Genomic DNA, 101461 nt, shown 5'->3' on the forward strand with positions numbered 1-101461 from the left:
GCTTCTGTGTTCTATTTTTATTTATAGTTTATAAATATTTTTAAGTTCCTTCTTAGGAAGAAGAGTAGACGAGCTTTAGATAATGTTAGCGACTTAGTTAATTAAGGCACGAGCACGGCAAGAGGGACGCGCAAGCCTATATGATTGGTAGTCTATAAACGAAGATCTAAAGCTAGAGAAAGGAAAGGAGAAGAAGAGCAGCGCTGGTCAAAGTAGGGTTCTTTTATACGGTCTTCTAGTCACGTGACCGCGAAGTTCTACCAAGTTCTGCTAACCAAGTTCTGCCAAGTTCTGCTAACCAAGTTCTGCCAAGTTCTGCTAACTAAGTTCTGCCAAGTTCTGCTAACCAAGTTCTGCCAAGTTCTGCTAACTAAGTTCTGCTAAGTTCTGCTAACTAAGTTCTGCCAAGTTCTGCCAGTGCCGTAACAAGCAGCTGCCGAGTTACTTGGATCCATTTCCTTCTTAGCGGGAAGAGGATCCGTTCTTTTATTACTAAGTTCCTATAGACCCTGTTTTATAAGCTTTTACTCCTTAAAATAAACCTTCTTATAGACCTTTTTAAGATGGAGTAACTAAGCAGACGCCGTGATACGGGCTTTAAGGGCCTTCTACTCTACGTTATAAAAACATTCTAATTTAGTAAGGACTTAAGACAGTTTACTATCTAGCCGCGTAGTAGTAGATTAAATATAAGACCCTAAGGCAAATTAATTAGGGAACTAGACGACTATTAAGGATAATAGGTTGCGTATATTTAGCATTAGAGACAGAGCAAACATCGTAGGACGAATAAATATTCGCTTTAGTACACTCTAAGTAAGAGGACGGTTATCGCGAAGATAGGTTTACTAACGCAATATAAACTAACCCCTTTTTTAAATAGTGAGAACATAGAGATAATATAATCTCACTAAGGGATAATATCATAGCAACAGTACGAGTATGACGTTGCGCCTACGAAGAAGAAAGAACTTTAGGTATAATAAGTAATAATTTTAACTAAATTAATTAGACGGATATTACACCTCTAGTAAGCGACTTAGAGATATTAGAAATCTTTAAAGATAAAGATAAAGAGGAGGGAGATAGTGTTACGGACGCTTTAAGTACAATATTACGACTACTTAGAGAAGAGTTAAAAGAAGCTAGTTAGTTAATTTAGGCACGGTCTAGAATAAAGCCGATAGAGCTATATAACGAGGAATAGTAACTAAGGTTATATGACGTTATACGCAGTATACGCAGTATATAAAGGGGACGTACGTATAATACGTATAAGAAGGATTTTATAGGAGTACGGTAGTGTATTTAAGGACCCTTAGTTTTTACCTAGATAGTTCCTTCCTTATAGTAATTCTTAGAATACAATTAGAGTTAATCTATTAGGCAACTACTCTACTAGTTATTATTACGTTATTAACTTTAATTTGCATTACCTACACACTTAGCCTAATAACGAGCCTACCGTAGTACTTGTTATAAAGTTCCGTTACACCCGTAACGGACCCGCCTACCCTTTAGGTAAAATTTAAGCCGTCTCTCTATAACAATCTCCCTTATATTTTAGCGCATTAGCCTAATCTTCTAGGTAGTATTAAGGATGTATATTTAGATTACGGCCTATATCTTATCTAGTAGGTACTTATAGACTATAGTAAAACTCTTATAAATTACTTTCTGCCTCTATTATAGCACCGCCAAGACCTTATAGATAGTAACCCGCTTATTACTATCCCTTAACCCGTTAGCGTCTAACGAGAAGTGGTCCATGCGCGAACACTGGTTTTAAAATAACGCGTGCACCTAATTAAAAGCTTCGTATTTCTCAGTACGGGCGTTGAATTCAGCTCGATTGATTGGCTAGCTCTTATCGATAACCGTTAGACGCGAATTAACGGGTTAAGGGATAGAGCTTAATTATAGTACTATTAAGGAAGGCTGTCTTTTTATAGAGCTACGCTCCTAGCTAAATTCTAACTAGGCCGCCTGCTTTATTACGGTTACTACTGCTATAGATACGGACCTATAGACCGCCTATTTTTTCCTATAGGGCCCTATAAGCAATAGTAAACCCTTTCTTTACTACTATATTTACTACTACTACCGCTCTTATAGCTGTATTATTCTCTATATTACCTCTTCTAGTATAGCTGCCCTTTTACTGCCTAGCGGCCGAACTGCCTACTTCTGTTTTTATATTCCTATTAATCTATATAAGGAATCCATATATAACGTGCCTAAAGACTCTTAGCTAGTATAGTTACTGCGCTCTACTACCCTTATAATTTAGGACGAAGTGCTAATATAGCACCGTTACTGCTTTAAAGCCGTATACTATATGCTTATAGACGTCCGCTTTAACACCTAGGCTCTTTTTAGCAGTATTCCCGTTATTTTAGGCGGTAATTTTACTTAGATTTTACCTATTGTAAAACGGGGGACCTATGCTAATATTATTGCGGCCTACTTATAGCAGTCCTTTTTATAGCCTTCCCTCTATATTCTATCGTTACGCTAGAATATACGCGTTTTAGAAGGCGAGCTAAATTAACACTTTGCTACCTAGGTTTATAGTCTTTCTTATAACCCTACTCTTACTAGCCGTATCTAGTTACCTGCTAGTATGGCCTAGTTTACTAGCCTATAACCTTTTTTTAACTCTATTTATCCTCCCGCTCTTTTATAGTAGGCGTATACTAATCTTTATATATTCTATAGCCGTGCTATTTTAACCATCTATAATAATACCGTTGCTGCTATTAATAATACTATTCTCCACTCCCTTAATAGCCCTAAGTCCGTTTTCTACTCTATAAATACTATAGAATAGGACGATCTAAATACTAATAATACTCCCCCCCCCTAAAGCTTTTATAGAGCTTTAACCCCATAGGCCTTTCTCCCGTATAGCTTTATCTTAAGGTTAGCGCTCTAATAATCCTTTTACGGAACCTATATCCTAAAGAAGGTCTCTATAACGGTACCTATATAGTTTTTACTTAGATAGGCCGCCGCTATCTTAAAGCCTATATTCTTAGCGGTACCTTCGCTAACTAGCTACGGGTTATCCCGTAAATTAAGCTATTTTCTATAAAAGGCGAGCTACTGTTTATTATTAGTTAATAGCAGTTTCCTATCTATTTATTTTTTATAATAACCGTAAATAAGTTATAGGGTTAGTCTTTTAACTTTATAGGCGTTAATTTACGGATACTAGTTTTTATATATAGTCAGCTCTATATTGCACTGTCTTAAGTTACTACCATAAATAGTATTTTAGTACTACTTCCCTAAAATTAAATAGAAACGGACAATATTATATATCTAGAAGTTTTGCTTTCGTAATATAGTAGTAGTAGTAGTAGTAGTAGCGGTAGTAGTAGCAGTGGGAGTAAAAGTAGGAGCAGAAGTAGGAGCGGCAGCAGTAGCGGTAGTAGTGGTAATGGTAGTAATAGTAGTGCTAGTACTATTGCTTAAAGAAGAAGATAACGACTATAACAATATAAATAGCTATTATTAATATACATTATGTAATTAATTATGTAAATTATATAAAGGCTACCTAAGTTAAAACAGCAAAAGGCCACCTGAGTCGAGACAGCGAGACGCCACCTCGCGTAGCGAGGTGGTAGATTGGATTTCCTCCTAGTTTCGGTGATGACTGTATCAGTTGGAACAGCCTCTCGGTTCTTTTGACACCGATGAGATGCTTAAAGTTCGCTCTTTCGGCACCCAAGCTCCGAATGTATTAGTTCCTACCCGTTCTTCGGAGGGTCATATAGTCTTCTCCAATATGTTTTGCAAATAAAAGCTGGCGGCACTCCTTTAGGTCCCTTTTCGAGACTTTATTAAAATTAGACCATCCTTGGATTTCATCCATTCAGATCGAACACTATGGCCATTCAATCAGGTCACTCAAAGGTTGAAGAGCTGACTCCTTTTAATGAGCCGAAAGTTCTTGAAATTACCGATTCTCGTACCGGAAAATGTTATTTCATTCCCATAGATCACAACGCTGTGTCAGCAATTCACTTTCAGCAAATAAAGGCTCCTGAGGACGTACAAAACCCAGCAAACCAAAACCAAAATGGGTTACGCGTCTTTGACCCTGGGTTTCAGAATACAGCAGTGAGCAAAAGCAACATCACTCATGTGTGCGTTCCCCTCTAGCTTCTCACAATGTTGTGAAGATTATATTACGGATATCTGACACCGGCGCATAGAGATGGCCGGAAAGGCACTATTCAGTACCGAGGTATTCCGATTCAGGATCTGGTTGGTAAAGCGAAATTTATAGATACTGCGTTTCTACTCATCTGGGGACACCTTCCTTCACCAGAAGAGAGGGAAAAACTTCAGAGAGATTTGAACAGTACATCTTTGCCTTGCCAGCAAGTATTTGATGTGATCCGCACATTTCCGTAAGTTTCCGGTATATAAATTATATATTCTTTCCATTGAATTGACATGATACAGTCGCAGAGCCCCGCCGATGACCATGATAACTGCTGGACTGGCGGCGCTCTTGGGATCAAAGCGAGAGCTTATCCCAGCGCATATGGGGAAGAATTTGTATCTGCAAAATATGAAGCTTGTAGATCAGCAGATCGTAGAAGTGATGGAGAATCTTGCAGTCATTTCTGCTGCTGCGTACTGCCACCATGAAGGCCGCACTTTCCGCAACCCCAGGTCTGATTTCTCGTACATTGAAAACCTCCTTTACATGATGGACCACGTGGACTCTGCTACAGGAGTACCACATCCCCATCATGTTGACTGCATGGAGCGGCTATGGGTTCTAGTTGCCGATCACGAGATGACATGCTCGACAGCTGCTTTCCTGCAAACGGCATCTGCGCTGCCGGACCCCATTTCATGCCTCATATCTGCCATTAGTGCTGCATACGGTATTCTGCATGGTGGTGCAATCGAAATGGCGTACAGGAATATTGCCGAAGTCGGAGATATCGAGAATGTACAGCAGAAGATAGAGTCAGTGAAGTCTGGTAAAGAACGCCTTTTTGGCTACGGGCACCGCATCTATCGCGTTGTAGATCCTCGTTCAGACTTGCTATTAAGCAAGCAAGCCAAGCTGAGACCCCCAGCTTGGCTTGCTTGAACCATATGCTTGCTTGTTGGCTTGCAAGCTAGCTTGGCTTGCTTGACTATTTCCATACGCTTGATTGATGACTAATCAAGCAAGCAAGCCAAGCCAACAAGCCAGCTTGCTTAATAGCAACTCTGTCCTCGTTCTATTTTTATCCGAGAGATCTTAGAGGAACTAGGAGAAGAAGTGAAGAAAGATCCCCTGCTAAGGATCGCTTTCGAAATTGATCGTATTGCTTCAACGGACGAATACTTCACTTCTAGAAAGCTTAATCCAAATGCTGACCTATTCGCAAGTTTTGCATATAAAGCGATGTAAGTCTTCAATGTAACTGGTACTATACCTTGACATAGCTAAGAATTGTTTATTGTAGGGGTTTCCCAGCTAACTTTATTCTGCCTCTATCTGTCATATCGCGGACACAGGGATTTATGGCTCATTGGCGCGAAGCAATGAGTACGTAGTCATATAATCTCTCTTTACGATCCCTATATTAATAAAATTTCATAGATGGAGGGGCGCGTATTTGGCGTCCTCAGCAACTCTATACCGGTAAACTTGCCTCTAAATTAACAAAATTTTGAGAATAAGGAGCTGGCTTTTCATGGATTATAGCATTACATAGACTAAAGGCACTTCTTACTATAAAATACGATTCATTGAATCCAAATACCTGCATCCTAGAGGGTAGATTCTACTTTCTGCCGGGCATATTGTGACGCTTTCCAAGAAATCTTCACATAGGCTGATGCTAGAACAAACAAAATTCTAGATAATTCGAATATAATTTTACTTCTAAAGCAGGCGAAAATATAACCATATATCAAATGATGCCGAGGCTACCTTTTGCGAAAAGATTACTTTAGTGATGTGCACGACCAGCTTCTACAGCGAGCGCTATAAAATTTTAATTCGGTACGCGCATCTAATCTCGCTTAATTGCCACCAACTATATATTATTTACCTCAGCAAGCTCAGACCATAGAATTAGTTAGCGGACATACGTATATCCGCGAGCGGATATCGCTAACCCTTTTTTGTTAAAAGGTTAATTCTATAGTCTAAGAGACTTTGCCAACGTTTTCTTAAGCAATATAACTTATTTTATATATAGAGCAGTTACCTTTTTTAACAAAATTAATCTATACCCCTACAACAGCTATTATCTTAGAAATACCATTAAATTAATCCGCAGAAGCAGCTCTATAATCAATTAATATATCTACCCCATTAGCCCCCGGGATATTAAGTAATAAGCGCCGCCAAACGGGTAATATGTTAATAATTAAATTGCCCGCCCCCGCTATAAATATAGTATTAGTTAACTAGCGGACGCCTACCTAAATGCTAACTAGACCGTCCGCTAAGCGGATATTAAAGGAAGAGAAGATTAGAGTTATTTTAGAGCATTTACGGGACTGGCATTAGACCTTTAATAACCTTTCTTTAGTATAGCTATAGCTTAGTGCTAATAAAAAATAAGGCGTAAAAAAAGATAAGGCGCAGAAAAGGAAGGCAAAAAAGAAGAAGGTAAAGGGGCTTATTGCTACCCTTCTAGGGGACAAAGAAATCTGTAATACAATTATAGAGACTACGGATATCTATTTAGAACTAATTAGTACGGTTATAAATACTCTTTATAAAGAGCTTTGTAATCTTTAGCAAAAGACGGTTATTTTTAGTCCATAGAAGTTAGATCTAGAGTTTAAAGACGTTTAACTCTTATAGGGCTATAAGGCAATTAGCTAATATGCCCCTCTACTCTACCAACTAATAGAAGAATTATTAGCATAATTAAAAACTAATAGATTACGAAAACCGCACCTAGGGCGGATTATTCTTCTTATATCCATCCTTTTATTAGGCCGCGCTTAAAGCTCTACTAACTATTTTACTTAGCTTCTTAGTCTCTATCTTTAAGGTATAGGTGTAAAGCATTAGGTTCTATTACTATTTTATGGACTAGGGCTTATTAATAAATATATAACGCTTAACTACTAAAAGATAGAATTAGCCAAACGCTTTAAGGAAGGTTATAATACTAGCGGCGGATATACTAGCGCTAACGTTATTAAAGACTTACCTCTAATTAATATCCGCTTTTAATAATATCTATATTATATATAATAATTTTAACTACCTTAAGCGAACGCGATATTAGTTAATTAGAGACACTAGTATTTTCTATTTCTATACTACTAGAAAGCTTATCCGCGGATCCTATATTCCCCCTAGTAGCCTTCTTTAAAGTATACTATATAACCGGGTGTAACTTCGGATTAAGGATATTGCTAAGGCGCCAGGTAATATATATAATAGTGTTTAGAATCGGATATCTATATTTATAATTATAGATGCTTTACAAAGCGCATATCCGGCTACTGTAAATAGTATTTTTAAATCTAATACTAAGCTAGAATATCCGCGTATACTAGAGATTAATATTCTACTATCCGTAAAGACAACGTATATAAACCTAGGCCCTATTATAGAGAGCGAGGCTTCTATAAATAGTAACTACCGTATACTTAAGACAATATTCCTAGAGCAACTATAACTTAATTATAATAACGATTTCTAAAACTAATTATATCTGGTATATAGTAACCAGAAAACCATAAAGCTTATCTATACCTATAAGCAAAAGTAGGTAGAGGCTGCGCTCTTATATAATAGCTACTATTAGGTACTACCTATTCTAGGTCTTTGGCACCTTTAGTTAAACTTCCTATATATAATTATAAGGACTTTCTTTAGTGGTAAGCAATATGCGTAGTAGTACTCTACGCTCTATACTTATATAAATTACCTTAGGCGATAAAATATTTCTATAGAGCACTCTCCCTTCTACTATCTTAAAGAGCTAGTACTGCATAGTTTTAATACGCGTATTATTGCGCTCTTCTTAATATATATCTGCAATAGGCTTAACATCCATAAAGAAGGCGCGGTTAAAAGATATATTAGATCCTTAATACCCGAGCAGTTTCTATAGCATATTAAGGATATCCGCGCAGCGGGTTTTAGCTTTAAAGTTAGCCGTAAGGCTAATAAATTAGTTTCTCCGTAAACCTCCGCCTGTAGAGGTTCTTAAATTATAAATTAATTACTTATAAAACCCAGCTCCACTACTATAAGCTAGCCCGCTTAGATTGTTAATATAGAGTTCTTTAATTATATTCGGTATTTATAGGTGGTTAAAATATATAAAGTGTTAAAATATGCTATTAAGTATGCGGATATCGGCCTTCTAAAGCGTATAATTGCCCGCCTTTACCTTTACTTTACCGGATTAAAGAGTAATAACTACGTATCTAAAATAATGTACTTCTAGAGGTTAATTATAACAGAGGTGTATAATCTAGTACTTTAGCGGGCTATACTTGTGAACGGGTTAATTAATAATCGCGGAGAGCCGAATAGCTTTTTTAAAGCTAATTAACTTAATAAACTACTAAATCTTCAGCTAAAGGAGCTACTCTAATCACGCAGAAACTCAACCTTTAAAATAGACTCTCTATTTAGGTAGAGTGTTCTTACTATAAGCTATACTAGACCTCTTTATGCTAAGTTTAAGGGCGCATTTAGTAAGTAGACGATATCTGATTATATAATTAAGCCTCCTACGGTTAATATCTAGTCCCTTACGGATATAATTGCTAAGGACTTAATTATACGTTAGCGTGTACGGGATATTAGGTTTAAGGCACCTACTATTCTTTAACTTAGATTAGAGCGGCTCTTATAGGGCGGCATTACTAATTTTAATATGCGGATATCTTATATTAGCGGTTTACTATACAACCCTTATAAGGACGGATTTAATAAGGCTATAGATAATATGCCGAAGGACTTTTAAATGCTTAGGCTTATAGTACGTTTCTATCTTAATATATTAAGCGAGTTCTTTTATTAATATTAATTCTAACCAGCATATAATCTTCTTAGTACGTAGTATATAACGTAGCAGTTAGCTATTTTATAGTACGGATATATAAATATCTTCATCTTAGCTTATACGGATATCTTTATCTTAGCTTATACGGATATCTTTACCTTAGCTTATACGGATATTATAATATTAATTAAGTATATTTATTAAATTTAAGACGGAGACTTAATTCCTATATATATAGTAGCAAAAAGGTAAAAGCTACTATTTTATTATTATAAACCCGCAATAATAGCCAACCCATAGCAATAGCTAACTTATATCTACTTATTTAATATCTAGTAGCCCAGTATTATATATAAGTGTAGTAACACTACGCCTTAGGAACGCAAGCTTATCCTTTATCTTACTTAGAAAATCTCTAAACTTATTTAACCGGCGGTTTATAGCTTAAATATCTTTTACTATATTAGTCACCTATTTATAAACTATATTAATACACACAAAAACAGTGATTGCTAAATATACCCTAATAGATCCTATGCTAGCGAAAGCGGTAATAGTAATAGCAGCACCTAGCGTGCTAGTAATTAGTAAAAGAGTTAGAGGAGAAGCGGCAGAGTAGGTACCTCTACGGCCGCGCGTACTACTGTAAGTAGAAGTCTTAATAGGGGTAGAGGTCTTAGTAGGGGGGGGAGGCGTAGTAGCGTGGGCGGGGATAGTATGAGAACGAAGCTATACGGATATTAGTAATATCCGTATTATTAACATAGGTACTATACCTTCTTAGTAGGCGTTTTAGCTAGATTATTAGTAGAAGTTAATTTTGCATATTTTCTACCCTAAGGTATAACTGGCTTAGGATTTAGTAAACCTTCCTATACGCGTGTTAGCTAATAGAATAATGGTATACTATTAGCATATACCTTTCCATACAACCTGCCACCCACACAATATCTTAAGCATACACCCCTAAAATAAGGCCTAGAGTCCTTCTTATAAACGCGGCATTTATAGCTATACTTCTTATATAGAGTATATAGCGGATTACACAGCTCACTAAAGCTACCCTTAATATTCTAGACGTATGTTAATATCCGCTAGCAACTTTCCTTTATATTCTCCTAAACACTAGCTTTTAGAGTATACCATTTATTCACTAACGGCACTTAGATAGGAAGGCGCTTGTTTATACTTATAGTGCTACAAAGATTATAAGGGCTGTGGAGATTATAAGAGGATAAAGGAGGGCTTTTAGGAGAGTTAGCGTTATTAAAATTACTCTCTTTATCGTTATCTAGGGTCTCTAATATTTCTGTTAGGTTACTATAAGAGGTAAATTAGTAAACAAGACGTTAAGGCAGTATAACTAACATATACGATTTAATGGCTATCTTAGCCTTTAGATTTGTATTAGCAGCCTTTTTAGCCTACTTTCTAAGAAAAGAAGATAAACGAGCCTTATTAAGCCTCCTTTTAGAAGTATTAGGTAGCAGCAATAGAGAGGTAGATAGCGAAGAAGCGGATAGCGAAGAGGCTAATAGCAAAGATATAGGCAACGGAAAGATAGGCAGCAAAAAGGTGCGCGGATTTTTAGCAGATTTTACTTTATCCGTATTTTTATTATCTACTAAATCCTATAAAGAGCGCTTTAGTATATATTTTCTAAAATCACATTAGCTATAGGCATAATTTAGTATTAGAAAGCTTACTCTTTAGGAATAGAGTCTAAAGGCTTAATAAGAGTAGCTATAGCGTGCTTAACAGCATCCTTATTCATTTCGCGCATATTAAGTTCCTTAACTGCCTCGCTGCTGTTGCTTATATTAATATCATTTATAGGCGTAAATAAAGGCATCGTAGATAGTAGAATGCTAGGAGACAGTAGATAAAATAATAATAATAAAGTTTACGGTACGGTGCTGTAAGGTAAAAAGTTAGTAGAGGAAGAAGATATGCAGAGGTTAATTTAAGGTAAATATCCAATCTGCAAATTTTATTAAAACAGCGCACTAACAAATAATCGCTGCTATAGTAACTTACCTTAGTAAACATCAGCGGTGTAGATATATAAATATCTTTATCTTAGCTTATGCAGATATCTTTATCCTAGCTTATACGGATATCTTTATTCTAGCTTATACAGATATTATAATATTAATTAAGTATATCTATTAAATATAAGGCAGAGACTTAATTTATACATAATAGCAGAGAGGTAAAAACTACTATTTTATTGCTTTAAACCCGTAATAATAGCTAACCCGCAGTAATAGCTAACCTATATCTACTTAAATTCTATATCTAGTAACCTAGCGTTACGTATAAGCGCAGTAACACCACGCCTTAGGAACGTAAGCTTATCCTTTATCTTACTTAGAGAATCTCCAAACTTATTTAACTGGCGGTCTATAGCTTAAATATTTTTCGCTATATTAGTTACCTGTTTACCAACTATATTAACGCGCGTGGAAATAGTAATTACTAAATATATCCTAACAGATTTTGTGCGAGTAGAAGTACTAGAAGCAGCACTAGACGTGCTAGGAATTAATAAAAGAGTAGAAGTCTTTAAGGGAGGGGAGGTCTCTAGAGGGGGGATAGTGCGGGTATAAAGCTATACGGATATCAGCAGTATCCGTATTATTAAAATGCGGATATTATACCTTACTAGGTGTTTCAGCCAGATTACTAGCAGAAGCTAATTACGTATGTTTTTAGCGCTAAGGTATAACCGGCTCTGGTTTTAGCAAACTATCCTATATACGTATTAGCTAATAGAATAATAGTATACTATTAACATATATAGTATATACCTTTTCGCATAACCTACTACCTAAGCGATATCTTAAGCATATACCTCTAAAATAAGGTCTAGAGTCCTACTTATAAACGCAATATTTATAGTCTTACTTAATATATAGAGCGTATAGCAGATCGCGCAGTATACTAGAGCTACCCTTAATATTCTAGACGTAGGTATATATCCGCTAGTAAGCTTCCTTTATATTCTCCTAAGCACTAGCTTTTAGGGTATACCATTTATTTACTAACAGCACTTAAATAGGAAGGCGCTTATTTATATTAATATTAGACATTATAGCTTAGGCCGTCTACGTACTATAGAGCTTATAAGGGCTATAGAGATTATAAGAGAATAGAGGAGGGCTTTTAGGAGAGTCGGCGTTATTAAGATTGCTCTCTTTATCATCATCTAAAATCTCCAACATTTCTATTAGGTTACTATAAGAGGTAAATTAATAGACAAGATACTAAAATAGTATAATTAACATATACGATTTAAAGGCTATCTTATACTAAACATTTTGCGTAGCAATTCTATTAGCCTACCTCTTAAGAGAAGTAGAAGTATAACGATAATTAAACTTTTTAGAAGTAGTAGGCGGCGAAGAGGTAGGTGGTAAAGAGGTAGGCAGTAAAGAAGTAGGCGGTAAAGAAGTAGGTAGTAAAGAGCTAGGCAGTAAACAGGTAAGCGGATTTCCAGCGGATTTCGTAATAGCCTTATTATAGTACTCTACTAGATCTAACAAAGAGTGTTTTAGTATATATTTCCTAAAATTATATTAGCTATAGGCATAATTTAGTATTAGAAAGCTAACTCTTTAGACAAAAACCCTAAAGGATTAGTGAAAGAAAGGGCGTCCTTAAAAGCGTCCTTAATTATTTTATTATTAACGTCGCGTATATTAAGTTCCTTAACTAAATAACTATTAAACGTGTTTAGAGGTATAAAAAAAGGCATTATAGATAGTAGTATGCTAATAGACAGTAGACGAAATAACAATAATAAAGTTTGCGGTATAATGCTATAAAGTAAAAGGTGCGGAGGTTAATTAAAGGTAAATATCCGCGCTGCCAATTTTATTAAATTAGCTTACTAATAAGTAATTGCTATAGTAACTTACCTTAGTAAATATTAACCACCTTATAAACGCTTATTTGTAACGCGCAAATCCTTTATAGTTAAGTTACTACTAATTAAGGTTAGTGGGCGCCGTCTAGTTAACTTACAAAGTAATATTAATATAGAATTACCGCCTAATTAAGGTGCTAAAGAAGGGTTATAAGCGGATATTAGGTTCACTTAGTAAGCGGATTTTTTACTTTTAAAGTGCGCAAATACATTCTTTTATTTTCTCTTACTATAAGGCAGATCTGCTATTAGCTAAGAATCTTAAGGTATAGTAGCCTAAGAAGAACGGATGTTATCTAGTTATAAGGATTGTAAGACACTTAAACTAAATGGCTAATATAATATAGGTTCTATAGGTTTTAGGAGCTTTAGGTATAAACCTTAGTATCTCTCTAAATAAGACTCTAATGGACTATTTAAATACGTATACGGAGATTAACACTTAACACCCAGACATTAATTAGAGCTCTACCCTAGTCCTAGTTAAGTTAATAAATAAGTGAAATGCTAAGGAATATTAAATACTAACCTACTAAAGCTGCGTTATATTTAAAACCAAGGGTAGAGATTAAGCACTAGGCTGTAGGTTTTAAGCTACACTTAGTTTAGAGAGCGGAGATTAAATATTAGACTATAAATTCTAGGCTATACCTAATTTAGAAGGCGGGGATTAAGTATTAGTATATAAACTCTAAACTGCGCCTAGTTTAGAGGGCGGAGATTAAGTATTAGCCTATAAACCCTAAGCCTTAGAGTTTCCTAAAAGCGGAGATCTGGTACTATATTATAAATTATAAATTTCCAGATTTTATACCACCTAGGAACTAGTACTATACTACAGATTTTAAACTTTAGAATTTTTTATAATTAGAGATCCGGTGCTATATTACGAATATTAAACCTTAGGTTTATTTAAAAGTTAAGACTTAGTATTGCACTATAAGCTCTAATACTCAGACTACCCTAAAGATTTAGATTTAATGCTCCACTATAAGTTTTAATATCTAGATTACTCTAAGGGCTAAGACCTAATATTACGCTATAAGCTCTAATATCCAGATTATTCTAAGGGTTAAGATATAGAGCTACCTTATAAGCTATAATACCTAGCCTACCCTAGAGACTAGTTTCTAATGCTATAGTATAGACTTAGATATCCTAGAGCTATAGGGAGTTAATATCTATTATTATAATATAGACCCTAATATCCGAGAGGCCGATACTTAATACCGGATAATAGACGCTGATTATTACCCTAGGGCTGTTAATACCCAGCCTAATTTTAAGATCCTAGATATCCGTTATGGGGTTTTAGTATACTTAGCCTAAAGGTATTCTGCTAGCTAGAGTTTAGGCTAGCCAGCTACGCATTCCTACTAGACGTAGGCTAAAAAGGTAATAGTATCAGCAGCCCTACATGCGGATTTTCGGTAGATATTGATTAAGGTAGCTAGGCTACTTATATTTACGGACTTTAAGCTACCAATACTATACGCCTCTCCGCTACCCTAGACTATGGTAATATCCACTCTACGCTATCTTTTAATTTGCTTACTAATACTAATAGCTAGCTCTCTACCTAATTTACCTTTTCTACCTCCTTTTAAATAAAGGTAATAAACTTATTTAGATTATTACTAAGCTAACCATAATCCTAATTAGGTAGGTTTTTCTTAAGTGCCTTATAACTAGTTATATACTAGGCGCAAGCCGTCGAAATCGGACTCTGCACCTGTACGTGGTGATGGCTACGAACCTAGTCTTCGAAGTTCAGATCTAGAGCCAACGCAGAGACGTCGTATAGCGTGCGGATAGGACCTATGGTGGTTATAGGCGTTAAGGGCGGTAGTGAAAAATTTTCAGATGGTGAGATCTTAAAAACCACTACTGTTGGCTCTCTACAGTACGACGACTACTACATTCTCCTATCCAGGGCACCTATACGATCCAACATGAATGCACAGTATTCGATATCACCCCCCGTCCCCCAGTGGAAAGCATCGATAACCTTATATTAACGAATAGGTAAACGCGAACAAACGAATAAACGAGCAAATATACGGCCCCTCCTAACCCCTAGGGCGATCGCCCGCGGAGCATGCGGTTACTCGCCGTACTGCTATAATACTACTGAAAGCGGTAGCTGGATAACCCCGTACGGTTTTCCTTGTCTCCTCTTAACGGAGTAGTGCCCTTAGAGAGGGCCTAGTGACTAGGGCCTAGGCATAAAAGATACCCAGATATACACACACACACATCCCGCTTTTATCTTTTAGTTTTAGGATAGTAGATCGGATGAATCCCCCTTACGCCTTCAATAGGCCTTAGGGGGGGGGGAGGCATGGCGTATATGGTAATGGTTAACAAGAGATAGCATACAGGGGTAGTTAGGATATAGGGCACAACTATAAGCATATAGCAATCGATCGGTAAGGCCTAGCTAGGACGTAGTGAACCCTAGCTTTAGATAAGCTAGAGAAGGAAGCAGTGGTTCCTAAGGAGTTTGAAACATCCAAGGAGGAGGACAAGCTGTAGGCCCGCAGGGCCGCTGCTTGTACAGGCATGGCAATTCGGGGTTTTTCATCCTACTAAAGTGGCTCATAGGGTTTTTCCTCCCCCCAATAGCAAGGGGTTTTTCCTATTAATATTACTTTCCCCTTGTGTACGGAGTAGTCTGCGTGAGCCTAGATAGGATCCGTATTAGACGTTAATTAAAGAATCTACTACTATATACTAGGCGCAGCTATAAAGAGCGGTAATTTACTTATTAGATATAACATAGCTTAAGGTTAAATTCTAAACAGTATGCTAATATTTCTTCTCCATCTAGTTACAGAATTAGTTTTTTATACTTACGGTAAAGGCCTTTTATTACATCTTCCTTAGAATCCCCTCTATATACGGCTTACGGATATTAAACTCTTTAAAAGCCTGTAAAGTAGGATTATAGTTAAAGCAATAACCCTAGCCACTAGTGGACGGAGACTGCTCCTTATAGTTCTCTAATATAATTTTTTATAAGTAGCCCTTTTCCTTATTTATAAGAGCATATATATAATAGGAGAGAGCTGCTCTTTTCTTAGCTTTAGTCTTTTAGCGCCGCGCTAGCTTCTTTAGTAGAATATCCGTAGGTAGAACTACGGATATTCCACCTAGACTAAGCTCTCATCCTATATTAGATACGGACGTATTAGAATTAGTATTACTATATATAGACACTCTTAAAGATATATTGCTAGCAAAATTAGTAGCCCCGTCCTCTTATAACACCTATCACTTAATATAATATTCGCGGCTAAGTTAACTTAGCTAAGATTGGAAGGCTCTACTAGTATAACCACAATTTTTAGCTAGCCTAGTAATATCCTTACGCGGACCTTTATACTAATCCTTAATTAGAAATATCGCCTTACCTTTTTAACTACTACTATAAGTACCGCGTCTAAGTCATTGCTATATTATATTAATAGACTTATCTCTATATATGCAATACTACGCAATATAGTTAAAATTAGGAATATTAGTACTATAAGTAAGCGCGTTAGAGGAGAGCAGAATATAGATTTTAGAGTTAGGCTTTCTTAACTCCTTATATAGTCTATCTTTATCCGTAATAGCTAATAATGTATAATAAAGCTAAATAGTTTTTCTAGCCTATACTTCCTAGTACCTATAATATACCAACCATAAATAAATTATATCCCTCCCTAGTAATATTAGGTCCTTTAAATTAAGGAAGATAATTATCTTTAGAATCTAGTAAGGAGTTAGCGTATATTAAATTTCCTACTTAGCGGATATAGCGGTATACGCGCGGTCTATAATAAAGTATAAGCTCTTAAAAAACTTCTTACTTCCTTACTTAACGTATTCTTTAATAATTAATAGATCTAGCTAGTTAATTGATATCCGTATTATATTAATATTATTTTAAAAGCCTACTAACTCTTTAATAATCTTAAATATTATATTATTAAGCGTTGCAGTATAAGTAAACTAAAGCTTCCGCCCTAATAACGACTATACTTTCTATAGCTGTGTATACGAACTCTAAAATAAACCCCCCTAATTAGCTATAAGGTGTACCTTATTAATTACTACTAAGCCAATATATATATAAAAGGCAGGGTTAGTAAGAGTTTTATAGAACCTTTTACTAACTAATAGCTCTAGCGATATTAAAATATAGGTGTATACTCTAATACGGATTTCCTATAAAAGACGTGTGGATATTATCTCGGCGTATATATAAACCGGCCTTATTTTAGAAAGCTCCTTAATCTTTACCTTCTACTCTATACTAATTACATTAAGTAATAAAATAATAATTACTACTAAGGCCTAAAGAAGATATAGTATTACTTATATTATTATACTTTTGCTAAATAAGGTTCTTATAATAAGTATTATATCTTTTTTCTTAAATAGCAGCTACCTAAGGGCTTTAAGCTGCTCCGTATGTCCATAATACGGATATAAAAAAGTAATAGCCTTATTAAGCTTACTTAGCTACTAGGCCTTACTCTCTCTATAAAGTATAAGAAGCTAATCTTAAAGGTCCTATAGCCGTTGTTTCTAATCTATTCTATAACTCCTATAAATTTAATTATCTAATACTTAATACGGCCACGGCTGTTCTAGCACCTTATTTAACTTCCTCCCTCTCTACCTAGTGGGTTTTAGTGCTGGCATACGGTAGATTTACCTAGATATCTATAACTTAGTAGTAGGCGTAAGATAAGGTTTTAGTAGGTGTTTTACACTATAATATAGACGCTATATATGTTACGGCACTGGCAGAACTTGGCAGAACTACGCACCGGCAAGTTGCTACAGATTGCCGCATATTGCGGTCACGTGACGCGAAGATCGTATATAGCTTCGAGCGGCGCTCCCCTTCTTCTCCTTTCCTTTCTTTAGCTTTAGATTCTCGTTTATAGACAATCCAATCGTACAGGCTTGCGCGACTATTTTGCCGTACTTATGTCTCGATTAACTAAGTCGCTAACATTATCTAAAGCTTACTCTACTCTTTCTTCCTAAGAAGGAACTTAAATATATCTATGAGAACATAGAATAGGACCCTAAGGACATTACTAGGACCACAAGGATAGGACCTAAAAGAAAAGAACAGAACCCTAAGGAAAGGACCTATAAGACACATATAGACTAGAACCCCTGAAGAAATTACCCGGAATTACCTAATACCCCTACCACTATACCATGAACTACAGTAGTAGGTAAAGCAGCTGCAGGACCCTTAAATACTTTAGACGAAGAAACAATTAACGTTTCAACCCCCTAGGCGGAGCTTGCGGCTGCTAATACCGAAATTAAACAATTGCGAGAGCTGCTTGAAGCCAGAGATACCCCTATATCTAATAATGAGTCATTATTAGACAACTAAAGACTTACTATAGTCCTTTAGGCCCTATCCTAGCGCCTTAGTGGATCTACTAAGGCCTATGTAGTACCAAAGCGGTTAGCAAAGGTTGCGGACCCCCTACTACTTACAGACGGAACCGACCCTATATTTAATAATTGGAAGCTCTAATTATGGGATAAGCTTAAAGTTAATGTAGATTACTTCCCTAACGCCCGAGCCAGAATGGCCTATGTCTTCGGCCGTACTAGCGGAGACGCCTAGACGCATTTACGCCCATAATATACTAAAGACTTAGTAGACCCCTTTATTTCTAAAGAAGAAATAATTAAATACTTATTTTTTATTTATAAGGACCCTTTTAAAGTATAGAACGCCCGCCTTAGCTATAAAAGCCTAAATATAAAAATAACGGAGACCTTTTTGGCCTTTTAAACCCGCTTTCTATACCTGGCCGGATAGGCCTAGATCCCCTAGGAAGACCTACTACCAAACCTCTTTAATAAGCTTACCCTGGACCTACAGCGGGCCGTATTGCTAGCTTATACTACGGTATAGACGTTAAAGGAACTTACGGACTATTGCCTAGCTATTAACTAAGGCCTCTATTAAATTAAGGCACGCGCTAACTGGCTAAAAACTAGAAACATTGTAAACCAGGCCGTAAGTACTATAAGTACGGCCTATAGTGCCCTGGCACAATTAGTAACTCCTATAGCTAACCTAGCAGCTAGCCGCGTAGCTACCCCTACTATGGGCCTAGTGTACACCCGGCCTATATATAGCGACCCCCGTATATAGGCCCTTAGCGATTAAGGAGCTTGCTTCTTGTGTGGTTAAATAGGCTACTCTATAAGGAACTGCCCGATAAAGGTAAGAATAAATAAGGTCTTATTAATTTAGGAGGATAGTATAGAGCCGGAAAAAGAGGAACCCTAAAGGAAGACTCCTCTCTAGGGTTAAAAGGGATTAATATATTATATATCGATCTAGGTTAGCTAGTTGGTAGAAGAAGCTGCATTATCCCTTATACTTTATTTTGTAATAGATATTAAGTTTTAACTTCTACTTTAGCTAACTTAGGAGTAAATGCCTTTACCTTAATTAATATAAAGTGCGCTGTAAAACTGGCTGACTTTTTAAATACACCCCTTAAAGAACTGCCCAAACTAATCCCTATTTGCGGTTATAACGGACGGATAGGGCCACCTATTATAACTATCTTGTGGATTTACCTCTACGTTAATAGACAAAGGTAGTATAATATCCCCTTTCTTATTACGGACTTAGGAAGCCATAATATAATCTTAGGAAGAAAATGGCTAGCCTATTTAGGCTTGCAGCTTAAAGTACGGAGTAGACGGCTTATTTGGCCCAAAACTCTACCCCTAACCCCTTCCTTTATAAAAGAAATTAGTATTATAATAGAAAACCTTATACGGCCCTAGATTAATACTATTTACTAGGCCGATGCTATACGCAGAGACTAGGCCTTTAAGAAGGACGTATAGCTTAACCCGCAATGGATCCGTATACTACGCCGCCCCTAGACTACCTATATTACGCTACCCGCACTAAAGACCTAGGAAGTTAGTAGTGACCTAGCTAAGTTCCCTATAGAGAACCCTATAAAGCCATAAAGGAAAGCTAGGGATATTGGACGCTATACTAAACTAATAGATAGGAAGAATAACTTATGGAAAATGGAATATAAGCTAAGGAAGACTATAAACCCTATACTGTAAACTACGGCCTAACGGACGCTAAAGAAACCTATAGACCTCCTACCAGTTAATGTCTGCTACATTAGCGCTGTAGGATTCTACTAGAACCTAGTTTAGCCTAATACCGTTGCCTTTACGACTAGCCTATACGAAATTGACTAAATAATTAAGGAAAAGGAAAGCGAGCTTAGCGGATAGGAAAGCGGGCTTATAGATAAAGAACTAGTAGAGTAAAAACTGCCCGATTAATACCGGAAATTTAAAGACGTATTCTCTAAGGCAGCGTCTAATATGCTTTTACCCTACTAACTATATAATTATAAAATTGAGATCGAGCAAGATAAGGGAAGCACCCTTAGCTTTAGCCCTCTCTACCTATAGTTTATTGCCGAATTATAGGCCATAAAGTAGTACCTTATTGATAACCTAAATAAGGGCTTTATTGAGCCTAGCTAAGCCCCTTTTAACTTACCTATTCTTTTTATTAAAAAGCTAAATAGAGGACTACGCTTCTGTATTAACTACCGTAAGCTAAATAATATGACCCATAAGGACCGCTACCCGCTACCCTTACTTAATGAGACTCTTACCTAAATAAGTAGAGCTAAGGTTTTTATAAAGCTTAATATCCGCCAGGCTTTTTACTAAATTAGAATAGACCCTAGGTCTAAGGATCTTATTATATTCTAGACCTGTTACGGGACGTATAAATATAAGGTACTTCCTTTTGGACTAATTAATGGACTAGCTATATACCAGCGGTATATAAACGATATACTCTTTAACTACTTTAACGACTTCTATACGGCCTATTTAGATAATATTATAATCTATTTAGAGAATAAACTAGAATATGAGGAGCATGTCTATAAAGTCCTATAACGGCTCTATAAAGCTGGCCTCTAGGCTAATATTAAGAAGTTGGAATTTAGTATTAAGCGTATAAAGTACTTAGGTTTTATTATTAGTATAGACGGAATTAAGGCCGACCTAGAGAAAACGACCGCAATTAACTAGTAGACGCCCCCTTGGACCGTAAAGGGGGTGTAATTGTTTTTAGGTTTCTGTAACTTCTACTAACGCTTTATTAAGAACTACAGCAAGATTACCCGGCCTCTTAACCGCCTTACTAGGAAAGACTAGCCCTTTTACTTTAACGCTATATATATGTAGGCCTTTAATAAGCTTAAAAAACGGCTAGTGTTGGCCCCCCTACTTGCCTACTTTAACTTAAAATGGCCCTTAATGCTAGAAACTAATGCCTTAAACGGCGTAATAGCTAGTGTTTTTTCCTAGAAGTAACTAGATGGAGAATAGTACCCTATTATATACTATTTAAAGATTATAATAGATGCTAAACTAAACTACCATATCTATAATAAAGAAATGCTGGCTATTATCTCTAGCTTTTAGCACTAGCGTGTATAGCTAGAGGGGACCCCTAAACCTATTAAAGTAGTGTTAGATTATAAGGCCCTAGAATACTTTATAACAACTAAGGCCCTTATGGCCCGGTAGGCACGCTAGGCGGATATCCTATCTTAGTTTAACTTCTTAATTATATATAGACCAGGCGCTGCGAATTGTGTAGATACTCTTACTAGGCGCGAATAAGACCTAGGTAACTATATAGCTGCGAAGATCTTATTATAGACCTAGACGCTACTACAACTAGAGCACCTTAACCCCTGGATATAGGCAGAACTAAGTATAGACCCCTTAGGCGCTAAGATGTATCCTATTAACCCTTTAGGACTTAACTTAATTAATAAATTGCTGTAGATAAACCGTACGGCCCCTTCTCTACAGGAGTACCGTAAAAAGGCAAAGAACGTTACTAGCTCATAGTCCCTCGAAAATGGATTACTTAAGCATTAGGAACGGCTGGTAGTGGTAGAGGAATAGAACTTATAAACTTAGCTTATTGCTAAAGCATATACCTAGGTCTCTATAGCCCACCCTAAAAAGAATAAGATCCGTAGGATTATTGGCGACCGCTACTACTGGCCTGGAATAGTTATAGATATCGACCGCTATGTACGGAACTGCAACAACTGCTATAGGTCTATAATTCTATAAGATAAAACCCTAGGACTATTAAAACCCCTCTTAATACCTAACCGCCCCTGGTAATATATCTCTATAGACTTTTATAAGCTACCTCTAGACTGTAACGGATATGATATGGTTATAATTCTAGTTAACCGCTTCGGCAAGCGCCCGTTTTTAATTCCCTATTATAAAAATATTAATACTAAAGAGGTAGCCCGACTGTATATCTACTACGTCTACTAAATTTATAGATTACTAGACACTATTATATCTAACCGCGGGCCGTAGTTTATATTAGCCTTTTGGAATAAGTTTACCCAGATCTTAAGTATTAAGCTAAAGCTTTTTACGGCGTATTACCCCTAGATAGACGGTTAAACGGAGATTGTAAATTAATACTTAAACTAGAGACTCTGGCCTTTTATTAACTACTTCTAAGATAACTGGGCTAAACTATTGCCCTTAATAGACTACGCCTAAGCAACCCTACCCTATAACTCTACCGGATTTACCCTTATTTAACTAGAAATAGGTTACCTACCCCGTATAAGCTTTAACTAGGAAAGACTAAAAGGGCCCTAAACTATACGCGAAAAACTATCTTATAAGAAAGCCTAGTAGTACGCTAAGCGCTTAGAAGAAGCCTAGAAAGTAGCCTATATAAACCTAAAAAAGGCCTAGAAATTAATAAAATAGTAGGTAAATAAGCATAGGCGCGAGCCTAACTTTACTATAGGCGATATAGTTTAGGTTATAATAAAGAACTAGAAGATAGAATGGCCTAGCCGTAAGCTAGACTATAAGATAGTAGGACTATATAAGATTCTTAATAAAGTAGGCAACTTATATAAGGTTAAGCTCCTAGACTTAATTAAAGTCTACCCTATTTTCTTACTGGATAAGCTATAGAAAGCTATAAATAACCTACTACCTAGATAAAAGAATAAACCTTCTCTGCTAATTTAAGTTAACGATAATAATAAATAGGAAATTAAAGAAATACTGGCCTGTAAACTTGTAAAGGGAACGTTAAAGTATTATATTAGTTGGAAAGGATATAACTTAGACCCTACTTAGTACCCTATATAGAACTTTATAGGTAGCCCCTATAAGCTTTAAAAGTTCTATAGCTATTACCCTAATAAACCTAGACCGCTAAAGTACCTAGATAAGTGGATAGAATGCTAGTATAATAAAGATAATAAGCTACTAGAAGAATATAAGGACAAAAATACCCTAGAAATTTCTTAGTTACGTAAGGTATTAAGATATCTAGGAACTTTAACTGGTAGTTAAAGTTGTCTAATTGGTTAGATTCTCTTGCCAAGACTTTTAGCGGCAAAGCCTAAGGGCAGGCTTTTTTAGAGGGGGGGGTAATGTTACGGCACTGGCAGAACTTGGCAGAACTACGCACCGGCAAGTTGCCATAGATTGCCGCATATTGCGGTCACGTGACGCGAAGATCGTATATAGCTTCGAGCGGCGCTCCCCTTCTTCTCCTTTCCTTTCTTTAGCTTTAGATTCTCGTTTATAGACAATCCAATCATACAGGCTTGCGCGACCATTTTGCCGTACTTATGTCTCGATTGACTGAGTCGCTAACAATATATCCGCTAGGCTATAATAGATTCTTTAGGGTGGCTATTATAAATCTATACGGGTTTTATATATATTAGCTAGCGTTTAGTAAAGCTATATAGAGTTTTATAATCCCTAATAACGCGTTTTTTTTTTAATGAAAATAATTATAAGACCTAAAAATACCTAAGTAATAAAAATAATATATTCTAAAAGCCTAGGTTCTATTATATAATTAATTAACTTTAGAAAATAATATAAAATACTAGTGTTAAGTTATTTTAATATCCGTAACCTCCGTAACGCGGATTTTAATGGAATACTAAGAAACTTTGGATATGTGGCTTAGACGTGATTCTGGTGGTTTCGCACAAACGTAGTTAGTCCGCTTGCGGACCGATTAAAAATCCGAACCAACAGAATCACGTCTGAGCTTGCTGAGGTAAGTACATTGTACTTGAAGGCCTTCCTCCGGAGGTTCGGCGACCGGGTTCCACGATTGCTCCACAAAACACCGAGACGCAAGCAACACGGAACTATTCGCCGTCATAAACATGACCCGTTCGCGCTGCAAGGATACCAGTGGACGTACCACCTGTAGGGACCAAAAATGGCCACCGAGTCGGCTTGCGATGTAGATTGGCGTATCTTCGGCAGACAAACAGCGTTACATCCCCGGAGCGAGGACAGAAAAAGCAGCAAATGTATCCCATGAAGGTGTATTAAAGGCTTGCGAAGATCATTCATGCTCTCTGATATATGTCCAGCACTTCGCTCAAGTAATTATCTCATCTACTTCATCAGTCTCGTCCTTCTCCCTTCTCTTGCCTTCACCGAAAGTCCATTTCGACCTCCCTTGGTGGATACAGCAGATTAAAATGGCTCGTCGACGGTCCTTGGCGTCAGATCGCCTCTACAAAAAGTCTCTGGATAGGAAGAGGAAGCTTGCTCATAAGCTTCTCGTCGAGTTGCTCGCGTACGTGATATCAGAATTCATGGAAGATACTGTTCTGACAAGCAGGACTTACAGCTATCAGTTTGCATCCCCTGTTCGATGGTGAGTACCAAGTGCTCGATTGACGATTGTTGGAAACTATAAAGAGTGTTGTTGAGTTTCTGACCGTCATAGGATCGATACGCAGGACACTCTTTTCAGTGGGCTTCAAGGTATTGAACGCTATATCGAAGTTGGCCCTGCCGATATTTTAGGTGGACTAGCAAGAAGGACTCTAGCAGCAAAGTACGCATCGACCGACCGAGCTTGGGGCATCAAGAGAAATATTCTCTCATACAACAAAGACGCAAATGATATCTACTATCATTACTCCGACGTCGAGGAACCTTCAAGTCATCAGGCTTCAAATACGAATCCAAATACACCACTAGCTGTACCGCCGGCAGCGAAGCAAGCTCCGACTCCGGCTGAAGTACCACCACTCCCAGCAGTATCTGTAGCACAGTCCGCATCAGCGATTGTAGAGCTCGAAGATGCAGACCCAGCGGCAACGGATGTGGTTCGTGCTGTCGTGGCGCAGAAGTTAAAGAAAGGCTTCGAAGAGATATCTCCAGGAAGATCTATTAAGGACTTGTCTGGAGGTAAGTGTCATATTCCTATTCCATGCGCCAACTAACACTTCGAAGGCAAGTCTACTTTGCAAAATGAATTGATTGGAGAACTCGGAAACGAGTTCGGTCCGCTGCCTGAGTTTTCTGAAGAGAAATCTTTGGAGGAGCTTGGCGCTGTTTTAAGCTCAACGTTTTCCGGAGCTATCGGTAAGCAGACGGGGACCTCGATCTCGAAATTGGTATCTTCAAAGATGCCTGCTGGCTTCAATATGGCAGCTATGAAAGGTTACATGAAGTCAAAATGGGGTCTCGGATCAGGTCGTCAATTTGGAGCACTTCTGATTGCTATTACCTCGGAGCCGCCTACACGTCTTGACAATGATGATTCCGCTAAGGCATTCCTTGATTCTATTGTCAGCAGATATGTGGCACATACTAGTGTAAAACTCACTACCACTGCTTCCGGAGCCGGTTCTGACATCTTAGCTACTGTAGCGGTCGATGCTGCAATGCTTGATGCGGTGAAACAAGACCAAACAAAGTATTTCAAGCACCAGTTGGAGCTTTTGGCAAATTACTTGAAAATCGACCTGGGCTCTGCTAGTCAAGCAAACGAAATCCTTCGGCAAAGTCAGGATGCCACCAAACGAGAACTTGATCTCTGGAATCTTGAACATGGTGAAAAATATGCCGCAGGCATCAAGCCCGTCTTTGATGCTGCGAAAGCACGACACTACAATTCCTGGTGGAATCGGGCGCGGCAGGATGTGGTCTCGGTTTTCAACGAGATAAGGGCCGGTGATATAGATATCAACAGCATCGAGCTAGCTGAAAGATGTGTAAGGATTGCAAACCGCTCAGATAAGACACTCCTCGACCTGATTAAGCATATGGCTGGAGATGGTTTTGGTAAACAGCTGCATCCTGATGGATCAGCTCAATTTGCAGACCAACTGATGTTAGCCTGTCAAAGCACGATTCACAAACCGCCTACATTCCGCTACACGTCTGTGCCTAAAGGTCCGAAAACTACCATCAGGGCAAACGGAAAGGTCGAGTACTCGGAGATACCTCGAGAAAATCGACCTCGTGCCGGCAGTTACGTGGATCTTATAAGGCACGGAGTCAAGCTGCCGTCTTCCAAGGAGAGACTACCTTTTGTACACCTACGACGCGTTTGTGAAGGTGAATGGCGATATGACCGCGAAGACACTACATCTTTCCTCGACACTCTCCAAATTGGCTCTGAAATCGGCTTGAGCTTCTCTGGAAAGGTTGTCTTGATTACTGGGGCTGGCATAGGTTCCATCGGTACTGAGATCGTTAGGGGTCTTCTTGAAGGTGGTGCTAGAGTTATTCTGACCAGCAGTAGAGCACCTTCAGTCACCGCTAGTGCATATCAATCTATGTATGCCGAATACGGTTCTAGAGGTTCCGAGCTTACAATAGTGCAATTCAATCAAGGCAGCGCCCAGGATTGTGAAGCACTTATTAACTACATATACGATAACCTGAAGATTGATTTAGATGCAGTCATTCCTTTTGCTGCTATTCCAGAGGGCGGAAGAGAGTTAGATGGCCTCGACTCGGTTTCAGAGCTTGCTCATCGACTAATGCTGGTGAACACGCTCCGGCTGCTGGGCAATATCAAGAAACAAAAACACCAACGAAGGATTTACACGCGTCCAACACAGGTTATACTCCCTCTGTCGCCCAACCACGGAACTTTTGGAGGAGACGGACTCTATTCCGAATCGAAAGTTGCTTTGGAGACCCTTCTTAACCGGTGGCATTCCGAGTCATGGAGTAATTATCTCCTAGTCTGCGGAGCAGTGATTGGCTGGACCAGAGGGACAGGACTAATGAGTGTCAACAACATCGTCGCTGAGGCAATCGAAACTCATGACGTTGTTACATTCTCCCAAACGGAGATGGCTTTCAATATCTTGGCATTGATGGCTCCGCAGATGGTGATGCGCTGTCGAGAAAGACCGATCTACGCAGATCTCAACGGCGGTTTACATCTTGTCCCCAACCTCAAAGAATTACTTTCAGGGGCTCGTTCAAAGATCAATGAAGAGAGCACGATACGAAAAGCACTTGCTAAGGAGAATGAGTTATCAATAAAAGCTCTATACGATGTTGCGAATAAAAGAGCTCTCAGTGTTCCCGGAAAATCTGAGCGACGCCCGAGGGCAAATCTGCTTGTCGATTTCCCTTCTCTCCCTGAGTACAATTACGAACTTGCAAGTCTTTCACTCAAAGGCATGGTGGACCTCACTCGTGTTGTCGTCGTTGTGGGATTCTCTGAGCTTGGTCCCTGGGGCAATACCCGTACGAGATGGGAGATGGAAGCTTATGGCAAGTTTTCAAGGGAAGGCTATGTTGAAATAGCTTGGATTATGGGCTTGATTAAGCACTTTGACGGCATGGTCAAGGATACTCAGTATACTGACTGGGTAGACTCCAAATCAGGGGAGCCCGTCCATGATGATGACATTCAGAGCAAGTACGGGAAGCAGATTCAAGAGCATACCGGAATAAGACTCATTGAGCCGGAAGTCTGTTATGGGTACAATCCCGAGAAAAAGGAGTTCCTGCATGAAGTAGCAATTGAAGAGGACCTAGAACCTTTCGAAGCGTCGAAAGCGACGGCTGATGCATTCAAATTACGACATGGTGACAAGGTTACTGTAGAAGGGTCTGGAGATACATACAATGTCAGGCTGAAGAGAGGTGCGACTTTGCTAATACCAAAAGCGGTTACTTTCAACCGGCTTGTCGCCGGTCAAATCCCATCAGGCTGGGATCCAACACGGTATGGCATCCCCGAGGATATTGTTCAGCTTGTTGATCCTATCACCCTCTACACACTTTGTGCGCTCTCCGAGGCCCTACTGAGTGCCGGCATCACTGACCCTCACGAGATTTATCGATATATTCATCCTTCAATGCTTGGCAACTGTATAGGGTCAGGTGCTGGAGGCGCGCAGGCGTTGAGGGGTATATACCGAGACAGGTGGATGGATCTCCCCGTTCAAAAAGATGTGCTGCAAGAGACATTTATCAACACTGTTGGTGCATGGGTCAACATGCTTGTTCTAGGATCGACCGGCCCGATTAAGAGTCCCGTCGGTGCATGTGCCACCTCCATCGAATCGCTAGACATTGGATGTGAGACAATTATTACAGGAAAAGCAGATATGTGTTTTCATGTGCCACCTCCATCGAATCGCTAGACATTGGATGTGAGACAATTATTACAGGAAAAGCAGATATGTGTTTTCATGTGCCACCTCCATCGAATCGCTAGACATTGGATGTGAGACAATTATTACAGGAAAAGCAGATATGTGTTTTGTCGGAGGCACAGACGACTTCAACGAAGAGCTGTCCCAAGAGTTTGCCAATATGGAAGCTACAAGTAACTCACACGATGAGTTTAGTAAAGGGCGCACTCCCACGGAAATGTCTCGCCCCACAGCTTCCACTCGTGCGGGATTTATGGAGTCCCAGGGCGCTGGTGTTCAGATCATTGCCAGTGCTGAGCTGGCTCTGAAGATGGGTTTGCCGATATATGGTATAGTTGCCTCCACTGCTTTGGCAAGCGACAAGATCGGGCGCTCTGTGCCAGCTCCAGGACAGGGTATATTGACAAATGCTCGCGAGGCGTCTTCTCTATATCCATCCCCTCTTCTTGATATCAACTACCGCCGCAGTCAAATTGAGCATGCTACAAACGAGCTCCACAACTGGCATAACATGCAATTGCAAATGCTGGAAAAGATGCAAAAAGATTACATGTATCGATCCAGCGGTCCGGACGAAGAGGAATATCAGAGCCAAGTTCAAGCCATTCAAAAAGCGACGGAGCGAGGTCTTAGGGACATCCGGTATGCGTGGGGCAACGATTTTGCGCGCGACAACCCTGAAATTGCACCTCTGAGGGCTGCATTAGCTGTTTGGAATCTTACGGTCGATGACATAGAGGTAGTGTCTCTTCACGGAACATCTACGAAAGCCAATGATAAGAATGAATCCGATATTCTCCAGAAGCAAATACGACACCTCGGACGCAAGAAAGGAAATCCAGTCCTTGCCGTGGCGCAGAAATACTTGACTGGACATCCTAAGGGTGGCGCAGGCGCTTGGATGCTGAACGGCGCTTTGCAGATGATGAACACTGGTATCATACCAGGCAACCGAAACGCCGACAATGTAGACATTGCGCTTCGGAAGTTCGAAAGTATTATATACCCGAACAAGACTTTAAAGAATCCCTCGAAAATGATCAAAGCCTTCTCGGTGACATCATTTGGATTCGGGCAAAAGGGTGGGCAAGTCATCGGTGTGCACCCACGCTATTTGTACGCAACGCTGGAGAGGGAGATCTACCGCGACTATTGTCAAATCGTAACGGCAAGGCACGATAGAGCTTCAGCGAAGTGGATCAGTGGCTTAATGAAGAATTCGATTTTAGAGGTGAAGTCCAACCCTATCCATGCCAAGGACGAAACGGCCGTATTCCTCGATCCAAATGCTCGCGTCACATGGGACGAGAAGACCCAGTCCCTGCGCTTCAACCCTGAGAAGAAAATCCCTCAACCATCAAAGCGAGTGATACCACTGCCGACTCTGCCAGCTAGAGCCTTCTCTACAGCCTCACAGACCCCCGGCTTTTCCACCCCACCTTCCGCAGCCACTACTGTCTCAACCACTGGCGCATGCACTCCCATTGAACCGACTGATGTCCACAAAATGCTCACCACGCTCCTCTCCTCTACCTCGGACCTCTCAGACTCCAATATCAGCGTCGGTGTTGATGTCGAGGATATTGACTCCACCCCCTTCACTAACCCCACCTTCATCGAACGCAACTTCACCGCCGCCGAACAAGCTTACGCACGCGCTACGCCATCTGCACAGGCCAGTTTTGCGGGCCGCTGGTCAGCAAAAGAAGCCGTTTTCAAGAGTCTCGGCGTGCAGAGCCGAGGCGCCGGAGAGGGGCTGCGAGAGATTGAGATCGAGAATATGAGCGGGGAGGGGCAGGGGACGTGGCCGCCTGGTGTTAAGGTCAGCCGATTTCTTCACTACTTTAATTGAACGCTGGCTAATCTGAATAGCTTCATGGTAGAGCCGCAGAGGTTGCGGAGAAAGAGGGTATTAAGGATATCAAGGTCAGCTTTAGTCATTGCGATAACTCAGTTTTCTCAGTCGCGCTTGCGCGGAGATAGACGTGGTAGAGAGATTTGGTGTTAGAAGTTTTTCATACAAGAAAATGTTTAGAGTAGACTATACATATTTATACGTTCTTTACGCCATTAGATATTTCAGCCTTAGCTTTTTGTGATTTGATACTTAGCTAGCAAGTTTTTAATGTTCTGTCGATTCCTCACTCAAGGAGAACGCAGTGAGAGATCGTCGTATGACCGGGGAAATCGGGGGACTTTAGAAATTCGGTATTATCCAATATGAACAAGACTTTCTGCCGCTGAGAGCGAATGTCATAGACTCTGAAGAGCCGACTTTATGTAAATGGAAGTATGGCAAGCGTAAATTTGGGCGCTGGTGGACGTCCTCCCCTTAGAATTTCGTCGTCTACTCTCCACAAAGACACCAGCAGAACGCGGATATACCGAAACTTAGTATAAGTCAGCACTTCCTTGGCAAATTCAATCCTACGGCCCCTTCCAGTAGCTATTAGTGAGTAACTTTCGGGCATAAAGACTGTAAATAGAAGAAACAGCGCGGATTATTCTAATCTATCTTTATTTTTTTAACCCAGTCATGCTTGATGAGACGCAAAACTTTGCAATCTGTAAACCACTACGGTAACTGTTACTCTAAAGGATTTGCAACATCTCCACTCAGCAGTGACAGCAAATCCGCCACGTTCTCTAGGCTGTCCAAGCCTACGACCAGCTTCTCAATCTTCTCCTGTCGCTCTTTGCTAATAACGTTCCTCGTTAATCTCCGGTACTTATCCACAATCTCCTCGTTCGAGACGGGCGGATCGTATCCCTTCGGCGCGTCCATCACATCCTCGATGACTGTGTCATCCTCAAATGTGATGATCACACGAGCGCCGCAGCCTTTATTTGGCTTGTCGAATTCTTCCGCATGATAGCAGCTAGCCTTATGCGTCAGTTCCCACACTTCATCACGATCGAGCATGCTATTCGCAAATTGCGACAGTAAGATCTCCCCATCGACAAGCTGGGTAGCCGCAATATACGCCGCGTTCATCTGTGCACCAGTCGTCGTAAGTGGACGTCCTTCAGGCACCCACCCATCATGGTGAAAAATGGGATTGGACAACCCAATCCGAATCTCCTTCACCTTCCCCAGATTCTCCCTCGCTAACCGCCCCTTCTCTTTCTCCTGCATCCGCGCCAACACTTCAATCAGCCCGTGGCAGCCCCCCACACACGCATGCAGCTTCACACGGATCAGCTCCGTCGTATGCCAGAGCTCACCAAGCCCCTTTACCACCTCCTCGACCTTATACCGCGGCTCGTATTTTGACCCCAAACTGAACACGGCCAAAAACCCACCATACGGCCTCAAACACCTTCTTGATCCCACCATACTTCCCGCGCGCGAGCAGCGCCCCGAGCAGCCCGTTCCGCGCCGCGAACGCGTGCTGCATGCGCTTCACGCTGCCCTCGTACTGCGCCGCCATCAGCCCGCCGGCCTGCGTGCACGCGATCCCAATCGCGTCCTCCGTCTGCGCAGCGGAGAGATCGCACAGCTTGGCGGTGGCGGCGGCGGCGGCGGGCGCGCCGAACACGGGCCCGGAGTGCCAGCCCTTTGTCAGCATTTCGCTGCCGTGCAGCGCCAACCCGGCGCGCGGCCCGACCTCGAAGCCGATAATGGCGGCGAGGAGGAGCGTGGCGCCTGTTGTGGGCGCTGGTGCTGTGGCGGCCGGGGCGGGGCAGGTGGAGGCGGCGAAGAGGGCGGGGAGCACGACGGAGAGGTGATGAACTGGATCTGAGGATAAATGAATGAATGAATCTATGGAATCTAACTACGAGGAATATAGGCCTTGATATAGGNCTATATCTACNGGGTCCNGGGTGACTACTACGGATACCGAAGTAGTTGCTGCNGAGACCGAACAAGAAGGGACTCTGCTTATGTAAGCAGGAAACGCATGTGGAGGACTCCTCNAGTACCATCNTNACACCCCCNAGTGCTCCACCAAAACAGAAGCAGACCCTTCCTAAATCAGTGTTAAACTTGTTTATATATAAAAGAAACACCTCGTAATCCTCCAAGTGTATTATGGGTCCTATTTAACCTCTCCCTAAGCTGTAATCAATCACCCATCACGAGCTCTACATCGTTCCCATCCCCCATTTAAAAGTCGTCAGCATTGGTTAGAGTCGTTAAATGGCGTACCCTCCGAGGTTTTGCTGACCTATATACGATTTCCTACTTAGGTTTAGTGTCTATATCACATTGAACGAGGCCCAGCTACTTAACAAAGTTCCTAAACTAAGTCATCAATAATAGCTTTATAAGACCGTCTGCTACCATACTGCCCGTAGGAACGTGCTATAGGTGGATCACGCCGCTTTAAACCTTATCACGAATGTAGTGCCAGTATAGCTTAAAGTGCTTAGTGCGCGCGTGGTAGTTGTCGCTTTTAGCAAGGCTTATAGCTGGTTAATTGTCACTATACAGATATATCGGTAGTAGATCCTTTCCAGTGTAGCCTAAATTAGTAAGCAATTAACGGAGCCATAAGGCCTCCTTGGCCGCATGCGTTATCGCTATATACTCAGCCTCTATAGTAGAGGTTGTAAGAATTAACTACTTGCTTAACTTGTGTAAAACTAGGCCACCTGCTAGCTTATAGATATAGCCAGAAGTTAACTTCCTGTTAACTGTATCTGCGAACGCTGCATCGCTATAGCCGTATAGTTGTAGGTCAGGTATATCACCTAGTGCGCTTCCGCTATACTCCCTATTGCAATTAGGGGTAGTATAGTTTGTAGCTAACGCCTCAGCAAAGGCTTTCGGAGGTGGCTGCTGCCCTTAGGGTAAGCCGAACTCTATGCCTAAGTCGATTGTCCCTATATAGTAGGCGAGTATCTGCATTGCGGCGTCCATATGTAGTTTAGTAGGGTTGTGTAGAAACTAATAGAACTTCCCTACAGCCCAGGCCACATTAGGCCGAGTCCAATTGTATAGATATAATAGAGAGCCTATCAGCGATTAGTACCGTTTTACCAGCTCCAGCAGAGCTTAATCCTTAAGCTCGCGTGGCTTAAAGTCTACCGCAGATAGGTAGATTAGTGTAGAGGCTGGTGCGCAGTCTTCTATATAGAACGTATGTAGGATCTTCCTAATATAGGCGTCCTATACCAGTCGAATTAATCGCGCCTAGCGGTTCCTTATAATTTAAATACCTAGGTAGTACGCAATTAGGCCTAAGTCTCTCACTTTATACTTATTCCTGAGTGCTTCTTTAAGCAGTTTAATTATCCGTATGTCTTATCCAATTAAGATAAGATTATTAATATAGACAATAATAATTTGGCCGCTTTACTGGCTAACGAAGACGTATAGGTTAGCTAGAATTGGTATATATTTAAGGGTAATAAGGAAGCTCTTGAGCTCCTTATACCAAAGATATAGCGCTTACTTGAGACCGTAGAGAGCCTTAAGCAGTAGGCCTATAAAAGCAACGCCGTCCTTCTAATACTAACGGTATCCTTCTGGCAGCTAAATATAGATGTTCTTGCGGTCAAGCTTCCCATTGAGGAAGGCCGTAATTACGTCTAAGTGCTCACACTCTAGATCGTATGCGGCAACCAGGGCCATCAGTAGCTTAAATATACTAGGTCGAACGACGCTTGCAAATATGTCGCCATAGTCAATTCCTAGGCGCTACTTATCACCGCGTAATACCAGCCGTGCTTTCTATCTAAATAGGACGTTGTTCTTATCGAATTTGTATATAAAGACCCATTTAACAGGTAGAGCCTTGGCTCTAGGTGGAAGTTTAACAATCTTAAATAAGACATTTACTATTTAAGACTCCCATTCCTCATCTACCGCAGCCTTCCACTCCTTCTTAAATATTAAATTTATAGCTTCCTTCTAGTTATAAGGTTCCGGAGGTAGTCCTTTAGTTGTTCTTATCCACTAAGGCTGTAATAGAGCACTTGCGAACGTATAGGCGAAGGACGGGGTAAGGTAGGTAGCCTTTATAGCTAGCTCCTTCCTTCCGGTTCTATGGAGTACGCTATAGTTAAGCCGTGGCTTTAACCGTATACGAGTGTTCGCCATAGGTTCAGGTTCGTTATCCGAGTACTTAGGCAGAATCTGCTCCAGATCCTCCTGGTAGATATCCCTTAGGGGAGTCCCTTCCTAATAGAGGTGTCCTCCTAAATCAGGAAGCTCTTGCTGGTCAAGGCCTACCTGTTCGTCGTCAGTGAGGGGAGGTCGATTGGGCTGCGGTGCGATATCATAATCGCCAGAGGCACCCCCCAACTAAGAGTCACCCCCCGACTGCGAGGCCCGAGAGACCTCGTCTGCCTCCTATAGTGACCAAGCAGCCTCAGTTCCTTCCTACGGTAACTAAGAGACCTCGCCTTCTCCCCACAGTGACTGAGAGACCTCTAGTGCAGTGTCGTTGGTAGGAAGTTCCTTAAGTGGTACCCAGTAGATATCACTGTCGCCACCTTCTTCCTCACTAATTAGTGTAGTAAGAAAGGTTCCTAATTCGTTAAAGGTGACGCTGCTTAATCAAACGACCCTGTTCTTATAAGGTAGATAGACGCGATATATATATAAACCTTCGTAGCTAACCAATCGTCCTTTCTAAGCTCTTGTAACGAACTTATTACCCCACTACCACTAAGGGTCTTTTTTATTAATGTGGACGTAGGCGGGACAGCTATAGATCTTCTAGTTGGCGTACGTAATTATAGAATTAGTGTCCCCTAGGGTGAGGGCTATTACTTAAGCGGGCGGAGCTTTGTCCTTATTAACTAATATAGGCAACATATTAAGCCCGTGTATAGCTACCTTGGCGACTTTAGGCTAGAGCTTTAGTGGCAATTAAGTCTCAATTAACATCACCCTAACCCTTTCTTTAACCAGGTGGTTGGCCTTCTCTGCTATTCCATTTTGGTGTACAGTGTATAGGGTAAAGGCCTTAGTGACTATACCTTCGTTCTTAAAGAAATCGGTTATATCCTTACTAAACCACTTAGCAGCTCTATCCAATCGAAAGCAGCCAATTATTATCCCTATTTAAGTCTTAATTATACAGACGAACTGCTTTAAGGTAGAGGCCGCGGAGCCTTTATTTAATATATAGTAGATCCATCTAAAGCGTGTTCGGTCATTAGTGAATAGTACTTAGTACTTTTTACCGTGGAGACCTTCGTGTTTTAATGGCCCAACTATATCGACGTGCACCTTTTCAAATATGCAATTGCTATATCATTAAGGGCGTCTTAATATTTGCTTCTTAGCCTTTCCAAGGTAACAGTCCTCGCAGTAAAATGGCTTATCCTCAGTAACTACAATCCCCTTTATACTTCTGGCTAGTTAACGTATCTAGTTAGGAGGAAGATGTTATAGTCTCTTGTACCAAGTCTCCATAGTAGCTTTGGTAAGCACGCCTTTCTTATAGAGGCGCGATTATGCAGTAGCCAGAGCTATTGCGAAAGGAACCTCTGCAGGGTTGTCTACCAGTATAAACGTATTAAGTCCGTTAACGTATAGGACGTAGGCTATTTCCGCCCGGTCTTTAATAAAGTTGATTATATTATAGAGACCGTCAAAGAACGCGCCCTTTCCCTATAGAATATTAAGCGAGATGACATTTATAAAGAAGTTAGGACAGTAATATACTTTAGTAAATATAATTATATAGGCTAAGTGGTCAGTTTAGGCGACTATAAGCTCAACTAATCTAACGCTAATAGCCTTTATTAGGCCTCCTCCTGTCTAGATTTAGAGAGGTTTAATTTCCTTATACTACACGAACTTCCTAATATCGTTGCCTATATAAATATTCAAGCAACTATCGGCTATCTAGGAGTCCTTAATATTTGTTCCTAAAGCCATAGCTACTGGCCCAATAGCCTACGTAGTAAAGATCCCTCTAGTTACCAAATTAGTAGCTTAAGAGGGGCGATTAGATATCCCCTTGGAGGCCTCATTAGTAATTATTAAGGCTACTCCATCACCTAAGCGCGGTCGTCTCTCTCCAGGTCTCCACCATTCGGGCCTTAGGTAGGGGTGCTTTATCCAGCAATTGTCCTCACCACCTGGATAACCTAGCTTACACTATCTATACTTGTTTAAAGCATCCTTAGCAGAGCCTTAATTACCTAATAAGGCACCACAGCCAGCTCCCCCGCCTCTACCTCAACCATTGCCGCGACCACGGCTATTACCGCGTCCTTAACCGGAGTCACCTAGTGGCTTATTAACTAAGGCAAAGCTCTTAAGTAAGTCCTTTCGCCGAGCCTCATTAGTGAGGTCAGCGATTAATTAGACTAGTATAATCATATAGCCGTCACAAATCTTATCACGTTAGATTTAAGCCTATATAGGGAAGTGTTTATTAACGGCGTTAATAAATTAATAGTTAATGATCTTATTATCTAGGGCAAGCTTTACCTACTTAACTCCTTAAACCGCTTCTTGGTAACAGCTTAAGAAAGTAGTAACCACTTAGTCTAATTGAAAACGGAGCTTAATAAAAGTCTCCTATATGTTGGCCTTATAGATTAAGCCACGGGCCTCGAACGTCTGCTTAAGGTAATTAATATAGTCCTTTGCCGTCTGCTTGTGTTCTAAGGCAGTAAGGATCTCATTGTTAATTGTACCAAGGATGACTGAACAGACTTTGCCGTCTTCCTTGCTGTACTGTTTAAACTCCTTATCATACTTATAGGAGAGTGCCTTATTAGCTAAGCAAATTAAATCATTGGTATCTGCAATAATTTAAGACCTCTCAAGGATCTCGTCTCGCTTCTCCTTGTCGGCGTCCTTTGGTACTCGATCGATAGATATTATAGGCTTCTCTTCCTGGAGCTTTGGGTAGAGGGGTGGGCCCGCATCTTCCCGAATGATGTGCAAAAGGCCCTTACTACGTAGGTACGTGCTGAGCTGCGTCCAATATTAGGGCCAATTTGAGCCGTCTTTCTTGAGGCGTTGAATGCCTGGATAATCTTTACCTATGGCGACGCGTAAATAAAAGGATTTAACGCGTAAATACATGAACTTAACGCGTAGATTTAATAATAAGAAATAATACAGAGCAGTAAGGAATGACCTAGCACGGGTATGGTAACCCTTGATGCAACCTGTGGTAAGGTATCAATCTTCTGACGTCGCAGCTTAGTAGCAACGAGTGCTTATAACCTGATGAACTGGATCTGAGGATAAATGAATGAATGAATCTATGGAATCTAACTACGAGGAATATAGGCCTTGATATAGGTCTATATCTACAGGGTCCGGGGTGACTACTACGGATACCGAAGTAGTTGCTGCGGAGACCGAACAAGAAGGGACTCTGCTTATGTAAGCAGGAAACGCATGTGGAGGACTCCTCCAGTACCATCGTCAAGAGGGAGTGGAGGGGTGCGATGGAGTGGTAGTCGTCTAGCTCGCAGGCTTGGATGAAGGTCCCGTTCAGCAGGGCGGCGGTGATGGGATCGAAGCGCTGAGCAGGGGGTGGGTTAGCAGGAGCGGGAGCGGGAGCGGGAGCGGGACGGGAGGGTGATTGGGGAGGGCTTGGCGTTGGCGTAATGTACCTCTTTGTAGCCGATGATGGCGTGGATGCCCGGTGCTTCGAACTGGCTTATGGCGTCGAAGGCAGCTTTGGACCAGGGCACGCGTGCGCCCACAAGCCCGCAGGCAATGCCGTCAAGGATGAGGTGCTTGGCGCGCTCGATCACCGAGTGGGGGATATTTTCCAGCGTGGTCGCGCTGATCCACTCGCACAGCTGGCTAGTGACTGATGGGGACTCGCTGTTAGCGGCGTCGGGGTGGAGTGCGGAAGCCATTGCGTGTTGCTTTCTTCTTTCTTGATCTCTGATTTCGTTTCTGTTGAACGTAGAATAAGGATGAGGACTCTGTCTATTAAAGAGGGCTCTAGAAGCTCTCTATATACATCAGATAGGTGACAAATGAATGACGACGACGTCATTCAGTAGGTCATAGTTAATGGAAACAGGTAACGAGACGTTCGATGAGACCTAGTTCGTATAGACGATCTAGGTCGTCAGACAGTAGTTCGATGGTGGTAAGGAAGTCCGATTCAGGTCGACAGTTTCCTTCATCGTGTCTATATCCTTCGTATACTCTATATACATGGACACGTTTGGGGTGGTGTATCTCCATTCTGTTTTCGGCGTCGAACGGTCCCTTAACGCCGGCCAAGGTCGACGAATGGCATGCGGCTGCCGGCGACCGACGGCCGAGCGACTCTCCTTTTGACGACGCAACAACAACAACTGATGGACCTGGATGGCAGCAAGGTGCTCCGGCACCACCTATTTGTTGAGATGCGGAATGCGAGTTTCGGGATTGAAGGAACTCGCTTTTCATATGTCATAAAGGCCCGTTAGCACAATGGAGACGGCACGGGTCTTTCTTTCATAATAGAACGAGTTGCTAATGGCTCTCCTAAATTCTTCATATTTCATTATTGTCGTTCAGCCTCCTCCAAATCTTATCCAGCGAGAAGTTTCTCATAGTGTCATTGTATATTTGCCATCAATTTTGCAAAAGTCAAGGATTCTACCGTCAATCGTCTCAGCACTATGCTTCTCCCGCCGCATCGCTCGCCGTTACTCATGGCTCTCTTCTCCCTATCCTTCCTCTCCACTCATTTAACAACAGCAGAACCGCTAGTAGCACCATGCCCAAACTACTCCTTCTCTACCGTTGCCTGCATGAATAAATACGGCAGCGTCTTATCTGAAGACTATGACCGCTCCACGATTCCCATCGTTGGCTTCACAGACACATACGCATCCACACAAGTTCCCTCAGACCCTTCATTCGCCTACGTCTCCAACGCAAGTTTCCTAATCTACGACGCTGCCCGCGCGCCCTCCGTCCTCGGGCCCTCCCCTGCCGTCGATTTCATGTTCCAAATCCCGCTAATCGGCCACGAAGCCCCCGTCTACGACCCGACCACCAACCGCCTCTTCTTCTCCAAGCTCCTCGGCAACGAGACGTCCCAATACACCATCGACCTTTCTGCGACCCCGCCTACCCTCTCCACCTTCACCTCCCACCCTCCCACCATCGTCCCCGCCGGCGGCACCTTCCACGCCGGCCTCGTCTACTGGTGCGGCAGCGCCACCCACTCCGGAACCTACATCCCAGGCTTCTACACCCTCAACACCACGACCCACGCCACACGCCCCTTCTAAACAACTACTTCGGCCTCCGCTTCACCACCTGCGACGACCTCGCCGTCCACCCCATCACCAGCGACGTCTGGTTCACGGATAATTACTACGCGCACAACATCCCGCTCCTGCACCGCAACAACACCCCGCAGCTGCCCCCCGCCGTCTGGCGCTTCCGCCCCTCGACCGGCGCGCTCCAGCTCGTCGACGACACCCTGCAGCAGCCGAACGGGATCGCGTTCGCGGCAGACGGGCGCACCGCGTACGTCTCCGACACTTCGGCCGACACGCCCTTGCTCTTGCCCGCGGAGACGGTGTGGACGCAGACGGCGCGGCGGACGGTGTACGCGTTCGATGTCGACGCGGGGTTTGGCGGCGTTGGCCGCAGGCGGGTGTTGTATCGCGCGCAGGACCGGATTCCGGATGGGGTGAAGGTGGCGCGGAATGGGTGGGTTGTTGCGGCGGCGGGGCATGGGGTTGATGTGGTGGATGAGGGGGGAACGCTGGTTGTGAGGGTGTAGACGAATTTTACGGTGCTGAATCTGGCGTGGGCGGGGAGGGATTGGGAGGATTTGTGGTTGGTGGGTGTGGGAGGGGTTGCGCGGGTGAGGTGGGAATTGCCGGGGAGGGAGATTGTGTAAGTGATAGGGGAGGCGGTCGAGGGGATAGTGGAGGGATTTGCTGGTGAGGTTTAGGGGTTCGGATGGCTTTTTGTGGTGTTTATAGAGGTAGATTGGGATAGAGGTTGGAACAATGCTCTTTAGGGGTTAATTTTAATTTTGCAACCTATTCTACAAATGTGACCTCGCATGCTCATGGCAGAAGGGTATTGAGATGGAGCAATCATCTAGGGTAGAGAATCGGGTGTTAAGTCTCCAGTGATCATAATTACACGTTGTGTACGTTATGCAAGACGCGAATCCATAATACCTATTCCTCTTGATGACGTCCTCATAAACTCCGTAAGCCGGTCGCATACGGCAACTAAAGTAAAAACTCCCGTGTTTTATTGTGTGCATCCAATATAATACATTAAGAGTCTATGTACCATTAATGCGATCCGCCATGAAACGATTGTTGCAAAGCTGCAGCATCTCGTTTGCATTCCTCCTCTATCGACCCGATTAAACCTGTACTAATTACTATTGCAACTTCTATAAATGTTTCTCACCCTACTCCTCCCCCCAACCGTGCTTGCCGTCGTCACGCCTTCCTATCTATATATCCCACCTAACTCATACCCGCACGACTCCAACTCCTAATCTTGCTTCCCCAGATATAAAACACCACAGGTACGGGTGCCATGGCGATGGCCAGAAAGCCCAGCAAACTACTTGCCCAGTCGACGCCCAAAGTATGGTACATGGCTATGGCGAACAGCGGGAAGCCTGCGCCGAAGAAGCTACGCACGAACGTATTCGCTGAGATAGCCGAGTTGGCCACTTCCAGATACACGTCGACGATGTACTTGAAGCCCTGGATGAAAATCACGAACATGGCCGCCCCGACGGGGATCCCGGCTACCACTTGTGCTGGCCAGGGCGTGCCTGGGTGCGACGTCCAGCCGAACCAGAAAAGGCCGATGGGGAGGAGGACGGCGCCGACAATCATGGGCGGGAGACGGCGTTCTGGGACGAGTACACCTGGAGTGGATGCAATCTGACGGGCGAATATGGTGAGAGAGTGCATGACGACGCCGGCGAGGCCTAGTAGGTTGCCGACGAGAATGCCAAAGAAGGCGAGAGCGCCGATTTGCGGCTTCCAGTGCCGGTCTTCTTGGAAGGAGATTAGATAGGCTTCGAAGAAGAGGAAGAGCAGGCCGTAGAGGAAGGAGAGGTAGAATGTTATTAGGACAAGGATAGGTTCGGTTGCTAAGAGGACTATGCACTGTAAGAGCTCTGGCAGTTGTACATGGATTAGGAGTTTAAAATTTTGCTTACCCCACGGGCGTAGTAGATATACGCGTAAGAGCGACTGGAAGTCTTGCCGATCTTCCTCCATCTTGCTGTGGATGGCCCAGTTCTTCGTCTCATACCGTAACCTTCCCGCTTTTCTTGTAAGCAGGACGGGACCGTACGTTTCCGGCAGTGCAAAGAACGCGATTATGGCAAAACTGTAGGCCACAATTGCTGTGATCCACATTGTCCATCTCCAGCCAAGGTAGCTCTGGGTAATAAAGCTGCCGACAACAGGTCCGATCACTGGGCCGATGAAACCGGTGGTGACGAACACATCGAGGGCAATGCCACGGCTTATTGGCGTTGCCCAGATATCCGTCAAGGTACCGCCCGTGATTGCCATCGAAGAAGAACCAAATAGACCGCTGAAGAATCGGGAGATCATGATTGTTTGAAGGTTTTGAGCCAGAGCGACCGGGAGACAGAATGTTGCAAAAAGTGTCACTCCGGTAAGAATCGGCCACCTACGGCCGAACTTCTCTGATAGTGGACCAAATATTAAAGGACCGAATGTAAAACCTAAAAGAAATAGTGTGATGGTGAGGATGTCGACCTCAGTGCCGACATGATATTCATTAGATAGTGGCCTACTCGCATCGCTCAAAATACTCGAGCCTATATTAACGACAAGAGGAAGGGAGTTAAGCACAGCAGATACGAAGAGTTTGTATTTGAAAGACCAGGTGAACGGGTTTTTAGGGTCGTTTGGTCCATCCCATCCGACGATATTCCCATCCACGAGCGGCGGTTGTGACGGTGACTCAAGCGATTCTTCGCTTTTTGGCTCCAGCGTACCATTCTGGTGATATTCATTATGATCTTGTGTCTCAGGAGATCGAGCGTCGTCGTCTAAAGGTCTGTAAACGCTCTTTTGGTTCGTTGACTCAGCATGCTCAGACCAAGAAACCGATGAATATCCGCTGCGCGGATAATCGAATATCCGCAAGCTAACCTATTCAATCGATCCATCTGTTTCTTGGTCTAAGCCACTTTAGCAAGCTTTTAGAAGCCGAGCCGGTCTATTTATATAAGGCAAACCATTAACTTTAACAAAATTAATATAAGCAACCGCCACGTCTATTATCCTGTCAATACCTATATTAGAATTGCCTTAATTAGCTCTCTAATTAATAGATTTTCCAGAACTAACTGCTAGCTATAGGCGCATCTAAAAGGCGTTAAAGAAACCCCTCTATTTCGTCTAGCAGGAGCCAGTCTTCTTAAGCTTTTAATAATAAACTACCCTCTCTATTAACTAATACCGCTAGAGGATTAAGAGATACAGCGGATATAGTGCCCAAGGGCATTAGCCGTCTTATCCCACCCCCATTGTCTCCCCTATTATCTCCCCTGTTATCTCCCCTATTGCTATCTATAGCTTAATAGCGGTCCTTAATAGTCCACTTACTACTGCTAAACTATATAGATCCCTAAGAGGATAAAAAAGTAGAAGTTAATAAAATACCCGTAATATCCGTAATATCCGCTAAGAAGATATCCGCTGCAGAGAAGGTCTAGGTAATTATTAACCGTCTTAGGCTATAGCGGATATCTATAGGAGACCTAGCGCTTAAATAGATTATAATAGCTAAAGGTTTACGCAAGGCACTAAAGAAAAAAAGAGTAAGGGAGCTCCTTAACAAACTCCTAGAGGATACTAATATTCTAAATATCTATACTAAAGAGATAGAGAAGCGCGGCATAGTAGGTGCTAGTATTACTTTTATTATCTAGGGAGAGCTTAAAGAGCTAAGGGAGAAAGAGTTACTATTTAGCAGCTTTAACCAATATGCGGATATTAAGCAGCTTAACCTTAGGCAGTGCTATTAAGCCGTAAAGACTTACTGTAACCGACTACCGAGGTTCGCATTACCTTGTAACTCACCACCCGTTTCTTGACTCATATGTCTCTTACCATCATATGTCTCATTACTGTATTACCCCTGTCTTTAATGTCTACCTATCGATTGTTTCTATTACCTATTCATTACCTATTACCGACTGAGTGGCAATGGCGACCTGGTGGCCAATTAGGTAACAGTTACAAATCATCGTCGGTATCGCCGAAAACCTTAGCCACCTATTTCTTGTATATAGTCTACTCGATTTCCATAGATTTAGAATTAAGTCGCTCATACAATCCTTCACACTGCAAAGCTTACACTTACGCACCTATACTAGAGCATATAATTATAGTATATTAAGAGGGTTAACGCAAATATTCTTTATATAAAGGCCGTACGGTTCTAATAGCTTCTACGCTTATATTTAGCCTTTTATAAAACTCCATAAACTATATCCCACAGCTGCTAGGGATATATCTCTAAGCTAACGACGTTAAGCGCCGCGTGCTTTCTATGCTCCATAGGCTTAGATTAATTAATAATTATACTACTTTAAACTAGCAGAAGGAGCGGATAGCCTAGGAATTAAGGTTTAGCCCATAATCTCCGCGGTGTAGGTATATACTAACCTATATATAGGTAAAAATCCGCTTAATAGGTGCAGCTTCTAATACTATTATTGTCTATAATAACTTTAACTACCTCTAATAAGTTTAGCATTAAACACTTAGGGATACTAGGACGTTCTATTCGCGTATAACTAGCAAGCTTATCTTTAGTATAAGTATACCTAATAGTAGGCTTTAACAGAGCATGCTTTATGCGGATATTTTAATTAAGTTTTTAGATATTATAAAGGCTCTAGATAATTTATAAGACGAGATATAGAAGTAGATCTCAACAGCTTTAATCTATAAAGCCATTATAGAGGCGTACCTAGGCCTTAATATATTACTTAGCAAAAACCCATAGTTTAAACATCTACGTATGCCTTCTATTAATATAATACCCGCTACACGGACGTCTAGGTTTAACCTAGGACCTATTATAACTAAAGAGGCTTCTATATCTAAAACCTATAAGGTACTAAATAACATTTTTCTCTATTAAATAAATCTATAACGCACTAATAAAGTATTTAAGGAGCGACTGTTTTTAATCTATAGTGATTAAAAGACCGTAAAGCTTATTTGGTTATATTAGGGAGAATATACTAAGTTAATATCCGCCTATAATAGCCTGCGTTAGGCTCTACCTATTTTAGCTCTTTAGTACCTAAAGCTAAACTACTTATATATGGTTATACGGTATCACTATAGTAGTAAGCAATCAGCCTAAGAGTACTCTATACTGTACACCTATATAAACCACCTAGGTTAAAGAAATATCCCAGCTAAGCGCACGCCGTTTTATTATATAGAGGAGCTAATTCTCTATAGCTTCAACGCTCGTATCGTAGCATTGCTCTATACTCAGATTAAGGAGTCTTATAACACTAAGTCGCCTATAGATATTAAGCGGTACCTTAAAAGCCTATCTCCGCAACGTCTATTAGCAGTAGTTAAGGATATCCGCATAGCGGTTTTCGGTTAGGAAGTCTCTTAGGCGGCTAACCATACCAGCTAGCCTACGGAACTATAGCAAAAGGGTTACCTTAAGCAGGCTAGTAGTGCTATATCCTTATAAATACTTCTTAAGCCTGCTAATGCAGAGTTTCTAACGCACGTCCGCTTTTTATAACTGGTAGAAACGTATAAGGTCCTTAAGCACGCTATTAAGCTTATGGATATTAGCCTGCTTAGGGATCGTTCGGTTGCACCTCCGTTACGAATATGGAGGCTCCATATTGTAACCGAAATGGAGCTCAAATCTGAATATGAGGTGATCGTTCGGTAGATCTGACGACTTTTGAATATGGAGCTCCTCCATATCGGTAAGCGCGGCAAATTTGCAAGCTATACCGTATACAGTAGTTGAAATGGAGCTCTTGGCACCGTTTCAATATGGAGCCTCGAGCTCCTGTCCCATATTCCATATTGATTCTGGAGCTCTCGCATACACGCCAAAGTAACGACTTCTTATAATATGGCGACTCCACACACCCCAATCGCGATACTGCTGTCGCAATTGCAAGCCTTATATAATGTTATTCTCTTAACCTTTATAAACACGATAAGCTTATTTCCGGGGGGGGTTCGTACTCAGCATACTGATATATGGCGAGGAACGAGGTAGATAACGCAGTTGCTCTACAGCCATAAGCAACGACTGGTGAATATAACTCGTATAAGGCCCAACGTGTTTAGGAAGCTTCTCAATTAGTTACAACTATACGGCGACTTAAAAAACACAAAGCTTTTATCAGCGGCCAAGAAGCTACTGATATTCCTAATAATATTTAGTAATAATTCGTCATATAGATTATTAAGTAAAATAACTCAACACTTATCTACAACGATCCACCAGTAAGTAGTCACCTACCAGCTAAACTTTTAGCATTAATTTACTGCCTTATAAAGCCGTATACGAAGTCCTTCCTAGCCTTCTAAAACTATATAAGGAAGTTATTCGGCTTCCTAAGAACTCTACTCCGGAAGAGATTACTAATAACCCCAAACGATATCCTTTCTTTACTAATTATATTAAAGCTCTCAACAGTACTCATCTACCCATATCTATAAAAGGCGGGTATATAAGGCAAGCTCCATAGCGCGGAAGGAAGGGAGGATTATCTCAGAACGTTCTTATAGCTGTTAATTTTTAGATAAACTTCCTCTACGTTTTAGCTGGTTAGGAGGGCTCTGCTTATAACTCTAGAGTTATTAACTTAGCAAGAGCTAAAGGATTTAAAGCCTTACCTAGTAGATACTACATCGCGGATACTAAGTACTCTAACACGCCTATGACCTTAACTCCCTACCGCGGCGTATGGTATCATCTTTATAAGCAAGCACAGGCAAATATAAGGCCACAGAACGCAAAGGAGCTCTTTAATCTTCGGCACGCGGCACTAAGGAATATAGTAGAGCGTATAATAGGAATCTTTAAGCATCGTTTCCGGTACTTTAAGGCCGGTAGGCGTAGTCTTCCTTTAAGTACGCAGGTGGATATAGTATACGCTTTAACTGCGGTTTACAACTTCATAAATATAAATAATCCAGATAATCTAGACTGGCCTCTAGAGGTGGAGGATAAGATTATAGATAAGGAAGACGTAAGGCTCACAAAGGTAGAAAGCGATATAGTTATAAACTAAAGACGCGATAAGATCGCGGAGCTTATATAGGAGAGTTACTACCAGGTAATTGGCAGGCCAATTAATTGAGAATATACAATAGATTTAGGTGTATTTACTATAGAAATCTATATAGTTTCCCTCTATATATTGCTCACTAATTGCCTATATAGAAAGGCTCCAAAGAGCAACTCAAATCTCACCCAAAATCTCACCCAAATCTTGCTCAGATCACCCAAAGCTTCCTCTCCTACGTGCCCTCCTTCCTGCCAGCCAAGATATCATCAATTAAGCTTTGCCGAAGCTCTACAACTCCAGCCGTTACAAGAAATAATCTAGCAGTAGACTCCGTTTCAAAGGCTCGCAAAACAGCTAGTTACTCTACAGGACCTAGGTCACTAAACTCATAAATAAATTCTGCAAAGGCCTTCTCTTAAGGAGACTTCTAGGCGAGCAGCTCTCTCATAGCTCTCATCTCTCTTATCACCTTCTCTACTATCTCCTCTAAAGCCTCTACGACTCGCCCTCTTCCTCCTTGCTAGCGCTTCGCAATAGATTCAGTGGCTCTAGCAGCTTACTTAACAGCCCACTTCCGTATAGCTAGTAAAGAAGGTTAACTTAGCGTTAAGGAGGAAGATCTAGAAGGACTAGGACTAGGGCGCTCAGTTAAAGGTAAGGGTAATTAACTGCTTTCAGTAGAGCTATAAGCTAACTCTAACTCAGAGGCCTCATCTACTTCCTCCTCGTCCTTGTCCTTAGCTTCCTCATCTACCAAATCCGCCTGCGAGGCTACCGCTAAGAGAAGTACAGGGTCTATACAGTTCTCAATTGCTTCATTAATTAACCTCGCATAATCGCCTATTGCGAGGATTCCCTCAAACAGCTCCTCTAGTAGATTTAGGAAAGCAGGCGGTATATTACGAAACTTCTCAGCTTTAGGATTGGCTTTAAAGTAGGCCTTTATAACTTCCTCACTAGCTATAGGTACGCCTTTAGTTTCGTCCTACCCCCAGCTAGAGAGGCTATAGAGCTCCCTCCACACCTTCCAATCCTTTTTGTGGTTATTGTGCTTACTTTTAATTTGCTTAAGAGTAACAGGCTGCTAGGCAATTATATTTGTACAATTAAGAGCAATCTTCCAGCCGTTAGCTTTGTAAGAGCTATCTGCGCAATATCCCTTCCAAACGGCCTTAACGAGGCCTTCTAACATCGCCTCCTCCATCTCATTTGTCCATCTCATACGCGCCTTCCTCTGCCCTGTAGACGCCGCGGGCGTCGCCGTAACTCTACTACGGCTCATACGGGAGGTTGCCGCAGGTATAGAAAAGGTCAACCAGCGAGAGGGCGTTGGCCGTAGAGGAGGCTCCATTACTACACTAAAGCATGGAGTCGCGATAGAGGCCTAGTGGCAGAGGGGGTCGCTCAAATCGCCCACTAAAATTAATAAAGCATTGTGCGAAGTCAAATATAGAGCCTTATCTGGAGGCTTACCGAACAATCAACTCATTTACATATTCAACTGAGCCACGGTAGTAGCCGCGACTAATTACAAAATGGGCGACGCTAAAAGGCGCACAGATTAAAAAGATTATGATGTGGACCTCATTTGCAACCGAACGATCCCTTAGCCACATACTCCCCCATATTTATATCTATTTCATAAGTAGTTAAAACAAGAACTATCTACTAGAGATATTACGTTTCTTCCAGTTAACTTTAATAGATACTTATTCCCCTAAGCTCTAGTAAGCTATCCTAGTAAATAGTCTAGTAAATATCCGCGGCGAATAGAATAGTTACTACCTAATAGATCTTAACAACGAGCTACTTAATAGGGAGCTGAAGTAGCTTATGCACACTTATGGCAATTTAACATTTAACCTAGACTTACTCTTCCGCTGGAGTATTTATATAACTAATTATATAGGGCCACTACGTATAAAGTTTAAGATTACGTTCAGCGAACGGATGTCTACTTAATATACTATTAAATCTCCTACAGTGGATATTTAATTACTTACTAATGCGATTACCGAAGGTTCTATTATCCGCCGTTAGGCACGGTAAGTAAAGATAGAAGCGCCGCCTCTACTATAACTAGGTATTAAATGACTTAATTAATCTACCCTTAACAAGTTTAATTTACGGCTAGGCGGTAATCTTTCCGCCGTATTTAATAAGCTTAATCTCTATAACAATAATAATGAGCTAGATGGCTTTATATTTTCTACTAACTTTACTTAAACCTAGCTTTAACCTATATATAAGTTGCTTAATAAATAATACAAGATATTAGCTATAAGCTATTACTATAACCGTTTAATATCCGCTATAGTTAGTAGCACTAGTACATATTCCTAAGTAATTAATATTATTAATTAATTAATCTATTTAGTTCCTGGGCCGCGCTTACTAGGGGTATAAAGTATAAGGAGAAGGGGGGGCGTTATCCTAATAGATATCAGCTACTATAATTGCAATATCCGCTTAGCGGATATAAGGTAAACTTACCTAGTATTAGCTAACCCTACCTAATATTAACTAACCTTGCCTAATATTAGCCCGCTATATACTAATTAGCGTTACTGTTAATTTCCTATAGTACTCTTTATATACGTTTACCTCTATTTAATTACGCTAACCGCCTTTATAGTACTAATAAAAACATATCTAACTAGCGGGTTGCTAGCGGCATAGATATATTTAACGGCTAGTATAAGGGTAATAATAGAGTAGTAGGAGCTAGAGACCTAAGAGTTAGCGAAGGCATAGGTACATCCTCTTCCTAAGTTATTAGCAAGAGGTCTATGGCTAACTATTAACTAGCCTACAATATATTAGCGCCATAGTAAGGCGCTAATTACTACGGCGCTAATATTTTAAATCTCCTATCTAAAACCTGCGAAGCCCGTATAAGAGCCTATAATAAGCGCTTATCCGCAGTAGCGTACTACTTTAACGCTTAGGAAAACCGCTCTAATATCTATATAATTAACCCAGAAGAACCTAAGAGTTGCCCTATTTCTTTCTATTTCTGCTTTTATTCCTTATTTACTAAAAGCTTAATAAGGGACGGAAGCTCCTTACTAAGGATATTAGGATCCTACTTAGGCATTACTTGCCTTAATAATACCGTATCTAGAACTTACCCTATATTATAGAGGCGATAAAGCTGCTTATCTGGTATAATATAATTAACTATAGGCGTCTATAATATATTCTAATACCTAGCCTCCGCCTATTACGTAAACCACTTTTATATATTGCTTAATATAGGCTCCTAGTAGGTTTTTGTAATATCTGCACTATAGCTAGTATAGATATCGTACTCGCAATCTATAAATATTACTAGGTTATAGTTACTATAACAAAAGTCTTTACTAATAGTAGACTGTGGGTCTCTATAGTGTGTAAGTTATATTACTTATAAGTATACCTAATCCTTATTAACTAGCCGCTATAGGGTGAACGGCAGTTTATTATATAACTACGCATTAGTTAACCGCTTCTTTAGGCATAGGGTTAGTACAATAAGCTCTTTAGGTAGGCGTACTATAGAACTACTAGGGCTTAACCTATGCCTGCTTCTTATATCTACTAACTACTTAGTATTAACTAACGCTATAGATAAAGCATCGCCCGTAATATCCGTAGTTTCTGCGTTTTGTTACCCGCGGATATTATTACGCAGCGCGCTTACGTGAAGATCGCCTATATACTAAGGTTGTATATACTTAGAACTACCTAATTTATCACAAGGACCCCACCAGCGGCTCTTAACTATAAAGATTACTTTACCTAAGAGGCCTTTTCCTTAGCCTACCCGGCTAAACCGCTGTGCTAGTATATTATAGGATTTATGGTAAGGCATTCTATATTGGATTAAATGGTAAATATCCGGAATATTTATACTATATGCTACTGCATCTAATATAACAAAAATTTGAATTTAAGATATTGGGTGCGTGTATTCGGCGTATAAGCGGTCTTTATTAATATCCGTAAGCGCTATATAGTAGCTTTACACCACTTCTCTAGCAATAGCAGCATTATAGCCGCGATAGATTAACTAGCTGCGAATAGTATTACAACAGGCAGCTATCTACTCCTTAGAATTAAAGAAGATAATCGTCTTTAAAATTAGCTAAAGTTAATTAAACTATTAGCGGTATATTTACTATACGGATATTAAGCGGCTTCTTAATTACTCGCCTTTTCCTTAGTTATTATTACTAGTAGTATATAAATATACTAGAGTAGCAGCAATAGTAAAGTAAAGAGCTTAAAAGTCCTTCTTCTCTAGCGCGGTTATAACCCTTTATATAATTTTTAGCTCCGGCCAATTAATTAGGGTTTTAATAACTTATATATTAGGTTTAAACCTAGCTAGCTTATATATAGTCCAAAACGTAGATAGGTCTAGTATTACGGTATATATAAACTAAGGCTTATTAACTAAGACTAAATATACTTTAAAGAGTTGTATATACGCTATACGGAAGGTCTCTCTCTAATTAGTAAGCAGGTGTATTTTATTAACTACTATAAGGGCAATATAGGAACAAAATATCAGGTCTATTTAAACCTTATATAGCTTATTACTAACTAAAAGCTCTAGGGAGATAAGGATATATATATAGCTGCCCGTGCGGATATCCTTAATTAGCTTAGCGGATATTATTTTCTTCTATATATAAATAGGTTAAATATAAGGTAGCTTTATAATCTTTTTTACTTACTCTAACCTAATTACGTTAAGTAGAAGAATAATAATAATAACTGCATTAGGTATAAGACATAGTAGTGCTTACATTATTATACTCTTACCAAAAGACGTCTTTACCATAAGTATAAGATCTTGCCATTTAAATATTAGTACCCTTAGGGCCTTAAGCTGCTCTATATAACCGCGGTATAAATATATCTCCGTAATAGCTTTATTTAGCTTACTTATTTAAAGTTTATAAGAGCTGCTTATAAGCTAGAGTAGCTTCCTCCGTAGGCTATATAGCCGTAGAGACCGCTAGGAATCCATTTTAATATAATCCCTAGCCTATTGCGTACTGCTAGCTTATTAATCTACTTAACTGGCTTATAGTTTATAACCTCTTTACCTTATTTACTTTAATAGAGGTATTAGTAGATAACACTTAAAAGCAGCAGAGGGAGAATAGAGGGTTAAATAAAGGTAGGGAGGACTTAAACACGTTATAATAGATAGATCTTAATAGGTTTTAATTATTAGATTATAGATATAATAGATAGAGAGTGGGTAGTTAAGATTAACGCGTTATTAGTGCGGATATTGCTAATTATTTACTTTAGCAAACCGCGTTATGGCTATTTTAAAATTAATGTTAGGAACGGGAAAGTAGGGAGACTTCTTACGTAAACTATTTAATTCGCCGGAGCCTAGTATATAATTAATAGATTTTTTAAGCTGCCTAAACTTATCGTAAGAATAAGAAGTAAATATCCGTAATATTAGCTATGCAGATATTGCGACGTGCTTTACAAACGTCGGCCAAAGTGTCTTAGACCACACAGGGACAGATGGCCTAAACTGGTTTAGTGCCATCGGGCCGGATTTATCCGGCGTCCCATGTGGTCTGAGCATGCTGAGACAATCCCCACCTGACTAAAAGCCACCTGACTTTTAAACACAATAACAGCCAAGTTCTTAGAGTGCAGTAGTCTGAATGCACCTAAGTCGTATTCATCGTATACGGAAAAGATTTAGAGTTTGGAAGAATGAGGCCGAGATACCCTCCTGTCAGGCAGCACGGCGTCCCTTTTGCTCTCCAACTTCGCTGCTCGGCCGCCGAGCTGGAACAAAAGACATCCCCAAATAGGAGTGTATCTACATGCTGGTTACAAACGATCTGTACACGATCCTTCAGGATTAGCTCGGCCGAGCTGAGATCGGCCGATAGACTAAGAGTCTCAGCTCCTCACGAAGTCCCGAATATGCACTTCGTCACAATTTCATCGCGCCTGGCAGTCCGACACAAGGTGAACGATTCGGGCTACTCAAGGCTCTCTGCTTTGTAAAACCTCTATTTCGACTATAAAGCACTTGGAAGTTGATTGCAATGTATTCCTGTTCACTAATTTCCCCTAGCACGGTCGAGTTGTCTTCCATTTCGCAGAGCTACTTTTGAAAAATAAAACTACCTTTCCATTCATTTTTTAAACATGGTTTCCCAAGAGACTATCCATACCAATAGCACTAATAGAGCACCTTATGGCTCCAAGTATCCTCCTTTCAAGGATGCTGGCTCCCTCGATAGATTCACAACCGTCCAGGTTACCCCTTGCATCGGAACCGAGTTTAAAAATGTCGATCTAGCTGAGTGGCTTAGCGCACCCAACTCTGATGACATGATTAAAGATCTTGCGTTGCTTTGTAAGTTATCAAACTACTATTAATATGGACTGGGTTTAACGCTGATATAATTGATAGTGGCCCAACGAGGGGTGATATTCTTCAGAGGCCAGAACAACATCAACAATGAGCTGCAAAAGGAACTCTGCAAGCGCTTAAACGCGATTGGTGGAGCTCCTCAAGGTAATGGGTTCTACCGCCACTCTCTCTTGGCCATGCAAGGCGAAGATCCAGAGATGGGTAAGGTCGACCAAGACCGCCTCGAGAAGATGTACCGGCCGAAGGCAGACAACATGCCGCGCCAGAGCCACACCCTTGACTGGCACACTGATTCGTCCTTCGAGGCCAATTCGCCAGACTATACCATCTTGAAGATGGCTGAGCTTCCTGCCACTGGCGGAGGTAGGTCCAACACTTCTCTTTTAACAGTTTTACAGAGAGTTAACATCACCTACCACAGATACCCTCTGGGCCTCCGGCTACGAACTCTACGACCGCCTCACAGAACCTTACAAGCGCTTCTTCGAGTCCCTTACCGCCACTTACAAGTCCGTCGCGCTCTCCGGCTACGCGGCGAAGAACCCAGAGGCCATGGACTCCGGTCCACGCGGCGCTCCTAACAACGTCGGCCTTGACTTTGAGAACCACCACCCAGTTGTACGCACACACCCGTTAACGGGCTGGAAGAGCATCTTCTCCTGCGGGACGAACTGTCTATCTATCGACGGGGTAACTGATGCTGAGAGCGCTAAACTCATGAGAAAGCTTATGCGTCTACTTGTTGATAATCATGACCTTCAGCTGCGCTTCCAGTGGCATGATGTGAATGACTTGGCCATTTGGGATAATCGCTGCACGTTCCATGCAGCGACGCAGGATCATTTTGGAAAAGGGACGAGGATTGGTTGGCGCTGCATGACGATGGGTGAGATTCCTTTCTATGATCCGGAGAGCAAGAGCAGGATGGAAGCTACGGGGGGTTGGCCTTATAAGATAGAAGCGTAAGGATAAAGCGATTCAGGGGTACAAGGATGTGGATTGGTTTAGAGAGAATCTCCAGACATATTAAAGAAATAGAGTAGTATAAAATCTAAGTTTTCAAAAGATACAAACGGAAACTCGTAGATTTGTAGAAATTAAATTGACTACGGTGCATTTTTAACACAGTTTGCTGCGGTAGCCGTTCCAATTCAGGGCGTGTGCGGCGCCGAAAGGCTCGGCGCGGTTTTCGAACGCGGGGATGAATTTCATCCAGGGTCGGTTCAGGCCCCATGGGGCCACGTGGTCGGCTGTCGGGAGGAGGTTGCGGCCGGCGAGGACGCCGCTGCCCATCCAAAGGGGTTGTTGAAGTCGGCGTCCTTTCCGCGAAGATTTTGCCGATGGTGCACCATGAGATGGTTGTTTCGTTGGTGATGGTGTGTCTCTCGAGTTTGTCGGCTTCATCCTTGAGGCCGTCTGGGAGCTTGTATTCTGGAGTGACAGCTTCTTTTTCTTGGGTTCCTTTTCGAAGGAAAGACCGGATGGGCGGCGTCCATCCCAACTGGAGCCGGAACCAGTAGCATCGTGCGCATCAAGAGCATTGACGGCTTGGATGACGTGGTCCCGAGAAATACGCTCGCCGCCTTCGCTGGCGCAGGGCTCAGTGGTGGCGGGCTTAGGCGTGGGCTCTTGTTTCTTGCTGTTGGATATGGTGTTAGATTAGAGACGAAAATTTATCTTGTGGGCAGGAAACGGAATGGAATCGGTGATCCGAAGATAGAAGATGGTCTCAAAAACCGGAGGATGGCTGAGATTAAATAACTTCAGCTCAGGCAGACGGTATAACCAAGCCACCACGCCTCGGTGCAGACGAGGCATTTACGGATAAATGCGAGACAGTCATAATGGCAACGTTCAGTTCGCCAGGCAGCCAATAAAGAGGAGCAAACCTTTCCATTGATTGAAAGGGATTTTCTTCGGACACGAAGGTGTCGAGGTGCATTCCTCTGACCACTTCTGTCTGGCCAGTCGCTGGCTGCGAACCTTCCAAAGCTTCCATATGCCCAACTTCATCTATACGGTTGCCAAAGGGAAAGAGGTGAACGCACGGAAGTGCACGGACGGAAACTCAAGCTGTCCTTGACGTTGTACGCTTGCGAATCGTCTTTATTGTGGTAGTCGCGGTCGACGTTGTCGAAGATCAAGGGCCGGTGACGATTCGATGGTAGGAACAGCCACCAGAGACACTCCTGCACCTCCACATCGATATCAATTATGGGATGCTTGAGCATCTGCACAACATCTGCCGTCAGATCTGCTTTGGTTTCCCCTAACCGCCAACTGCGTCTTGCCTATGCCACCAAGGCCATAGACAACAAACAGTTTTCGTCGGCTTGTTGCGGGCATCTTGCAGAGAAAGAACTGTTCAAGTTATCACATCTCGGTGTCGCGTGGGACGAATTGACTCACTACAGGCACGCCTCGTAAACTAAAGTCGACCTTGTATTTCCCGTGATCTGCTTGCACGCAAGTTAGGCTCTCTAACATTCCTAGCAGAAAAGCTACTACGAAGGTGCATAACTACATCGAGCTCGAGCAAGCACTAGCCCATGAGCTGCCCCGATCATCCTCTTGATCACATCCCTCACCATCTCAAAGTCCTCCTCCGTGGGTTTCCCGAACCTGTTCATGTTAAAGTGGGTCTGTGGGAGCGAGAACTTGCTCGTCGAGTCGGATAGGTCAAGGTAGCTAGAGCTCTCACTCACCACGAATCGCTGCGACAATAGTCAGCCTTTGTAAGATGTTAAAATAGGTATAGTTTAATGATTATTTTTATTAAGCATACATTTCTAAGAGGGTGGGGAAGTGACAATTATATAGAAGAGTGTCAGAGATTCCACCCAATAAGAAGCAATACACGCTAACTAGAACCCACTTTAACAGCCCCCCTTAAGCTAAATATAGGTAACAATATAAAGGTTATAAGAAACGTTAATATCTCTCTAAACCTAAAGCATCTTTAAATGCATAGAATGCATCTTTTGGCAGCGCCTTAGTAAAACTATTAGCTATTTGTTAACTTGTTTATATATATTCCAGCTTAATATCTCCGTCTATAACCTTCTCCCGAATAAAGTAATGTTAGAGAGTAATATACTTAGTTTAAGTATAAAACTTAGGGTCTTTTATAAGAGTAATAGCACCTTAATTATTGGCGTAAATAATTGTTGCGTAAGGGGATTTATTAGTTAGAGATAGTTTTTAAAGAAGTTGTTGTAACCAAATAGCTTTTTTTACTGCAACTGTCTGTGCCATATACTCTACTTCACAGGTTAAGAGTGTTACTATAGGTTAGCGCTTTAAGGACCAGCTAATTATACCGCTTTTAATATTAAACATAAATTCTAATGTTAATCTTTAAGTTTCTAAGTTATCTATCTAGCTAGAGTCTGTAAACCCCCAAAGCGCTTATATCTCTCCTTAGAGGATAAGTTAGAGATTAAGTGTGCCGCGTAAGTAGGAAAGTATTTAAAGAATAGCTTATATATAAGACTTATTAGGATTAAAAGCAAAGCGACTAATAAAGGAGACGGCAAAGGCGATATTAGGTTAAGTACCGAGCATAGCATATATTAGGGTGCTAACTAGCGATTAGTATTAAGTTTTAAACATAGAGTTAGCCTAATAATCTGCCGCCGCTAGTTAAAGATAAGAGGTTCCTATTGGCGTAAGGTAAGGGAAATAGTTCTAAAGACTAGCGCTACAAATAGCCTCTTTAAGGTAAGAGAATTAGCTAAGCCGTAGTTTACGGAGTTATTAATCTTAAGTTACTTTTATACTAAGGTAATAAGCAATAGGGCCTAGATTAGTTATACTAAAGCGTCTGCTAAGTTAAGCTTTAATAATCTTAATATTAATAATATCTGGTCTAATAAGTAGGAGGTTATTAATATAGACTATAATATATATAGAACCTTTAGCGAAGACTAAAGAGTTAAAGTTAAGGGGTTTAAAACTAGCATCTATAAGGAACTCTAAGAGCGTTTAATGCTAAACTTAAGGCGACTGTTTAAGACCGTAAAGTACTTTATTTAGATAATAAACCCGTCTAGTTCCATTATTAAAACCTTTAGGTTAATTAATATAGATCTCCTCCTTAACGCTTCTATAAAGGAAAGCGGTTTTAACGTCTATTTATTTAATTTTAAGGTCTTATATAGCTGCGATGGCAAAGAGCGCTTTATAGCTTATAGGTTTTATAATAGACGCAAAGGTCTTATTAAAGTTAACCCTAGCTTATTGTTTATAACCCTTTACCACCCACCTTACCTTATATTATATGATCCTTCCTTTACTATCCCGCTTGTGCTTAAAAACCTATTAGGCGTTAAGAACTTTATAATTAAGAGGTTGGTTAATAAGTATCTAGGTATTATTTACTTTATAAGAGCTAATTTCATCTTTACTAGNNGAGTACTATTTATTATTATTAACGTTAAGGGTAGATTATTTCTATAACCTTAGCTTATAAGGTTTAGCTATAGGGGAGTTACTAAGCATAGCGTAGAGGTGTTTAAAGGAAGGGGTTAAGAAGTGGGTAAGCGCTAAGAATGCTGCAATAGGCGGGTTTTCTCTAATGTCGACAAAATTGCGATACTTAAGAGGTAGTTAAGGCCTATTAGTAGCTGCTAGACGTTTTAACTTTTATAGGGGTGTCTTATTAGTGGTAAGGCGCTTTAATTTTTAAGCTTTCTTAAGAAGCTATTTCTCTTCTTAATGCTGTTTACGTTAGGTAGTGTAATTAAATAGAGCTTCTTCTCCCTTAAACCAAGCGTTAATATCTAGAGTATTAGAGTTATATTTAACATATTATTTTTAAATTTAACGCTTATTATTACTGGGAACTATTAAAATAGTCTCTTAGAAGTGGACAGCTAAGGTATATATAAGCCGTCCTATCTCTTTATCTTAAATTTAAATAATATATTTACCCTTAAAGCCGACAAGGTTCCCTAATTTTACCTTCTTATCTATATAAGAGCTGAACTTCTTCTAACTACTGGCCCTGTACTAGATATTATACCTAAAGGTATAAATCTAGGAGTAATTAAAGACTTCGCCTTACTCTATTTTATAGGGGGTCTATATTTCCGATAATTTAATAGGGAGGATATTTTATATAAAGTTAGCGTGCTTAACTGCTTCTGGCCAGAAGTTCTTAGGAAGTAAGTAATTATTTATAAAGGTAAAGGCTCGGTTATATATTATGCGATTAAGTCGTTCTAAGGCTCTATTTTATTATTAACTCTCTAGGGTTAAGTATAAAAACTAAATTCCCTTATTTATAAGTTCTAGCTGAAAAGTATATCTAAGATATTCTCCTCCGCCATTACTATATAGCCGTAAGATAAGATTTTCTTGTTATTTAATCTTTACTTAATATTGTTAAAAATAGAACGGGACTTTAGCCTTATACTTTATTAGGTAGACTTTACTTATTTTATTAACTTTATCTTAGAAAGTAACAAAATATCTTAATCTATTATAGCTAGCTACTTTTATAGGTCCTTTAATATTAGAGAATATGACTTCGTGAGGCTTAGTATTGTAGTTAATAAGAGAATCCTAATATATGACATCGTGCATTCTGCCACGTAGGTAGGCTTTATAGGTGCAGTTGTAAAGGTCTAGTAAGTAAGTGAGGTCTATCCCTTTTAACATTCTTTAGAGCTTTTATAAGTTCTAAGGGCTAATATAACCAAGCCTTTTGTACTATAACCTCTTGGCTAGGTTTTATAAGCTGCTATATAATATATAGCTGGTTTAATAGCCAACTATAAAGGCTATAAGCCCTTCTTAATAGTCGGCCCAAGTGTAGAGAAAGAAGAGGCTGGACTTATAAAACGCGTAAGCTATAAGCTCTAAATTATAGAGAAAATTATATCTAAGGTTAGATAGATAAAGATAAACTTAATTATTAATAAGCTGTGAACTAGATACTAGGTTAGCTTGTAAATTAGAGATATAAAGAATATTAGTAAGAATAAGCTCTCTCTTAACTCCTAGAACTATAAGTCTTAGGCATATATCTCCCTTTCCTATTAACTAGAGACATATTTCTCTAATTCCGGAGATAATAATCTTCTTATTAGCTTAAAGATCTTAATAGGTGATAAATAGCTCTCTTAACTAAAATATATACTAAGTATACCTAGTATTAATAATAATTGTAGAGGAAAGGTTAATATTTAGTTTGGCTATAAAATAAAGTTGTTTAGTAAGCTTAGAGGTGTAAAAGTAAGGAGGAATGCAAATAATATAGGGAACCCGCTACCAATAGGCAATAAGGTATAGTCGGCGAAGTAGGTTATATATAAAGTAGCGTAAGTTCTTCTATAGGTTGTATATATAGGCTAATAGTTTCTATACTAATAGTAAAGGTTAAAGGGTAATCTATATAAGTAGTAAAAGACTATAAAAGAAGAATAGCATGCCAGCTGTAAAGAGTCTAAAGGGAACAAATAAAAGATAATATAAGAGTAGATGGATCTGTAGTAAAGAATGTTTAATATAATCGGAAATACGGGAGTTTCGGCTATAATTATTAAGGTGTAATTATAGCCTAATTAGCTTGCTATAGAGTTAAAGCTTTTATAGCCACCTTATTTGTTACTAGACTATAGTTAATTAAATAGCTATTCCTATATATTACCTTAACTTAGTAAAAGGCTTGCTATTTATTGTTGTTGCTAATAGTGCTATAGGTAATAATGCAGATCCTAATAAGGAGTTGCTTTAATGGGCTTTTTATTGTTTTTTAAAGTTCCTTCTATAAGCAGAGCGCGTATCTATCTTTGTGGCTTTCTTAGGGTTTTCCTTTTGCTAGATTTCCTTTAAGTAGGGTTAAAGGATCTAGTATCTGTCTTTTTAGTAGCTAGTGTGTTTATATAGCCTATAATACGGTCTATTATATTATTATTAGCCTTGCTAATTATAGTGCTACTAGTAGTAAAAGGCTTAATTTGTGTGTGCTTAAAAAGCTACTAGTTAACTTTGGAGTATAAGTTGCTCTTATATATAGGCAAGGCCCTGAACTTTTAAGAGAGTGAGGGTCTTGTTAGTAAGGGAGTATATAAGGTAAAATAATTCTTACTAGCCGTTAAAAGTAGAACCGAGACTATTAATAAACTTAGAGAGTAGGTCTATTTAGTCTATAGTATAGTTTTAGGTCTTAAGGTCTAAGTATATCTCCTTAAATTTAATAACGTATTCTTTAACGTTCTTGCAGTTTATAAGAGTAAGGTTTCGCTATTTAGCGCATATTTTAGCGTGTATTGCGTCTTCTTTTGGCTTAAATTCTGTATATAAGATTTCTATTACATCCTTAATTTCAATATAGTCTTTAATAAGGTTCTATCCGCGAGTGCTATAGGTTATAGAGATATAGTTTACTCCCTTAAGTTGCTTTCTCTTTTAAGCTTTAAGATCCGCCTAATAAGTTTTAATAAGTTTATTATAAGCGTCTTTCTTAACCTAAGGTTAGTTTATGGCTGGTCTGGCTTTTAGGTTAACTAGAGCGTCCAAATTAAAGTTATTCTTAATTAGCTACTGCCTAGTACCTTTCTTCTACTTCTTATAGTCTATAGGGCTTTTAAGTGTCTAAATATTAGAGAGATTAATATTAGACTTAGAGTATTTAATCGCTATAATAACTTGTAAGAGAGAAGCAAGTGTTTTAGTAAAAAGGTGGGAAATAATATTCTTTAGCTTATATACTATTACCTTTTTAATATTTAGTATAGTGCTAAAAATTTAATAACTAATGACGATAATAATAATAATAATAATGGCACTAGGAATAGTAATAGTAATAAGCAACTAAGATATTAATAGAAAACCTAATTTAAGGTTAATAGATAGTAATAGGTAACTAAGATATAGTAAGAAAAGCTAATCTTAATTAATAAGATATCTAAAATTTCTAGAGTGCGTATATCTAAGTTAGAGTGCGTATATCCAAATATCTAAAATATCTAGAGTGCATATATCTAAGGTGTTTAGAGTATATATATCCGAAATATCTAGAGTATAAAGTGTCTAGAGTGCGTATATCTAAAATATCTAAAGTGCGTATATCTAAAGTATCTAGAGTATAAAGTATCTAGAGTGCGCATATCTAAAAAGTCTAGAGTGTGTATATCCGAAGTGTCTAGAGTATAAAGTGTCTAAAGTACGTATATCTAAAATGTCTAGAGTGCGTATATCTAAGGTATATCTTAAGACATAGTATATAGGTTACTGCGCGATAGAAGCGTCTTTGGGCTCATAACCTATTAAAATAGGTATAGTTTAATAATTATTTTTATTAAGCATATATTTCTAAGAGGGTGGGGAAGTGACAATTATATAGAAGAGTGTCAGAGGTTCCACCCGACAAGAAGCAATACACGCTAACTGGAACCCACTTCAACATAAGACATATGGTCCTATTCCGAACCTACCGTTCGATCCTCCCTCCCCACAATTTTTCCCACATTACTTGACTTGAGCTCGCAGAAGCATGCAACCTGCGCCTTGTTCGCCTGCATGATGCCTCCCCTCTTCGTCAGCGAAAAAACAGGCCGATTTAGGGCACGGCCCAGAACGCCATACTCGTGAAAATCAAAACAAACAACACTATTATAATTCCACCAATTCTTAAGTAATTTAACTTATTTTTAAACCAAAAGGGTAGAAGGGCAGATAATATAGTATTAAGGTTGTTGAGCGTTAAATTGTATGTAGAAATTAATGTATTGTGTTGTGTTTTAGTGTTGGTGGCACGTACCCTAAATCGGCCTGTTTTTTCGCTGACGAAGAGCTCCCTTCCCGTCCTTCGGCCTGACCTGCATGCTGGGCGTCCCGTCTGGTGATGTGCTGATATTCTGTAGAGATTCTGGAATACGAGATTGGTTCGATCGTGCACCAGGACGCCGTTCCTCTGCCATTCAGCATTGATGTTATGCTGCAAGGACCGAAGCAGTACGGTTTGTCCGACGTTAACGCTTCGGCGGCGGCCCTAAATAGGGTCGGGCTGGCTGAAAGAACGATGCTCGTGGCCGTGGACCGCTCTGCTGTTCTTTCCTTCGACTAGCTGGTCATAAATTTGGTAAAGACCGAGAATATTGAACCAACGGCCATGGAGCAGATGAACGTAGACCATACAATATGTTGTAGGCAAAAGGGCGGTGGGGTAGTTCGTGGCGGGTTCTTCCTCCCAGAATCCCGCTTGGAACGCGACACGAACTTCCATACCACCTTTAGGGACGCGTTCATGTGCGCTGGATAAAGGCTGACATCCCCCAAAAACGCCGTGCTGAAGCAACATGCGTAACCTAGGCCTTGCCGATCAGCCGACTCGAGGCATATCCATACAACACAAGCATGAGAGCTGAAGCTGAAGCCCGCATACACTGTATCACGCATCCCACCCTCCCAAGAACTTGCCAAGAACAGCAAATCCAGGGAGGGGTTCCGTTGCATATGGCTTCGCCTTTGGCACCTGACTTCCTTCAGAAGGACCATACTCCACAATGATAGCGCCAAAGCCTATCCTAAGAAAAGCCTTCATTGGCTCTGTGACACTCCCGTCTTCAGCTTCTGCGGACCTCAGCTCACTCTTAACGACCACCGCATTTGACCAGCTAGCCTAGTCACCGCCACGCTACTAATAGTTCCTGTAATGGGGTTCCTAGTAGTGTATATATTTCTTCGTCCTTCCCTCTCCCTCCAGTTCTTATTTCCTCATAGCTTTAACAAACATTTCTCGGAAAGCAATTCCAAATACCACAGCTTCATACAAAATTTCTCTCTCAAACATATATCATCATGGCCCCTCGCCACTCTGATACACCATGCTTCGTCTCACCCCACCCAGACGTGCTTGCACAATATCAGAATGAAGTTTTGAAGGTCCAAGGAAAGGCGGATGAGGGGTCGGTTAAGGCGAATCTTCGTGCCCTCACTTTCAGTGATCGAGGAATACCAGGTCTGAACGATGGCACCATCTTTCCCAAATCACATTATGATAAGCCTGTGCCGATCATGGCGATGAGCCAGGCTGCATTGGAAAGAACTCCTTTGAGCGGCGCTATCAAGTATGTATATGACAGTGCATACCAGTCCTTCAATCAGTGCCTAACGGCTTGCATAGAATTGCCATTGTCCTTGTCGACTTTCAGGATAAGAAGATGGGAGCGGGTGCCAAGCAACGCTTCCAGGACCTCTTCTTCTCCAAGGGCAAGATTCGCACTGGCTCCGTCACTGAATATTACCAAGAGGTGTCCCACAACAAGATTTCGCTGACCGGCGAAGTTGTTGGACCATTCACTTTGAGTGAGAATATGGCGTACTATGCCAACGGCCAAACTGGCCAAAGCTCGACGGAACCAAACTCTAGGACAATGGCCAACGAAGCTCTGACCGCTGCTGATGGATCCATTAACTTCAAGCCGTACGATAATGACGAAAATGGTTATGTGAGTAATCTAATCTTAGGGGCTCACGTAATCAGCCAGATTTGACCCTAACCCTCGTCTAGGTTGATGCCTTCGTTGTTGTTCACGCTGGCACTGGCGCCGAAATGACTGGGAATCCGAACGACATCTGGAGCGTGAAATGGGTTCTTCCGCAAGAGCGGCGTGTTGATGGTTCGTTCCCCCTTGCCTTATCACTTGAAGATGCCAATCGATCGTGTAGATGTGAACGTGTACGGTTTCTTGACCATTCCGGAAGACGCCAAGATTGGCGTTAGTGCTCATGAAATTGGCCATTTAGGTAAGATTACTTTCAAAACACGTCGGCAGAACTTATTAGCTAAAAGAAATCAGTCTTTGGATGGCCTGATTTATATGACACCGACGGCAGCTCTGCTGGTATTGGCAACTGGTGCTTGATGTCTGGTGGCAGCTGGGGCGGCGGAGGTGACAGGCCCGTCCATCCATCAGCTTGTGTGTTCTGTCAGAGATTCCACTTTCCTGTCTATTACTAAACTTTTGAAGGGTGCAAGGCAAACCAAGGCTGGATTGACGTCGTCGCCGAGAAGGAAAACCACCAAATCACTCTCCAGGATGTTAAAGCTGGCTATAAAACCCATCGACTCTGGACAAACGGCGACTCTAGTCAAGAGTATTATCTCATCGAGAACAGGGGGCTAACGGGCTTCGATGGCGATCTTCGGGGAAGCGGTCTCCTAATCTGGCACGTCGACGATGCCGTATTCACGAATACTGATGAAAACCACCCCAAAATCAAGCTCATGCAAGCTGATGGCCTCGACCAACTCAAGACCAAGCTCTCTGGGGGTGATGCAGGTGATCCTTTCCCCGGAATTGCGAGCAATGGTACCTTTAATGCGACATCCAACCCCAACAGCAAAGCGTATTCCGGTGAGGATACGTACGTATCCGTGACCGGGATCCCTCAACCCTCTGCGTCTATGACGTTCAACATAACCGTCAAGCCTATCACTCAGCCTCCAACCGGGGGCTTCGATGGCGAGACCTGGTACAGACTCAAGAACACCCTTGTTGGCTACGCTCTCGACGTCGTCAACGACGGTGCCGGCAACAAAGAAGGCCTCATCCAGATGGCTCGCGAAGGCAATTTCTCTGGCCAGCACTGGCAGATCAAGCCGTACGGCGATGGCACCTACGCCCTTCGCACCCTTTACCTTGGCCCGCGGCGTCAACTCGATGTCTATAGTAACGACAAGACGAAGCCGCATCTCGCAAATGCCGGCAACTTCTCCGGACAATACTGGACTATCAAGCCTTGGGGCGATGGGACCTGGCACTTCGAGAACGCATACTCCGGTCCGTATCTGTATCTGGATACGATGGAGGGTGGAACGAGGGTTGCGCTAAACCAGGCAAATGTGGGTCGACCAACCGAGAGGTGGACCATTACGCCTATTCGTCGCATCACCGAAGGCGGATTTTAAGACATGGATACACGGGGTTTCTCCTTGAGATTGGACTTTCAGTGTAGATATGGCAGTGATCAATTCGACACTTGGTATGCCGCGATTCGTTCATTACCGTCGAATATCGCTTCTATATAATAAGTCACAAACCTGGAATACAAAGTAATGTGAATTCTCAAGTTGGAGCCATAAACCCTCGTTGCACAGATTCGGCCGGAATTGCCCAAGGATGGAGTTGATGTAACTTTGTGTTTCCCTCGGTTTCCTTGTACGTCCTTTTGGTGGTGGTGCTGGTGGGACCAGAGGTGGTGTTGCTGATACACGTATAGGGGTTGAGATGGCCATTGATTATGCTGCCGTGATCCTATGCAGATATTTCGCTTACCAATCTCTACAAAATAAGGCCCTAAAACTAGTTCCAGGAGCGCTTAGAGGATCTCCTAACCAAGCTATAGAGATTGAGCTTCTATTCCTCCTAGAATTGGATTTGAAAAGCTTTGCAATAGCTACGTATTAAGGATCCTAAAATTTAAGAAAAGCCACGCAATCAAGAAGGTCTTTATAGAATAGAACGATAAAGATAGAGACGGACTAGCAGCTAACTCCAATTCTAGTTCTACTACGGCGAGGTGAGCAGACCTCAGTCAAAGCTAAGCTGTGTAAGGCCAAGTGAGGCAGGATAGTCAAGATTTAGGTGGTAAAACACAAGATTCTAGAGGTGTAAACCTCTACTAGCAATAGGTTATAAAATACTATCCAACTTCTCCTAGGAGCTAATTCGTATAGAAGCCAAATAATTCTCAATTCCAATTCGCATCTAGCATAATTCTTATTAACTGGTGCCTGGAAGAAATGTTGCAGCTATATTGGTCCAGCCCTCAGATCCGGGAAGCACACCTTCATCATTACCAATGGGCCATACCGCCTTGTAGTATAAATTCCGGTCAATCACCTCCAATACAACCTCGAACTCAACCTTGTAGTGCGGACGGCCATTGCCCGGACCTGGTCTAGTAGGCTGTATCAGGTTCTGCCTTTTAAGGAAAGACATGTCGGCTTTGATTTTACCCGCGATCTCGTGTTTCCCTTCTCGTGGTTAACATGGAACAGTTGTATATTCTCTTAGTAGTGCTCACCTTTATTCTTCCAGTGATTTTTCTGATAATGCGATTCCGTGCTAACGTCCGATACGTACAATGTCTGTGTACAGACGAAAGACTCTCCTGCCTTGAGGCTGATAATCTTTAGCATCGGTAGCCTGAATTGGCGCCTCTCAGGGTCGCCTGAAATTGTATTTCCCTATCCACCGAGCGTCAGCGAAGTACTGAAAGAGGTGGCACCTTTCCCGAAAAGGCTGATACATACCTTCTTGATGAGCCAAACCATTGAACTCTTTACATACTCCTCTCCATCAATGTCCAGCTCAACATTGGTCGCCTCTTTATGGCCGGGTAAGTCTTCGTCGTATACTTCTCTACAAAGAATTCCATAACTGGATCGCATAATCCGTTCAGGGCCGCCCCTCTTATTTAGAGCACGAAGGACAGCTCCTGAAGCAACTGCGACTCCGGGGCCGTCTCTGCATAACACGGTCAGCTTCGCAGGTGACATTCCTGCCAAAAGATCTCACCGGACTGAGGGTGCGATAAGCTCGACGTGTGACTTATGCTTCTCATTTATTTTCTTCAGCTTCTTCTGTAGGTAGTCTCTCAGTGCTTGAGACTGCGCAAAGCCACCAATAAGGACAACTTTCTTTGGAGATGTCAGTATCCTAACCAAATTTGTGCCTTTATTATTCTCACCTCGACATTCAGCGGCCTATTTCTGGCCTCCCTCGCGAGATCTAGTTGGGATTCCATCAAGGAAGCGACTCCCCTCAGCGAGGGCAGAAATATTTTCCAGAAATCGGCACTACTCATTACTTAGCCAGGTTTCTCAACGATCCCAGATACGTACGAACTTACGGGTTGACTTCAAAAGCCCCTTTATTCAGGTTCTTTTCTCTGTTCTCCCTCAGTGCTCTAATATAGAAACACTGATCCGCGAGAAGCTTATTGCGGAAATTCATCTGTCTTTTAAATTTATGTTCGAAATTTCCCATGATGACCTCGCTTTCGATGATCTGATCAATACTTTCGTTGCCAGTCTCAAGGTACAACTCGTCCTTCAATCTCTCCTTGACGTGATCTTTGAATCTTTCATTGATGAAGCTCGATCCGCACAAACGACCTTGTCTTGCGAGTCAGTCAACATTCAGGCTCTCAAGTTTAGTCTTCTTACCGTCGGCCATTACTTCTTCTTTCTTGAGCCGTATATCCCGGGCCCTCCCTTGAACAGAATAAGTTATTGCATCAACGGTTCCTCCACCGGCATCGAGCAGGACGAAGGTGTCGTTATTCTAGAGACATTAGCGGCAATCACATATTGTTGGCTGATATCGTACCCTGATCTTGTGATTATCCTCCGAAGTAGTAAGGATAAATGCTGCTGCAGCTTCGGGCTCAGACACAATGAATAGATTGTCTACACATTTACTGGCTCTACTTATGAAACCACTCTCGCGCAACGCGGTTGCCATGGCATCGTGCATTGTCCGAGAAGCTTTACAGCTCCAGATAGGTGGCACACACAGGGTAAATTCGACAGTACACTGATCTGTGTATCCATGTTTCGTTTCGAGTTCATGCTTGACGTGTCGGAAGAGGCTGGTAAGAAAGTGTATAATTATATCCTCGTTTTTCTTGATCCTCTTCATTCCCTTCACATGCTGAATTGCGCTTAAAAGTTCTTCGCGAGCTGGTTTGGTATGCTCGCTATCATCAAGAAGCAACTTTGCTCGCCGCAAGCACCCCTTCTTCATATCCGCGAGACTCGTGTCATTGGGTCGACCAAGCGTGTCTTGGACCATGTACCCCCACTGCAGATCCTCAGAAAGTGCAGGATCTTCAGAGTCATCATCTTCGTATGGCGGAGCATCATCACTGTCCTCATCATATTCCGAGTTGTCGTTCTGCACTGTATTGCTTTGCCACGGTTGTGACCGTTCTCCATTTTCATTGAAACCATTCCGTTGTTTAGCGGGTTTCAAATAGGAAAGTTCAGTCGGCACTTCCTTCGCGGTCTGGCCGTAGACTAGGGGATCTTTTGGATAGTTTACAATACTCTTGATTCTTTCTGGGTTGACTTCTTCAGTGTCCTCGCCTGGCGCTAACGCGACAAATGAGACTGCGGAGTAAGTCGTGCCGTAATCGACCGCAATGTAAAATGTCTTGTCTGAAGACGGCGGGGTTTCCATTAGTGGAGGGTCGATATCCGTCATGTCGACATCTTCGGCGGCAATAGCTGTTGAACGGGAGAAGCTTCCGCTTTGAGCAGGAGAAGGAACTCTGAGGGTAGTCATTTGAGGGGCAGGCAGCGTACAACAGTATCAAACGGAACCTAGAGAACAAGTACAATGGTAGAACAAATTGAATCTTTCGAAGCGATTCTAGCGACGACGATGTCCTGGGGCGGCGAGAAGCCTCGCCGCATTAAAGAAAAGCCAGGGATTCTAAGCCTTGGTGCATGAACTGTTGAGTCGCCTGCAAGGAACCGGACGGAAACGTTCTTGTCGAGCAATAAAGGCCAATAATTCCAGCAACAGTACGAGATTCTGTGACAGGGCTAACTGTTGCCTCCAAAGTCAGCCTTGTGTGGCACGCGAAGGGGCGCAGTCCATCATGTGAGCATGGCAATGTTTCATAAAGCGAGTTTAAGCTGAACAGCTGCGAAAGGCAGCATTCACAATTGACCTTTGTCAGTCTACCTCGCAGATCTAAGACTTGGTGTCAGCTGCATTCCCCCTCTGAACTCCAGAAAGAATTCAATATGGGTACGTTAAAGCGCAAGCGACCAAGAGGAACTCCGCAACGAAACCCGTTTAGATGGTCTACCCAGGAAACAGCTGCCCTCCTCGCTTGGGCCGATCGATGTTTGGAGCTAGAACTGAACTTCAAGAACACAGTAGCACAACAATTAAAGCAAAAATGGCCGCAGAGAGACTACAAATACGATGTCATCGAGAACAAGGTCAAAAGGTTGTGGGCAAGAATGGGTAATCATGGGACCGACAAGCTGGACATAATCAGCGAAGGCACACGATGTCTTGACTTGGATTGTTTCGACGATGACGAGAGAAAGGCGCTCCATGAAGCCAAGTCCGAGTTTCCCTCCAGAGAGAGGCGACTTAGGAGCAGAGCAAGATCAAAAGTGAATAGTACGGGAGCAGAACCATTCCATGCTTCTGCTCGAAGCCGGAGTATTACAGTCTCGCCCCTGCTGGAGCGGGGCGGCAGTCGAGTTCACCCCAAAATAGAAAACGAAGGAGCGTATCGTCGGAGCCCACGGATAGCGAAGAGAGTCGGATCATCGGTACGTGTGTCCCTTCCCTTCCCCTTTATTTTATTTAGTGCACCTAATTCAAGAGGCAGCGACCGGCCAGGACACCATCGGCCAAGAAATCCAGGTCGACCTCGAGGCGCTCAATACGGCTTCAGACAGAGGTTTCTAACAGTGACGATGCTGATGCACAAACGCATGGTGAGATCACCGTCAACGTGTTACTAGATGGGCAAGGGAACTTGACGGAGTTAATTTCTGATCGGAATCTAGGCGACAGGAACTCGGTTTCCAGTGAAGACTCGGATTCATTCGACCGCTTCGTTGATGTACTTGAAGAAAAGAATATTTCTATCTCACATGCCCAAGCTCGCATTTCGACCTTCCAAGAATTGATCAGAGAGCGTGATAGTAGCCTGTTAGCACTCAGAGAATAAAATGAGATGCTCTGCAAGTCCAACATGCGGCTGTGCAACCAGGTTTCGCGGCTATCCCGTGAAATTACGGACTGTCAAACAAGTCTGAAAGATCAAGACGATTGCTGGAGAGTCGCCACAAAACATCCTGAAGCAAATAAAATGCAGGCCATCAAGGAGAACGAAGAGACAATCACTTACCTGAAGCGCCAGCTCAACGAGTGCCGGAAGATCGCTCAGTCCGAACCAAGTCCACATATTTCTCATGCAGACATAGCCGAAACCATGGGACATATTGAAGACCGGGCAAAGGCTTGGTCATACAAGAGCAACATTGCCTTCCCAAATAGCCTCATTGATTCCGGAGTTGACCCAAAAACAGCAGATATTCTTCGACAAAGTCTTTCGTTTCTGCCGGAAATAGCCCCAATCGAGGAACAGATCGTACAGTTTGCGAACGACGTGGGAGCACGAAATGTTCTCCGCGCTTTCACAACAGCAGTTCTTCGCGAATGGATTTTCGAATCCGATTTCCATAATTTCGATGATCAAGAGTCAGAACTGTTAGCGATGTATCGAAAGAAATTACTCGGACAGAAAGGTTAGTGAATACTTCAATCAAATCAATTAACATCGAAAACCAGAACTCTCAGATGAAGTAACTGACAAGAAGCAGACGGGCCTAGCCTGGTCCGAAGCCTTGACTTCGTTGCTATAGAGTCTCTATTCGCGGGGCAATATTTTCAAGAACACATCCTCGCGGACAAGACTGATGAGTTGACGGTCAGGTTTTTAGAACTCCTGGCACCATTTTTTCCTCGTGCTACTCCGGACAGTCTAGTGGACGGGATCGCAACCTGGGACCAAACCGAAGAAAATATCGCGGTGAGGTGCAAAGAGTTATTCCAAAAAGCTCTCAAACTAAAAACCGACCTTATGCTCACCACACACCGGTACGAGATGAGGACTTTCGAGCCAGGCACCCCGTTCAACCCAGCAAGCATGGTAGCTGAGACGAAAGAGGGAGCGGAGATCAGGGGTTTAGGCAAAAAGAGCTCTAGGAAAGTCAAGCTGTGCTTGTTCCCTGCACTATATTCATACCCTGCGGAAACTTTACCGGAGGCATATCAGGCGGATGCGGAAAGGTTTAATGTTTCCAGGCTAGTGGTACAATGCAGAAATTTCCTGCGTCCGGGAGATGGTCGTGGCCAGGAAGAAGGCATGATTCTTAGAAAAGCGGCGGTGTTGCTGGAGAATAGAACAGTAACATCATCGTGTTAGTTAATTACTATCCTAGAGGATATTTCGCCGTCCGCTGACAGAACTCCTCGTAACAAAGGACTATAAGATAACAAAACTTTACAATGTTCTAGTTTTTCTTGGAGGTTTCTTAAGCTCCAAGAATATTGGATAGCATTGTGGTATATATCTGCCCAGAAGCAGCCGCTCATGCAGTATTTGAATAACGCGGTTTCCACTATATCCTTTAAATACTGTCTAACAGTCTGAGGCTCTGATTTATTTGGATTAGAGCAGAGTATATTTACTTCAAATCTACGCCAATGCTGCGCCTCCAATATAATGGACGATGCCTAGATAAAAACAACCGCTGCTTAAGTAGGGTAGTAGTCTAGTTCGGACCTATTGAATTGAAATCCAGCTACGATACCAAAAAGACAGCCCCTCTAAGGATGTATGAAAGGGCTTCGGAGGTGGCAAAAACCTACGAATAATCAAGGAGACACAGGTTGTAGCAATTTAGATTCATGAATAACACGTGTATCAGGTAGTGGTTTCGTAGAACCGAGTTCTTGTACAACTTCAAGCCGCAGTGTTTTCTAGGTAATGATCGTTCACTAAATACTTTTTCTATTCATTGCAGATCATGATACCAAGTGCAGGGAATGCATCTCATCTCATCGGACAGAATGAAAACTCCAAAGAAGCGGGAAAAAAGTGATAGATGCTCAATTTTTCACCATCACGCCTTCAAATGCTGGCTCACCTCCCTCGACTCAACCGCCTCCACCTCCACAATCGCACCCACATAAGCCTTCTTTGCCCAAAACCAATAGTACATCGCACTCGCCACAACCACAAAGATGGTGATGAAAATACTATAATTCATCGTCGCAGCCGTGACCGGCGTCTCGTTCGGCCAACTGCTAAAGAACAGGACTACAGTCATCCATGCACAAGCAAACGCATTGTTGGCGATGCCCCACCAGCCCCGCAGGCGCCAGGGGCCCCAGACAAGATTGAAGTTGCCGTTAGCGTCCATGGCGGACGCAGCGACATCGTCACCGGGCTCCTTGATGCGGCCGGTCAGCCGGCACCACAACAGGAGAGCAGCGGAGATCATGTAGGAACCGTAGAAGCTGTTGACACTGAACGAGATGATGTCGCTAAGCGCGGTTGGTGAGCCCAGACTGATGAGAAGGAGGAGCACGGATATGACGGCTGTCAGGGAGATGGCGGCGAAGGGGATGGAGGTGCGAGAGTCAACCTATGGATATGAGTGAGTCGGTTATGTATGCAAGTAGGGACAGAGCAAAACAGTAACTATGGCAGATTCATACCTTGCTGAGAGTTCTCCAGCCAGGAAGCCCACGGTCGCGAGCAAATGACCAAGTCATTCGAGACGCGGTCGCCACCACGCCGATGGTTGAGAAGAATATTAGTGCGAGGAGAACAGCTGTAAGCACCGTGCTTGCGCTCCGGGAGCGCGTGCTATTCATGAAAATTTGAATAAACGGGTAACCGTACGGGCTCTTGAGCAAACTTTTCAAGTCATCTCCCAATGAGAATAGAATGCCAATGAGCATGCCGAACCCAAGAGCTCCATTGACCATGATACTCATGATAGTTGCGCGAGGAACCGTCACAGAAGCATTCTGGACTTCTTCCGACATCTTTTCTATATTAGTACTTGTCTTCAAGTAATATTTTTCCACGGGTACGTACATGTATCACACTATCAGCCCCTAGTGGTAATGTTAGCATTGGTGGGCTAAAGGGTAGAGAAAGACTGAATTTACCAAGAAATATGAAGACTGTGCTAATTATTCCAATAAAGACAGATAATCCCTGGGTTGGCCAGCCGCCATTATTGAGAAAGAAATTAAAGACCTCAGTTGCTGAATTATGCACTGGAGCTAGATATGTGACCGTGATCAGTATTGCGAAGAACCCAACCACATGGCAAATAAGAATAGCGCCTTCAATAGCTGGTAGAAAGCTGCTGACCACGGTATTGGTCAAAACAGCCCCTATTATGCAGGCATACATTATCAGCAGGGCTTGCCAGCTCTTCGGCTCGTATGTATCGTCATTTAGGATGATTAAAGACTGGACTATTGAGCCAGCCAGGAGAAACGCTGATGTTGCTGCACCTTGCCAGCCGCATACCGTTAACCAGCCTATGTTCAGTCAGAAGTAATTTTTAGAAGCCTCCAATCTGAATTGTACGACTCCTGAAAACATTTTAGGGGATGTACATGGGTGTACATGATCACGTACCGGTGACGTAGCTTAATAGCTTTCGATATTTACGAGGGCCTAACATAGCGCACCAATAGTATTGACCTACATTTGTTAGGGTGATATCCGTAAGAATATATTACGCATAATATGTCCGCACATACCGCCGCTAGTAGGAACCCTAGTGTCCGATTAGAATAATATTTTCGAAATTTATGCGTTCTGGGAATCCGTGCTCACATCGATGAAAGTTCTGACAGGACAGTAAATATGGAGAGCGTTCCTATCCAAGTAATAATGAATCCATACACCAACCCAGATGGGCCACCACTGCAATGCCATGAGCAACTCTGTACTATGCATCAGGCTTCCGGATAGGAGTGGTACTTTGCGAAACCCATCACGAATAAGCTAAGCAGTCAGACGTTAGTACCGCACAATGCTGGGAAACGAATACTCACATCAACACGCCTTCCCAGGTGTTCAGCACAATGCAGCCAAAACCAAGCATGGACATGAAAGCGAAGTTTCTCTGCGAGTTTTCAGTCGCATTGTTTGGAAAAAGCGCATTAGGACGCTTCTAGTCATACCTTGAGCACCTCTTTCTTCCCCACGCGTGCCAATTCGTTGCGATCGCGTTCGATGGTCGACTGCGCATCGCGCAGGTAGTTCCGCATTTTGGTCATCTCGACCTGAGCGGGTTCTCCGGCGCCATTGAGCGCCATGTTGAACGACTCGCTGAGAGGTCGCAAAGGAAGAGAAGGCATTTCGGAAATCAGAAAGGCCGAAAGTGAACTGAGGACTTACAGGCACGGCCCTTGGTGAGGCGATAGCTAACGGGGACGAAAATCACGAGGGGCCAGTAAAACAGGATCCTCAGTGCCGGGAGATGAGGGCTAGAAGGAGTGCCCCAAGCACCGAACTTCTTAATTTACCCAGACTCGACCGGACCCTAGCGCTCTGAGAGCGAGGCTGTTCCTTTCCGCGCCCGTTGTAGAAAATGCTTGCAAAGAGACTCGCATCTCACGTATTCGAGCCGTCAGAGCGTGGGTCAGTGCAACCAGCACACCGGGGTGGTGACCGAGAAGGAAACATGGGTATGCTGGTGTGAGTAATATTCAAACAGAGCAACATGAGAGAAGGCCAATCGCACGAGAGCACCTATCCTGGTGCTAGGCATGCTGTGCGACAGCACTACCAAATCGAGCGAGTTGCGATCGTCAATGTGACACTTGCTCCCCTGAGTTGCGCTCTTAAGATTTGGGTGGGCCAGGCAGGTGTTGATGAAAGGGTAGTGGGGTATGGGGGGAGTGGGTCACCTTAGAGATAGCTAAGAACTGCCGCTTGTGCCGTTACTGTTCCGGCATAGTGTACCCCAGAGTTTGCATGGCCACTAGTCACGGGAGTGGCCGTTGGTTGCATCACCGTTAGCTGTCGTCCCGTTGATCTCTGCTGATTCGTCTAGCAGGAAGGTTGGGCTGGCGCCACAAAAATACACCGTGCCAGTCCTTCCCAGAACAGCCTCGGCGGGTGCACTTCAATAGCCGAAGAAGTTTTACAAGTGCCGCACACGTATCACCAGAACGGCTTGCATCTGCATAAACTTGCACCTCATGCAATTAAATGTGGTTGAGCGTTCGGGCCACCATATGCGCAGACACACTTCATGTACGATCGCTATATCAATTCAAGCCCAATTCCTTCACAAGGACCATTACACAGGCTGTCCGCGCGCACGAGCTAGCCTGTACGTCTATGTGAATGAGGTCGATATTTACAATACACTATGCTAGATATGTTGTGGCTGTGCAGGATTTTTATGTCACGGTGATCTAACAATCCGTGACTGACTCGTTGTGTCCCCTTCCGACGACCGCAATGAACCCGCGGGCCTGGACTCATTGTACGCGTTCAATTCCGAGCGTGCACCATAGGGGAGCGCTCCCGGGTCGTGCCGCTCTGACTGCGTCCTCTCTGAAGTCTGAGTATTTCTCCCAGAGGTCTTACTGCCCGCTTTCATCCACATGGCTGGCCCGTAGCCATACTCTGACGGGGAGCCGAGCCTGCGCAGGTCGTCGTTCCGTATCAAGCCGGACTCGAGGCCCATGTAGAATGGTTTGAGATATGGAATTGAACTGGCGACTACGCTCAGGTTTTGCACAAACTGCGCGCAAAGTGTCGTCTTCCACACGTCATAGGTCAGGTCTGAGGATGTGTACACTCCTCGGCTGTACACAAGTTGACAAATTATGGCTATGATCACTCTGTGCACCTTGGTCAGCTTGTTGTAGCTCGATAAAACGTTTGTGATACATACAATAATCGACTGGCAAAGCAACCTAGGATGGCCACTTTGCGGCCCCTGTTTATTTGAATATCCCAAAGTACGTTGACGGGTAATAGAATCAATACAAAGTCTGTGATGATATTTGTTACTCCGAAATAGTCCCAAAATACCGCCTCCTCAAAGTTAGCGACCATAAAAAGGCTACAGGCTGAGGCCTTACTTGGTTAAAGCAATGATTCCCATTCGTTTGGTAAGGGTGAGGAAGCCCACATTGGAACGACGCCGCAAAAATCGCAGTGATGCCCCATATAGCTAGGAAAATTACAAAGCCTATGATGAGATGCAATTGCCAAAGGACTGGAGTAAGCTGTCGGACTTGGAGAGCAACGGCGGTCTTAGCAAGCCAAATGGTAGCAATGAACAAGATGTTTGAAGCATATGATGACTGCTCTGATTAGACATTCGCAGATTTTCGATAACGCGTTGACTGAAACATGCCTTCTGAAAGCCAAGCAGTTCCGACTTGTCCAAGTCACCGTAGTGCCGACCCAAGCCATTTGCTATCTCCGTTGACAAGGTAATTGTTTGCGCGCTGCTGAATAGCTGAATTGGGTCGGTTAGTTGCGAACTTCAAGAAGCGGTGAGCGGCGCACTCACCATGGCTAAGCACGCGACGCCATCGTCCGCTTCGAGTTTACGAATGATGGTGAATTTAGTTCCTAACCTAGTTGCGACTGATAAAAGCATAATACACAGAAGGATCCAAGAAACTACGTTAATGCTTTGACCAGAAGTTACTGGCGGCGCTGATGGCGCGGCTGTAGCTGAGTCCATGATGTTAGTGGCGAGAGGAAGCTAAGCAGCTATAGCGAAAACCATCATAGAAACATGGGAACTTTTCTAGTTAAGAGAAAGGGGAAATGGGCCAAAGCTAGTTTTTACGACGGCCGGGCACCTAGGAGCTTCCCGAAACATTGGAACTGCATTGCGACCGTGGACAAGCAACTCCAATAAGTGCACCAATTAGGTTGCGAGCGGTTCAAGGGCTCATGAGAGATGACCCGACGGCCGCTTGCAGTTGTTACAAACAGGGCCCGGCGAAGCTGCGGAGCGCCAATGATAAGGAATGACGAACCTGCGTGACGACTCTGCCACTTTACCAAGAGACTGTGGCCGCTCGTTGACGGAAGCCATAGTAGAGTGCGCAATCATGCCTAACACCGTTACGGTGTGATTCGCGCTGCGCTCACCCTACCTTGGACAAATTTATTAATTTGTGGTTGTGTGATTTCAACTGGCTCAGGGTCGATTTACGCTTCTAAAAATGGCCACGCAGGCAGTGTTGGGGCCAAACTTTGTGGCACTCACCGACGGAGAGTCGAGACTCGGAGGATGCGAGGGGAAGAGAGACGTCGAGGCCTGAGGCCTGCAGCCTGCAGCCTCCCGCCGCCCTCCCGCCGCCAGCCGTAAGCCACTGCACAGGGATGTGTCATATTCCCGAAAACGTAAGAAGGACGTTGTCTCAGACATTAACTTGCTGAGCTCAGGATAATTCGAGGTCTGCCTGCATTCAGCCCCCAGATGCGGCCCGTACAAATATATATGCGTCGGACGCCACACTCGTTGGTTTTGGTTGATTCAAGCTGACTATCTCTTCTTTTGGCTTCCAAACGTCCCAAATTCAGGTATGACGCATTCACAAAACATAACTTCGGCCAAAACTCACATATGCAGATTCCAAGTATCATGCGCACAGTGCCATATTTTCTGAGCACTCTGCTCGTCCTCAGTCACATTACTTGCGCTGCTCCAGTAGACGGCAGTCTAGGCATTGTCCAAAGAACACCCGCGGAAAACACGGAGGCAGCTGAAGATACTTCACTTGATCCAGGCGTTATCATCAGAGAGGCGGCAGCTGCGAATGCCATCGCCGTTCGCGAGGAAACCAGGCAAACAGAAAACACCTCCAGCGATTTCATGAACAACCCAGGCGTCCTCGTCCGTGCAGATGCTGTAAAAAGAGCCGATGCAGCTGTTGCGTCACCAACTCCAAATAACCCAGGACGCATCATCTGAAGGATCTCTCGGCCAGATTCATTCCAAGCGACTAATGTAAAGGAAGTCTCAAACAAGTCGAAACTTGTGCTTTTGGGCCGTCGTGGACAATATCGTGTCTTTCTAGGCAGTTTGGTATGAGGGCAAGGGTGCTTTCATGTGACTGGAATTTCACAGTCGTTTTTAGGGAGAATATGTTGTAGCTAGATAGAGGGAAGGATTAGATCCAAGATTTGGCCTATCTTGTGTACTCAATCTGCTCAATCCACGCTTCAAATTGGATCGTACATGTTCTCGCACTCAAAGTATTTTACCGCACTGCACACGCTCGAAATTAGGCTTAGGCCGGCCATGGAAGCTCCGTCTTCCCTTCTTCATACTTGCCTCCAATGGGCCTCCACATACAGTGCCTTGTGGTTTGCTCAGCACGTTACGCAAAAGCTTGGAAGGAAATCACATACCATTTGTATGGTAGGAAGCGTTGCTCCAAGCTTTTCCAATTTTCGTTGGGCTTCTCAATGGTGGTGTCAGCCTCCTCGGTCGTCACAACCACAAAGCCAAATTTCTCATACAGAGGCCTAGCAATGAAGCTAGCTTCGAGGAAGGATTCGACGCCCATTTTATCTGCTTTGGTGACACCCCATTCCACCATCATGCTCCCCACACCGCGTCGTCGATGCTCTGGGTGCACAAAGCAAATATGAAGATCTAATTCCCTTAATTAGCGGGTATTATAGAATAACTGGGTGAAGTCTGCTGGCATACGAGTGTGAGGCCTCACGTACCGCTCCGCCCTAGGGTTGAGAACCTGCCCCAGTACCAAGGAGGCGAAGTCTCGTTCAGTGCCTTCGGGATATGTCAGGGCAACAAATGGCTTCCCACGGGCTTTTTCGTAAGGATCAGATTCATGGACATGCCAACGGCAACCGCCAATGATTTCTCCATTGTCGGTGTCTAGAACTTTGAGCCAATGACCGCTAGGATCTGCATGACGCATCTTCAGGAAGACCTGCTTCGACATCTGCACTGCCTTCTCTCGCGTTTCAGGAGAGTCATCTTCACTGGGAAACAACAGTGGAAGAAGAGCTATTCGTGGCTGAGAGTAGCTGTGCCATAATAGAGGAATGAGCTCGTCAAAATCGGAGTCCGAAATTACCTCGGAAAGCTGGAGCATATTGGAGTTCAGTTGTAGCTTGGCACAATATAATTAGAGGAGGTATGAAAATTAGATGGAATCCGGATAAAGAAACATTGAGGTGAAAAGTAGCCTTGCTTTCAACCAATAATGTTTCGTGGTTAAAGCAAAAATGCAATCGGACCCACCCGTTTTTACGCAGGAACTGTAGTGAAATGAGGCACAGATTTTTGATAGGCGGAGCGGCGAATTGTAAGATGGTGGGTGTGACGGTATGCCATGTACCGAGCCGGGATTGATATTAGCGCTTCGCCTTTGTCAGCCCATCCCAACGGGCCATCATGCAAAGCTTTATTTAAAATGCCGACGACAGTCCATCAATGTCAACCACACAACTGGGTAGCAAATCGTTTACTTCATTGGTAAGTCATCCCAGTGGCCTGCCTCGTTCCTTCGGCGTGTGACTAAGACACTTTCCAGCTTGCAAAAAATAGAACTCTCCCGGTTGACAATCATTAATATGACACCTAGGGCTTATCAGGCCGCAGCCTTGGACTTTCCGGTCATCCCATGACCAAATCCTTTTCCTAACCTCTCCAAAAAAACCACCTAAACATATAACAGACTGCCACATAAATTGAAGAAACAGCTTAGAGCCTTGGTGGCTAAATTCTTTTATCATTCCAACAGCCAGAAATTGATAATCTCTCGTCATGACAGAGGAAGAGCAGAGATACGCCTTACTCCGTGATGAAGATGGCGACTCTACTCCAGAACGGCCTATGATAGGTGTAGAACGGTCGATCTACAAGCTAGTTTCTATAATTTTAGCCTTTCTTTTACTCCTCTCTACCGTGCTGAATATCTATTTCATAAACTGGTCTACAAACAATTCCCACTCCAACTTTGTGGGAAAGCCCTCTGAATATGGTTCGTTGGCAGAGCTCTTTGCTACCTAGGAAGGCTGACAGCGCGTGGTAGCTGGCCTCGTACAGGAAGTCTGGCTTCCATGGGAGGACAAGACGGAATATAATAACGAAAACTTCACCGCGATGGATCGAAAATGGGGAGAACTCCGCGCAGACAACGGCATCATCGCTCTGCCAAAAACATACGCTGCCGAACACGGGCTGCGGAGGGGCTGTGCGTTCCCCTGGGATAGTAGCAAGGACATCTATCTCCTGAACGGCTACCACGGAATCCACTGCCTAGTAAGCTATTCCCTATGGAACCCTGCTCATCTTAGGCCTTCTAACACAGTTTCATTCACCAGAGCCAACTATACCTTACTCTAAAGGAATACCGTGACGATCTTCCGCAAAGCCATACCTTCGAGCACTCAACACACTGCCTTGACTGGCTGCGGAACGACGTAATGTGTCGGGCAGACGACACGCCACTCTATACAACAAACTCCCGCATTCCCGCCAACGGCATCGGACAAGTGCGCAAGTGCAGGAACTGGAGTAAGCTGGAATCCTGGGCTAAGGAGCACACAGCGTGCTACCGGTACGGCAATTTCGTAGCCGAGGACAAGCTGGACAGTCAAATCGGCCGCTTCAAATATTGCCCCGCGGACTCGCCGTATCTACCGAAGATAAGAGAGCATTTTGGAAAGGGGGATGATTGGTTTCCGGCGGATGAAGAGATATATATCCCTTTTTAAGAAGTTGATTTTCTGTTCGAGTGGTAGCCCGTTTAGATATTATCAATCAGTGTATCCAACAGTCAGTCTCCAGCGAGCTTTGAGGCCCTATAGCTGACTGACTGCGGCCAACCAGATCGCTCACTGTCCGCTGCATCAAAATAAGGTACGCTAACTGTTCCGCTGTCAGCTCGCTTTCCTAATTAGGCAATTAGTATAGATTTAATGGTGTTTTATTCTAAATTTTTAGTAGTACCTCTATATATACAAATATTAACATTGCTCGATTAAAAATCTACCTTAATTTACCCAATGTAGTGTTTAAGTATAGCCAAAATCGTCCTGTGCGCCTATAGAGGCCCAAAAAAGGTAGGAAAGTAGTAAGTAGTAAGGGCTCCAGAGGCTCTATTTTAGTGTTAGATTTTAATTAAATATAAAGCTTTAGTAAATATAGCTTACTAAGCCGGCTTTCCTGCCTCTATATTCGGCTTATAGCTAGTAAGATTAATATTTAAGCTCGTTAACTAGGGTGTAGTTAACGCTTCGTTGGTATTAATACAGTTAACCAAACTACTTAATAAAAGGCCTTTAATTAGCCACTATTTCTGGCACTAATCCGCTTTAATAGTATTAGCCAACAGTTAATTACGCTTATTAGTAATAATCTTTTTAGCTTAACTAAAGACTTATTTGTATATAGAGCTTATAGCTAGTATAGAGAATATATTAAAAGTGATCTTAGTAAGCGTTAGATAGAGGACTTAATTAATATTAAGCTACTAGGTAAGAGGATTAGGAATAATATTATTTACCTTATTGCCGTTATTAGTATAGATCCTAATAAACTTAAGGCCTATATTATAGGAGCGATTAAGCTTACTAGTGAGCTTAATCCGCTTTTAATTACGTATAGAAGTAAGGCTTTCGTTAATAACTAACAACTGCGTATATTTATTAGCTAAATTACCGTTGGATTTATAAGGAACCTTCCTACGTTATAGCTCGACTAGTTATTTATCTTCCTTATCTTCTTAATTATTAATTGTTGGGAATATAGGCAAGTTGCCGTTACGTACGGCAAGTTGCCGTTACGTGTCGCCGCGGCACTAGTGTGGCGAGGAGCCTTAAGCTCCTTGCCCCCCCCCTAATGAACAAAAAGAATAGAACAATTATTATACTATTTACAAACCGTAGCTACGTGATATTACCTTATAAGACCAACACTAATCAGTAGTTAACTTTACTGTTATACTATAGAACAGCTAGGTATTCCACTAAGAAGAGACGAGCCACTATACCAGTGCTACTCGTGCTAAAGGAAGCTGTCTTTTAAGGTTAGAACTGGTCCTAAACCTTAAATAAAACTCTTCCACAAATCTAAGGATTTAAAGGCCAGAACTGGTCCTAAGCCTTTCTAAGATTATAGATTTTTGCGTCTATTACGCAGAATAATACGCTTTATAAGTCTTTGCGATTTAAGGCTAGAACTGGTCCTAAGCCCTATAATCGCAAATATATATCTAAACGCGTACTAAATAACAAACGCGTACTAAATGATAAATATATATTACGAACGCGTACTAAACGACAATCCCTATACTAATAACACTTCCCTTCCTCCGAAAATATAGCTACGCCTACTTTAAATAACTAAAAAGACTTCTTACTACTAGGGGTAGCTAAGTACGCGAAACTTATTAATAAAGATTAAAATAAATTCGCCTTTAATATAATAACTTATACTATAAAATAAGTTAATGGCTTTCTCCTATACTATATTATATTCTACTAAAATAGATACTACGCCGATTTATAACTATAGGAGTATTTTAGGGAGGATTTTATAGGATGGACTGCTAATACCTAGGCACTTAGCAACATTAATATTGTTTAGGATTTTTAAGACTTCCTCCGTAGAAATGGGGTATATATTACTAAGAATAGTAACCTAATTACTAGTAATATTTAGGCCGTTATTACTAGTATAGAAGAACTAATATAGACAGAAGCTGAGATTATATATTAACTACGGAAACCTAAAAATAACCTATATTCTTTGGAAGGCAACTTTAATTTATATTAAAACCCCTAAAACACTAACCTCCCACCTAGAGCTGCTCTCCTACCTAAAGGTGCTCTCCTACTTAGAGTTACTCCGCCTCTATATCCTCCACTCCAGCTAACTAGTAAGCCTTTACTATAAGAAGTTACAAATCTAATAAAGGTATATTTAGATAAAGAGAAGAAGTTTAGAGAAGAACTGTATAATATACTTAGAGTAAAACTATAGGTCTTTTATAACTATTATAATAAGGTTAAAATTTAACGCCACTAGTACTATTACGCTTTCTCTATTATATTAAAAGGACAGGTAGTAATATTCTATTATAACTATATTATAGGTAAAAACTATAGCTTTAATATAATGCTTTAGCTTATTAGAGCCTACTTTAAGACTAATAAAAATTGCTAACTTTATATATCCAAATGGCGAGAGACTACGTTTTAGAGAGTTATTACTTCTAACTAAATAAAGACTTATTTAGAGTGCCTTTAACTACTCTTTAATAAACTTTAGAAAATCTAATATGGCCTTACTAAAACTTACTAAAATAAGAATAGTTTAAGGGACTAGGTTATTTTAGCCTGCCGTAGCGTTCTTAAGTGTAATTTAGCGCTATATAAACTTATAAATACGTTTAAAGGAGTATATACTAAACTACGCTCCGCTATAGGTACTATAATATAAATATAAGAACCTTAATAGTTTTATACTAAAAACCCTACCTAACTAAGTATTCCTAACTAATATAATTATAACTAAACTAATTAAATATATAGTGGCCATAGTAGGGAATATAAAAGAAGGTATAATTAATGTTAACTATAAGGTAATTATGGAGGTCCTTATAGAGGTTTATTTTAAAGTAATTACTAGAAGAAGTACTACGTTTATAAGAAGCTAAATTACTAATTAACTAAACACTCCCTTAATAAGCAAAAAGAGGCATATAATAAGTTCTATTAGAGTATAAAAAACGTTAAAAATTATAAGGTTACTATAGCCTACTTCTAAAGCTTCCTAGTTTAATATAAAGGCGTAGAAGATCTTAAGGGTAAGGTTAATAAGACCAAATAGCTCCTTATAGATATAGAAATTAAGGACTACTTACCTAACTAATACTTTACTAAGTATAGTAAGGTAAATAATATATAAACCGTTGCTATTCTTAATAACCAATCTACGCTCTATTCTATTACAAAGTTAGATATCTTTAATAAGCTAAAGGAGAGCTCCGCGTTTTCCTTCGACGATAAATACTTAGCGAACGTCTTTTATAGTATTATACCGGATACTAGAGCCGCAGGAGTATCTATAGTAGGAGAATCTTAAGTTTAAGCCCTTTAGTAGCTTAATAGCTCTATTTAGATTAACTATTTAACGGCAGGCCAATACACAATTTGTTTTAGTAAGGGTACTATAATCTCTTTTAGTACAATTAGGGTCCAAACCCCCTTAGGGTATATTACTTTCCACATTATTCCTACAAATACCCCATTTCTATTTTGCATTAGAAATATAGACAAATTAGGCGTTAAGTTTAATAACCTTAAGAATATACTTATTTAGGGAGATAATTAGGTGCCCGTTATACGCAAGTAGGGTTACCCCTAGTTACTCCTTTATTAACTAGAAAAGAGTATTACTTAAAGCCACTTAACTAAATTAGAATTACGCTAACTATACCATCGTTTTAGCTACCTATCCGTTTATTAATTACTTAGGGTTCTTTAGTAAGTAGGCCATAAAGTTAAGATTAAGGCAATTAAGTATCTTATAAAGTATTATTATTACTACTAAATAAACCAGAAGTCCTCTGGCCAATTTAAGTTTACCCTTAAAAATAACTATAACTTTAACTTCTGTATTATTATTGACGTTATATATCTTAGCGGTAAGCTAGTACTCTAAGTTATTAACTTCTTAACTTCCTTCTAAGCTATACAATTTTTAAAGAATATATTAGCTAGAAACATATAGGATACCCTTTAGTTATACTAGATTAATATCTACCTAGGACCCCCTAATTAAATTATCTATAATATAGGAAAGAACTTCTTATCTATAGAGTTCCGATAATAAATAAAGGTAATAGCAATTAAGGTTAAGGAAGTCCCTATTAAGGTATATAATAGTATTAAAAAAGTAAAGCGATATTACACGCTATTACGCCATATATATAAAATTATCTCTTTAGAACTAAAGGATACTAGTAAAGAACTTACTTTATAAATAGCTATTAAAGCTATTAATAATTCCGCTAGCCTAGATAGACTTATACCTATATTACTGTAACGGCGCTATCGCATGTTACCTGCTAAAATTCTGCCATATTCTGCCGACCTGCGATTGGCCCGCCTAAAGCTAGCGCCTTAGCGGCTTACCCTATATATTTGTTTACATCGGTCCTAGCGACCCCTTTTCCTTCTCTTTAGCTTAGTATCTTTGTAATACAGTATTCGTTTAAGCTTTGGTTTAGAGGTATTTGTTCAAGCCGTGATATTATATTAAGCTCTCCCTACCTTGCCTGGGAAGGCCTTAATAATATCCTACCCTAAAGAAACTTCGTCTGCAATAACGCATTAACGCGCTATACTTAGACACCAAAACAACTCTATATTGCCTGGGAAGGCCTAGATAATATCCTACCTCACGAGCCAGATAGGACTAGACCTATACCCCCGGAATTAAAACTAAAGCATATAATACTAACGAACCTTAGGAAGCTAATAATGGCACCTAAAGTAAGCTTATCTAAGAGAGCTGCCTCTACCTAAGAGGAACCTAAGATCTAATTAGGATCAGAAATTAAAGATAATGATAATGTTATAGACATACGCGAGCAGATTCGCGCCCTCGTAGCCAGCTAGGAAGCCAATTATCTTAAAGCGAGAAATACACAAGAGACCCTATAAGAGATCCTAGAAAGCCTTACGGCCCTATAAAATAGCCTAGCTTCCCCTTCTTAAAGCCCTAGCCGACCTGTTTACTCTACTAAATGTGATATACTAGGGAGTACGGATATAATAATGAAGTAATTAAAGTCCGTTAAGCTCCCTAACCCCCTACCACTATCTAATGGGATAGACCCTACCTTTAAGAATTAGAGGATTTAAGTATGAGGAAAGCTCTGCGTTAATTATAACTATTTTCTTTCTAAAGAAGCTAAAATGCTCTACCTCTTTGGTTGAACTACTAGGGACGCCTAACGGCACCTTTAAGCTAAGTTTGAGGACGACTCCCCTATTTAATTTATATCTGTTAATAAGATAATACGGCACCTAGCAGTTATTTATATTAACCTAAATAAAGTACGGGATGCCCGTTATAACTATAATTACCTAATAATAAAACCGAACCAACCCTTTACTAAATTCCAGACTTAATTCCTATACCTTATAGGAGAAGGCTAGGTTCCCCTTAAGAACTACTAATTAGACCTATACAATAAGCTAATAATCCGGTTATAAAAAAAGATTACTATAACTTTAGATAACCTACTAACCTATAAAAGACTCGCAGCTTATTGCCTATTATTAGACTTAAAACTAAAGCGGATTAACACCCGCCCTAATTGGCAGAAGTAACTCCATAATAATTAGAACTTGCTAGCTATACCTATAGGAGCTAGAGTAGGAAGATAAGTTACAACTACTCTTATACTAAAGGCGGTTATAACTACGCACTAGCGAGCCTCGCCCAACTAGCTATATACTACACTATCAACTAGTATTTACCGTAATACTCCAATCAACCCTGCCTCGGCTATATACTTTAACTATAATAAGTAAGGTTACTTTACCTTATCTTGCCCGGAGCTAAAGGATATAGGCGATATTAAGGAGATAGAGGAAGGAGAAACGTCCGATAAGTCGGGAAAAGAAGAACCCTAGGGAAAGACTCCCCCCTAGGGTACCCTATTNATCTTAAAGAGATTAATCTTAGTTAGTTAATAGGTGGAAAGCATTTCATAGTTCTATATATAGTATTTTAAAATAGATATAGAGTTAATATAACCGCCCTTATTAATACTGGAGTAAATGGCTTCGCCTTTATAAATACTGCCTATATAAATAATGTTGCTAAGTTTCTAAATACAGAAGCTATCTAACTAGAGAAGCCTATCTAGGTAAAGGGCTATAATAGCTAAGCCGGTTAGCCCGTTACCTATGTCTTAAAGTTATATATTGCTCTTAACGGATAACGCTAATATAGTATCCCCTTTTGCATCCTAGACCTAGGGTCCTATAATATAATCCTTAGATAAAAATAGATATCCTATTTTAATATTTAGTTAAATATATAAAAAAGACGGTTTATCTAGCCGGAGGATAGACTAAGGTTGCCCTCCTTTGTTAGGGAAATCCGAACTAACCATAAGACACTAGCCGTAAGGGCTGATCCTACCTACTAGTAGGATATCTAGGCCCATGACCTAGCCTTTGCCTAAGAGGACGCCCGCCACAAAGCTAGAAAGAACTTCGTACCAATAAAGATACTTTCCCAAAGCGCTACGTTTAAAGAGGACTCTACGTATAGAAGCGGGATAGATAATAATATAGATAACGTCTAAATCGCATAGATCTAACTGTTATAGAAAAGAACGTATTAATAGGATATAAGGGATGACCTCTAAAAGATATAATAGGAGCTAAAAGAAGTAATAATAACGCCAGTACCTTAGAAGTCCCTAAAGTTATATACGCCCCTATTATTAGTTAACCCCCCTACCGTAAACATCGCCGTAATTAGCGCTATAGCGTTCCACTTTAATATATACTAGAAGGACAATAAGGTCTTTATAATAAGCCTATATAAGATTAACCGAATTATTAATAATAGAGAGGAAAGGCCAAATAAGGAAACTAATAAGGAACTAGTTAAACGCCTCCTTTCTACCATTTATATAGGCTATAAGGATATATTCTTAAAGGCGGCCTTAGATAAGTTACCCCTCTACCGGACATATAATTACAAGATTTAATTAGAGGCTAATAACTCGCTAGGCTATAGCCCCTTCTACTATTAATTAACGGATAAGCTAAAAGCAATAAAGCAGTACTTAATTAACAACTTAGATAAAGGGTTTATCGAGCTAAGTTAAGCCCCTTTTACTTCCCCTATTCTATTCGTAAAAAAGCCTAATAAAGGCCTTTGTTTTTGTATTAACTATTAAAAGCTAAACGCTATTACTTAAAAGGACCAGTATCCTATTCCTTTAATTAATGAGACCCTTATATATCTAAGCTAGGTAAAGATCTTTACTAAACTTAATATCCGCTAAGCTTTTTACCAAATTAGGATAGACCCTATATCCGAAGATTTAACAACGTTCTGTACCCGCTATGGTTCCTATAAATATAAAGTTCTTTTTTTAAACTAATAAACGGACTGGCTATGTACCAAAGGTATATAAATAACGTTCTTTTTAATTACCTCAACGAATTCTGCACGGCATACCTAGACGACATTCTTATATACTTAGACGATAAACTTAAGTATTAAGTTTATGTTAAAAAGGTCCTAGAGAGACTATGGAACGCGGACTTATAAGTCGATATTAAGAAATATAAGTTTAGGGTAAAACGTATAAAATACCTTAGGTTCATTGTAATTATAGAAGGAATTAAGGTTAACCCTAAGAAGGTAGAGGTAATCCGTAACTAGAAGCCCCCTTATATAGTAAAAGGAATCTAGTCCTTCCTTAGTTTTTGTAATTTCTACTACTGGTTTATCCGTGACTATAGAATTGTGGTAAAACCTCTTATATAACTAACCAGGAAGGACACGCCTTTTATCTTTAATAATAGCTATATAGAGGCCTTTAAAGAGGTAAAGNATCGGCTTATCTCTTCCCTAATTTTTTATTACTATAACCTAGACCTTAAATTAATGCTAGAAACAGACGCCTTTAATAGGGTTATAGCGGGAATCCTATTATAGTTATATCTAGACGGCGAATAGTACCCTATGGCTTTCTTCTTAAAGATAATAGACCCGGCTAAGTGTAACTATAAAGTATACAATAAAGAAATGCTAGCTATTATTTAATTACTCTTCTAATGGCGTGTAGAGCTTAAAGGTACGAACTCCCGGATTAAGATATATATAGATTATAAAGCCCTAGAGTACTTTATAACTATAAAGCAGCTTATAAGGCGATAAGCCTAGTAGGCCGAAATACTCTCCTAATTCTTCTTTACGATTATATATCATTCTAGTAAGTAAAACTCTAAGGCTAATACCCTAACCCGAAGAGAATAAGATATAGGACCCTAGGATAAGCTAAAGACCTAATACCGGACGCGTGCCCTCCTCTATCCAGAATAGCTTAACCCACAAATTCTTAAGGAGCTAGACTCCTAGTAAAACGAGCTAGCACCAATAGAGGAGTCCTTAGATAAGCTAATAGGGTTAATTAACCGCCTCCTAACTGCAAACTGTATGGCTAATGCCCTAAAGGCCTTCCGCGAATAAGCCGCGAAAGGAGACCCCAATTTTAAGACGGAGGAAGGATTGCTCCTATACTAGGAGCGGCTTATAGTCCCTAATATTAACAATCTATAGACCAAACTAATCCGCGAAGCTTATTGCTAAGTCTTTACGGCATACCCTAGCAAGAATAAGACCTATAAAATTATTAACTGCCGCTATTACTAGCCGAGAATAATTGCGGATATTAATTAATATATACGGAACTGCGAAGACTGCTAGAGAGCTATAATCCTACGGGATAAAACTCTAGGACTACTTAAGCCACTCCTAATACTAGAGCGCCCTTAGTAGTATATCTCTATAGACTTTTATAAACTACCTAGGGACCGTAATAGATACGATATAATTATAGTTATAGTTAACCGCTTTAGTAAACGCCCGTTCTTAATTCCATATTATAAGAATATTAATGCTAAAGAGGCAGCCCGGCTATATATCCATTACGTCTACCAAATCTACAGACCACTAGATACTATTATATCCGATTATAGGCTATAGTTTATATTAGCCTTCTGGAATAAGTTTACCTGGATCTTAGGTATTAAGCTAAAGCTTTCTACGGCTTATTACCCCTAGATAGACGGTTAGATAGAGATTATAAATTAGTACCTAGACTAGAGGCTTAGGCCCTTTATTAACTATTTCTAGAACAACTGGTCTAAATTATTACCCTTAATAGACTACGCGCAAGCAACCCTACCCTATAACTCTATAGGGTTTACCCCAATTTAGCTAGAAATGGGATACTTACCCCATATAAGCTTTAACTAGAAAAGGCTAGAAGAACCCTAGACTATATAAGAGAAGCTATTCTATACTAAGGCCCAACAGTACGCCAAATGATTGGAGGAGGCCTAAACGGTAGCCCGCGAGAACCTAGAAAAAGCTTAGAGGTTAATGGAATAGTAGGCGAACAAACACCGTTAAGAGCCCGATTTTGCCCCTGGCGATATAGTCTAGGTTATAATAAGGAATTAGAGGACTAAACGACCTAGCCGTAAGCTAGACTACTAGATAGTAGGACCGTATAAAGTTCTTAAAAAAATAGGCAACTTATATAAGATAAAGCTCCCAGACTTAATTAGGGTTTACCCTATCTTCTTACTAGATAAGTTATAGAAAGCTATAAATAACCTATTGCCTAGACAAAAGAACGAGCCTCCCCTACTAGTTTAAGTAAACGGTAATAACAAATAGGAGGTTAACAAAATACTGGCCTGTAAGATAGTATAGGGAGCGCTAAAATACCGTGTTTAATAGAAGGGCTACAATCCTAACCCAACCTGGTACCCTATATAGAACTTTATAGGCTGCCCCTAGAAGCTTAAAGAATTCTATAACTAATACCCTAATGCGCCTGGACCCCCAAAGTACCTAGATAAATAGATAAAATGCTGGCATAATAAAGATAATAAGTTACCGGAAGAATATAGGGACAAAAACGCCCCAAAGCCCTAATACAGCTGTCTGCCAAATTCTGCCATATTCTGCCATTTTTTGCTAGTACCGTAAAATTTCAGATGTCCAGGAACTTTAACCGCCGGTTAAAGTTATCTGATTAGTTAGATCCGTGCCAAGACTTTTAGCGGCTACTCTTTCTGGCCTAGTGCTTCCACTTAGCCCATAATTGCCCTTTATACTTAGTTAGGACGGACTCGTATCCCCTTTATCTCCTTATCTTATATTTTTATAATCCTATATTTATAAGCCTAGTGCTACCCTATTTTTTCTAACTAAGCCTAAGGGCAGGCTTTCTTTTAAAGAGGGGGGTGATGTAACGGCGCTATCGCACGTTACCTGCCAAAATTCTGCTATATTCTGCCGACCTGTAATTAGCCCGCCTAAAGCTAGCGCCTTGGCGGCTCACCCTATATATTTATTTACATTGGTCCTAGCGACCCCTTTTCCTTCTCTTTAGCTTAGTATCTTCGTAATATAGCATTCGTTCAAGCTTCGGTTTAGAGGCATTTATTTAAGCCGTGACAATTACTAGTCTTTAGCACCTACCCTTAAATAACTAATAATTCTTTACTATTTCCTTCTATTATATAATAAGCCAAGGCTATTCGCAGGGTAATAAAGGAGGTGCGATATTTCTACGCCATACGCTAGGTTAATAATGCACTAGAAATAAGAAATAGCCTAAATACCTTAACTACGCTTAATCTGCTACTCTAGTCTAAAGTATACATATAGCGTAAAAAGGGAGAATGGTTAGGCCTACATTAACTTATTATAATTAATAGTTAAACTTATATTATTTAGATGCCTTATAGACCTACTTAATTCCATTTAACTATTATTAAGCCTTATTATAAAGATAATAATTCTAAGCCTTTATAGGATGCCCTAAAAGATACCCTAAAGGAGAACTACAATTAACGTCCTCTAGAAGGCGACTATAATCCTAATATAATTATAGTAGATACACTATAACTATAACGCGGTAGAGGTTACCCGAAGGGATTACGAAATTACTAATATTTTATTAATTTTAAAGAATAATTTATTACCGCCATTAAGAATAGAGTTAAGTTATTAATAGCCTTTATAACAGCTAAAGAGAAGGCTAACTTTAAGCTCGCAAAATAGCTCCGAAAGGAAGATCGTATTATAACCTTAGAAGTTCCTTTCTAAGTATCTAACAAGCAGGAGATCGACAGTCTTATTATAAGAGAAGTCTTTAAATTTAAAAAGTATAACCCTACTAAGTTTAATAAAGTTTATATCTTTAAGTTAAGGATAGTTAATAAGATTAAGGGCAAGGCTACTAACGCCCTATTTAAGAAATTAAGGCTTATTATCTAAGGTTATAACGATAATAGTAAAGAGATAATTCTTATATAATCTCCCACGATTTAACGAGCTAGTTAGTAAGTTATTATTATATTAGCTCCCTCCTTAATAAAGAATAGAATGGCGGTTTATTTATAAGATATTACTTAAGCCTATACCTAATTAGAGATGCACCTTTAGCGCTTAATATTAGCATACCTTCCGGAGTAAATTCGCCACTAGTATCCTAAAGATATAATTATAGTTATACTTAAGCTATTATATAAAATCGCAAAGGCAAAAAATCACTAGTAGGCTACCTATAGTAAGCACTATAAAGAGAAGCTTTTAATAACTACTTCTATATTTAATCCCTACTTCCTTATTATAACTACAGGAACCCTATTCGGAATTGTCGGTATATAAACTAATAATATAATTATCTTAGGAAACGACTAATTCTTAGCTCTTAAAGAGGATAAGCTAGTAAAGGTAAATCTTATAGTAAAGCTAAAGGAAAAGCTTAATTTAATAACACTATTACTCTTTAATAGATGCATCCTCTCCCTAAATAAGGATTCTATTACTTTACGCTAAAAGGGTTAAGGCAAGAAGATTAATATTATTAACGTAAATTCTCTAAAGTAAGGATATATGGAGCAACGTGCTTGCGGAGTTTATATTGCTTCTATCTATTAACCTAAGGCTTTATTTAATCTCTCTATTGCCGCCTAACACTAGGAACTAACTAAGGATAATATTTTTGCCCTAAATAAACGTCTTTCTTAGTAAATAAACCATCTTAACTGGGGACTATACTACGTGCCTATTAATCTTCCCACCGCTAAGCTCTTTATATTTATTAATAGATCGTTTATAAATAATAAAGATTTTAGCTCCTAGCTAAGATATAAGATTATTATTATAAACGAGTCTACTAGAGAGAATGACTTTATAATTTACGGCAATCTTATTTATTAAAGCTTAACTAAGAGCAAGCGCGTTACTTAAAGCGTTCTAGTGTTAGAGATATATAGAATAGTTAGCGGAGTTAATATAGTAATTGCAATTGGAACTACCTTAAAGATAATTATAGATTGACTTAAACTTCCCGTTATTCCTATAATTATATACACTGACTTATATTCCCTCTATAAGTATTTAGTTAAGCTTAGTACTATAAAAAAGAGCGCCTTATAATTAATATTATGGCACTTTAGCAATCCTATAAGCGTTAAGAACTCTTTAAGATTTAATAAATTAATGGCTAAGATAACCTAGTAGATGTAATAACAAAGGCGAACCTAAATAAGGCACTAGAGACGTTTGTTAATATAAATACTCTATATATATAAGTTAAAGGTTAGGTTAAAAGGGAGTCCCTAGAAATTTCTTAGTTATATAAGGTCTTAAGATATCTAGGAACTTCGACTAGCGGTTAAAGTTATCTAATTAGTTAGATTCTGCAGACCCTAACTTAACCCAGCCAATTAGGATTTTCTATCCCCGGGATAGAAAATCGCTATTGGCTCGCTTACTACTAGCGCCTTGGCGGCCCTCCGAATAAGATATTTACCTACGACTCCTAAGTAAGAAAGCACTACGTGCTAAAAGGCAAACTTTTAGGATAGCGAGACTTATATTACAATGGTAATAGTAAGTAAAGAGGATTAATATTTATTACGCTAGTCGAGCGGTATATATATATGTAGATAGCAACCGTAAAAAAAGAGTTGCTAGTGTTGGAAATATAGGCAAGTTGCCGTTACGTGCGGCAAGTTGCCGTTATGTATCGCCGCGGCACTAGTGTGGCGAGGAGCCTTAAGCTCCTTGCCCCCCCCCTAATAAACAGAAAGAATAGAATAATCATTATACTATCTACGAACCGTAGCTACGTGATATTACCTTGTGAGACCAATATTAATAAAGTTAGTAAGTATAGTTTCTATATACCGCTCGGCGTACTTCTACTATTAAGGCCACTGTTTCCACTTATCGCGAAAGTAGGCTCGTTTAAGCGATAGATAGAGGATTACTATAGCGAAGTAGTAAGGGCTCTTATTCTTTATTTTATTAAAATATTTATTAATCTTTTAGAGAGCTATATTAATGCCTAATTTAAGAAAGGAGTCGCTTTTATTCTTAAGGCTTTACTAAGTTCGCTAAAGGATTTAATAAAGGAGTTCTATATTAGTGATTAACTTCTATAGAGCGCTATATAAGCCTTTAATACTAGGACTATTAGCGTTACTTTCTATACGCTTAATCGCTAATATAAAAGGCTTTAGAATCTTAATAAGCCGCTCTACCTACTGCTAATTATTATTAGTAAGTGCATCCTATAATAGATTATAGTTATTATTAGCTGGCTTCCTCTAAGTAAGTAGATATTTATTAAGTGCCTTACGAAGAAGTAATATATAGCGGAGTATAAAGTAGGTCGAATTCTACTAAACGCCTCCGCCCTTAATAAGCAGAAGCTCTATATAATTAAATAGTTCGTCCTCTATATAGGCCTTAAGTTAATTTTTAGTAAAGTCCTTATAGTGTTCTATTAATTGTATAATATATTTAATAATATTATAAACCTTACTAATGAAGCCTTTCTACTATATAAGGTCGAATTTAACTTAATTACTCGCACTAATTAGCAGGCGCTTAAGCTTGCTTACGCCTTTGCTATATATTAAGGCCTTAATAATAAGGTTAATAATATGGCCAATATACTAAAGCTATTCCTTTTTAGGTACCAAGAGGTTTTATAAGAGATAATCGTAGATATTATTATTATTGCTAGCGTTATTAGTTATTAAGTAGCCAAGCTTATAATTAAATTAATACTCCTAAATTACTATTGCTAAAGCCGCTGCTATATTCTTAGTATTATGCAATTTTTATAGTTATAGAAGGCCTAAAGCGCTAATTAAAGCTTGCTATCTTTATTAATAAAATAAGCTACTACACTAAGCAGTAATATTCTATTTATAAACGTTTAGATATTATAGCTAAGGTGGATTTTACTAAGTGCGATAAAAAGAAGGTCTTTAATATTAACGCGTTACTGTTTAAAGGCGGCTTTAATCTAATCGCTTAATAATATAGGCGCTTTTATAAGACACTCCTAGATCTAAAGACAATTAAATATAAGTAGAGCGCGCGTATAAGGACTTGTAGCTTAATAAAAGGTAATATCCTATAGAATTGTCTAATTAATATAGGCTTAAATATAGCCAACTGCCTAGAACGGCTAGTGTTTATAGCTACTATCTAGAGTAGATAAGACTTAAGCAGCTAATTAGAACGGGCTTAACGTGGCTAGTAGTTATATACTACTACTATAGCTTTTAGGGTTAGTAATAAGGCTATACTTTAATTTTAAATGGCCGTTAATATAATTAGTGTTATTAATTATAAGTAGAGCACCTGGTTTTTAAGCTAAGTAGCAGATTTTATATAGCTAGAGCCTCTTCTTGCCTAAAGAACTATCTTAAAATAGGTCGGCTCTATATTTCTAAATTACTAATATAAAGATATTACCTAATAGCGACCGCTTATTAATAATTTGGTATTTATATTTACTAATAAGCTTGCCATATTTTATTAGGTAAAGGCTATTTTTATTAGTTTTATAAGGTGATATCACGTATCTACAAGTTGTAGATAGTATGATGATTGTTGTTTTATATTCTTCCTGCTTAAGGAAGGGCAAGGAGCTTAAGGCTCCTCGCCACGCTAGTGCCGCGGCGACACGTAACGGCAACTTGCCTATATTCCCAACACTAGCAACTCTTCTTTTGCGGTTGCCATCTATATATATATACCGCTCAACTAGCGTAACAAATATTAATCCTCCTTACTTACTATTGCCATTGTAATATAAGTCTCGCTATCTTAAAATTTGCCTCTTAGCACGTAGTGCTTTCTTACTTAGAAGTTATAGGTAGATATCTTATTTAGGGGGGGCGCTAAGGCGCTAGTAGTAAGCGAGCTAATAGCGATTTTCTATCCCGGGGATGGAAAATCCTAATTAGCTGGGTTAAATTAGGGTCTACAGAATATTATACCCCCCCCTCTAAAAAAGTCTTAGTAAGAGAATTTAACTAATTAGATAACTTTAACCGCTAGTTAAAGTTCCTAAATATCTTAAAACCTTACGTAACTAAGAAATTTCTAGGGACTTCCTTTTAACCCAACCTTTAACTTATATACGTAGAGTATTTATATTAATAAACGTCTTTAGTGCCTTATTTAGGTTCGCCTTTATTATTATATCTACCGGGTTATCTTAGCTATTAATCTATTAAATCTTAAAGAGTTTTTAACGCTTATAGGATTACTAAAGTGCTATAATATTAATTATAAGGCGCTTCTCCTTTATAGTACTAAGCTTAACTAAATACTTATAAAGGGAGTATAAGTCGGTATATATAATTATAGGGATAACGGGAAGTTTAAGTTAATCTATAATTATCTTTAAGGTAGTTCTAATTATAATTACTATATTAACTCCACTAACCATTCTATATATCTCTAACGCTAGAACGCTTTAAGTAATATACTTACTCTTAGTTAAGCTCTAATAGATAAGGTTACTGTAGATTATAAAGTTATTCTCTCTAGTAAATTTATTCGCGATAATAATCTTATATCCTAACTAGAAGCTAAAATCTTTATTATTTATAAACGATCTATTAATAAATATAAAGAGCTTAGTAGTAGGAAGATTAATAGGCACGTAAAGTAGTCCCTAATTAAGATAGTTTATTTACCAAAAAAGATACTTATTTAGGGTAAGAATATTATCCTTAGTTAGTTCCTAGTGTTAAGCTATAATAAAGAGATTAAATAAAGCCTTAGGTTAATAAATAGAAGTAATATAAGCTTCGCGAGCACATTACTTTATATATCCTTACTTTAGAAAATTAACGTTAATAACATTAATCTTCTTACCTTAACCCTTCTGGTATAAAGTAATAGAATCCTTATTTAGGGAGAGGATGCATTTATTAAAGAGTAATAGTGTTATTAAATTAAGCTTTTCTTTTAGCTTTGCTATAAGATTTACCTTTACTAGCTCATCTTCTTTAAGAGCTAAGAATTAGTTATCTCCTAAAATAATTATATTATTAGTTTATATACCAATAATTCTAAATAGAGTTCCTATAGTTATAATAAGGAAGTAGAGATTAAATATAGATATAGTTATTAAAAGCTTCTCTTTATAGTACTTGCTATAGGTAGCCTACTAATAAGTTCTTACCTCTGCGATTCTATATAATGGCTTAAGCATAACCATAATTATATCTTTAGGATATTAGTGGCGAATTTACTCTAGAAGGTGTGCTAATATTAAGCGCTAAAGGTATATCTCTAATTGGGTATAGGCCTAGGTAATATCTCGTAAATAAACCGCTATTTTATTTTTTATTAAGGAGGGAGCTAATGTAATAATAACTTATTAACTAGCTTGTTAAATTATAGAAGATTATATAAGAATTATCTCCTTACTATTATTGTTATAACCTTAGATAATAAGCCTTAATTTCTTAAATAGGGCGTTAGTAGTCTTGCCCTTAATTTTATTAACTATCCTTAACTTAAAAATATAAACTTTATTAAACTTAGTAGGGTTATACTTCTTAAATTTAAAAACTCCTCTTATAATAAGACCGTTAATCTCCTACTTATTAGATACTTAGAAAGGAGCTCCTAAAGTTATAATACAACCTTCCTTTTAAAGCTGTTTTACAAGCTTAAGGTTAGCCTTCTCTTTAGCTGTTATAAAGGCTATTAATAACTTAACTTTATTCTTAATAGCGGCAACAAATTATTCTTTAAAATTAATAAGATATTAGTAATTTTATAATTCCTTTAGGTAACCTCTACCGCGTTATAGTTATAGCGTATCTACTATAATTATATTAGGATTATAGTCGCCTTCTAGAGTATATTAATTATTATTCTCCTCTAGGGCATTTTCTAGGGCATCCTATAAAGGCTCAAAATTGTTATCTTTATAGTAAGACTTAATAATAGTTAAACGGAATTAAGTGGGTCTATAAGGTATCTAAATAGTATAAGTTTAACTATTAATTATAATAAGTTAGTGGTCGTCGAAAACGGACTCTGCACCTATATATAGTGACGGCTACGAACCTAAGTCTTCGAAGTTTAGACTTAGAGCTAACGCAGAGACGTCGCATAGCGTGCGATACGACGTAGTAGAGGTGGTTGCGAGTATTATGGGCGGTGGTGAAAAGTTTTTATATGGGATGGTGAGATCTCAAAAACCACCACCGTTGGTACCCCTTACGATAACAGCTACTACACTATCCTCCTATTAAGGCACCTATACAATCCAATATGGATATATAGCATTTGATAGCATCCCCTAACCCCTAATAAAAAGCATTAACAACCTCTTATATTAATGTATAAGCGAACGCGAATAGAAATAAGCAAATATACGGCCCCTCCTAACCCCTAGGGCGATCGCCCGCGGAGCATGCGGTCACTCGCCATCAACTATTAAATACTACCTAGCAGCCTAGACAATACCGTACGGTTTTCCTATCTCCTCTTAAGGAGTAGTGACCCTTAGTGAGGGCCTAGTAACTAGGGCCTAGGTATAAAAGATACCCAGGCATATATACACACGTCCCGCTCGCCTTTTAGTATAGTGGTAGTTTATAGATAAATCCCCCTTACGCCTTTAATAGGCCCTAGGGGGGGGAGGCATGGCGTATATAGTAATAGTTAGACAAGAGATAGTATATAGGGGATGGCTAAGATATAGGAAATAATAAGTATAGTAATTAATTGGCAAGGCCTAGCTGGGACGTAGTGAACCCTAGCTAGGATAAGCTAGAGAAGGAAGTAGTGGTTCCTAAGAAGTTTAAAACATCTAAGGAGGAGGACGTAGCTGTAGGCCTATAGGGCCGCACTATGTGCAAATATGGCAATTTAGGGTTTTTTATCCGACTGAGGTGGCTTATAGGGTTTTTCCTTCCCCTAACTGTAGGGTTTTCTTTATATAAATTATAAGTTTTCCCCCTATAACGGAGTAGTCTGCGTGGGCCAGTAGGATCCGTATTAGACGTTAATTAAAGAGTTATTACTATTATAATAAGTTAGTATAGGCCTAACTATCTTCCCCTTTTACGCTATACGCGTACTTTAGACTAAAGTGGCAGATTAAGTATAATTAAGGTGTTTAGGCCATTCCTTATTCCTAGTGTGTTATTAACCTAGTATATAGCATAGAGACGTTATACCTCCTTTATTGCCTTATAAATAGCCTTAACTTATTATATAACGGAGGAAGATAGTAGAGAATTATTAGTTATTTAAGAGTAGGCGCTAAAGACTAGTAATATAGGTATAAGTCTATCCGGACCAGCGGAATTATTAATAGCTTTAATAGCCATTTATAAGGTAAGTTCTTTACTAGCATTCTTTAGTTTTAAAGAGATAATCTTATATACGCGGCGTAATAGCGTATAATATTACTCCACTTTTTTAATACTATTATATGCCTTAATAGGGACTTCCTTAACCTTAATTGCTATTACCTTTATCTATTATCGGAATTCTATAAATAAGAAGTTCTTTTCTATATTATAGATAATTTAATTAAGGGGTCCTAAATAGATATTAATCTAGTATAATTAAAGGGTATCCTATACGTTTCTAGCTAATATATTTTTTAAAAAACACGCAGCTTAGAAGAAGGTTAAAAAGTTAATAACTTAGAGCACTAGCTTGCCGCTAAGATATATAACGTTAATAGGCCGTCGAAAACGGACTCTGCACCTGTACGTGGTGACGGCTACGAACCTGGGTCTTCGAAGTTCAGACCCAGAGCCAACGCAGAGACGTCGCATAGCGTGCGGACAGGACCTGGTGGTGGTTGTGGGCGTTAAGGGCGGTAGTAAAAAATTTTCGGATGGTAAGATCTTAAAAACCACTACTGTTGGCCCTCTATAATACGACGACTACTACTATTCTCCTATCTAGGGCACCTATACAATCCAACATAGATATATAGCACTTAATAAACATCCCCAAACCTCAACTAAAAGCATTAACAACCTTATATTGACGAACAAACGCGCGCACGAACGAACGAACGAACGAGCAAATATACGGCCCCTCCTAACCCCCAGGGCGATCGCCCGCGGAGCATACGGTCACTCGCCATCTTACTACCAAATACTACCTAGCAGCCTAAATTGCGACCCACGGTTTTCCCCATTGTCTTCTTTCAACGGAGTAGTGACCCTTAGGAAGGGCCTAGCTAGGGCCTAGGCACAAAAGATACCCAAATACAACATATCCCGCTCGCTTATTAGTATTACGGTGGTTAGAACGGATGAATCCCCCTTACGCCTTTGGTGGCTCTAGGGGGGGGGGAGGCAAGGCGTATATGGCAACGTAATGGTTATAGGAGATAGCATATAGGGGGTGGTCAAGATATGGGAGACGACCGTACGGCAATCGATTAACAAGGCCTAGCTGGGACGTAGTGAACCCTAGCTTTGGATAAGCTAGAGAAGGAAGCAGTGGTTCCTAAGGAGTTTGAACATCCAAGGAGGACAGGACGTAGCTGTAGGCCCGCAGGGCCGCCGCTATGGACGGACATGGCAAATCGGGGTTTTTCATCCTACTGAGGTGGCTCATAGGGTTTTTCCTCCCCCCTAGCAGCAAGGGTTTTTTCCCGTTAATATTACTTTTCCCTTGTGTACGGAGTAGTCTGCGTGGGGCTAGATAGCATCCGTATCAGACGTTAATCAAAGAAGAATTATTATATAACGTTAATAATAATATAAAAGTTAAAGTTATAGTTATTTTTAAGGGTGAACTTAAATCAGCTAGGGGACTTCTAGTTTATTTAGTAGTAATAATAGTACTTTATAAGATACTTAATTGCCTTAACCTTAACTTTATAGCCTACTTGCTAAAGAACCCTAAGCAATTAATAAACGGATAGGTAGCTAAAATAATAGTATAGTTAGCGTAATTCTAACTTAGTTAAGTAGCTCTAAGCAATACTCTTTTCTAGTTAATAAAGGAGCAACTAGGGGTAACCCTACTTACGCATAATAGGCACCTAATTATCTCCCTAAATAAGTATATTTTTAAGGTTATTAAGCCTAACACCTAATTTATTTATATCTTTAATGCAAAATAAAAATAAAGTGTTTATAGGAATAATATAGAAAGTAATATATCCTAAGGGGGTTTAAACCCTAATTATACCGAGAGAGATTATAGTACCTTTACTAAAGCAAATCGTTTATTAGCCTACCGTTAATTAATTAATTTAAATAGAGCTACTAAAGAGCTTAAACTTAAGGTTCTCCTACTATAGATACTCCTGCGGCTCCTATATCCAGCATAATACTATAAAAGACGTACGCCGAGTATCTATTATTAAAGAAAAACGCGGAACTCTTCTTTAGCTTATTAAAAATATCTAATTTCGTAATAGAATAGAGCGTAAATTAATTATTAAGAATAGTAACGGTTTGTATACCATCTACCTTACCATACGTAGTAAAGTATTAGTTAGGGGAGTAGTTCTTAATTTTTATATCTATAACGTAGTTTACAAGCGAGCTGCGCACCCAAGCGAGCTGCGCACCTCAAAACTCACCAAAAAATAGAAAAATCGCACTTTAATATCTTAACAACCACTTAATAATAATTAATGCAAATTTAATAGCGGCCTATTAATGTA

General features: G+C 40.7%; 17 protein-coding genes across 17 annotated transcripts; 9 read left to right on the forward strand and 8 right to left on the reverse strand.

Moving 5' to 3' along the window:
- Positions 1-3894: 3894 nt before the first annotated feature.
- Positions 3895-5691, forward strand: K441DRAFT_565064 (citrate synthase; the record flags this gene model as incomplete). The annotated part of the gene is made up of 6 exons (XM_067643681.1): positions 3895-4154; positions 4224-4421; positions 4477-5050; positions 5237-5421; positions 5481-5563; positions 5618-5691. 6 exons carry the CDS (start codon positions 3895-3897, stop codon positions 5689-5691), a joined length of 1374 nt encoding a protein of 457 aa, XP_067502972.1.
- Positions 5692-24548: 18857 nt separating this feature from the next.
- On the forward strand, positions 24549-30728 carry K441DRAFT_612723 (uncharacterized protein; the record flags this gene model as incomplete). Its single annotated transcript, XM_067645626.1, has 6 exons — positions 24549-24646; positions 24701-24727; positions 24800-25266; positions 25312-28377; positions 28526-30309; positions 30360-30728. The coding sequence occupies 6 exons, from the start codon at positions 24549-24551 to the stop codon at positions 30468-30470; spliced, it is 5553 nt and encodes a 1850-aa protein (XP_067502973.1). The 3' UTR covers positions 30471-30728.
- Positions 30729-31074: 346 nt separating this feature from the next.
- Positions 31075-38276, reverse strand: K441DRAFT_687695 (2-methylcitrate dehydratase PrpD; the record flags this gene model as incomplete). The annotated part of the gene is made up of 5 exons (XM_067652113.1): positions 31075-31737; positions 31796-32220; position 36546; positions 37829-37933; positions 38025-38276. The coding sequence occupies 5 exons, from the start codon at positions 38274-38276 to the stop codon at positions 31075-31077; spliced, it is 1446 nt and encodes a 481-aa protein (XP_067502974.1).
- Positions 38277-38367: 91 nt separating this feature from the next.
- K441DRAFT_138001 (uncharacterized protein) lies at positions 38368-38928 on the reverse strand. Its single transcript, XM_067640108.1, has one exon. It carries the CDS (start codon positions 38818-38820, stop codon positions 38434-38436), a length of 387 nt encoding a protein of 128 aa, XP_067502975.1. The 5' UTR covers positions 38821-38928; the 3' UTR covers positions 38368-38433.
- Positions 38929-39142: 214 nt separating this feature from the next.
- Positions 39143-40415, forward strand: K441DRAFT_706080 (calcium-dependent phosphotriesterase). Its single transcript, XM_067653633.1, has 3 exons — positions 39143-39568; positions 39607-40149; positions 40192-40415. The coding sequence occupies exons 1-3, from the start codon at positions 39168-39170 to the stop codon at positions 40271-40273; spliced, it is 1026 nt and encodes a 341-aa protein (XP_067502976.1). The 5' UTR covers positions 39143-39167; the 3' UTR covers positions 40274-40415.
- A 213-nt stretch (positions 40416-40628) lies between these two features.
- On the reverse strand, positions 40629-42559 carry K441DRAFT_706081 (MFS general substrate transporter; the record flags this gene model as incomplete). The annotated part of the gene is made up of 3 exons (XM_067653634.1): positions 40629-41512; positions 41573-42510; positions 42543-42559. 3 exons carry the CDS (start codon positions 42557-42559, stop codon positions 40863-40865), a joined length of 1605 nt encoding a protein of 534 aa, XP_067502977.1. The 3' UTR covers positions 40629-40862.
- Positions 42560-52864: 10305 nt separating this feature from the next.
- Positions 52865-54059, forward strand: K441DRAFT_565223 (taurine catabolism dioxygenase; the record flags this gene model as incomplete). Its single annotated transcript, XM_067643690.1, has 3 exons — positions 52865-53075; positions 53133-53456; positions 53515-54059. The coding sequence occupies 3 exons, from the start codon at positions 52865-52867 to the stop codon at positions 54057-54059; spliced, it is 1080 nt and encodes a 359-aa protein (XP_067502978.1).
- Positions 54060-55055: 996 nt separating this feature from the next.
- K441DRAFT_138030 (uncharacterized protein) lies at positions 55056-55824 on the reverse strand. Its single transcript, XM_067640109.1, has 2 exons — positions 55618-55824; positions 55056-55552 (listed from the first exon to the last, which is right to left on the reverse strand). Exon 2 carries the CDS (start codon positions 55322-55324, stop codon positions 55103-55105), a length of 222 nt encoding a protein of 73 aa, XP_067502979.1. The 5' UTR covers positions 55325-55552; positions 55618-55824; the 3' UTR covers positions 55056-55102.
- A 7076-nt stretch (positions 55825-62900) lies between these two features.
- On the forward strand, positions 62901-65013 carry K441DRAFT_697066 (M6 metalloprotease; the record flags this gene model as incomplete). Its single annotated transcript, XM_067652945.1, has 6 exons — positions 62901-63169; positions 63226-63550; positions 63613-63721; positions 63771-63848; positions 63902-64021; positions 64073-65013. The coding sequence occupies 6 exons, from the start codon at positions 62901-62903 to the stop codon at positions 65011-65013; spliced, it is 1842 nt and encodes a 613-aa protein (XP_067502980.1).
- Positions 65014-65671: 658 nt separating this feature from the next.
- Positions 65672-68602, reverse strand: K441DRAFT_661355 (uncharacterized protein). The gene is made up of 8 exons (XM_067648861.1): positions 67439-68602; positions 67276-67393; positions 66960-67224; positions 66798-66906; positions 66626-66747; positions 66361-66574; positions 66132-66294; positions 65672-66081 (listed from the first exon to the last, which is right to left on the reverse strand). The coding sequence occupies exons 1-8, from the start codon at positions 68393-68395 to the stop codon at positions 65828-65830; spliced, it is 2202 nt and encodes a 733-aa protein (XP_067502981.1). The 5' UTR covers positions 68396-68602; the 3' UTR covers positions 65672-65827.
- Positions 68603-68688: 86 nt separating this feature from the next.
- K441DRAFT_138105 (uncharacterized protein) lies at positions 68689-69708 on the forward strand. Its single transcript, XM_067640111.1, has 2 exons — positions 68689-68716; positions 68796-69708. The coding sequence occupies exon 2, from the start codon at positions 68863-68865 to the stop codon at positions 69598-69600; it is 738 nt and encodes a 245-aa protein (XP_067502982.1). The 5' UTR covers positions 68689-68716; positions 68796-68862; the 3' UTR covers positions 69601-69708.
- K441DRAFT_138140 (uncharacterized protein) lies at positions 69484-71572 on the forward strand. The gene is made up of 3 exons (XM_067640112.1): positions 69484-70389; positions 70465-71064; positions 71128-71572. Coding segments are annotated over exons 1-3 (1176 nt in total). The 5' UTR covers positions 69484-69815; the 3' UTR covers positions 71130-71572.
- Position 71573: 1 nt separating this feature from the next.
- Positions 71574-74217, reverse strand: K441DRAFT_138102 (putative GABA permease). The gene is made up of 10 exons (XM_067640110.1): positions 73859-74217; positions 73730-73800; positions 73656-73679; positions 73509-73598; positions 73433-73449; positions 73308-73373; positions 72827-73207; positions 72753-72772; positions 72368-72700; positions 71574-72294 (listed from the first exon to the last, which is right to left on the reverse strand). Exons 1-10 carry the CDS (start codon positions 74033-74035, stop codon positions 71770-71772), a joined length of 1704 nt encoding a protein of 567 aa, XP_067502984.1. The 5' UTR covers positions 74036-74217; the 3' UTR covers positions 71574-71769.
- A 683-nt stretch (positions 74218-74900) lies between these two features.
- K441DRAFT_697070 (uncharacterized protein) lies at positions 74901-76439 on the reverse strand. The gene is made up of 5 exons (XM_067652946.1): positions 76213-76439; positions 76054-76158; positions 75776-76000; positions 75586-75728; positions 74901-75532 (listed from the first exon to the last, which is right to left on the reverse strand). Exons 1-5 carry the CDS (start codon positions 76387-76389, stop codon positions 75091-75093), a joined length of 1092 nt encoding a protein of 363 aa, XP_067502985.1. The 5' UTR covers positions 76390-76439; the 3' UTR covers positions 74901-75090.
- Positions 76440-77096: 657 nt separating this feature from the next.
- On the forward strand, positions 77097-77924 carry K441DRAFT_697071 (uncharacterized protein). Its single transcript, XM_067652947.1, has 2 exons — positions 77097-77240; positions 77290-77924. The coding sequence occupies exon 2, from the start codon at positions 77302-77304 to the stop codon at positions 77629-77631; it is 330 nt and encodes a 109-aa protein (XP_067502986.1). The 5' UTR covers positions 77097-77240; positions 77290-77301; the 3' UTR covers positions 77632-77924.
- On the reverse strand, positions 77791-79002 carry K441DRAFT_138175 (uncharacterized protein). The gene is made up of 3 exons (XM_067640113.1): positions 78376-79002; positions 78072-78318; positions 77791-78020 (listed from the first exon to the last, which is right to left on the reverse strand). Exons 1-3 carry the CDS (start codon positions 78782-78784, stop codon positions 77951-77953), a joined length of 726 nt encoding a protein of 241 aa, XP_067502987.1. The 5' UTR covers positions 78785-79002; the 3' UTR covers positions 77791-77950.
- A 45-nt stretch (positions 79003-79047) lies between these two features.
- K441DRAFT_138187 (uncharacterized protein) lies at positions 79048-80675 on the forward strand. The gene is made up of 5 exons (XM_067640114.1): positions 79048-79167; positions 79277-79675; positions 79727-79956; positions 80019-80556; positions 80606-80675. The coding sequence occupies exons 2-4, from the start codon at positions 79459-79461 to the stop codon at positions 80409-80411; spliced, it is 840 nt and encodes a 279-aa protein (XP_067502988.1). The 5' UTR covers positions 79048-79167; positions 79277-79458; the 3' UTR covers positions 80412-80556; positions 80606-80675.
- The last annotated feature ends 20786 nt before the right edge of the window (positions 80676-101461 follow it).

Source organism: Cenococcum geophilum (genome assembly GCF_001692895.1).
Source record: "Cenococcum geophilum 1.58 unplaced genomic scaffold K441scaffold_26, whole genome shotgun sequence".
Lineage (NCBI taxonomy): Eukaryota > Fungi > Ascomycota > Dothideomycetes > Gloniales > Gloniaceae > Cenococcum > Cenococcum geophilum.

Bases quoted from the DNA above. Each gene is read 5' to 3' on its own strand.
- K441DRAFT_138175 (XM_067640113.1), bottom strand. From the start codon at position 78,784: ATGCTCCAGCTTTCCGAGGTAATTTCGGACTCCGATTTTGACGAGCTC. The intron at 78,319-78,375 runs GTATGCCAGCAG...TAAGGGAATTAG, and splicing joins GTACGTGAGGCCTCACACTC to ATCTTCATATTTGCTTTGTG. The intron at 78,021-78,071 runs GTATGTGATTTC...GCAAACCACAAG, and splicing joins CGCTTCCTACCATACAAATG to GCACTGTATGTGGAGGCCCA.
- K441DRAFT_138105 (XM_067640111.1), top strand. From the start codon at position 68,863: ATGGGTACGTTAAAGCGCAAGCGACCAAGAGGAACTCCGCAACGAAAC.
- K441DRAFT_138102 (XM_067640110.1), bottom strand. From the start codon at position 74,035: ATGCCTTCTCTTCCTTTGCGACCTCTCAGCGAGTCGTTCAACATGGCG. The intron at 73,680-73,729 runs GTGAGTATTCGT...CTGACTGCTTAG, and splicing joins ACCTGGGAAGGCGTGTTGAT to CTTATTCGTGATGGGTTTCG. The intron at 72,295-72,367 runs GTATGAATCTGC...TCATATCCATAG, and splicing joins GCTGGAGAACTCTCAGCAAG to GTTGACTCTCGCACCTCCAT.
- K441DRAFT_138140 (XM_067640112.1), top strand. From the start codon at position 69,816: ATGCTCTGCAAGTCCAACATGCGGCTGTGCAACCAGGTTTCGCGGCTA. The intron at 70,390-70,464 runs GTTAGTGAATAC...GACAAGAAGCAG, and splicing joins GAAATTACTCGGACAGAAAG to ACGGGCCTAGCCTGGTCCGA.
- K441DRAFT_138001 (XM_067640108.1), bottom strand. From the start codon at position 38,820: ATGAAAAGCGAGTTCCTTCAATCCCGAAACTCGCATTCCGCATCTCAA.
- K441DRAFT_697071 (XM_067652947.1), top strand. From the start codon at position 77,302: ATGCGCACAGTGCCATATTTTCTGAGCACTCTGCTCGTCCTCAGTCAC.
- K441DRAFT_697070 (XM_067652946.1), bottom strand. From the start codon at position 76,389: ATGGACTCAGCTACAGCCGCGCCATCAGCGCCGCCAGTAACTTCTGGT. The intron at 76,159-76,212 runs GTGAGTGCGCCG...GACCCAATTCAG, and splicing joins GCGTCGCGTGCTTAGCCATG to CTATTCAGCAGCGCGCAAAC. The intron at 75,729-75,775 runs GTAAGGCCTCAG...AACTTTGAGGAG, and splicing joins GGAATCATTGCTTTAACCAA to GCGGTATTTTGGGACTATTT.
- K441DRAFT_706080 (XM_067653633.1), top strand. From the start codon at position 39,168: ATGAATAAATACGGCAGCGTCTTATCTGAAGACTATGACCGCTCCACG. The intron at 39,569-39,606 runs GTGCGGCAGCGC...CCTACATCCCAG, and splicing joins CACGCCGGCCTCGTCTACTG to GCTTCTACACCCTCAACACC. The intron at 40,150-40,191 runs GTAGACGAATTT...GTGGGCGGGGAG, and splicing joins GGAACGCTGGTTGTGAGGGT to GGATTGGGAGGATTTGTGGT.
- K441DRAFT_138187 (XM_067640114.1), top strand. From the start codon at position 79,459: ATGACAGAGGAAGAGCAGAGATACGCCTTACTCCGTGATGAAGATGGC. The intron at 79,676-79,726 runs GTTCGTTGGCAG...AGCGCGTGGTAG, and splicing joins GGGAAAGCCCTCTGAATATG to CTGGCCTCGTACAGGAAGTC. The intron at 79,957-80,018 runs GTAAGCTATTCC...TTCATTCACCAG, and splicing joins ACCACGGAATCCACTGCCTA to AGCCAACTATACCTTACTCT.
- K441DRAFT_661355 (XM_067648861.1), bottom strand. From the start codon at position 68,395: ATGACTACCCTCAGAGTTCCTTCTCCTGCTCAAAGCGGAAGCTTCTCC. The intron at 66,748-66,797 runs GTGAGAATAATA...ACATCTCCAAAG, and splicing joins ATAGGCCGCTGAATGTCGAG to AAAGTTGTCCTTATTGGTGG. The intron at 66,575-66,625 runs GTGAGATCTTTT...CGTGTTATGCAG, and splicing joins CTTATCGCACCCTCAGTCCG to AGACGGCCCCGGAGTCGCAG.
- K441DRAFT_138030 (XM_067640109.1), bottom strand. From the start codon at position 55,324: ATGCTCAAGCATCCCATAATTGATATCGATGTGGAGGTGCAGGAGTGT.